Below are 144,179 nucleotides of genomic sequence, written 5' to 3'. Positions count from 1 at the left end.
TTTTTGCTTTTACTGTTTTCTTTTTTTTTTAGTATTATTATGAGCCCTTGGATTTTTATAAGTTTAACCTATTTCAATCCTTTGCAGTTATTAGCCTTACTGATACTCAAATTGTCCCATCTTTGGCCCATGGCAGCCTCCTCCAGTTGGATCTGTGTCCTTGTGACCTGACCCCATTTGTCTTGATAGCTTCCTTTCCTTCTGGCATAACAAGATGCCCCAGGTTCACCATATACATTTCCTGCCCCAAACCTGGGGTCGGCCATTTCTCCAAGGAGTTCTAGTTCCTTTAGTGGGAAGTGGAACCTATTTATTCTCAATTTACATTCCATCCCAAGAAACTTAGAAATTAGATTTCCTGGCCCCAGATGCTTAGAAATATTACATTAGAAATGGGCTGCTAAATCTTGTATTCAACATCTCAAATTTATGTGATCAGGAGAAACATACTTAACCCTCTAATGCTCAGTTTTTCTCATTTGTAATATTAGGGTAACGATAGTACCTAACTCATTTTTGTGAGCTAATACTTTAAAAATTCTTGGAAATAATACCTGGGAAGTACTGATAAGTACTGGCTGCTATTATTATTGTTGTTGTTGTTATTAATTTATCCTATTTAAGGAGAGCTTATCACTCAGGATTTTCACAGGTATTTGAACATTCTGTGCATTTAACATGTTCTTTTAATTAACTGCCACAACTTTATTTGCATATGCCTTTATTTGCATATAGATATCTGTGGACCGTATGTACAATTCCTCTGTTTGTGGTTTTATATACATCTTTTTTTTTTTTTTTTTTTTTTTTGCGGTACCCGGGCCTCTCACTGTTGTGGCCTCTCCCGTTGTGGAGCACAGGCTCCGGACACGCAGGCTCAGCGGCCATGGCTCACGGGCCCAGCCGCTCCACGGCATGTGGGATCTTCCCGGACTGGGGCACGAACCCGTGTCCCCTGCATCGGCAGGCGGACTCTCAATCACTGTGCCACCAGGGAAGCCCTATATACATCTTGTTATACCTTCTGTTTTGCTTACGTTTTTAATTCATCATGTTTCTGAGATTTATTATACATATATAAGTGGACCTAGTTCATTTCTTTCTGAGTTCCAGAAAGATTTATAGGCATGTAGCTTCTTTTTTATGTTCTCCCTTTGATGTCCATTTAGGTTGATTTAGCCTTTTGCCTTTCCCAACAAAGCTATAATGAACAACTTTATATTCCTTTGTGTACCTATGTGAAGGTTTCTCGGAGATGTGTACATAGAAATAGGATGACCTACTTGGAGGATATATGTGGTCTCAATTTCATTTAACCCTGCCAGATTGAGTATCTCTTGGAATGCTCTTTTGCTAGTCTAGGTTAAACAGATAAATTTCTGGTCTTAACAATTTGCCTGTTTTTCCTTTTGGGATGTCTGCCTCTTGCAGATGATAGGAATTCCTTATTTATTCTCAACAGGCATCCTCTGTCAGTTATATACATTAAGAAGCACTGACGTATGCCATTATTAGCACAGTGTTAAGGCAGACTGCCATGGCTCAAACACTTGGCTCCCCCAAGGTCACTAGCTTTGTGACTTTGCTCAAATTCCTTAACCCTTCTGATGTTCAGTTTCCTCATCTATAAATTGGGATGGTAACAGTGACCTCCCTCATGGAGAACTATGAGGACTGAATGAGTCAAAGCATGCAAACCACTTAGAATAGAATCTGCACAAAGAAAGAACTGAGTTGTCTTTCGGAAATTTTAATATGCCTACAAACATTCCAGACATGCATGGACATTTTCACTAATTTTTTTTTAACTCTGTTCTAATCGTTTGATCCTACCCTTATACTCACTCAACTCCCCTCATGCTCCCTGATGGAATTTTGTGTTCTTTGGGTCAAGAACCATGTCTTGGTAGATTTTTGTTTCCAAGTGCTTAATAAACAGCCTATCCCATAAAAAAAAAAAAGAAAAAAGAAAGAAATGGGCTGCTAGAGACATACACTCATGGCTGTGAGAGGGAAAGCTAGTAGCCTATTAATAGGAGAGAAAACTGGAAAAAAATTATGAAAGGCAGACATAAGAACTCAAAAATTTCAGCAATCTGGCCCAGCTCCAAACTTGCATTCTCCAAAAAGAGATCTTCAGTGTTCCCATTTGAAGCTAATCTCGTCCTCCAGCCTTTCCTTACATTTTATTTATATCTCTATTATAATATTTATCAAGTTGTTCTTGTCTAGGTCTGTTTGTCTAGATTAGTATCCCAGATGCCCATTCAAATCATCCAAGGAGCTGTTTATTTTTAAAAATAAAATGAAAAATAAAAATATTCTAATTGAGATATCATTGACATATAACATTGTATTAGCTTTAGGTGCTCACCATGGTGATTTGATGTATGTATATATTGTGAAAGGATTACCAGAATAAGTCTAGTTAACATCCATCACCACACATAGTTATAATTTTTTTTCTTGTAAGGAGAACTTTGAAGATCTATTCTCTTAGCAACTTTCAAATATGCAGGACAGGATTATTAACTGTAGTCACCACGCTGTGCGTTACATCCCAGGACTTATTTATCTGATATCTGGAAGTCTGTACCTTTTGACCCCTTCTCCCATTTCATGCAGCCCCACGCCTTCTGCCTCTGGCAATTGCCAATCTATTCTCTGTGACTATCAGTTGGGGTTTTTTTTGTTTGTTTGTTTTTTAAGATTCCACATATAGGTGAGCTCATACAGTTAAAAAATAATAAAATAAAATAAGAAAATGTTATCTGGGTCCCACTCCCAGAGAGTCATATATAACTGGTCTAGGATGGGGTCATCTATATATCCTTTTTTATTTTAAATATATTTATTTATTTATCTTTGGCTGCATTGGGTCTTCATTGCCACGTGCGGGCTTTCTCTAGTTGCAGCGAGCCAGGGCTACTCTTCATTGTGGTGTGCATGCTTCTCATTGTGGTGGCTTCCCGTTGTAGAGCATGGGCTCTAGGCACGCTGGCTTCAGTAGTTGTGGCACGAGGGCTCCGTAGTTGTGGTGCACAGGCTTAGTTGCTCCTCGGCATGTGGGACCTTCCTGGACCAGGGCTTGTATCCGTCTCCCCTGCATTGGCAGGCAGATTCTTAACCACTGTGCCACCAGGGAAGTCCCCTCTATATATTCTTTTTTTTTTTTTTGCTGTACGCGGGCCTCTCACTGTTGTGGCCTCTCCCATTGCGGAGCGCAGGCTCAGCGGCCATGGCTCACGGTCCCAGCCGCTCCGCGGCATGTGGGATCTTCCCAGACCGGGGCACGAACCCGCGTCCCCTGCATCGGCAGGCGGACTCTCAACCACTGCACCACCAGGGAAGCCCAGCTCTACATATTCTTAAAACTTGCCAGATGATTCTGATAGACAGCCAGGGCTGGGAGTCATGGGTCTATCCTGTAACCCTGGAAGGGTGGAGACCTGCTAAGTCATCCTGTTATCTCCCAGTGCCACCGTTACCCAGAACTGCCATTCAATAAATGCTTGTTGTGAGTAGGAATCTTGAATCAAAAATGGTTAATCAGGGAATTCCCTGGTGGTCCAGTGGTTAGGACTCTGTCTTCCACTGCCAAGGGCCTGGGTTCAGTCCCTGCTTGGGGAACTAAGAATCCTGCAAGCCGCATGGCACAGCCAAAACAAAACAAAAAAACGGTTAATCATTTTCAAGATAACAAATTAGAGAATGTGTCCCATCCCATCCCCTCAAAGGACTGGACCTAGAGCCATCGGAGAAATTGGCTATTCAGAGCAATGTGTTCAGATGTGTTCAGATAGCTCAGGTTTTCAGTTATTTAGGAAAAAATTACTATACTGTATCGCTGAAGCCTTTATCCCAAAACATTAAATCTCCAGTTAGAAGGGTAGTTTAGAAAGACTCCCACAGGTGCAGTGTTGGGATCCACATGTAGACAGTATAAAGTGGGAGGTATGATAATGTGGCTTGAGGATGAAGATACCGTGATGTGACAGATGACCAACAGTAGGTTTTCTGAGCCATGGGGATCGTCACAGTGGCACGTAATCCCAGCTGCCCCTGAATGTGGCTCATTGGAACTCCTGGTGGGAAGGGAATAAATGTAACTTGTGCAACACATATTTTTGTATTCCCTCAGCACCTAGCAGTGTGTTAGACATAGGACATACTCAATAAATAAGTGTTAAATCTTTTAGAAAGGAACTGCGCATGTGCCTTCTTGTATGAGGACTGTATCTAACCTTAGTGAGGGCCACATATTTTGACTGTTCTCATTAACATGATACAGCTACAAAGGCATTGAAAATATGATCCTTTCTATTTTAGGCATAACAAAGAAGTACAATTTTCTCTAAAAATAACCTAGATTGGAATTTTCTTCCACCCATGAGAGCGCTATGTTTATGAACACACAGTCCCAAGACCTGTGTCAACAACATTCTAAAACAATGCTTCACTTTGATAATCACATATAATAAGCATTTGGTTCCTTAAACTTTCATTAGTTTTGGAAATTTTTTTTATCCTAACAAAGCGAGGATCTTTTTTTTTCCCATAAAACACAAACCATCTGATCAACAGCAGTCCAATCCTGGGTGCCTACAGAGGGACAAAATGTAAATTATGGAGAATAGCACCCCATGCCCTGAAACTGGCCCAGGCCAAGAGGGTCCAAGACTCCAGCATAAGCTCCATACATATCAGACCTGGTCCTGAAAACAGCCCTATTTTCAATGCATATATATATATATATATATATATATATATATATATATATATATATATATATATTTCCAATCCCTAGATGCTGAATAGTTTATGATAAACTCTAGAGCTAAAGTAAAGTTTTGAAATGAAATTAAGCAGCTGTGGTCTTTTAGAAGAATTTTCTGGAGCTATTCTGTGTATGGATCAAGAACATGACCAATATATGGAGATGTAACTTGGTGCAGCCACTATGGAGAACTGTATGGAGGTTCCTCAAAAAACTAAAAATAGAGTTGCCATGTGATCCAGCAATCCCACTCCTGGGCATATATCCAGACAAAACTATAATTCAAAAAGATACATGCACCCCTATGTTCATAACAGCAGTATTTACAATAGCCAAGACCGGAAACAACTTAAATGTCCATCAACAAATGAATGGATAAAGAGATGTGGTGCGTATATATGAGGGAGTACTACTCAGCCATAAAAAAGAATGAAATAATGCCATTTGCAGCAACATGGATGCAACTAGGATTATCATACTAAGTGAAGTCAGAAAAAGAAAGGCAAACATTATATGATATCACTTATATGTGGAATCTAAAATATGACACAAATGAACTTATCTGTGAAACAGATAACAGAGACAGACTTACAGACATAGAGAACAGACTTGTGGTTGCCAAGGGGGAGGGAGGGTGGGGGAAGGATGTATTGGGGGTTTGGGATTAGCAGATGCAAGCTATTATACATAGAATGGTCCTACTGTATAGCACAGGGAACTGTATTCAATATCCTGTGACAAACCATAATGGAAAAGAATGTGAAAAAGAATATATATATATATATAACTGAATCACTTTGTTGTACAGCAGAAATTAACACAACATTGTAAGTCAACTACATGTCAATAAAATAAGTTAAAAAACAAAAGAACTTGACCAATCTAGAGTCCAAGTCACATGATGCAGAATGAGCTACTTCTAAGTGGAGAACGAGAGCTTTATTTATCAGTTATCTATCCTTCAGGAATCCTCAGGAAGGTGAGCATAGATTTGCCATGTGACTCCCAGACACTCTCTTAAAAGCAATCCTTATTCCTTTAGTGCCATTCAACCAGGTGAGGTGTTTGACAGGTGTAGGAGCCGTCACATTACCTGGTAGGGTGGGGCTCAGGATGCTATACATCCTGCAGTGTATAGGGCAACCCCTCGCACCAAAGAACAGTCTAACCTAGTTACTGGTAGCACTTCCTCTGAGCTTAATAATTAAGTTGCTTAATTACTGAGTTGGAAATTAAGACATTAAGACCCCCATGCTTATTTGCCTCTTCTGCTGTAGGTAGGTTGTGATCATCTATTTACTACATTATTGAACAGACAGCCAAGCCCATCTGGAAAAAGGAGAGAACAATATATCCCCCAAGGAGAGGATCATCCATTGGTGGGACATACTCCTCAGCATCTGTCTTTAGCTGAGGCCACAGTTTAGCATTTAGAGACATTTAGGGGATATAACACTTAATTCCACCTTCTACTCAGCCCATAGTCTGAATTTGAGGATGGTGATAAGAAAATCTAGAAATTAGCTTCAGCAAAACTATGCCAACAAAAAGAAAATCAAACCAAAAGCAAGTCCAGCACTAGGCAAATGTAATGGAGACAGTCTGGAAAATTATCAGATGAATTAAATGACTGAATACAACGACTATTTACATGAAAAATACTTTTGGTAATGAAGGAAATTGTTCTAAGTTCTCTTCTATGGTTGATAGTTATTAAATTGTTCTGCTTATGAGACAGAAGTTCTTGGTTTCTTTGGTGCTTTCAGTTTGTACCTAAAAATAAAAATGAGCGCCTATAAAATCAAATGGAATTGCTGTCAAGAAGATACAACCCGAGGGCTTCCCTGGTGGCACAGTGGTTGAGAGTCCGCCTGCCGATGCAGGGGACACGGGTTCGTGCCCCAGTCCGGGAGGATCCCACATGCTGCGGAGCGGCTAGGCCCGTGAGCCATGGCCGCTGGGCCTGCGCGTCCGGAGCCTGTGCTCCGCAACGGGAGAGGCCACAACAGTGAGAGGCCCACGTACCGCAAAACAAAAACAAACAAACAAAAAAGAAGATACAACCCGAAGTGAAAGTCTTGAGATGCAGTGCTTTTGAGAGACTTGCCTCTGTTGGAATCCTACATTGTTTGCACCTGGTTCAGGTACAAATGAGGAGGAATGTCCCCAGGGCAGCCTTTAGGTGAGAAACACAATCCAGAATCCCAGCTAAATTCTGGGTTTTAAGGCAGTGCCCCAAATGTAAAGAGGTGAGGTGCATTTTGACTAAAGTACTAGAAATCTAAGAATGTTCTAAAAGTCTGCCCAAAATATGTAAACAAACACACCTTCATGTATTAATCACATATTTGTTGAGCCCTCCTGCATACCTATGCTAGGATGCCAATAGAACTAGAGGGTTTTTCCCAGCATGCATTCTGATTCCATCGAGCTGAACAAAAGGATAAGGAATGGAGGATGGGTAGCGACAGAGCAGACTGGCAGAAAACAGGAGAGAATGGACCAAGCAGGATGCAGGTGGATTGACTGTTTCCATAATACAAATCATCATTGGAAACAGTCTTCCAGTTCTCAGCAAAGGCAGGTGGTTTAGGTATGTCCATAGGAAAGCCAGCAACATCTCCTGTTTTCTGGCGCCTATGCTTTGAACAGCTTCTTGGTGCCCTAAAGGGTGTCCTTCAGCTCTTCTTGGTTGGCCTACGAGACTCTGTGTTACAGAGAATCTCTTTCTGACTCTGTGTCTTTCATAAATACAGCTGTTGAAATACTCTTCCAGGATATATTTGAGCACATGGTGGAATTTGGATAATACTTTCCAGGACCAGGATATAAACTGCAGGCCATAATAAGATGGCTGGGATGCTCTATGAGGCAGAATCTATTATCTGTGTACAAGAGGCTGTGACTGAAATGAATGGAGACCCAGCACAGGGCACTTCCATCTCTGGAAGTGTCTGATGTTACTAAATACTCTGTGGGTCCAGGAAGCAGCATGGAGTCCATGTGCATGTTTCCCAACAGAATTCAGGAATCAGGAATGAAGCTGACTCTCTGGGTCTTCCATTGTCCTGGGTAAAAATGTCACAGTTATTGTAACAAAAGGCATCATCCTAGACACAGAGCTTCCAATCTCTGCAGACCATGATCACTATTTTGCAGAGTAGGGTCATAGCAGAAATGCAACTCAGAAGTTTGGGCTCTCCTTTTTCTGGATATGTTAACTGGTTATTTTGGCAGAACAAGGCCTTCCTAAATGCTGAATCCTTTGGGGGAAATAGAAGAATATTCTCAGGACTTGAAATAGTTCGGTTAAATGCCTAAAATTGGTGATGGGGGTTCAGGCTGTCTTGGATTAAAGGGGCCTCGGCCCCTTTCTACTCCCTCTTTAGAAGGGACAGAGAAAGACAGAAAGGGAGTGATCTAATGCTACAGGAGATACCATATACTTCCACTTCATGACAAGGTTTGTTTTTTTGTTTTACTAAAGACAAAACATCTCTCATGGCAGGATGTAGTTGCTTTCACTCTTACTGAGGCCATTTAAAAGCAAAAATATTCAAACAATTAAGCAAAGATACAGCCAAGGGGCTGTGTCTACTACTTCAGCAGTGGCATCTGGGAAGGTTTGGCTAGCAGTGAGAGGTCATCTGGGTAGGAGGTAGCCCAGTAGGTCTGCACAAGGGAAGATCTCGCTTTAACACACACACACACACACACACACACACACACACACACTCTCTCTCTCTCTCTCTCTCTCTCTCTCTCTCTCTCTCTCTTTCTCTCTCTCTCTCTCTCTTTCTCTCTCTCGGTCTATTTCCTGTCTGCTGTCCCACTGGCCATTTACCCAAGGCAGTCTCTACAACGCAAAATTAAGTTATCACAGACTTGTAGTTCAGATGCCTCAAGACCCAAAACAATTGGAGGAATGATCCCATCAGTTAACAGATTTCACATCCACTCCCCTCCCACACTTATCTCAAGGAAAACACAGCAACAGATATAGCTGGTTGGCAAGCCAATTGTCAGCCAAGTTAGCCTCCAAAATTTTTTTTTTAATTTACTGGTTAATGATTCTACACATAGGCATACACAATTATCTATAGACTCTGAGAAGAGATACCCATTACATGGTTGTTTTCCTGGAGGAAGGAGCCTAAGGAAAAAGTCCTCAGGTTATGTCCCTACATTCTGATGTGGCTCCTCTTGACCCGGTTTCCAGCCTATATTAGCACAGATTCGATTTGGAATTCAGATAGGTCAAGGATTAGAGTGACCTCATCCACTGTAATCGTTAGCTGTCCTGGCTTGTCTCAAGTTCTTGAGAAGAGGGTAGTCAGGTTACATGTTCACTGAGTTCTCGATCCATCCAAGTTTGCATCTTGGCTGCTTAAACTTCTTTGATATTTAGAAAGGTCTCACATCCCACTGGCAAGTTCACCTTGGTCAAACCAAAAGTAGGCGTAGGAGCAGACAGAAATTGTTCCGGAGTCCTCTTATGAAGAGGTGCTGCACCACCGTGGTATTGGAGGCATCAATTCGCTGATTTGGAAGAGGCTAATCCCAAGGTAGGGGTAAGCAGGTTCTTCTCTTCCTCCTACTGATTTAAAGAGGTCTGTTATTGGAGGAACTTGAAAGGAAAAAATGGGAAGTGGGTCGTGTAGCAGACACTCGCGGCACAGCATGCCACATCCTTTGTCCACCTAGCTTTGGCACATCTCTGATGGACGGGTCTGTGCATACAGCCAACATCCCACATCCAGTGCAATTTCTCAGAGCCCCTCTACTTTGCTGGCTTTGAGTTTTCTCTAAAACTATGGAAATCTGCCCCAAAATAGTTTCAGCTATTCGCAATCCACATGTATGCTGGAGTTAAGACTCCTAGGGTCAGCCTTCAGATAACTGGGAACCAAGGCCAGCGTATAAATGGCACAGACTCCCCAACTCCTGGTGGGACAGTTTTGAGTTGCATTTCACACAGTTCTTCAGAGGTCCCCAGTGGGATTGACCCTTCCTGTCTCACTTTCCCCACTCCCTCACTTCTGCTTCCAGGAATCCCCTCCCGAATCAACTACGTGCACCTGAGCAAGTCCGTGGCTCTGGTTCTTCTTCAGGGCATCACCTCCAGGGCATCTCCAGGAGTGTGGCATTTGTTCAGGGTATCAGTTGAGATTCCTCCAGTTGAAATTGGCAGGGAATCCAACAGAATGTATATACATAGTTCTTTTTAAATAAAGTTATTTATTTATTTTCGGCTGTGTTGGGTCTTTGTTGCTGCGCACAGGCTTTCTCTAATTGCAACGAGCGGGGGCTACTCTTCGTTGCAGTGAGTGGGTTTCTCATTGCGGTGGCTTCTCTTGTTGCAGAGCACGGGCTCTAGGCATGCAGGCTTCAGTAGTTGTGGCACACGGGCTCATAGTTGTGGCTTGAGGGCTCTAGAGCGCAGGCTCAGTAGTTGTGGCGCACGGGCTTAGTTGCTCCGCAGCATGTGAGATCTTCCCGGACCAGGGCTCGAACCCGTGTCGCCTGCATTGGCAGGTGGCTTCTTAACCACTGCCCAATGAGAGAAGTCTCCAAAATGTATATTTTGATAGATTGGAATGTATTGGCTCATTTCCCTGAAAAATCTAAGGCTAGAGTTGATTTCAGGTACCGTGATGTAGAGATTTAAAATATGACATCAAGATACAGAATCGCTATCTTTTTGCTGTGTTCTGCTGTCCTCCGTATGTTGGCTTTATCCTCAAATAAACTCTCCCTCTGTGGTCAGAAGGGGGCTATAGCAGTTCCAGGCTTTCTCTTATTTAAGTTTCAATTCCAGCTAGAAACAGCAGGAATATCTTTCCCAGAGATTCCAGAAGTCTCGCTGTGTTTCTTTGGCTTTGCCTGGGTCATGTGCAGATGGGGAATTGGATGCCCCAACTCTACATGTGGATATGTAATCAAGGGAATGGGGAAGGGATGACCTCCCAGAGGGAAATCACACATGGCTGTCAGAATAAAGGTAAATGGTTGCTGAGTGGCAAAAAAACAACTGAAATCCATTACAGTCCACTCCTCTGGGCTGACCAGAATGCGTGCGTGTGCACAGCCCCACACATGCACGCACGCACGCACGCACGCACACACACACACACACCCTTTCTCCCATACTTTGTAAAGTCGCCACGTCTACTTAAAATACATTCACCACTTCTCCAAAAGAAGATCATCTAAATCTAATCCAGCACCAAGCCTAGAATCTCTGGAAGATATGCAGTCTTATCAGTCAAGGCAAATTGTCATGCCTCGTAATCTGATAGTCTACAGCTAAATGATCATTTTAGCAACCCCTGACACACTCGATACTATACAAAGGTGGGGAGAGAACAAGATAACTGCCGTGAAACCACCCTTTGAGAGAGGCAAGAATTGGAAATAACTCAGTGTTCACCAATCTAAAGCACGTGTCATGTCCGGCTGGACAGGGGTAGCAAGGCTCCCTTCCTGGCACTGGACTTTGATCGTCGGTTAGCCAGTCTGGATAGCCCTGGGAGACCCTTCTTCACCTATTTTCTTCCATGGCCCATGCTTTCTCCCTCTTTTTTTTTATGGAAGTCTAGTTAATTTACAATGTTGTGTTAGTGTCAAGTGTATATCAAAGTGATTCAGTTATACATATACATATATATATATATATTCTTTTTCAGATTCTTTTCCATTATAGGTTATTACAAGATATTAAATATACTTCCCTGTGCTCTACAGTAGGTCCTTGTTGTTTACCTATTTTAGTGTGTGTATGTCAATCCTGAACTCCTAATTTGTCTCTCCCCCCACCCCCTACTATCCCCTTGGTAACCATAAGTTTGTTTTCTATGTCTGTGAGTCTATTTCTGTTTTGTAAATAAGTTCATTTGTATCATTTTTTAGATTTCACAAATAAGCGATGTCATATGGTATTTGTCTTTCTCTATCTGACTTCACTTCATATGGTAACCTCTAGGTCTGTCCATGTTGCTGTAAATGGCATTATTTCATTGTTTTTTATGGCTGAGTAATATTCCATTGTGTATATGTACCACACCTTCTTTATCCATTGGTCTCTTGATGGACACTTAGATTGCTTCCATGTCTTGGCTTTGTGAATAGTGCTGCTGTGAACACTGGGGTGCATATATTTTTTCGAGCTTTGTCTCTCTTGGAAGATCTCCTTGCCTGTTACTGTCCATAGTCTCATCTGAGAAGGTCTTAAGAGGTAAAGCCTGACTCAAAGGCTACACCCTATCAACTCACTTCTTAGTGACATGAATTTAGGTCTGGAGAGTATCTTCAAAATTAAGCAATCACAAATTGTACTTGGACTAAGCTTGCATTTTTATTGTAAGCCCTCACTGTAGACCACAAGAAGGAACCAGCATACTCCGACACCTGGAACTCTTCCTACCAAATCTCCTGGTGTTACCCTTAGTTGTCCGTGGTGTGAGGGTCAGCACACAGCAGGCAAAAATGTGATCAGCATTCACTACCACTTAACAAGTACTGACACCTTTACAACCTGGGATAGAGGATTCCTTATGACTTCCACTCAACATTAACTCAGCCAATTCCCTGTTCAAGAACCTGCTACTTGCTACTTCTTACTCCTGGTACTAATTTATCTATCGCTCATTTATTCAACAAATATTTCTTGAGTACCTATTATGTGCCAACCATTTGTTCTCAGTTCTACGGATACGGTGGTAAATCAGGCAGACAAGATGCCTGCTTACATGGAATATATAGTTAGAATTCAATCAGTTCCAAAAGGCCAAAAATCCAACCCAAATAGGCGTAACGCAAAAAAAAATGTAATTTATTAGCTAAGATAACTGAAAAGTTCAGGGGTAGTACTGGCCTCAAGCGTAGCTTTATGTAAATGCCAGACAGTGTTGCCAGGACCCAGTTTCTCTTCATCACACAGTTACTGGCCGTAGCCTATTCTGTGTTTTGGCCTTATTTTCAGACAGTCTCTCTCTTCCTGATCACAAGATGTCTACAGAAGATCTAGACTGTATATCTTCCAGGCTTTCAGCCCAATAGGATTTCATTTTATTTACTCTGATTGAGTCATATTGGGTCCCTGGCCAGGGAACTGAGACACCCTGATTGGCCAGGCTTGAGTCATATGTTCTGTACCTCAAAGGAGCCAAAACCACCAAAAGTAGATGGAATGAAAGTGGATTACGGGTGGTTCCCCAGAGCAGTACTGGGGTGTGGTTATCAGAGAAGAGTGAATGGATACTGAACGGCAAAACCCATCTACCAGATCCAGAGGAGTGTGGATGTCCTGACTCATGTACACATCCGACCCAGGGTCTCCAGGAGTTGACCAGGAATTGGTGGTGCTCCATCCAGCTGAGAAATATCTGAATCAGTGATTCCTAAGAGGCCAGGAAGTACAGGAAGTTCAAGTCCCAATTCTGGAAGTTGTTGAAAGAAGGTATGGGCATTGCGTATGCCAAAGAGCCTGCCAACTATCCTGAGCTTGTCTGGAGAGCCCTCTCCACTCATCACTCCCTGAGATCTGGGTGAGGTTATGTGTCCCTAAGATTCAGTTTTACAAAGGCTTGGGCTCCTCAAAATTGCTCCAGAAGATTGGAGATTGGAGGGGAGGGGAGAAGGAAGGCTGTAATTCCATATTACCCGACTTCTCAAACTGACTGCCAAGAATTACTCAAAGCTAGAGAATAACAGGATAACAAGATATGGATATGACACATCTTTTCATAAAATATATTTTTCTCAATAAAAAATAATTTAAAACATGACTTATATAATAAACAGATGTATAATGGAATAGAATGCAAAATTTACATTCATTTTTAGATCAACCATACACTTCAAAGACATTTTCAAGCTTGCTGTGAATACTCAAAGGAAAATAACTTGCATAATGGAGAGAGAGAAAAAAACAAAACAAAACAAAAAAACCTCTTTTCCCCAGACAGAGATTAGGAAGCATGATCCTTATCTAAGAAGTTAATCCAGCCTCTCTAAGCAGAAAATTCAGCGTACTGGCAAGGTCTTTTTAGTAGCCAAGGGAGCAGCCCCTGAGTACGGCTGAGTAATGGCCCTGTTTATTATCCCCAGCAGACTCCCTGGGAAACAATTTGAAATCCAAAGTGAACTTATTCCTTTGTGAATAAGTAGGCCTTGCAATTACAGAACCATGAGGAAAGTATTAATCTCTTTCTGCTAGGCAATCAGGAAAATAAATATGCACTTTCACAACTCACACCGGTGGCAGGGCAAAAAGAAGAACAGCCTTGGAGAGCCCGCCAGGACCGTCTCATAGAAGACACAGGATATTGTGAAGCAATGGTATCAAAGACTATTGCCTGGGCAAGTCTGGGGGCTTGGAGTAGCAAAGACCCAGAGCCCCTAGGATGCTATTTCTGGACTGATTTACTAAGACTTTGGGAAAGTACTGCTGGGAGGAGAAAGGTGTATTCTGGGGCATAACAATCCCTGTGATTGGGTTTCCCAAACAGCAGGCAGAGAGTCGAGGTGGAGCTTGGAGGAAGGAGGCACAGAGCACAGAGGGCTGGGGGCCTGAGGGCAGAAACTGGGGGCCTCAGAACAGAGCCCCCTGCCAGATGCTGACTACCTTGCATGCTTGTCCTTAGACCATGGGCAACGTCAGCATACTGTTTGCAAGTCTTTTCACTATATGTTGCCATTCCCTTTCGTTTTCCCCAGTCCTGCAATAAAAGTTGATCTGCCCAGATAGCAACGTGTGAAAGGCTGTAAAGAGAAGCTCCACAGAGCTACAAAGAGGGGTGTGAGGCCTGTCTTACTAGAGTAGAAACAGATGGAGAAATGAGGTGGCTGCCCAGCTCCCAATTCCCACTGTGATCATGTTGGCCCTCCTTTCTTCTTTGGGAATGTTGCTTTGCTCTAACAGGTGGTCCACATGTGAGCTGCAGGGTGCCACTCCCATGTCACATGAGTCCAAGGGGAGCTCTGGCCCAGGGTGCAAGCCAGGTCAATCAGAAATCTCACTCAGTTTTGATCAGCAGAAGCTAGAAGAAGCCCTTTCCTCTCAGAGGGAAAAGAGGGGAAGATGTGTGTGAGAGCGGCAGCCATGATTCAAACCCTAAGGAGAAGAATAATTTAGAAGAATGAAGGGATGCAGGAAGAAGGAGGGGAAAGAGGGAGCCCTCGTTCTGGGCATCCCTGCTCTTTCTACCATTTGCTTATATGAGTCAATGTATTCCACCTTTTCCTAGGCTGGTTGATATTGGATAATTATCTCTTAAAAGCAAAGATCCTGTTCAATCAGTGTCCTTTACACAACATGCACACATGCATGCTTACATACACATGCACACTGCAGATAATGGGTGTCTGAGACCAATGGTGAAGTAATTAGAGCCTAAAGTAGAAAAGATGGCAATATAGCTTTAAGAAGTCAGATGAACACCTTGGGAACAGACGGCAGACATCCATCCCTCTTTCCCAAATATTATGAAGGGAAGAGATTTTTTAAAGATGGGAAAATTGACAGTTTAGGTCTGTAAGTTCCAGAGCCGGAACTAGAGCACAAGCTTTGGGACATCTAGACTAGAACTCTTTCTACAACATCAAGTGGACTCCACAAGTTAAAAGGAATTTTGAATGGTAATAAAAATGTGTGTTTATAGTAATAATTTCTCCAAAAAATGATAATAATCATTAAAATATACCTCAGGCTAACTTTTACATCTAAGGCTTCAGAATAGATTTGGAGTTTTACAACATGGAATTATCATCTAAGTAAACTCTGACATTCCTGAGAAGTTGCTTAGAAGAATCACCTTTCAAATATTAAAACCAAGATACCGATCTCTTCCTGAATGTTTCCCAGGAAATCAGAGCTCAGATTCTGTTACAGAAGAAAGGTAACTAAGGGAGGCTACTATGGATTGAGTTATGCCCCTCCCCAAATTTGTATGTTGAAACCCTGACCCCCAACATGATGCTATCTGGAAACGGGCCTTTGGGAGGTAATTATGGTTAGAGGAGGTTATGAGGGTGGAGCCCTCATGATGGGATTAGTGCCCTTGTAAGAAGAGGAAGAGATCTCTGTCTCCCTCTCTCTCTCTCTCCCTCTTTCTGCAGTCTAAGCACAACCCAACAAGGCAGCCATCTGCAAGCCAAGAAGAGAGTTCTCGTCAGGAACTGAATTGGCTGGCACTTTGATTTTGGACTTCCAGCCTCCAGAACTGCAAGATATAAATACCTGTTGTTTAAGCCACCCGTCTGTGGGACTTTGCTCTGGCAGCCGAGCTGACAAACACAGAGGCCGAGATCACAGATACTGCAACCCCATGTCCCAGGTTTCCTAATTTCCAGTCTGGATTTCCAGGAGGCTATCACATTTTCAGGTAAGGCTCCAGTCTACATGCCCCCTCTTCTTTGTTTCAGAAAGGAAACAGATAGAAATGGATTGTCCCGGAGGGTCTGGATGTGGTAACCTCGGAAGGTCCTTATAGAACCCTGGGACACATCTGGTATAGAACCTTGAGTCCTCAGTGGCCTCCTTCCTAATAATTCTTTACCTAGCTAATAACTTGAGCAGTTAGATTTTTTTTTTAATATGAAACATTGCTATAGACAAGATCCATTTTCATGGGAAAGGAAAAATCTGTAAAATTAGAGCCACAACTTCAGAGAGTTCCTGGTCACCGGCCTTTTCAGAACCTGTCAAAATACTACCTTATATACCAAAAGGATGTTTTTTATTCTATTGTGGAGAAGTGGGAGGTTGATTTTTTAAAAAAAGGATTAAGTACTAAACCATGAACAAATCACTTTAGTCAAAAATCTTTTTTTTAAGACATGAAATAATTAGAATGGTATGGGTAGCCTGCTCTGCTAGCTTACAGCTTGAGTCACTCTCCTGACCTTGGTGCTCGTTTTGAAGTGCAAAAATTATTTCTGAAAATTGATTATAAACACAAGCAACAGAGGGGTAATGAACCATGAAAGTAATTCATTAAAAGAGTTCCCACTTAGTTGCACGTTTCCTACAGTAAAACACTTTTAGAAAATTGCTCACATTATAGACTCAGATGCACTATTAGTTAAATCTTAATTTAAAAAAATTACAACAATGTACAGTTACCCTAAGATGCTGGCATCAGTGCAGTGTCCCATCCCCATCCATGAGAGCTAGTTTTCTGAGAGCCTAGGGCGTGATTTAATTTGGAGAAATGCTAAGGCAAAAATAAGATGGGAAGGGAGAAACTGCAAGTAAATATATGAATGCCATTATAATAATATTTTATACTCACAAAATGTAAGCATAACAACAACATAGGAAGTAAATAAATTACCAGTGATATTTTTTATTGTGGCAAAAAAACACATAACATGAGATCTACCCTCTTAACCAATTTTTAAGTGGAGAGTACAGTATTTTTTTTTTTAAGTCTTTATAGAATTTGTTACAATATTGCTTCTGTTTTATGCTTTGGTTTTTTGGCTACGAGGCACGTGGGATCTTCACTCCCCAGCCAGGGATCAAACCTGTACCCCCCAACCCCTTGCCCACATTGGAAGGCGAAGTCTTAGCCACTGGACCGCCAGGGAAGTCCCAGTACAATATTGTTTACTACAGCCATAATGGTAGTCCAGCAGATCTGTAGAACATTTTGTTTTGCAAATCTGAAACTCTGTACCCATTGAACAGCAACTTCCCATTTCCCTCTCTCCACAGCCCCTGGAAACCACCATTCTACGTTCTGTCTCTGAATTTTAGTACTTTAGGAATTCATATAAGTGGAATCACACACTATTTATCCTTTTGTAACTGGCTTATTTAACTTAGCATAATGTTCTCAAGGTTCATGCATGTTGTAGCATGTGTCAGAATTTCCTTCCGTTTCAAGGCTGAATAATATTCCAGTGTGGGTATACACCAGAATTTTTTTTTTCTTTGCGGTACGCGGGCCTCTCACTGTTGTGGCCTCTCCCGTTGTGGAGCACAGGCTCTGGACGCACAGGCTCAGCAGCATGGCTCACGGGCCTAGCCGCTCCGCAGCATGTGGGATCCTCCCAGACCGGGACACGAACCCGTGTCCCCTGCATCGGCAGGTGGACTCTCAACCACTGTGCCACCAGGGAAGCCCCAGAATTTTTTTTATCCATTCATCTGCAGATGGACATTTATGTTGTTTCCACCTCTTGGCTATTGTAAATAATACTGTAATAAACATGGGAATGAACTATGTTTCCCAGATCCTGATTTCAATTGTTTTGGAGAAATAACCAGAAGTGGGATCACTGGATCATAAGCTAGTTCTGTCTGTAACTTACCAATGATATTGTATACATATGACATCTTCATTTATGCTTTTCTACTCTTAAGTTTCATTTATCATGCTCTTAATCTTTCACAATCTCCCTTCTTCTGGTTTTAGTAAAATACTTGTTTTCCTTATTATGGATAATGAGCATGCAAAGATTTTTTCCTTTTTTGTAACTAATGTTACAACATGGAATTTTTCATTCTTGCTGTGATTCTACAGACAGAGAGTAACTTGGATGTTTGAGAAGCTTTGTATAGCCCTTATTCCCCGCCCCAGCATGGGTGAGTGGGTGTTTCTTCATATCCTGTCCCGCTGCCTGGAGTTACACAATTTGACCTGCCCAGCAGCCTTTCAAGGCAAATCAGGAGCTGTCAGCAGCTCTGATTAATACCGCAGCTCCCCCCTCCCAAAGGCAGGAGAATTTGTTTCAAGTCCCAATTACATGTTCCTCATCTTCCTTTCTTCCTCCCAAGTTTTAGTGGAAACTTCCTGATCTTTCACTCACTTTATCTTCCTTTTCGACTCCCAGCTTCCCAGTTTTGTCCTTTTCTAACTCATAAACACGAGGAACAAAGTTCTTGCAGCTGAAAACATGGTCCGCAGTAGTAAACCCCTGTGTGACGCAATAGTGCTAAGGAAGGAATTACTCCTCTCCTCTGAAGCCATATTTTAACGAGGTCGATTGAAATGTGGAAGCAGCGGCAGCTAGGGGGCTCCACAAGCACCCGCATAGGCTACTTATTAGGGGTTAACTCTATTGTAAAGATCTCGAGAACCCATTGATAACAGAGGTGCGGAAATTGTGCAGATTGTATTTACCAAAGATGGCCACAACAGTATCTCCCATCCCACACCATTTACTTGCAATTGACTTTGACATTCCTCCCACAGAGAGGTGGCGGTCCATGTTTCCAACCCATAACGTGGGCAGGTTCGTCATTCTGGTGAAAGGGATGTTGTGTGACTTCAGAGACTAGGTCATAAGAGGTGGTAAAGACTCCCCCTGGTTCCCTTGGGACACTTGCTTCCAGAGGTCTGAGTGACCATGTCAACTGTCTATCGGCTCTGAGGCCACCATGCTAGAAGGAAGCCCACACTAGCCCATGCAGAGCTACCAGAGACAGCATCTCTGAGAGTGAACAAAGAGAGATGTCTTGCCAGCCCCAGCTGTTCCAGCTTCAGCCCCTGCCTGACCCCAGCCATCTGTGAGCCTGGAGTCAGAATCACCCGGCCATCCCTTCCTGAATTCCTGACCCACAGGACCCACAAAAGATAAGCCACTGAATTTGGGGATGATTTGTCACACTGCAATAGATAACTGATACGGAATTATTTATCTTTTCTCTTTCTCCTTTTAAAATATTCTCTCACCTAGTCTTTTTCAAAATTGAGTATTGAATGGACTTTATGTTCACTCAAGTAATTTTTATTAGAAAGATACTTAGGGGCTTCCCTGGTGGTACAGTGGTTAAGAATCTGCCTTCCAGTGCAGGGGACATGGGTTTGAGCCCTGGTCCCGGAAGATCCCACATGCTGCGGAGCAACTGGGCCTGCGTGCACCACAACTACTGAGCCTGCACTCTAGAGCCTGAGAGCCACAACTACTGAGCCCTGTGCCACAACTACTGAGCCCGTGTGCCACAACTACAAAACTCGCACACCTAGAGCCTGTGCTCCGCAACAAGAGAAGCCACCGCAGTGAGAAGCCCCTGCACCGCAACGAAGGGTAGCCCCCACTCGCCGCAACTAGAGAAAGCCCACGCGCAGCAACGAAGACCCAACGCAGCCAAAAATAAATAAATAATTTTATTTTTTTTAAAAAAAGGTACTTAGCTATGTATCGTAAGGGTTAAAACAACTGACCCTGGAGACAGTTCTGCTGGACTAGAAATCTGGGTGCCACTAATTAACCACAGGACCTTGGGCAACTTACTAAATAGGGTGACAATTGTGATTACTTCTGCCCTCATCTCCATGTCAGCAGGCATCCATCGTGTATCGACCACAGAGTTTGTGCGGAACTACACCTCCCCCAGCTCCATGGGTAGATTTTGGTGGATCTATGGAGCCAATTGTGATCATTGCATCCCCTGGCATGTAACTGCCTCAAGCCTAAACCAATCAGTGCAGGATTCGCCTGGCCACAGAGATTAGTTGGCAGCAACCCAATCACAGCTGGAAGCAACCCAATCACAGCAAAGCCAGCAGAAGTGGTGAAAGTGATTCTTTCTCCCCAAATGCAAATGAGGAAACATGTGGCCCTGGCAGAAGACGGCAGCCCTCTTGTGATCCTGACAGAAGCCAACCAGCAAATGAAGCTGACACACAGAAAGGGTTGAGCCAAAGTAATTACAGAGACGCTGAGCCAGAGCCCTAACCAAACCATACCTGAAGCTCACGCTACCTCTGGACTTTTCAATTATGTAGTTGACAAATCTCTATTGTTATTTAAGAAATTTTGAGTTGAGTCTTCTGTTACTTAAGCTTTACCTTTCTGTGCCTCAGTTTCCTCATATACAATATGGAGATAATAGTAGTAACTTCTTCACTGATTTGTGGGGAGCAAAGGCAATAATTCATGCAGTTTTTTGATGAGTGCTTGGCCCAAAGAAACGTGCTTAATAAAGTAATATATATGTAAACATAAAGCTAGGACTAAAGTGATGCAAGTTTATAGTGATGCAAGTTTATAATTTATAGTTCTTATGCAACTATAAATTGAAAACAAGTTTATAAATTAAATTTGAACAAGCAGAGGCACTGAAATTTTGTGTCAGTGCTTGATCTAGGATATGCTAATACTGTCTTATAATGTCATAGAAATTAAAATAGAAAATAGAAAATCTTCATCGAGAACTCATGAGTCTCCTAGAATACACACATGGCTCTAACAGAAACCAAAATGTCAATTCAGTACACATCCAGGACATTCCTACTGAATGAAGGAGCATAACAAATGTGATTTGAAATCGTTTCTAGGGAAATTAAACCAGTTGAGTTTTTAAATTTCTATCCAGAAATCCCTTAAATCAAAATGTCACCATTCAGAACAGAAAAAGCCTCAAAAAATGAACTTCAAAAGACTGATTGATAGAAAATCCAGTTTCATGCTACATCTACCAATGGAAAAAGAGTTGTTATAATCCTTAAATAGAGTTTGTTATATTAATCAATTCAACACCATTTTCCTTAGTGAGAGAGGAAATAATACTGGCCCTTTAGATTTTTTCACAGTTTCATAATAAGCCATTACATTCAGAGGATCACCTGGCAAACACAATCCAGCTAAAGGCAGCTGAAATTCAATGATATGCCCATGGTTCTAGAGCCAGGAGTTATTCATGCTGACTAAATAATGTTGATTTTGTTTATTTTATTGTCTGTGTGCTGTATACTAAGGCTTGAGCAGCTGGTGAATTGTGTAACTTAAGCTATTTTTTATCCTATTTACAAAGCTGCATTCTACTGTGTTCTTTTCTTTCCCCCAACTATAGCTGTACTTGTTATGAGAATTCTCATGGCGAAAACTCCCAGTTAAAGACAATTGTGATATGGATTAGGCTTACATTTGATGGGAGACCAGCCTCACCCATCACTCTTTTGGCAACACTGTAATGGAGAAGGAGCCATGTGATCGATGGGGAGCACGGGACGGAAAGAGACGGGGCCTGGGGTACAAGTAAGATACTGTTTTGGCAGCAGGTCCTGGCTTGAGCCAAGGCTGCATGACCAGGAAGATTCAGACCTGCACAGTTAATGGACTGGTAGCACCTGTCCCTTGAAAATGTATTTGCAGGGGGACTGAGACTTAGCAAAAGGCACAGAGACTTAGGCAGACAGGTAACCTGGCACTAGTCAAATCTGGGCCTCTCGGAGGTGTCTATGACTCCCTTCTGGAGAGAGGAGAAATGTTTACAGGAATCCTTCTTTCTGGGTTTTTCTTACAGTGCAATCCACAGGAATGGATTTCATCCAGATGCATCAGGACAATGCCTGAATTCTCTGCCTGTTTCCTGGGTGTCAGCCATGCCTGTCCCAGCTATTTGTTGCCATATAAATAAACCATCCAAAATGTAGTGGCTCAAAACCTCAATTATCACTCACAGTTTTGTGAGTCAGGCGTTTGGGCAGAGGATTCAGCTGGGCAATTCTTTTGCTCCTTGTGCTGTTGCCTGGGGTCACTAGCGGCTGTTCAGCTGGTGGCTGGTCTGGAGAGTCTAAGAAGGCTTCTCTCATATGCCTGGTGCCTTGATAGAAAAATCTGGAAGCCTGGGCTCAGCTGGATCCCTCTCCCTCTCCATGGAGTCCCAGGGCCTTTCCATGTGGTCCTTCCTACAGGCTGGTGGGACTTCTTCCCTGGCAGCTCAGCCCTCTAAGAGACCAGAGTGGAAGCTGCAATACTCCCAAAGCCTAGACCTGGGAGTTGCCATGGTTCCCTATCGTACTCGGTTGTGGGAGCAGCCGCAGGGCAGCCCAGATTCAAGGAGAGGGGAAGGAGATTGTGCCTCTCAATAGAGGCCCCAAAGAAATGGCAGCCATCACAATACTTTCCCTCCGCTGAGCAAGACTTGGAGCTGGATGAAGACTGAGGCACCGAGCAAATCTTAGCTCAAGGTTACCCATGATGGAATGAAAACTGAGCTAGATCTCACTCCTGAGAAGCCAGGGTGGTTGGCCTCGGCCAGAGCCCACGTCTGTGGATCTCACTGGGATAGTCTAAACAATTAAAACTACAGTGAGGTACCACCTCGCACCGGTCAGACTGGCCATCATCGAAAAGTCTACAGATGGTAAGTGGAGAGGATGTGGAGAAAAGGGAACCCTCCCACACTGTTGGTGGGAATATAAATTGGTGCAGCTACTGTGGAGAAGAGTATGGAAGTTCCTTAAAAAACTAAAAATAGAACTACCATAAGACCCAGCAATCCCACTCCTAAACATATATCTGGAAAAGACTAAAACTTTAATTCAAAAAGATACATGCACCCCAATGTTCACTGAGGCACTATTTACAATGGCCAAGACGTGGAAGCAGCCTACGTGTCCATCATCAGATAAATGGATAAAGAAGATGTGAGATATATATATAGATATAGATATATATGTATGGCGTACACACACACACACACACACACTCACAATGGAATAATACTCAGCCATAAGAAAGAACGAAATATGCCATTTGCAGCAACATGGATGGATCTAGAGATTATCATACAAAGTGAAGTAAGTTAGACAAAGAAAGACAAATATCATATGATATCACTTATATGTGGAATCTAAAAAAATGGTACAAATGAACTTATTTACAAAACAGAAGTAGACTCGCACAGAAAACAAAATTATGGTTACCAAAGGGAAAAGCCGGGGAGGGATAAATTAGGACTTTTAATTTTTTTTTTTTTTTTTTTTTTTTTTTTTTGCGGTACGCGGGCCTCTCACTGCTGTGGCCTCTCCTGCTGTGGAGCACAGGCTCCGGATGTGCAGGCTCAGCGGCCATGGCTCACGGGCCCAGCCGCTCCGTGGCACGTGGGATCTTCCCAGACTGGGGCACAAACCCGTGTCCCTTGCATCGGCAGGCGGACTCTCAACCACTGCGCCACCAGGGAAGTCCAGGAATTTTGAATTAACAGATACATACTACTATATATAAAATAGATAAACAACAAAGGCCTACTGTATAGCATAAGGAAGTATACTCAATATCTTGTAATAACCTATAGTGGAAAAGAATCTATCTATCTATCTGAATCACTTTGCTGTACACCTGAATCATTGTAAATCAACTATACTTTAATTAAAAATTAAAACTAATAAAAAATAAATGATCAGCCATATCTTATCCTTGTGCTGCATCTGTCATTTTCCACTGCTCATTCAGATTTTCTCTGAGTTAAATCATGGCTCTCTCCTGGAGTCTTTCATCCTTTAGAGGCTTAACCAGTGGAACAAGTCTCTAGTGTCTTCTAAAAAGCTTCACAAATATTCAAAAAAGATTTAATGAGGTCTCATTAGAAAGGCAGATTTTTCTGACCACAAAAAAAAAAAAAGAAGAAGGAACTTCATGTTTGAAAAATATTTAAATATTGGGTCAGCTTCTGCAGAGAGCTTCAAAGAAAGAATGTTATGTCTAAGTCAGAATCTGAACATAAAAGTTCGAAAGATGACATGACAATGCTCACTTGGCAACCCCATCTTCCTGACGGAAACACAAACAGGCAAAGACAGAGCCTTTTTTCAAAATGGACTGTAAACACTAGGCCCTACCGCCATGCTAATTTGAAGATTATTTTATTACTGTGTACTTTTCAAGGCTAAATTGGAAACATCTGTCTTCCTGAGAACTAACAGGAAAAAGATTACAACTGAGGATGAGATGGCAAAGTTCATTTTAATTGCCTCATGCTGAAGGTGGGAGCATCTCCTGGGTGCAGGAAGCATCTCCTTTCATGCACCCCAGTATTTCATGAACTATAACTAAGAACATACCACAAGTACATAATGCGCCCAGGCTCCTATTTTTGAAACTTAAGTTAATTCTCTAAGTTGCTTTTGAAAGGAAAAAAATTTCCCAAAAGCATCTGGAACCAGATGACCACAGGCCTTCCTGACTTGCATGTTCAAGTTAATCATGTTCTATTCCCTCCATGTCTAGATGCTCTGATTCTGATTTGCTTCCTCATTTCTTGAATCACAGGAAGGTGTGTCTTTTCCCAGGATCACCTTCTCCAGTAGTCCTCAAGGTCCTCATGAGAATTATGCACGTAACCAGATTGTTCCCTAGGCTTGCTCTCTGGGGTCCAGGTGAGCTCACCTAGAGTCAGGGCTGCTGCTCGCGCTCTCCAGACCCTCCCATCCAGGGTCCACTGCCCTCTCCATCCTTCTGCTCCACCACGGGGGCGTCCCCCACTGCGATGTCTCTGCCTCCCCAGTCCCGAGTGCCACTGACCTTGGAAGCCCTCACCTCCTACTTTGCAAAAGCCTTCCACACCTCCAGCCTCTGTGGATGTCCTTCTCAGATCTTGGGGAAATGCTTCCTGATCCTCAAGACCAGTCCACCCTCAGACAGACTTCCCACACCAGAACTGCTGAGCTCCTAAATTGGATATAGTTGTTTTCTTTATATTACAGCCCTTTTCTTCCCGGCATGCACAGGCACCAGAAGTTGGGGTGAGGGCTGCTGGAGGGGGAACCACTAGGTGGAGAACTGGTCAAGCACAGCCTCACCCTATAACTGGAACCACTGTACCTTGGTCAGTCGAACTGTGCCACTCAACCTGTCAACTCTTCCAGCCTTCCTTCTCAACCATTGTTGATCTTTTTTTCTCAGTAGCCAAGATATCCTTCCTAGAAATATGGCTTCCTTTAGGGACTCCCCAGTCAAGAATGGCCATTAGACTCATGGAAGAAGGCCCCTGCCTTGAGCCCCATGTTTTAGGGGTTCTGCTTTAGCTTTCTAGGTGTGTTTCATCTCATAGGGCGAAGTGTCCCCAGGCCCAAGGGAATATCCTCACCCGGAGACCATGGTCTTCCACGCTCCAGGCACCCAGGATCCCGGAATCCCTGCCCAAATGGCCCCAAGATCACTTCTAGAGTCTGCACACCCTCTTGTCTGGGGTCTGTTCTCCCAAGGGCAGGCTGAACCTCCAGGACATGAAGCCTAGACCTGGGAGGTGGTCCAGGGGCAACTGTTTGGGGGATTCTGAGGAAGAGCTTAGGAATGAGGCCTAGAGTGTCCACACACATAGACTTGAATCTTCTTTTGCTCCATCACAGATGGAGCTGATGTGCAGACAGAAGACAGGCAGATCTCAGGCCGGGGACATTTCCCCTCACTGCATTTCCCTCACTGTAAGCCTAGGGAAAAGGGCTTTAGTGGAACCACGTAGAAAACATCATGTGTGTCCCCTGCTTGGGGTACCCAGAGGACCAATGTCTGACTCATGCCTGATAAGTCTAAACAGGACAGGACTGGGTGGTTCCTGAACTGCGGGCAGAGGCAAGAACAGGCTGCTGCTGGGTTTGGTCTTAGCAACCTCGCAAAGGATGTGTAATGGGCAAAGGATGGGCCATGAGGTCAAGCTGGGGAGGGACTGTCTTAGATCCTGCCCTAAAAGGGCTTCCCTAGAGGAGCAAGGGGACCCGAACAGAAAGAGACCAGAATATTACAATTAGAAACAGACCGTGCATAAATGGTGATGTATATGTGACAGGTGAGAAATAACCCCATTTTCTCTCTCATCCCCATGACCTGGGCTGGGAGAATCCAGTGAAGGGGGAGCTGCCAGCCCACAGCTCTCACCCACCGGGCCTCTCCCCCCACCCCTGAGGCTTCCCTGCCTGCAGGCCACCCTTCACTCCCTGCTAAAACTGGCCAACGATCACTGAGTCTCAGACTCAGCTACTCACACACCAGGTCAGAAGTACCTGCAACCCCTCAGTGTCTGGTTTCTACATTTAAAAATTATCCAATTCACACATACATTCTCCTACAAAATCAACAATTCAAAGTTTATAGAGTAGAAATGAAAAGTCTCCCTACACCTGCACCCCAGTCACATGTCCCTTAGCAGATGCGACCTCTAAGAAGGGTCTGTGCATTTCTTCCAGTTTGTCCTCATCCATGCATTTACATACACACGACATAAACACACACACACTGCACATAAACACACACCCCACACACACGCACACACACCCCACACATACACAACACAACAACACATGCACAGTTTGTATATTTCATAAGTGGGATTACACTGCCACCTATTCATTTCATCTTACAATATGTCTTGGCGTTCCTTGTAAGGATGTCCTGTGATTTACTGATTTTTAATCAGTCCTATTCTGAATGCAGGTTGTAGAGCAAGTGGTATAGAGCACACTCTCACCAGCCCACCGGGAGTCAGATCACATCACAATTCCACCTTCTGGTAGCTGTGGGACCTCAAATAAACTGCTTCTTCACCCTGTGTGTCTCAGGCCCTTCATCTGTATAATAGGGATAATAAAAGCACGGACAGGGGTGTCACAGAACATTAAGTGAGTTCATTTATGTAAAGTGCCTAGAAAAGTAACAGCCCACAGAAGGTCTTGTATAAGTATTAGCCATTATTCACAGTAATAGCTATATTTCCAATTTTGCAATGATAATATTTTAGCAAACAACTTGCAGACAGTTCCGTGTGAGTATTTCTATGGGATAGATTTCTCTTCCTAGAAGTGGAATTGCTATATTAAAAAGCATACACATATTAATTTTGCTCAACCCTACTAAACTGTATCTCCAAAAGGGAGAAGATATGTGTGATAGTGTGTATTTATTTGCACCTGCACCAGTACTGGGTGTCATCTCTGAGACTTTGGCAACCCATGGGTTGAAGTGGTGTTGTGATGATTTAGTTGCACTTTGCTGGTTACCATTAAGGGTGAGAATCCTTTCACAGATTTGTTTCACAAATTTGTCCCACCCCGTCCCCTTTTTCTTCTTCTGTGAATCCACGAGCCATGGTTTTTGCCTGTTTCATCACTGCATTACTTTTCTTTTTCTTATTGATTTGTAGTTGCTTTCTCTATATCATGGCTATTAGCCATTTGTGATTATATATGTTACAAAGGTTTTTCACCCAGTAAGTCATCTGCCTACTATTAGTTTGTCATGCAAAAGTATCAAATTTTTGGCGGTCAATTCTGAAAATCTTTTCCTTTGGCATTTTGTGTCTTGCTTAGAAAGGTTTTTCCCATCCTAACATCATGGAAAACAGTCCTCATTGCTGGAGGATAATTCGTACCAAGTAAATAATGAAAAAAGGTTTGGGTTGAGATTTTATCTGGAAAAAAAATGAAATTAAATAATTGTTTTTATATTATATCTAGCAACATTTCCATTACAATTTCAACTTCAGCTAGTTTTCAAAATGAACTAGAAATAAATCAAGCTTTTACAGAGGGGAATAATTTTTCAGATAAAATTCTATTATTGTGTAACATAGTTTCCATTTTTTACAGAACGGTCATTTTTACAAAACTATTTGCAGGTGTCATCAACTCTCCCAAAGGGTTCTCTGCATCCTTTCATGTCTAAATCATCCCATTTTGAAGAATCTATCCTGATTTTCTTGTAAACTTCCCTGTCTTCTTTCCTTAACTGGTTCCATGCTTCCAGAGTCTTGTTTGCTGACAGCTTTGCACGAGATCTGAGCAGTGAGCTGCCAACATTTTCACCAACTTCATGAAAAATTCTACCTCTTTGGCCAGATTTGCATCGTCATTATGCAGTCTGTTTATTTGGGCACGAAAGTTTTGACTGTTTATAACACCAGACTCTAATCAGAGATCTTTGGTATCTGGGACAGATGTTTGAGCAGAGGAAGATTTTACTGTGGCCAATTCATTACTTACTATTTTCAGCATGTGTATAGTTTTGCTTTCTGGGGAACTCTGTAACTTCAGGAACTCAGATCATGAGTCCTGGGACAATGAGGACTCCTTAGCCAGCCATGCCATTTAATTCACCCAATATTGAGTGTGTGTGCTGAGCACTATTTTAGACACAGTGAATAAGGTACTGTGTTAGGGTTGTCCAAAGAAACTGAACCAATAAGATACATATAATATTTATATTAAATATAAATATATTTATTATGAGAAGTTGGTTCATGTGATTATGGGAGCTGAGAAGTCCCCTGATCTGCTCTATGTAAACTGGAGGCCCAGGAAAGCCAGTGGTGGATTTCCAGTCTGGGTCTGAAAGGTGCGAGCCCCAGTCGGAGGGAAGGAGAAGACACATGTCCCAGCCCTGCAGTCAGGCAGAAAGAGTGAATTCTCCCTTCTTCCGCCTAAGTGTTCTACTCAGGCCCTCACAGGTTGGGTGATGCCCCCCACATGGGGAGGACCACTGGCTTTACTCAGTCCCCTGATTCCAGTGCTAACCTCTCCTGGAAACACCCTCACAGGCACACCCAGACATGATGTTTAACCAGCTATCTGGGCATCCCATGGCTCAGTCAGGTTGACACAGAAAATTACCCATCGCAACATCTTTGGCAGTTGTATTTCCTATAGCTGCAGCATTTATCCCCTTTTCTACTGAAGAATAGGACACACTGAACAACTACTCCCTTAACCTCCCCCCTCCATCCCCTTCACATACACACACACATACACCAATACCACCTGGCCCACTTCCTCCTAATCGTTCCCATGAGAACCTCCAAAGATTGTTTCCAGAAACATCAGGGATAAACCAAAATGAACACCTGTGAGAAAGTTAAACCCTGGTCTGGGCAAGAGGAAAGTTCAGAAGTGAATGATGTAAGGAACACATGGCCTCATCCTCTCACCTGACAAATAGTGGATGGCATCAAGCTGGGAAGAAGACGGACCCCACTGTCTTCCAGCTCTAGAACTCCATAACTCAGCATCGGGCTGTCTTGAGCCAGGACTGACTTGTGTTAGCCCAAGCTCCCCAGTATATTGTGTGAAACAACTGTTTCAGAGCCTCTGACAATACCAGACACTATGGTGAGGGAGGAAGATGAAAAGACCATGGTCCAGGGCTTCCCTGGTGGCGCTGTGGTTAAGAATCCTCCTGCCAATGCAGGGGACACGGGTTCGAGCCCTGGTCCGGGAAGATCCCACATGCCACGGAGCAACTAAGCCCGTATGCCACAACTACTTATCCTGCGCTCTAGAGCCCATGAGCCACACCTACTGAGCCCACACACCACAACTATTGAAGTCCGCGCGCCTAGAGCCTGTGCTCCGCAACAAGAGAAGCCACCGCAATGAGAAGCCCGCGCACCGCAACGAAGAGCAGCCCCCACTCACTGCAACTAGAGAAAGCCCGTGCGCAGCAACGAAGACCCAACGCAGCCAAAAATAAACAAACAAACAAACAAACAAATAAATAAATCTTTTTTTTTAAAAAAAAGAGCATGGTCCATGCTCTCAATGATATTCCAATACAGTTGGAGAACAGGTAACATTACAGCAAAGGCCGTGAGGGTCGCTCCTGAGTGTGAGTTTGGGGTGGTGGATTCACACTGGGTTCCGTGGGGTCCCAGAGGCTCCAGGAAGGTTTCCACGAGGCCACCACAAGAAGAGCCGGGCTCTGGGCTGCCCCCCACCTACCGGGACTTTGATGGGAGCAGCTGCTTTTATCAGGTTTACATTTGGGGTGTGATTAAAGATGTTATTGAAAGAAAAGATTGCTTTTAAAGATTAAAAACCTGTGATCTAGAGCAAGGGTCAGCCTGGGGACCCAATCTGGCCCATCCTCTATTTTTATAAATAAAATTAAATCGGAACCCAGCCGTGTTCGTGCATCCATCTCCCATGACTGCTTCATGCTCCAAGAGCTGAGGGGAGTCGAGACAGAAACCGTGTGGCCCACAAAGCCAAAAATATTTACCCTCTGGCCTTTGACGGAAAAAGGTTGCCAATCCCTGATTTAGAGGAAAGACATCTGGAGCCAGACCAGCTCAGATAACTGTTCATCCACGGAGGCAGTGAGTCATGAGGCAGAGGCGGGACAAGCCCCAGTGGCCAGATCTCCTTCCCACGATCACCCAACATCACCATTAAAGTCTCATTCCCTCAGCCACCAACTGCAGTGCAAATACGTCTGCCCTCCCCAGGGACGCTGGGCAAGTGGCCTCTGTGCCCTCCTGTCCCACCCGCGCTGTCCTCGAGGTGATTCACTGTGTGGAAAGGAAGCATGGCTTCAGGGCCTCTTCTGCAGCCTGGTACCAGGTTTTGCATTTTTTTCTTAAAGAGGGCTCCAAAAACATGGAATCTGCTGCCAGTTCTCTTTAATACATTCCAGGTAGTACCTGCCCTGTCCGGTAGAGCATTTGCCTCTCACCCCTTTAGACCTGTTGAGTTCAAAGGACAGTGAGCTCTCCACCCCCTCTCCCCCATAGGGCAGGCCCCTCCCTGCCAACCAGACCCCTTGTTGGGGAAGGGGGGTCGTTCCCCCACTGATGACTGAGGCTAGGTGGGTGTGATGATTCATCTTGTGTGTCAGCTTGGCTGGGCTGTGGTACCCAGACCCTTGGTCAGACATTATTCTGGATGTTTCTGTGAGGGTGTTCTGTGGGTCAGTTTACCATTTAAATTCATAGAGTTTCAGGAAAGCAGATTGCCCTTCCTAGTGTGGACGGCCCTCATCTCATTAAAGGCCCACAGAGAACAAATGCCTTCCTCCCCTAAGCAAGAAGTAATTCTGCCAGCAGACGCCCTTGAACTTGAACTGCAACCTCATCTCCTCCCTGGGGGTCCTGCCTGCCAGCCCATCCTGCAGAGTCTGGACTTGCCAGCCTCCATCATGGTGTCAGTCAATGCTTTAAAATACAATACGCCTCTCTACATAGATATCTCGATGTGTATCTCTCTACACACATCCTATTGGCTCCGTTCCTCTGGAGAGCCCTGACTGATCCCATGGGTAAACCAGGCCTGGCCTTCCTGTCCATCCACACAGGTTCAATTCGGGGCAGGAAGTGGGAGGTCCAGAACATTATCTGATCTGGCATTTCAGGGCCAGGCACTTTGAGGTCACTGGGTACTTGCTTTGTTACCATTAATAAAATCAATGCTTAGACCCCATTTGGACCCCTTAAGTCTGTTCTCTGTCAAATAGAGAGGGGAAAGGGACCAGCAGTTGGCACCCTTAACCTTCAACATTTATCACAGTCAGTTTAAAAGGGATCTGAAATTCATCCAGTCAAAAGTATAAATGGGGCTTCCCTGGTGGCGCAGTGGTTGAGAGTCCGCCTGCCGATGCAGGGGACACGGATTCGTGCCCCGGTCTGGGAAGATCCCACATGCTGCAGAGCGACTGGGCCCGTGAGCCATGGCCGCTGAGCCTGCGCGTCCGGAGCCTGTGCTCCTCAACGGGAGAGGCCACAACAGTGAGACACCCGCGTACCGCAAAAAAAAAAAAAAAGGTGCAAATTATCTTCTGGAAAAACAAAATCTTTTTTTCCCCAGAGATATCTGAATTCCCAAAGGAACAACTTTTACTGGTTTTCCTAGTGGTTTTATTTTCTTCCTCATACTTCTGTGAATTTTCCATATATTCTTCAATTAGTAGATGTCATTTTTGTGTTGGAAAAATAAAATTTAAATATAAACTTAGGACTTTGCTGGAGGCAGGGTGGTTAAGAATCCGCCTGCCAATGCAGGGGACATGGGTTGGAGCCCTGGTCCAGGAAGATCCCACATGCCACAGAGCAACTAAGCCCGTGTGCCACAAATACTGAGCCAGCGCTCTAGAGCCCACGAGCCACAACTACTGAGCCCGTGCACCACAACTACTGAAGCCCGCGCACCTAGAGTCCATGCTCCACAATGAGAAGCCACCACAATGAAAAGCCCAGGCACCGCAACGAAGAGTAGCCCCTGCTCGCCACAACTAGAGAAAGCTCACATGTAACAATGAAGACCCAACGCAGCCAAAAATAAATACATAAAATAAATAAATTTATTAAAAATAAACAAATAAATAAATATAAACTTACTGGGTTTCACTGCTTCCTGTCCCCCAAATCACTGTCATTTTCTACTTGCGTTTGATATTGAGGTGACCTGCATTGTAAACTCAAGCTGGAGTTCAACGCCCCTGTTTTTGCAGATGCATTTATTCATGTGCTGATTCACTCAACACATTTTCACTCAGCACCCATGTGTCCAGGCACTGTAACAGGTGCTGGGCCTCTGGAGTCAACTGGCCTGAGTTCACATCCCAGGTCTGCCCCTAATTAGCTGTGTGACCTCAGCCAAGTTACTTCATTGTAAAACAAGACAAACACTGGATGAAATGGGTCAGCAAGTGAAGGGGTTAAGGCAGCCTGAGGGGCTATAAGCTCTCAGTACCAATCAGCTGTTACCATTTCAGATGCTGATAAGGGAACAACTTTGGTGGCAGGAGTTTCTGTCGGCTGGTTTCTGTTTTCAGAGTGAAAGGGGCAATGGTCAGGCTGTCATTTTGAGGGGAGCAAAGAAGATGTGAAGAAAGAGGGAAGTGAACGGGATGGATGGTAGTGACTGGGGTCCATACACCCCTAGCAGCCCTGGGCTGGGGTCTTGTGATGCTCTCCAGGGCACAGCGTAGGAGCAGAAGGAAGACCTGGATTAGTCCCAGCTGGGTTCCACCTGGGTGTCATGGAAGGTTGTAGGATTCAGGGACCTGGGTGATAACATGGCCATGTGACAGAAGAAACAGACACAGGAGTGCGGTGCCCGGCCTGATGCCATAGAGGACACCAGGCTGTTACATAACTAGAAGGGGCCTCCCCATGGCTCAGGGCACAAGGAGGGCAGCATCACTTGTATTTTTCAAACTGAACCCGCCTCAGGCTCTAACACACCAGATTAGTAGAAAGTTAAATATCCCCGGCTTGTGGTTTCCCACCAACCTCCTATCATTGTCCAAAAGCGCATGGGCTTATTAGTGTCTCCAAGGCCAGTCCCATCCAGTCATGAAGCAAAAGCCAGACAAATGCCCTTGGGGCTGAAGGAAACCACAGTCACCCCCAGAACGCAGCTGTTCCAGAATTAGCAGCCCGGCCAGGCAGCGGGGATCACAAGAGCTACAAGCAAATAACTCATCTTGTCTGATTCACAGAAATCATTGATGCTACTGTGGGTTTCAAGATGGAGCAATTCTTCAAGCGGAATCCCACTTTCCAAGGATAAATCTACCCCAAACCAGCCCAGACCCCCAAGGTCCCACTGCAAACACACACTCTGTAGCTGGCAGTGAGGTGTCCCCACCCAACACTACTTCAGGACCATCTTCTCCCCAGGACACCCTAGATCATCCCATTGAGTCCAGGTCCCCTTCTCCTCGTGGCTGGGGGCTGAGGAAGGCCTTGGAGGGAGCTCTCCGTTGACCTGACTCAGGAACCTTCTCAATCGGTAAAGATCCAAATTACATTCAACCTCAAAAGGGAAAAGACTAGAGTTTCCGTTGCTTTCCGCAAGGGAAGTTGTTTATCTTCCTATAGTTTGGTGAAGAGAGGGATGGGTGGCCTCAACCGAGTCACCACAAAGGTCTGCCCCACCTCCACAGGGCAGAAAAATAACTGGCAATGGCAGCTTCTCTCCACGGGGAAAAAAAACCCACTAAACTAAAAATTGATTAAAACTCAACAATAATAAACACCACAACTAAAAGATGGGCCAAAGACCTGAACAGACACCTCACCAAAGAAGATATACAGATGGCAAATAAGCACATGAAAAGATGCTCCACATTACACTGTTTACTTTGCAGGGAAATGCAAATTAAAACAACAGTGAGATACCACTGCATACCTTTTAGAACAGCCACAATCCAGAACACTGACGACACCAAACGCTGGTGATGATGTGGAGCAACAGGAACTCTCATTCATTGCTGGTGGGAATGCAAAAGAGTACAGCCGCTTTAGAAGTCAGTTTGGTAATTTCTTACAAACTCACATAGTCTTAATATACAATCCGGCAATCATGCTCCTTGGTGGTTACCTAAAGGACTTGAAAAACCTGCATATGATGTTTATAGCAGCTTTATTCATATTTGCCAAAACCTGGAAGCAACCAAGATGTCCTTCCATAGGTGAATGGATAAAAAAACTATGGTACATCCAGATAATGGAATATCATTTAGCACTAAAAAGAATCGAGCTATCAAGCTGTGAAAAGATATGGAAGAACCTTAAATGCCTATTCCTAAGTGAAAGAAGCCAATCTGAAATGGCCACATATTATATAATTCCAATTATATAACACATGGAAAAGGCAAAACTATGGAGACAGTAAAAGGATCAGTGGTTGCTAAAGGTTAGAGGAGAGGGATGATTAGGTAGAGCACAGAGGATTTTTAGGGATGTCAAAGTACCGTATATGATAATGATGGATGCATGTCATCATACAGACGCTCCCTTACTTACGATGGTTCGCCACGGTTTTTCAACTTTACGATGGCGCAAAAGCAATACACATTCAGTAGAAACCATACTTCAGATTTTGAATTTTGACTTTTTCTGGGCTAGGGATATGCAGTGCGATCCTCCTTCATGCTGCCAGGCAGCAGCAGCTCCCCATCGGCCATGCGATCACGAGGGTAAACGACCAAACCGGTACATTTAGACCATTCTGAACCCAACCATTCTGTTTTTCACTTTCAGTACAGCACCCAACACATGACATGAGAAGTTCAATGCTTTGTTATAGTATAGGCTTTGTGGTAGATTATTTTGCCCAACTGTAGGCTAATGTAAGTGTTCTGAGCGAATTTAAGGTAGGTGAGGCTAAGCTGTGGTGTTCGGTAGGTTAGGGGTATTAAGTGCATTTTCAACTTTACTATATTTTCAACTTAAAATGGATTTATTGGGACATAACCCCACTGTAAGTCAAGGAACGTCTTCTGTCCATTTGTTCAAGGCCTTAGAATGTACAACATCAAGAGGGAACCCTAATGTGAGCAGTGGCCTTTGGGTGATGATGACGTATCAACATAGGCTCCTCATTATAGGAGACTTACCACTCTGGTGGGCTATGGGGGAGACTGTGCCGGTGTGTGGGGCAGGGGGTCTAGGGGAAATCTCTGCACCGTCTCAATTTTGCTGTGAACCTAAGATTGCTCTAAAAAAATAAAATCTTGAAATGTTTTAAATAAATAAATGGCTGATTAGTAAAGATACCATTGCCATTGCTTTATTCAAGCAGAAGTAGATGGGTTAGAGAGAGTATATTTCTTCTTTCAAAATTAGATTTACCTTGGACAATGGTCCTCATTCATTCAACTCACAAGTAGTTATTGCATGACTACTGTGTGGCAGGCACTGCTCTAAGCACTGGGGATGCAGCAGCGAGCAAATAAACCAAGACCACTGCGCGTGTGAAACTTACATTCTCATGAGCTATGTGAGGTCATGAAGCGCAACAGAGGAAAATATCAGAGTCGGGGAGGGAGCGAAGAGCCCAGTGGTCCATAGGGTGGTCTGGGAAGGGCTCTCTCATAAGATGACTTTTGAGTAGAGACCTGGAGGATGGAAGGAATGTTTTTCAGGTGGAAGGAGCAGAGAGGGCAGAGGGCAGGACCCCACAGAGTGAGCTTAAGGAGGCTGGAGCAGGGTGAGGGAGGGCCACAGTGACGGGAGGCGAGATCAGAAGTTTGGGGTGGGCACAGAACATGCAGGGCCTTGATGTGAGAACTTTGTATTTTACTCTGTGTCGTATGGGGAGACACTGGACGGTTTGAGCAGGGAAATGATATGGTCTTGCTTCCATTTTAAAAGGACCATGCTGCGTAGGGTAGATAGCTAGTGGGAAGCAGCCGCATAGCACAGGGAGATCAGATCGGTGCTTTGTGACCACCTAGAGGGGTGGGATAGGGAGGGTGGGAGGGAGACACAAGAGGGAAGAGATATGGGAACATATGTATATGTATAACTGATTCACTTTGTTATAAAGCAGAAACTAACACACCATTGTAAAGCAATTATACTCCCATAAAGGTGTAAAAAAAATTAAAAAATAAAAGGACCATGCTGGCCCCTGGCTCCTACGTGGAGAAATAAGCCTTAAGGGGGCAAGTTAGAAATATGGAGACCTTAGTGGGAAGTTTTTTTCCAATAGTCTGAGGGTGATGTTGGCTTGGACGAGGCTGATGGTAGTGGTGGTAGTGAGAATTGGTAAAACGCTAGATAAAGTCATGAGGATTTGCCAGTGGGTTGGATGTGAGTACGAGAAAGAGAGTGAAGGATGAGCCTTTGGAAAGATGATGTGGCAATTTACCGAGATGAGGAAAACCAGAGAAGGGCTGGTTGGGATGGGGAGTTGGGAAGAAACCAAAAGTTTGATTTTAACTGTGCTTGATTCGAGATCCCTATTAGACATGCAGGGGTGACGTCAAGTCTGGAATTCAGGGGAAACGGCTGGAGTGGTTTGGAGTGGTCAGCATATAAATGGTACTGAACATGGAGAGACTGATGAGATGGCCGAGGGAGTGGATGTCGATGGGGAAGAGTGAGCCATGGGCATCCTAGTGCTTAGAGCTCAGAGATAAAGGGAAGAACAGGCAGTGCACCCTGGGAAGGGGTGGCCTGTGACATAGAAGGGAGAACCAGGGGAGAGCAGGGTCTTGGAAGTGGGGAACATGTTTCAAGAAGGGACTCAGCAACGATGTCAACCACACTTGGTCAAGATGAAGACTGAGACTTGGCCATTGGATTTGGAGAGTGAAAGTCACTTGTGGCCCCGACCCAGCAGTTTAGATGGAGTGTTAGAGGCAAAAACCTGATTGGAAAGAGACCCAAGAGAGGACAAGAAAAGAGGAGTGAGGACAGCAAGTATAGAAGACTCTTTTGAAGAGGTTCGCCACCAAGGAGGGCCAAGAAATGGGGTGGTAACTAGAGAGAGGTCTAGTGTTAATGTAAGGTATTTGGTTTTTCCTTGGTTTTGTTTTGTTTTAAGATGGATGATAAATGACTTAATAGAGAGAGAAGAAATGACAGATGCCAGACAGAGGGAACTATTCCCAACACTGTCTCTGGGTGAGTGAGAGAGGAGAGTTTCAGCGCACAGCAAGAGGTAGTGTTCTTATTTTGAGCCCAGAATAATTCCTCTCCTGCAACAGCGGAGATGCCTGGGAGTTTCTTTTCAACTTTTTGCCATCAGGTGGCAGTAGACAGCTTCGTATAAACCCAACGAGCCTTAAAGAACACCTCTGGGAAAATGGCAAAAGCTGAAGTCAATTAAAAAAAAAAAATTTAAGACTCGCTCTGAAGGACCACACTGCCCTCCAGCCTTCCAGCTTCATCTTAAATAGCATCTTCTCGGTCAGTCCTTCCCTGTCCAATCTCGCCCTAAGTAGGTCCACAAGGCTTTCTGGAGGAGGTGATACCCAATCAGACCCAAAGGATGTGTGGTGCTCTCCGGGGAAGAGCATGGGGGAGGGTAACTGCCAGGCGGTTACTCAGGCAACTACAACTGGGACTGATTTGAGAACCAGGCTGAGGGCAGAAAGAGTAGGATGGTGGCAGGAATCCAGCCAAGAGACGCTTGCCCACCCTCCACCCCACCCCTGGGACTGGAGCAGGGTGGTAAATATAGCAAGGACAGGAGGGCTTAACACATACTTAGGAGGTAATAGGAAAGGGACACCTGGAGACTGGCTCTCAGGTCTCTATTGTGGGTGAACCGAATGCAGACGACCAGAACGGGGAAGGCAGAGCCAATTTCGAGGAAAGGTGACGGCCATGGTTTTGGACAGTGGGGTCTGAAACATGTGGAGAGTATTCAGGGAAGATGCACAATTTTACACATAAACACGGTGCCTGGAAGAGAGGGCTAGGCAGAGCTCAGTAATTATTGTGAACATAGTTAAAATACAAGAGAACTGGTTACTGTCAACATCGTTAAAACCTAAGAATAAGTGACATCTGTTGGGCAGAGCCTCTGTAATGAGAAGGAACATCAACACTGAGAACCATCAATATTTAACGATGAGCAGAGGATGAAAAACTCTCCAGAAGGAGAATGTGGAGGGGGAATCCAGGCCGTAGTGCGTTTCAATAAGGGAGGCTGTATTAGTCTGCTAGGGCTGTGCCATAACGAAGTACCACACGCTGGGTGGCTAAAACAAGAGCAATTTATTTTCTCATGTTTCTGGAAGCTAGAAGTCCAAAATCAAGTGGGTGGCAGAGTTGGTTTCATCTGAGGCCTCTCTCCTTAGCTTGTAGATGGTTGCCTTCTCCCTATGTCTTTACATGGTCTTCCCTCTGTGTCTGCATCCTAATTTCCTTTTCTTATAAAGACACCAGTCATCTTGGGTTAAGGCTCACCTTCATGACCCCCTTTTTTAAAATTTTTTAAAAATTTCTATCGGAGTATAGTTGATTTACAAGGTTGTGTTATTTTCTGGTGTACAGTAAAGTGAATCAGTTATACATACACATATATCCACTCTTTTTAAAATGCCTCTTAAAAGTTCTTGTGTCCAAATAAATAATAGTCACAATCTGAAGCACTAAGGGTTAGTACTTCAATATATGAATTCGGGGGGACACAATTCAGACCATCACAGTGGATATGATAGAGTCAAACACAGCACAGAGACCCGGTAATTTAAAGATGCAGAGTGTCCTTTGGGTTTGGTGATGCAGAAATCATGGTTGGCCTCAGTGGTGCTTGCTAAAACCAGATGACAGTGGGTTATGGGAAGTTCTTCAATGGAAACAAATACTCTTTAGAGAAAAGTGGATAAAGGCATATCCCTAGAGAGTTTGGAAGAGGAACTATTAATATCTCTGCCCACTTCTTTCATTTGGGAAGCAAGGTATTGATATAAGGATATTGGGTACCAAATAATTGAAATATTATGAATACTATGATCTCTAGAGTAGAATAATTTCATTTATTGAGCATTTTTTATGTGCTAGAAAAATTTATTTTAATCCTCACAACAAATCTATGAGGTAGTGTTTGTTAACTTCATTAACAAGTTAAGGAACTAAGGCTTTGGGAGTTTAAGCAATTTGCCCACAAAGACACCACTTCAGATGGCCTGGCTGGGTCTCAAAGCTGTTTGAAAGCTCCAAAACCCTCGTCCTTACCCACTTCATTATATTGACTGTATTTAAAATAGACAGCAAATATGAGACAGTTTATTTACTAAAACTTTGTAAGTCATTTGCTTAGATCTTAGAATACATTTTCCCATGGAAATGTGATTGGTAGTGACTGGGTTCCCACCAGCCCACAAATGTATGTTTAAAGTATAATGTATGAAAAGATGCTTTTTATAAACTACCAAAAAAAGAAATATCTAAGGCTTTCTGCCATACTAATGATTAAATGAAACAGCAAAACAAGAATATCACTGAGTAAGAAGTTTTTAAAAATTATCTTAAATGGTAGGACTTGAAAATGTCAATTAGGAAGTAAGTCGGAGAAGATTCTGGAGCATTTTGGTTTTGAACATTTGAATTTTTTTTTTTTTTTTTTTTTTTTTTGTGGTGCGCGGGCCTCTCACTGCTGTGGCCTCTCCCGTTGCGGAGCACAGGCTCCAGACGTGCAGGCTCAGCGGCCATGGCTCACAGGCCCAGCCGCTCTGTGGCATGTGGGATCTTCCTGGACCGGGTCCCAAACCCGTGTCCCCTGCATCAGCAGGCGGATTCCCAACCACTGCGCCACCAGGGAAGCCCTGAACATTTGAATTTGAAACCCAATTTATCTTTATCTTGTCCAATTTACTTCAAACATATGGTTTCCCTCCACTTTCCTGAATTCAAGTCATTCATTGGCCATGATTGGGGAGTTTCTTAACCAATAAATGTAATTTTAAGATGGTTAGAAATTTTTCTTGAAAATTAGTTAATATTTGTAAAATTTAGGATAGTGCCTGGCATAAAGTAATTAGGTTATAAGTGCCGAGTACTCTTCTAGGTTCTTTGAATCCACTATATTAACTCATTTCATCCTTATTAACAATTCTACTGTTGCCCCTGGCTTATATTGGGGGAAATGGGGCCCCAGAGAGACAAGGAACTCTCTCAAGGTAACACAGGTAGCAAATGGCAGAGCTAGGGTCCAAACCCAGATTTTTAATGCCTTTAAATGGTAGGAAAGAGGCTAATGAAGATGTGTGTATCCATTTGTGAAGGTTAGTTTTACGTGTCAATTTGGCTGGGCTAAGGTATCCATTTGTTTGGTCAAACACCAGTTGAGATGTTGCCATAAAGGGTTTTTTTTTTTTTTAGATGTGACTTACATTTAAATTAGTAGACTTTGGGGAATTCCCTGGCGGTCCAGTGGTTAGGACTCACACTTTCACTGCAGTGGCCTGGGTTCAATCCCTGGTCAGGGAACTAAAATCCCGCAAGCCATGTGGCACAGCCAAAAAAAAAATTTACATAAGTAGACTTTGGATAAAGCAGATTACCCTCCATAATGTGGGTGGGCCTCTTCTAATCAGTTGAAGGCCTTAAGAGCAAAGACTAAGGTTCCCTAGAAGCTGCCTCTAGACTGCAACAGAGAAATTCTGAGTTTCTAGCCTTCAGACTCAAGACTGCATCCACTCTTGTGCATTTCCAGCCGGCCTGCCCAGCAGCTTTCAGACTTGCTAGCATCAAAAACTTGTAGAAGCCAATTCCTTAAAATAAATAAATCTCTCTCTCTCTCTCATATTATACCTCCCTCCTAGTGGTCTGTTTCTGTTATCTAGCCTGAGCACTCTGACAGCACACAGGTCATAAATATTGCCCAAGGTCAGCAATAAAGCTGTGAGAGTGAGAGGCAGATATGAAAGGGAAAGTTCAGCATGTGCAGCTCCCCTGCCTCAGGGGAGGACTTGTGGGGAAACGGCTCCCGTCGGCTCATGTTGGACTTAGACCCAGACAGCCTAGCTTCTGCAATGATGGCTTCTCTTGTTGCGGAGCACAGGCTTCAGTAGTTGTGGCACGTGGGCTCAGTAGTTGCAGCACATGGGCTCTAGAGAGCAGGCTCGGTAGTTGTGGCACGTGGGCTCTGTAGTTGTGGCTCGCGGGCTCTAAAGCACAGGCTCAGTAGTTGTGGCTCATGGGCTTAGTTGCTCTGCAGCATGTGGGATCTTCCCGGACCAGGGCTCGAACCCGTGTCCTCTGAATTGGCAGGCGGATTCTTAACCACTGCGCCACCAGGCAAGTCCCTACTTTCATCTTTATTTCTTTCTCCCTCATGATTTTTGTCAGCTTCTTTGAGATATAATTTCTATACAATAAAATTCATCAATTTGAAGTATCCAGTGTGATGAGTTTTGACAAATGTACACACCCATAGTACCAATCACCACACTCATGCCACAGAACGTTTCCAGCTCTCCCAAAAGCTCCCTCGTGCCCCTTTGCAGTCAATCCCCACCCCACTCCTGGCAAGCCCTCTGCTTTCTGTTACTGTAGTTTTGCTTTGTAGAGAATTTCATATAGTGGAATCATACAGTACGTACTCTTTTCCACCTAAGCTGCTTTCACTTAGCATTATATGTTTGAGCTTCATCCATATTGTTGCTTGTATCAATTCTTCATTCAGTTTGCTGAGTGGTGTTCCAGTGTATAGATATACTAAATTTGGGCGCCATTTACCAGTGAGTGGCACATTTGGATTGTTTCCAATTTTTGTCTATTGCATAAAGTTACTCTGAGCAGTCAAGTACAGGCCTTTGCCTGGACATACGTTTTCAGTCTTTGGGGTAAATACCCTAGAAGTGGGATTGCTGGATCATGTGGTAAGTGTATATTTAACTTTGTAAGAAACCGCCAGACTGTGTTTCCAAAGTGGTTGTATATGATTTTTAACTTACAACAAGAGGAAGGGGGAAAAGAAGAGATATATCTTGCTATTGTTTAGTAAAGATCAAGCCCCCCAAAAGGCTTTAAAGGAGGAAAAGCAGTTTGGGATTAACAGTGGGGTCTTCTATGTGCTATTCCTTTCCAGGGATCACAAAATCCAGAGCTGATTGTACCTTGATTTCTGGAAATTAACATAATGCGAGATGGTATGACTACTCTCAGACCTCAAATTCAAGTACACCAGAGAAAATGGATTTTGAAGGCTTTCTTTAGATCAAATTAATTTCGACTTGGTGCCCACATTCCCTGGGCTGGAGGGGAACTTGACCTCTATCCCTAGTAGGGCGCTCTTCCCATCTACAGGGAAGTGAAAAGGTGGCAGGTCTTCGCTGGACCAAGGCAAAGGGATGGGTCCTGTAGTCCTTGGTCACCAGCACCTCTGGGACAGCGAGTGACCAGTCCTCAGGTCACTTGACTGCACTGGAGAGTCACTAGGCTATTTTTGCCAATCTTAGAGGACTGACGACAGGAAGCCCCTGTTGGTCTAAGCAGATTCCAAATGTCAAGCGCCCTAATACGCCTACGAAATTCTTGGGGCACAGGGACATTTGACAAGGCTGGGGATACTGTACCCTGTTCCTCTCTGAGACGTTGCTGCCCCTGAGTGCAGGACACAGGTCCCAAAGAGGTTTGTAAATAAAAAGCAGAAAGAAAACTTCTGGGCGATCAGGTCTCCTTTCCACCCAAGTAACCTCTAGCTACTTGGAGAGGAGAAAGAAAGCCACAAGGAAGGAAAACAAATACTACAAAACATCCTGCCAGAGTATCGTTTGTTAACATGGTTCATAGTACTTCCTGCTTTTAAAAGATGACAAAATGAACACACAAAACTACTAGAAGTACTGTTACCAAATGAAAAAGGATTAACGTTTTTCTCACATTCTGCCTTTGAGATGAAGACACGTTTTAGGAGACCCCGTGCCCCCCCCGAGTGGCCTTCAGATCGCTCCCCCAGAATCAGCCAGCTTCCTCAACCAGGCCTGGTGGAAGCCGAGGTGGGAGGTGAAGACAGGCAGCCCCTCCTCAGAGCGGGGTGGGGGTCATGTCCACGGCCACAGCAGACCGGGTGGGGCTATGGGGCTTCTCTCAATAGACACGTCCTTTTAATCTCAGATGTTCAGCTTTTTCATGCAACAGAGAGTAGAAGCCAGACTCAGATGGAGACGATGAGGTGACTACAGGCACCAGGATGGTGAGGCTGCGTCGTGCGGTGCAGGAGGCTGATCCAACTCCACGCTCACGGTGGTGACTGGGACTCATGCTGGTGAGACTATCTCAACGGATAGTCACTACGTATCTCTGCCAGGCGTTGTGGATGGATGGCAGTGGGACCTCCCCTGGCCAAAGTGCTGGGGTGTCATTCGCTGGAGCATCTGACTCCACTCAAACTGCTCGTGGTGAGGGAACCATCACCTCCATTTTGCCACATCCAGCGACAGTGCCCTAAGCTCACCCCCCAGAATCACCCAGGGGCTCACCAGCTCATCCCAGCAGATGCGTCCTTCCTCCTGGCACACCCTCTTCTCCGGGCTTCGTGATATCGCCGGTTTTCTGCCTTGTCTCTGGCCACTCTTCTCCCTTGCTGGCTCCCACCCCTACCAGACCTCTCAGTGGTGGCGTCCGTCCAGCTCAGCCCTCCCCCTCCACTGTCCTGACAGTCTCGTGTGTAGGTCACCTGCTGGAGGCACCGTCTCCTCCTGAGCAGCCTCTCTTCCGCCGCTCTACAGTTTGGATATCACCTGTAGGATCTGTCCGGGTCTCATGCGCTCATTCCTCCCAGATACTGTTTCTGGGAGGGCGGAGTTAGGCGTGGCTGGGCGATAGGTCAGAGCTGCTCAGCTGGGTCTTGGATACTCATTTCTCACCTCGATTAACAATCAGCTCTTTCCTTTGTTGATTGCAGCTGGGGATTTTTGCGGACTCTTATTATCCTTTGGTTGTTCACACTACTAGGTTTTAGAGGAAGGTTTTAAGATTGATTGATGGCTTCCCTGGTGGCGCAGTGGTTGATAGTCTGCCTGCCGATACAGGGGACACGGGTTCGTGCCCCGGTCCGAGAAAATCCCACATGCCGCGGAGCGGCTGGGCCCGTGAGCCATGGCCGCTGAGCCTGCGCGTCCAGAGCCTGTGCTCCGCAACGGGAGAGGCCACAAGAGTGAGAGGCCCGCGTACCGCAAAAAAAAAAAAAAAAAAGATTGATTGAAATCGACAGAAGGAAGTCCAAAGGTCAGAAATCCAATGAACGTTCTTTTGTTTTAAAATCTCATTAGAAGAAGTATATGTTTCTGTTGTATCACAACAAGCCTATCTATCATTTTCCTTTCCAGCCCTTATCACAGCTTATATTTATTATATGTATGTATTTGGGAAGTTATGTTTTAATTTCTCCATCAGAAACTCCATCAAGGACCTACTGTATAGCACAGGGAACTATACTCAGTATTTTGTAATAGCCTGTAAAGGAAAAGAATCTGAAAAAGAATATATATGTATATAACTGAATCACTGTGCTGTACACCGGGAATTAACACATTGTATATCAACTATACGTCAATTAAAAAAAAAAAAAACTCCGTGAAGGCAAGTACTATATCTGCCTTGTGGCCTCAGTCATTATCAAACCGCCTGACATATGACAGGAGCACATAAAGTATCTGCTGGGTGAATGAATTATTTAATCAGCCAATCTGTCAAGCAATTAGTCTATGACTCGGGCCAGGCTATCCCTTCTTACTCACAGTAACAGCCAATCATGGCCCCTACTCTGACTTTGGGGAGTGTGTGTGAAGTTAGCATTGACAGGCCTATTTGAATAATAAGTATTTATGGTAGGCTGGATACTCTGCCACAGGCCAAGGTGAATGGATTTAAAGTATGACTCCTTCATGTCTTTTTGTCCCCATGCAGCTTATAAACTAAGCGACAGCAGCTAATAAGTGCCAGATTAAAAATATAGGCCTGGGCCTCCCTGGTGGCGCAGTGGTTGGGAGTCCGCCTGCCGATGCAGGGGATGCGGGTTCGTGCCCCGGTCCGGGAGGATCCCATGTGCCGTGGAGCGGCTGGGCCCGTGAGCCGTGGCCGCTGGGCCTGCGTGTCCGGAGCCTGTGCTCTGCAACGGGAGAGGCCACAGCGGTGGGAGGCCCGCGTACCACACACACACACACACAAAATATATATATATATATAGGCCAAAATATATTGTAGTACCCACATATAATGGGGTATGATTTGGCCTTAGAAAGGAAAGGAATTCCAACAGATGCCACAACATAGAAGAACCTTGAGGACATTATGCTAAACGAGCCAGACCCAAGGGATAAACACTGTATGTTTCCACTTAAATTAGGGACCCAGAGTAGTCAAATTCAAAGACAGAAAGTAGAATGGTGGTTGTCAGGGGGTGAGGGGAGGGGGGCATGGGGAGTTATTTTTAATGGGTATAGAGTTTCAGCCTTGCAAGATGAAAACAGTGAAGATGGATGGCGGTAGGGTTGCCCAGGATTGTGAATACACTTATGCCACCGCACGGTACACTTAAAACTGGTTAAAACAGTAACTTTTATATGTTACCACAATTAATAAAAAACTTTTAAAAGCGTAGCCCAAATGCTGTGGGAGCTCAGAGGAAAGGCTTCCGTGCCTCCCAAGAGGGTTCCGAGGCCAGGTGCTAAACCTAGTAGAGCCTTAACCAAGATCACATGGCGGGGGGGGGCTTATGAGCTTAATGAAAGATGGCGTACAACAAGAGAAGGAAAATGTCTTCCAGTGTTTTTCGTGTAAAAGGACGTTTGGAAGCTCTCCCCAAGCAGGCTTCCAGTTTCTGAACAGCAATCTCTAATCTGCTCTTGTGGCTGGGCCACCACCTCCATTTCACTGTGGATCCCAGGACTCCTCACTTGTCAAGAGATTCACCAGGCTGAGCAGAGCTGCTCAATTACATTAGCTGCTTCCAAATCATGGGGTGTGGTTTTTTCCCCCCATTTTTAAAAAGCAAATTTCATATAACTGCCAATTCCCATCAGCACTTAACCACACAATGACATCAAATATCCCAACTGCTCCAAAAGGATGGAAACATGGACCCTGTATGTAGGTAGGCGGCTCTGAGGCCAATGGGAAACACCAAATAAGGGATGCGTCAAGGGGAGTGACGGAGGCCTTGTGGGTCCCTTTACGAGAGCCAGGCTGTGGTGGGAAGCGTTATTTAGAGTCATCTCCGCGGAGCCTGACGAACGCCGCTCTTACCTATCATCCCTGTTTGGCCTCCTCTCTCCCCCACCCGGCATGGGCCTTGGTTAGTTCCACCAAGATGGTCCTGAGTTTCCACAGCCGCAGGAGTTGGAGTGCCCTGGATAAAGGGGCTGCCCCACTGGCGTGAACCACCAACACAGCTCGGTCACTCTGGATGCTTCTCACAGCGAGGGAGCCGAAAGCCATCAGCGCCGATGGTTCCATCTGATTCCATAGCGCTCCAGTGACGGGATTCCCTTTTCGCTCCTTTTAGCGTTCAGTGCCTCAAAAATACAATAAAATTTTCCTTCTAAGGCACTCAGTCCTTTTAAGAAGCACAAAAGCAGCCACAGATTCACAACCTGATCAACTTCTTTAGCTATAAAATCAACGTTATCATCTTTACTGAACTGGAAGTCTCTTTTTTCTCTGTTTTGAATACATCTAAGATAAAATCTGAGCACTTACCACTTTTCCTAACGGAGCAAAGGCTCCCTGTCCGACTTGCATAAAAGCCAACACTATGGCGCCGGCTCTTGAGAAAAGAGCCTTCTTGTAAGCTCGGCCGACAAAGCTCTCAAATCTGTCTCCGTGACCCAGGGCTTGGGGCGAAATTTAAGGAGATAGGGGAATTTCAAACTTGGAAGCTGATTGGCTAGTTTTCAATCATTCCATATAAGGTACTCGTGCTGTTGGAAGCCAGGTTTTCCTTATTGAAGGACCTCTTGCTTTGTAACGGGCTCCAGGGGCAACGCTTCTTTCCTTTGAGTTCCAGGGACTGAAGGTTCTTGGTTCCCGAGTTCCCGTCTTCACATGTGCAGTGCGGTCTCTAAAATAACTCAAGGTTTGATTAATCAACCTATTTAAGGAGCCAAAAACAGTTTAAGCCGGGCAATGTCTTACATGTTGTTTCACTTTTACATGGGAAAAAGCTTTTTTTTTTTTTTTTTTTTTTGCGGTACGCGGGCCTCTCACTGCTGTGGCCTCTCCCGTTGTGGGGCACAGGCTCCGGACGTGCAGGCTCAGCGGCCGTGGCTCACGGGCCCAGCCGCTCCGCGGCACGTGGGATCTTCCCGGACCGGGGCACGAACCCGTGTCCCCTGCATCGGCAGGCGGACTCTCAACCACTGTGCCACCAGGGAAGCCCCGGAAAAAGCTTTTTAAAAAAATTTTATTTTATTGAAGTATAGTTGATTTACAGTGTTGTGTTAATTTCTACTATAAAGCAAAGTGATTCAGTTATACATATATATATATATATATATATATATATATATATATTTTGCGGTACGCGGGCCTCTCACCATTGTGGCCTCTCTCGTTGCGGAGCACAGGCTCCGGACATGCAGGCCCAGCGGCCGTGGCTCACGGGCCCAGCCGCTCCGCGGCATGTGGGATCTTCCTGGACCCGGGGCACGAACGCGTGTCCCCTGCATCGGGAGGCGGACTCTCAGCCACTGCGCCACCAGGGAAGCCCTATATTCATCTCTTATCAAATGAAAAAAGCTGGAAGGTTTGTTTCCTTCCTGCCTTTCCTTTGCCATTTGTGGCGCAGCAATCTTGGAGGTGCTGGGATCAGGGAGATAAGAAGGCAGCAGGCAGAGAAGAACCAAGCCTTCTAAGACTCTGCTGGTGATTGGCCTGTTTTTAAATAATTAGGAGACAGATTACTCTTCCCACAAACCGATCTCAGTATTGCTGAAAATAGCCAACCATTACCGTTCTCGGTTAATGACTATTTCATCAGCCAAATATGCTACATCACTCTAAGTGGGCGAGCAGCCCGCCATGGTTCATTGACAATATGTTTTTAAAATAGGTGATCCCTGTTTCATTTGATGCTGGATCAGTGGATGAGGAACTGAAGTACCACGAGTTACCACACAGCCAATGGGTACCCTAGAAGTTGACACAACGTGAGCTGCCCCAAAGACTGTTGTGTTCTACAGCTCTCCAGCCAGCCTGGCAGGATGTCCGGGCATTGGAAGAAATGAGTGTACATTAATTTGTCCAAAACCCATTGTTTTTAACAAATGCTTTATATGTGCATATGGGAATTCCGCTGTTCTAATAACCCAGGAACTTCTGAAAGAATACCTGGGTCAGGTGACTGAGCAACTCCAACTCTTGTGAGTTTCAGCTGCTCCTTGGAGATCTTTTTTTTTTTTTTTTTTTTTTTTTTTTTTGCGGTACGCGGGCCTCTCACTGTTGTGGCCTCTCCCGTTGCGGAGCACAGGCTCCGGACGCGCAGGCTCAGCGGCCATGGCTCACGGGCCCAGCCGCTCCGCGGCATATGGGATCCTCCCAGACCGGGGCACGAACCCGTATCCCCTGCATCGGCAGGCGGACTCTCAACCACTTGCGCCACCAGGGAGGCCCTCCTCGGAGATCTTTTGCTTCAAGTATCAATGCCTCCACCACTAGTGTCTGCTGCTCCTAGACCACCCAGATCCTTGCTTACTCTTAGCATAGCTGAGACAGGATGGTAAGAAATTTTTAAAAGGTTATAATACAACATAGGTTCAAACAAAAGGGAACGTAGAATTAGCAGAAAAACAGTTCAGCTTCAGGTAGAAAAACAGAGAGTGGAGTGAAGGTTACCGAGGGCGAGGGCGTGGGGGAAATGGGGAGATATTGGTCAAAGGGTACAAGCTTCCAGTTATAAGATTAACAGGTTCTGGGGATCTAATGTGCAGCCTTGTGATTATAGCTAATAACACTGAAATACACTTGAAATTCGCTAAAAGAGTAAATCTTAAATGCTCTCCCTACAGAAACGAAATGGTAATTATGTGAGGGGATGGAGGTATGAGCCAGCGCTATGGTGGTATCCTTTTTTTTTTTTTTTTTTTCTTTTTGCGGTATGTGGGCCTCTCACTGCTGTGGCCTCCCCCGCTGCGGAGCACAGGCTCCGGACGCGCAGGCCCAGCGGCCATGGCCCACGGGCCCAGCCGCTCCGCGGCATATGGGATCCTCCCAGACCGGGGCACGAACCCGCATCCCCTGCATCGGCAGGCGGACTCTCAACCACTTGCGCCACCAGGGAGGCCCTGGTGGTATCCTTTTGCAATACATAAATGTATCGAATCAACACACTGTACACCTTAAACTTACACAACGTTATATGTCAATTATACCTCAATAGAGCTGGTAAAATATTTTTTTAATTTTTAAATTAAAAAATTTTTAAATGTCGGGTTGACCAAAAAGTTCATTCGGGTTTTTCCATAACATCTTATAGAAATAAGGACATTTTATCTCACGTATTAAGAAGTCCAGGTGTGGGGCGCTCCCAGGGTTAGTTTATTCAGTCTCAACAACGTCATCAGGAACCAAAGTTCTCCCCACCCTGCAGTCTTCAGCCTGTTGGTTCCTCTTCTGTTGATTCCACTCGTGATCAGAAATGGTTACCAGAGCCAAGCATCACACTTCACACAGCCATGTGTTGAGGTAAAAAGTGGATTTTTTCCCCCAAGATATCTCTTTTTAGAAGGAAAGCCTTTCCCAGGAAGACCCCAGGGGACTGACTCTCATGTACCGTTGGCCAGAACCTGTGTCACCTTTTCAGTCCTAAACCAATCACTGGAAAGAGGGATGAGATCACATGACTAGCTTAGACCAATGAGGATTTACCTCTGAGCTCAGGGAGACCCTATCCCTGAGCACATGGGCTCTGTAAGCAAGACAGAAAGGGTAAGGGATAGATTTAGATATGCAACCAATGGTGTCTGCTAAGTGACCTTAATGATCTCTAAGGGTCTTTGCAGCTCCAACACCCAGTCACTATGTGAAAAAGCAACATGAAATCCTGGCTAAGTACTGTTCCTTATTTCTAATGTAAGATGTCAGAGGATTTCTCTCTTTACACAAGGCTTAGATCTTCCACCAAGAATTTCAAAAAGTCATCAGATTCATTCAGGAGCCCAGCCCAGGACTGGTACTTAACTCTATACTAAAAAAGGACACAGAGTCACTAAATAGGGTAACCCAGGATGGGCTGTGGTAACAAATTAATCCTGAACTATCAGTAGCTTAACATAATGAAGACTTAGTTCTTCCTCATGGGGCACATCCAATGTGGTTCAGTAGAAGGCTCTGCAGTCACTCAGGAACCCAGGCTGACGGAGACTGTACCATCTTGTGATGCCACCATATTAACATAGCTTCAGCGTTTAATGGGACATGGAATATTCACACCTGCTCATAAGTGCCTCTGATTGGAAGTGACACTTGTTCCTTCTGCTTACAGCCCATTGGCCAGAACTGGTGATATGGCGCTAGCAAAACTGTGAACTATCGGGGGAGTCTTCCCACATGCCCAGGAAGTAGAGGAAAATCCTGTGTGATGAGCATAGACATCATACACACTTTCTATCGTATACACTTTCCTTCTCTAATCATCAGAATCTGGACACTTTACCTGAGCATTTCTAGGTTCTAGTTCTACACTGACAACTGAATTGCCTTTTAGCTTTTTTTTGCCAATCAGCCTTTCAGCTAAGATCAAATGTCTACATTGAGATCTGCCATTTGAATTATCAATGATTTTGTATTTATACCTGATGACTTAATAAATTTTTTTTTTTTTTGGCGGTACGCGGGCCCCTCACTGTTGTGGCCCCTCCCGTTGCGGAGCACAGGCTCCGGATGCGCAGGCTCAGCGGCCATGGCTCACGGGCCCAGCCGCTCCGCGGCATGTGGGATCTTCTCGGACCGAGGCACGAACTTGCGTCCCCTGCATCGGCAGGCGGACTCTCAACCACTGCGCCACCAGGGAAGCCCGACTTAATAATTTTTAAAGCAAAAAAAGAGAAAAGAAACAAGAAAGAATGAATGAATGAAAGAACTCCTTCAGTTTCATTTGCATGTTGTTTTTTTCAAGTCACGAACATACCATGTGAGTAGATGACCAAAAGAAATGAGCAGCAAACTGTGAAGTTGCGGTATCCATGAACAGAGTCTAGGACTGTAGTCAAATAATTGTATATTAAATAAGTTGACATATTCAATCACAAATACAATTAGTATTTGGCTCCATAGTAATAAGGCATAAAGGGTGGGCAGTCCATATAATTATAACTCATATTAATTCTAGGCAAACAGGGTTCTGAAACCAAGTCTCTGACACCATCTGGGTGTCCTGCAGCACAGTTCTGACGCTGACCACCTGGGGTGAGCATCATACTCCACAGGCGTCAGGGCTGAGTCCACAATACAACCCTCACTTCAGACACCAGCCACAAGTGGGGTCCCCGGGCCACCTGCACATCTGATCAACCAGCTATATGCATTTGGGGTGTTCCCACAACCCCCTCAGTTTCAATAATTTGCTAGAATGACTCACAGAGATCATTTAAAACTTTACTTGTGATTACAGTATATTATAATATAAAGGATAAAATTCAGAAAGAACCAGATGAAGAGATGCACAGGGCAGGGTCTGGGGGGTCTGGGGGAAAGCAGAGCTTCCATGGCGCCTCCTTGTGGAATCTGGTCATACCACCCTCCCAGCCACATGAGTGTGTTCACCAACAAGGAAGCTCCACCAAAACCGGTCTCCAGAGCTTTTATTGGAGTCTCATTACTATGCATGATTGATTAAGTCAATGGCCACATGACTGAACTCAATCTCTACCCCATCCCCACTTCCTGGAGGTCAGGGTGGCCCAAAGTTCCAACCTTCTAACCATGTCGTCTTTCTGGTGACCAGTCCCCATCCTGAAGCTTTCTAGGGGCCCACCTTGAGTCACCTCGTTAGCATAACAAAGAACTCTTGTCTCTCAGGAAATTCCAAGCATTTTTGAGGCTTTGCCAGAAACTGAGGACAAAAACCAGGTATATGCGTTATTACAGCACACAAACAAAACTATATCTTCAATTTTTCTCTTCATGCTCTGTTAATTTTACAGTGTTTCTAATCAGTGGTGACAATGACTGTTTTCCTAATAGGATCAGAGACCCAAGACATATTACTGGGAAGGACCTTAGAAAGTCCCCTTTTTTAACAGATAAGGAAACTAAGACTCAGAAGTCACATTACTTGCCTAAAGCCACAGCTGGTTGGTGAAAGAGTTGCGATTAAATCCCGAGTCTTCTTTTTTGAAATGTGGACTTCACAGTCAACCATAACATCTCTCTCTTTTTTTTGGCCGAGCCACGCAGCTTGTGGGACCTTAGTTCACCGACCTGCGATCAACTCAGGGCCCACGGCAGTGAAAGCGCCAAGTCCTAACCACTGGACCACCAGGGAAGTCCCAACCATAATATCTCTTAATGCCATGTAGTGAAAGCACATTTTTTGAGGGGTTCAACTCCTCCAATCCAGAGTTCCCTAGAAACCTACCTCCAGAGCCCAAAGTTAAGCTTCTCTTGGTCACATTTGGTTCCAGCCCTCCATCCTCCAGCCCTAACTGGCCTGCAAGCCAAGTAAGGCACTCTCCCCACCCTCAGGCACAGGGTGGGGAAAAGATCCAGGCTCAGCTTCAGGGAGGATAGAAGGTTGGATTCACAGTGGTTTCCTAAAGCTGCGGAATCATGGGGGAGGGAGGGGACCTCCGTGCTCAGGTAGCGCAAGTACCAGGTCCCAGCTGGCTCTGAGAAGACCTCTTTACTTCCTGATGTTCCAGCCCCCAACTTCCATCCTGGTCTTTTCATGGAGGCAGAGAGATGACTGAGAGAAGAAACCTCAGTCCCTGCTCCAACCCTAGAATGACAAAGCAGGCTCAGAGCCAGACTAAACAAGGGTAGTATGATTACTGGGATATCAGAAAATCCCCCTCAAAAAAAAAATCCCTTCCCCATCATCTGCATTCTGAGACTTTCCATTCCTTTAAGGTAAACAAATCCTTTCATTCTATGAGAGATATGTTTCACAATTTCAAAACCCAGCAGAGGGAATATATTTATGCAAACTCTCATTAGAGTGATTGACTGCTATCTGATTTTGGGTTTTGTTTGCATTTCATTTTAAAGTCAATTAACAACCACAAGGGCACTGAGTACATTCAGTGCATCCCCAAATTATACATTGAGCAGATCACAGCAACACTGCATGTGCTTGTATTTCATTCCTAATCCCTTGCTCCTGCTTATGGAGGAGATGTTTAGGAGAGTGAAATGGGCTCTGGTGGGGAGAGGCAGGAAATGTATATCAACTGTAAATTGACTAATAGGTCTTGAATTGCCTAATAACCAAGAATGATTGCCCAACTGCCTAATAATCAAGAATAACCAAGAATCCTCATATATCATTGCCTTCTTCCCTGCAAGACCAATGAATAAAGGAAGATATGAACTTCTAACATAAGAGTAAAACTCAATATCAAAATAATTCAGAAATGAACTCATCTAAACATGTTTTTAAAAGCAGAAACCTACCATTTTATTCACGTAGGTCTTTCATCAAAAGAAATCCTTTCTACTCATTATATACCCCTTCCCCTCTAAGAAATAAATGAAATAAAATTTCTTCTAGACAATTCCATCCTCATGTTCCCCAAACCACTGATCAATTGCCTCAAAGATCAGAATTTCTTAAGACCCTTGAAGGAGGGTGAAATGTATTAAACCCTGACTGCTTTAAGCCAATGGATGGGGCGGGAGTTCTCCAAGGCTATGTACTAGGACCAGGCCGGCTTCATCAGAATCACCTGGGGGCTCCGTGACAATGAGACTGGGGGGGCCTAGTATCTACATGTATAAATGTGCTGTGCTCCTGTTTGGGGCACTCCCTTTGATCTCTAATATATCAAAATTGTTATTAAAAAACAATTGCCCTTCAAGGGCTGCATAGTTTGTCTCAGCAAAACTGACTTTTTAAAAACTTTATGTATTTTTTCCTCAGAATAGTACATTCCTCTAACACTTGGCCATCCTTAAATGGAAAGACCATCAAAAGAAATATTCACTAAGTATCTGTAATATGGCTAAACTCTGCACCAAATGGAAAACTCATAACTTTTGACCATGTTAGCCTTTAATTCCGGAACGAATGCCTGGTTTCCTTGCCAAATAGATATTAAAGAATGTTCGTCCATCAAAAGAGTGATTACCTTAAAATGCTAATACTGGGAGTGAAAATAAAAGCGCAAAGACAAGTGCCATCTATCTCCCTTTTTATGTGCTAACAACACTCTCTAATGCAGACAAATAGGTCCGTATAGTTATTCAATAAAACCACCAGGCTATGAGTCACAAGAGCAGAGCGGCTACATAATCCACAGGGCCCTGAACAAAATAAAAAGGCAGGGCCCCTTTCAAAAAGCAGGAAAACAAAAAAGGCTTTTCCTTTCTTCCATGATCTCTCCTGACCTGTCATGGTGGGTTTTATTTGTTTTTAATGTCACGCTCCGACAGGCATGAGGATGGTCACAGATGGAATGGTGGACACCCACCAGACACCCCCTCCCCTGGGGTAAATGTGCCCAAGCTCCGCCCCCCCCCCCCCCCCCCGAGCAGGGATGAGGAGTGGGGACTAACGACCATCCCTGAGAGGTGGGAGGTGGGAGGAGGAGATGCTTCGCCCCATCACGTGCTCCATTATCTCACCTGACTGCACTCCCAAGACACAAATTCAAAGATCAATCATTAAGAATTCCAAGACGGCAAAAGCAGAGCACTGGATCCCAAGCCCAGGCTCCCTTCCGAGCACAGACCTGAGTGTGACATATGAGAAGCACCCCGTAAGAGCCCCCAGGTTACAGGACTATGCTGCATGGTACTAGGACATCCAAAACTGTGTCCAAATAAAAGCTGCAGGATGCTGTCATTCATCTTAAAATACACACACGACTTATCATTCTTTTGGAAAAGAGAACAAAACCGAGGCTTTTTGATCAGGGGTGGGTAGATTATTTTACGTAAAGTAGCAGATAGTACACGTTAGGCTTTGGAGACCATAGCATCTCAGCCACAACTACTCAGCTCTGCCCCTGTAGCTCCAACCTGGTCACAGACAATATGTAAACAAATGGGCATGACTGTGCTCTAAGAAACATTTTTTATAAGTGCTGAAATTTGGATTTGATATGATTTTCATGTGTCATGAAATATTCTTTTTTCTTTTTTTTGGCCCAACCATTTAAAAATGTAAAAACGATTAACTCAGCAGCTGAACAAAAACAGGTGGCCAGCTGGACTTGACCTGTGGACTGTAGCTTGCCAACCCCTGCTTTAGAGTATAGTAGATTCAGTATGGAAAACTAAAGAAGCCTCTGATACTCCCTCAAATCTGTAAGTGTGTCATTTCAATAGCAGGGTCAAGAGGAGCAATATTTATGAGTATTCAGAAAAGGGATTGGGAGTAAGAGTTAGGAAGCTTGGATTCTAGACCAGGTTCTGCTATGCACCAGCTAGTGCTATGGATTGAATTGTGTCCTCTCCAAAATGCATATGTTGAAACCCTAGCCCCCAGTGTGACTGTATTTGGAGATAAGGCCTATAAGGAGGTAATTAAGGATAAATGAGGTCATAAGGGTGGGGCTCTGATCTGACAGGATTAGTGTCCTTATAAGAAGAGGCATACATAGAGGTGGTGTTTTAAGGTTTCCATAAAAAGTGAGAGGTGGAGTAACCAGGAAGATTTCCAGATGGGACGGAAAGGATGAACATGATTTCCTTTAAAGGAAAGAAGAAATTTAAGTCAGGAGGAAATGAATCGAATGTATGGGTGAAAAAGTCAAGAGGCCAGACTGCTTATAGCAGAAAACTATAAGAAGAAATGACATTTAAAAGATACTTTTCAAATGAAAGCATAAAATAAATTTGGAAGATGGATTTACTATGTTGTTTTCTCCTCACAAGTATGTTGTACCAGAAACACACAGGATGAGCAAAAATCCAGGTGACCATGTAACCTATGCCAGGTTTCCAGATAAGGAGACAGAGTGGGGAGGGAATGTACCTGGGTTTGCAACCTGCATCCTCACTGAGAAGCTGGTGACCTTGGGCAAGTCACTTGAGTCCCCCAAGTCCCATTTCATCAGCTGTGAACTGGGACCAGCGATGCCTGCATCTTAGGGTGGCGAGATGATCAAATGTACCAGGGCATCAACTACTGTGCAGGTGCTGACAGAGGAAACCACTTTCGCTCTTTTCAGTAGTCTATTTCCCAGGAAACTTAATCTAAGACATCCATGCAAAGTACTCAATAAAGAGAAGCTCTCATATTTCGAGTCTAAGAGGTATCAATCATATGATGCATGCTATAGACTGAATGTTTGTGACCCCCCAGAACTCGTACGTTGAGACCCAATCCCCAGGGTGATGGTATTTGGAGGTGGGGCCTTTGGGAAGTCATAAGGGTGGAGGCCCCATGAATGGATTACAGAGAAAGATCTGAGAGAGCTCCTGCACCCACCCCTTCCACCATGTGAGGGCACAGTGAGAAGATAGCCATCTGTCTATGACCCCTCACCAGACACTGAATCTGCCTGTGCCTTGATCTTGGACTTGCCAGCCTCCAGAACTGTGAGAGATAAATGCTTGTTTTTTAAGCCCCCCACTCTATGATATTCTGTTCTAGCAGCCTGAATGGGCTAAGACAAAGCATGTTTTGGGGTTTTTTAACAAATTTACTTATTTTATTTATTTTTGGCTGCGTTGGGTCTTCGTTGCTGTGCGCGGGCTTTCTCTAGTTGCAGCGAGTGGGGGCTACTCCTCGTTGCAGTGCTGGGCTTCTCATTGCAGTGGCTTCTCTTCTTGTGGAGTGCAGGCTCTAGGCGTGTGGGCTTCAGTAGTTGTGGTGCGCGGGCTCAGTAGCTGTGGCTCGTGAGCTCTAGAGCGTAGGCTCAGTAGTTGTGGTGCACAGGCTCAGCAGTTGTGGCGCACGGGCTTGGCTGCTCCGCAGCATGTGGGATCTAGTTCCCTGACCAGGGCTCGAACTCATGTCCCCTGCACTGGCAGGTGGGTTCTTAACCACTACGCCACCAGAGAAGCCCCGACACATGTTATTAACTGAGGGGTCGGGCGCCTACAAAATCACCGAAAGGGCTGCAGGACTGAGCAGGCGCTAAGCTGGGCTTTCAGAAATAACTCCCAAGGCTTCCCTGGTGGTGCAGTGGTTGGGAGTCTGCCTGCCGGCGCAGGGGATGACGGTTTGAGTCGTGGTCCAGGAGGATGCTGCGTGCCATGGAGCATAGAATGAGTGCCAATCCACCACAACCACCCTGGGCAATTATGTAAAAAACCAGCACCATGCCTGTCCCCTGTGACATGCCTGGTGCACTTCCAGCTAAAGCAAACAACATGAAAAATGTTTCACCTTCTCCTGCTCAGCTTAAGAAAAACCCAAAAGGGAAAAGCTAGCCTGTTTCTTTTCTCCTGAGTGACTTTTGTCCCCAAGCAGAAATGTCTCCCACGGTTATCTACTCAGCAATAACACAGATGGTTTTTTTGAAGTAGCCATTTGCAAAGTAGTTGAGAAAGTGAAATTCCTCAATAAAGCAGTAAAAGAATGCTCTCTTCACCTAAGACAGCTGCCTCTCTTGCCCCCATAGCATATTCATTGCAAAACTTTTTCCCTGCAAGTTCCTTCTTAATGATTAAGCTAGTAAAGCCCTAGACGTTTCAGAAATGTTCTGAAATGTTTTACTTCTTGCTTCCCATGAAAAATCCTAAAACTCATGAAATTTGTTTCTTCAGAAGAGCGAGAACTCAAGGGACTCGTGTAACCAACATCTCCAAGTTAAAGGGGGACGGCGGCCTGTCCTTCTGGTACGTGTCCTATGGGAAGCGTGTCAGGAGCACGGGGTGACATCAGGTCCGTGCCCTGGTCCTTAAGTCACCCCTTTCCAGGGGTGACAGGGATGCCAGGCTGAGAAGGGCAAGGTGAGTGCCCCTGGGGAGCAATGATTTCCTTTAGCAGAGAATCCAACTCACCAACTTTTCCCAATTCTGAAGGCCTAAGGCTCTGAGATTTAGACTTGTTTCTCCATTTTGACTTTTAATGTGATTTCATCCAAAGAAGCCAGAAAAACATGACAAATTGTTTCATTTGTGTTTACATATTATCCTGAAACCTCTGACCTTCTAGAATTTTTTGAAAATTCCAAACCTTAATTCTTCTCCTGTCAAACAAAGCCACTTTTGTTAATATTTTAAAAATAGACTTTATTTGGGGGGGAACAGTTTTAGGTTCACAGCAAAATCGAGAGGAAGGTACAGAGAGTTCCCAGACAGCCCCTCCACACGTCAGTCTACAGCCTGCCTAGTCCTTTTTAATGATCACCTCTAATAAAATGAAGAGGCGGAACCTTTTTTCATAAACCCCATGGAATAACTGCCTTGGCTAAATAGTCACATTCGAACCTGGCAAAAAAGTTATGGGAAATGTATCTATTCTTGATAAAAATCATAATTCAACAAAGCTATCATTTTGCCTCCTTGCCTCCAAATTGTACCTTTTCTCCAAAGAAATCAAATAAACTCTATACCCACAGCAATGTTTTATGGGAGGGGGGTTGGCGTTGTGGTTGTTTTTCAAATTGGACGTCCCCGTACAATTTGAGTCCCCACGACTCAACCTCCATCTCCAGTGCTACCCCGTTCCTGTTGCCCTCAGAGTTCCTTCTCTTTCTGCTTCTTTGGGATTATTACCAGAACTACTAGGTTTGGTACTTCACCTCCAGCAGACTCAAAACCCAGGATCTGCAGGAATATGCCCACAAACAACTCTTCACATGCAATAACCAAATTTTCCATATTTAGTCTATTTATCCCCAATTACTATCAACTTTACAGTGTTTCTCAAGTGTAGGTTTTTATTCCCTCAGTGATTGCTCTAAACTGTGTTTCTTTTCAATCCCCAAAACCAGGCTGGGCACACTGTGTATTCCAGTTAAAACACAGGTGCTTTAGGGACTTCCCGGGCTTCCCCCATGGCGCAGTGGTTAGGAATCCGCCTGCCAATGCAGGGGACACGGGTTCGATCCCTGGTCTCGGAAGAACCCACATGCCGCGGAGCAACTAAGCCCGTGCGCCACAACTAGTGAACCTGCGCTCTAGAGCCCATGAGCCACAGCTACTGAGCCCGCGTGCCACAACTACTGAAGCCCACGTGCCTAGAGCCCGTGCTCTGCAATGAGAAGCCACCGCAACGAGAAGCCCACGCACCACAACGAAGAGTAGCCCCCGCTCGCCGCAACTAGAGAGAAAGCCCACGTGCAGCAACCAAGACCCAACACAGCCAAAAATAAAAATAAAAATAAATTTAAAAACAAACAAACAAACAAACCCACACAGGTGCTTTAAACTGCCTTACAGAGTCAAAGAAGAACCCAGAGTCCTTCCAGATGGAAAAAAGGGAGACAGGAAAGCCTGCCATGACTTGTTAATAGGAAAGCCTCAGTGTTAAGTTCCTTCCCTAAAGGAAACTGGAATTGCTGTTCATTTTCTTAACAGTGTCTTTTGAGGAGCAAAAGTTTAATTTGATAAAATCCAACCGAGGGATTTTCTCTTTTATGGTTTACGCTTTCTGTGTCTTAAGAAATCTTTGCCTAAACCAAGGTCACAGAGAATTTCTGCTATGTTCTTAGAAATGTTATACTTTAGCTCTTACATGTAAGTTTAGGGTTCACTTCAGGCTGTTTGTATATCGCTGTAGGAGGAATCCAAGGCTCACTGTGCTCCACGTGGATGGCCTGTTGTCCCAGCATCGTTTGCTGGTAGAACTACCCTTTCCTCGTTCAATTACCTCAGTGGCTTGTCGAAAACCAACTGATCACGTATCTGTGTATCTATTTCTAGATTTTTTTTTTCTGTTCTATTCATCGACATGGCTACCCTGGTGCCAGTACCACTCGGTCTTAGTTACTGTAACTTTGTAATAAATCTTGAAATCAAGTAGTATAAGTGTTCCAGCTTTGTTCTTTTTCCTCCCTAAACTGTTCTCTTTCAGATCCACTGCATGTCCATATAAATTTTTAAGTCAATTTCTATTAAAAAAAAATCCTGCTGGCATACTACAACATTGGGTGAACTTTGAGGTGAAGCATGCCAGCTAAAAATTGGCACTTGCCGTCTGCCTCTACAAGGATTAGGTCACAAGCAACTGCAGCCACTGACCTTCAACACACCCCGAAAGGAGTTCAGGGTGGAGATCAGGAATGAAGCCCTCTGTGCTCTGGGGAAACTGGCAGAACAGGCCTTCAGATAGTTAGATATTTTCAGGAGATTATATGAGCCCAATTCTTGCATATCCTCATATTTGGAAAAGCACTGAAGTCATTCATGGTGACATCTGCTCCTTGTGGCCAGCAGCCAGCAACTGCCAACACGTGTGACTGCACAGCGTCCCCTTCACTGAAATCACAGATAACGCTGACCTCTCCCCCTGCCTCTTTGGAGCAGTTTCTCAGAGCTCTCTGAGATGCTCTCAGGCTATGTCTTCATTTTGCCCCAAATAAAACAACGCACAACTCTCACGAGATTTTTTTGGTGACAAGTGAAATAAGCCAAACACAAAAGGACACACATTGTATGATTCCACTTATGTGAGGTCCCTGGAATAGTCAGATTCATAGCGAGGGAAAGGAGAATGACAGGTGCCAGGGGCTGGGGAGGGGAGGGATGGGGAGGGAGTGTTTAATGGAGACAGAGTCTCAGTTTGGGAAGCTGGAAAAGTTCTAGTGACGGATGGAGGTGACGGGTGCACAACAATGTGAATGTACTTACTGTCACTGAACTGTGCACTCAACACTGTTTAAAATGATATATTCTATGTTATGTATATTTTATCACAGTTTTAAAAATGCATTATGCTTTAAAGAAAAAAAAAAAAGCCTGTTGGGAATGTACCGCAATTGCATTGAAACTTGTTCAATCTAGAGAGAACGGGTACCTTAAACATGTTATCTTCTCACCTGTGAGCATGGTGCTGTTACCAAACCAGGTTTGTTTGCCCGACTTGCAGCCAGCCAAACGCTGAGATGCTGAGGTCTACAGTGGAGAAGGGGTTTATTCACGAGGGGCCGGGAGAACAATTCAAATCCACCTCCCCGAAGGCCAGGGCTTGGGATACTCACGGGATAAAGCTGAAGCATGGGGAGCGTGGGAAAGGTGACTGGCAAGAAGAAAAAGGTGAGGTCATCATGGCTCTGCGCAGGTGCCACGAAGCTACAGGCTTCTCCGTGGGACTCACACTCAGAAAACTGCGGCATCTACACGCTCTGAGGATGGAGTTTTCAGCTCTCTGACGTCAAAAGGTCCCCGATTGGACATTCACCCAAGTCCAGCTGGAGGGTCTCAAGGGTCCCAACCCATCTTAACCAGCTCAAACTTGAACTGGATGCAGCTGACACCAAGTTCCTGAAAACCAACTCGGGCAAACATCTTACTGTTCAGGCTACTTGATGCTTGGAAGGCAGGGAGTTTTTCTTAAAAAGTTAAAGCCAGCTTGATCAGTGAAGGCAGTTACAGTTCATTATTTATTAAGCAAGCTACAGTTTAATGGGTCTAACTGATGACTACCCTCAGTTTCAGCACCTCTTCATTTATGTCTTTCAGGAAGATCTGTGGTTTTCAGCATGCAGGTCTCACACATACTTTATTAAATTTCTTCCTATGTATTTTATGCTTATTGATGCTATTTCCAATTTTCATTACTAGCATATAAAAGTTATAATAGATTTTTATGAATTGACCTTGCTAAATTTATGAGTTCTAGTAGGGTTTTTTTGGGTAAATCTCTACATAGGTGATTATGTCATCTGTGAATTAAGACAATTATTACTTCATCCTTTCCAACCTATATACATTTTCTTTCTTTCTATTGCATTATTATACCAGTTAGGGCCTCAGTACAATGTTGAACAAGTGGCAAGGGCAGACATCTTTGCCTTTTGCTCCCAGTCATAGGAAAAATTATTCAATCCTTCACTATAAAACATCCACAATGTTTTGTAGATGTCGCTTTGCAAGGTGAGGCGGTTCCCTTCCATTTCTAGTCTGCCGAGAGTGTTTTGTCTTTTTTAAGCCCTAAATAGGTATTGAACTTTATCATGCTTTCTCTGCATCTATGGAGGATCATATGGTTTCTCTTTAGCACATCAATATGGTAAATTACATTGACTGAGGTATGTTTCTTCTTGAGTAAACTTAGGTAATTTGTGTATTTCAAGGAATTTACCCATTTCATCTAAATTGTTGAATGTACTGGCATAATATTCCCTGTCATTTTAAAGTCTGTAGAATCTTTAGCAACACCTCCACATTCATTCTTGATACTAATTACTTTCTTTTTTTCCTCCTGGCTAGAGTCATCTGCCTAGAGGCTTATCAAGTTTATTCACCTTTCTGCAAAACTAGTTTTTGCTTTCTTTTACTCTATTGCTTTCCAGTTTTCTATTTCACTGATTTATGTTCTTTATTGTTTTCTTCCTTCTGCTTAATGTGGGCTTAATTCAATCTTCTTCTATCTAAGTTTACTCAAGAAGAAACAGACACCTTGAAATAGATTCACTGTATTAAATTCATAGATAAAAACCTTCCCACAGAGAACACTCCAGTCCCAGATGGTTTCACTGGTAAATTCTACCAAAAACCTAAAAAGGAATAGTATCAATTATTCACAATTCCAGATAATAAAAGAGGAAGGAAACTTTCCCAGCCATCATTATCTTGATACCAAAAACCAGACAGACAAGTAAACTACAGACCGATATACCTCATGAATGGAGACACCTTAACAAAAATTTGGCAAATTTTTGCAAACAAGTGAATCTAGCAAGACATTAAAGAAACACTATCCTATTTTTCCCCAATCCCACCATCCTATTCCTTTCCCCTTCTCTCTCTCCTACTAAAAGCCCAAGTACATCTTCTAGTTAGTAAAGTCATTGAAATCATAATGAAAAACAATATTATAAATTAAGTTATACTATATGAAACTGCTGATCATTCAAATGGATTTGACCTACAAAAGCAGCAATTTCATATGGCTCAACATTATGGTAACTCCAAAGTCCTTGTTTTTAAGACTTTTCAATATGAATTTTATATACTTAGAAATTAAGTACCACGGCACTAATAGGGCTTTATACTGGCAAGTGACCTGTTGATTCTCACCCTATAAATTAGAGCTTCTTCCACACCTGAACCTAGCAGCCAATCTGATCTAAAACCAGTCAACCTTTCTGGCACTGTCAGTTCCTTACTCACATAATCAAGGTTTCCTTTCTATTTGGAACCCACCTTGGAATCCTTAACCTGGGTTTCGCAGATACTGCTCTTCAGACATGAGATGTTTAACATTTAATGCCAAAGCTTCAACTGAACAATCTGGCATACAATAGAATAGACTATACCACCAGCAGCGAGAAGGAAAACCAATGGATCAGTCTGTGAAGAGGCAAGTACTGTGTTGTAGCATTCCACTTACATGAATTCTAGAAAAGATGTATCTAATCAACAGTAACAAAAAGAAGATCTGTGGTTGTTTAGGGCTGGTGGTAGAGAAACTGATTGGGAAAAGAGGTATAAGGGAACTTCTGAGGGAGACGGAAATGTTCTCTATCTTGACTGAGATGAAGGATACATGGTAGGGGGGTGTAAGTTTGTCAAAACTCAATGAAATGTACACTTAAAATGAATGTATTTTACTGCATGTAAACAGTACCTCAATCAAATTTACAAAAAACAAAACAGTATATTTTTAATTAACAAGTGAAACACAAACACTACCTTATTTTTAAAAAATTAATGCATAATGGATAAAGCTTAAGTTCCCTTTGACCACCCTCCCAATCCTGGTTTCCATCCTTTCTCTCTCCCATTTATACCTCCTCCCTCAAATAATCACTGCTGGGAGTTTGGGATGAGTTCTTCTGAACCTTTAAAAATATATTTACATACATATACAGCCCAAGAAGATGTACAGTATTGTTTTGTACATAGATATAACTTGTACACATTTCTGAAACTTGTTTATTTTCATTTAGCATGTCTCTGAGATCTATTCATGATAATATAGTTTATTTCTTTAAATCCAATATAGTAATCTATCATGTGACTATACCACATTTTATTTAGCCAGGCCTTTCCCCTTCTGATAAATACTTGGGTTGTTTTTCCCTTTTACAGTTCACCTGTGGTTACCCCGAGGTGGCCACAGGGATCACAGATGGTGCTCCAAGCGTTCTTTAGCCTTATCTGTAAGGTTTAATTTTTTTTTTTTCTGCGGTATGTGGGCCTCTCACTGTTGTGGCCTCTCCCATTGCAGAGCACAGGCTCCAGACACGTAGGCTCAGCAGCCATGGCTCACGGGCCCAGCCGCTCTGCAGCATGTGGGATCTTCCCGGACTGGGGCACGAACCCGTGTCCCCTGCATCGGCAGGCGGACTCTCAACCACTGCGCCACCAGGGAAGCCCAAGGTTTAATTTTTTACAGTAAGAATGCATTTATGTATTAGTTATAAAGTTTAAATATTCACTTTAGTTAAAGAATTTTCTGATACATAAATTATCAAAAAAAGAATGAAACAAAATCAGTAATAGGAGGCAATCATCCATTAAAATATAAGGAAAACAAAGTTCTAGGGCATAATCAATGTACTCATGGTTTGACATGTAAGTATTGGTTGAAAAATAATGATCTGAGCACTAAACAGTCCATATAAGCACATTCTCCTACTCAAAGCAATTATGATAAAAATATCAGCATACTGGTTACCATGGCATAAGCATGATTAATACATGCACAAATACTTCGTTTATGTTTTTTGCTTTCTTCTTTTATGACTATGATGTCTTTCCCCATCCCTGAAATGAAAGGGGTGAAAAAAAAAATTATAAATGACAGGCACTTTAAAATCAAAGCTTTAAAATAATAATTCGCAGTAATATACTGACATCAGATACAAACCAGAACAAGTTAAAACATGCCCTTAAAACTGAACAGTGACATTTTTTAGGAGTAGATATAAAAAATCCATCATTAAAACTACAGGACAAAATTGAGATGGGGATAAGGAAAACGGATTTTTTACCTGCGCTTTGGAGTTACACTTTAAATTGAACTCTGACTATATGTACCTGGTTGATGACCTGAGAGTTCATTGCAAACAGGATGCTGGAGTCATAGGAGGAGTTCAGATGTCTGATCTCTTCACCCTGGCCCCCATCTCAGCTCCCACAATTCATTCCCTCTCAGGGGTGGCCCTCAAAGACTATCCTACTGAGAAGTGTTTCCTGCTAATACTCAGTTTATCCTCTCTAAAGGAAGATTACTCGTGTTTAGATTGTGAGGTTATCTAACATATGTAAGTCAACAGGGACTGACTGGACATGGCAAACATTACTTCAGTGGAAGAAGCACTGACAGCCAGAAGAGGGGAGACAGCACAATTTCTGACAGCTAATCAAGAGTTAACGTGTGCAGGGGCTTCCCTGGCGGCGCAGTGGTCAAGAATCCGCCTGCCGACGCAGGGCACAGGGGTTCGAGCCCTGGTCTGGGAGGATCCCACATGCCGCGGAGCAGCTACACCTGTGTGCTGCAACTACTGAGCCTGTGCTCTAGAGCCCGCGAGCCACAACTACTGAGCCCACACAACTACTGAAGCCCATGCGCCTGGAGCCCGTGCTCTGCAACAAGAGAAGCCACCGCAGTGAGAAGCCTGCACACCGCAATGAAGAGTAGCCCCCGCTCGCAGCAACGAAGACCCACTGCAGCCAAAAATAAATAAATATAATAAATTTATTTTAAAAAAGTTAATGTGTGCATAATTATCACACATTATCATGCAGTAAATGAATCAAAAGGGTTTACTAAGCAAATATTTCATTGTTATAAGAGAAGGACTAAATCACAGCTAGCTTTAACTCTATGAACTGAATGATAAGATGAGCAAAATTATTAAACCAGTAAGTCTTACTAATTCCTGATCGCCACCAGCCCTGGAGAGGTATCATTTAAAAGCCTATGCTAGGGCTTCCCTGGTGGCGCAGTGGTTCAGAGTCCGCCTGCCGATGCAGGGGACGTGGGTTTGTGCCCCGGTCCGGGAAGATCCCACATGCCGCGGAGCGGCTGGGCCCATGAGCCATGGCCGCTGAGCCTGCGCGTCCAGAGCCTGTGCTCCGCAACGGGAGAGGCCACAACAGTGAGAGGCCCGCGTACCACAAAAAAAAAAAAAAAAAAAAAAAAAAAAAGCCTATTGCTAGACAAGCACTGTGCAAATAATACTAAATAAGACATGGACCCGCTTTCAACGAGCTCAGTCTAGTAGAGAAAGAAATAACTTACGTTCAGTAAAAAGTAGGTGGCGGGTAGAGTGGTAACAAAATGGGAAAGATCAGCTCTGTCTGAATGAGTGAAAAAGGCTTCATGGAAATGACTAAGCTGGGTCCTAAAGGATGAGGAGGAGTTTACCGAAGGCTTAAAGGACTCCCCAGTGGCGCAGTGGTTAAGACTCCGTGCTCCCAATGCAGGGGGCCCAGGTTCAGTCCCTGGTCAGGGAACTAGATCCCACATGCATGCTGCCACTAAGAGTTCAAATGGCAGTGAGCTGCAACTAAGGAGCCCACGTGCCGAAACTAAGACTCAGCGCTACCAAACAAATAAATAAATATTTTTTAAAAAAAACAAAAAAACCAGGCAGCAGAACATGAGGTGGAAAAGCGTGGATGAGGCACAGTGCGGATGAGGAACTGTAACCCGGGCTGGCTAGAGCAGAAGTTATGTATTTCACGGGGGAGGGGCAAAATACAAAGTAGGTAGGCAGGTGCCCTGCTCCTGGAGGTCTTGAGAGCTCTTCTGAGGAATGTGAACTCTACCACCGAGGAGTTGTAAGAGGTGGAAGTTCACTCTGGCAGCAGGGCAGGGATGGATCCATATGGGACAAGCCTACAGAGGGAACAATGAGGAGAACAGCCATCGTTTTCCAGATGACAGCCTTAAGGACAGAGAGGAGGAGGAGCGTGTGAGGTATCTTCACACACAACTGACGATTAGGACCAGATGGTAAGGAGTAAAAGGGAGCTTCTAACGTGAGTCCTCGACTGCTGGCTTAGGTGAACACATGATGGCCGTCCATTAACCAGGACAGCAGTACTGGTGGAAGAGGAGCAGACCAAGAAAAAGTCAAGCTCAGGTGTAGACCTGACAAATTTGAGATCCACGTAGATGCCCAGTAAGCAGCTGGATACAGGAACAGACCTCGGTCCATCTGAATTCATTATTTCAGTATTACTTTATATCTCCCCAGCTTTCACAATTTTATCAGGAATACCAACAAGGGCAAAACTGCCTGCCATTAAAGCTTAGACCTTCTCTCTGACTTTATAACATCCTTTATCTGATGAATTAGCAAGAGAAAGAAAGGATGAGAAAGAGAAACAAGAAAGGGAGGGAGGGACACAGAAAGGACTGAAGAAAGATCTAGGCAAACACCTTTTTAACCTGGTTAACTTTCTACCTAGACATTACTTTCCCATCTCCTGGTGAGGAAACAAGTAATAAAAAAGGGAAACCGCACCAAGCAGGCAGATAGAGCTGTGGATATTTGAACTGAAACAGGATGAATGTTAAGAATCTTCATCAATTGTTTCTCTCCTCACCTTAATTTACTTACAAGCCATTTTCTCAGCATGGCCTATGACAGAAGGACCTTTTGCTTCTCAAACATCAACAATTCGACAGCGAATGACGCAGTGTTGGGCTTACCTCTCTTTCCTTCTTCTTGAGTCCCAGTGTTTGTCCTTATCTTTGCTCCTTTTGTGTTTATGGGGGCTCCTACTCCGGTCCCTTCTATGTCGTGAACACTCCGCATCCAGATAGCTTCCCCCAGACTGCCGTGAGTCTACTGAAGCCGACCGCCTTTCTTCATTCCTGAAACAGAAAGAACATTAAACAGTTAGTTTTAACTATGGTCTCCAGTACAGACCAGCCTAAAGCTCAATATTCTGTATCAGACCAGTGACAGATAGAGACTAAACACGTATAACCTTGCACTCCAGATAAGAGGGCAGGCAAAGAAACTTAGCTCTTAATGGTATGTTTCACAACTGTGGTAAAATAAAGAACAGTAAGCGTTCTGATGAATTACAGCGTGCTACTAATGGTCTTGGAGGTGCTAAAATTCAGTTGAACAATTACAGGTGACGGAATAAAAAGAGAACTCTTTTCACCAACTGACACACTGACATACTTCTCCGCATCGTCCTCTGCTTTCTCCTGCTCCTCCTGCCACTGGCTGCTGAGTTCCTCCATGTGCACGTTGATCACATCCCGAATCACCTACGGAGAATTAAGTACCGAATTTCAGATAAGAGAGCTGCTCAGGGACTTCCCTGGTGGCGCGGTGGTTAAGAATCCGCCTGCCAATGCAGGGGACACGGGTTCGAGCCCTGGTCCGGGAAGATCCCACATGCAGAGGAGCAACTAAGCCCGTGTGCCACAACTACTGAGCCCACGTGCCACAATTACTGAAGCCCGTGCACCTAGATCCCGTGCTCTGCAACAAGAGAAGCCACCGCAATGAGGAGCCCATGCACCACAATGAAGAGTAGCCCCTGCTCGCCGCAACTAGAGAAAGCCCGTGCGCAGCTACGAAGACCCAACGCAGCCAAAAATTAAATAAATAAATTTATTTTTTAAAAAAAAAGGTTAACCATAAAATTGTAAAGAACACTTAGCAACGACACTTACACTTGAGTTCAAGGTTATGAGACCAGAGAAGAAACAAGTGTTGAACCACCAAGGATTTGAGGGACTGTAAGACTCACTAGGGCGATGCCCGAGTAAGGTAAGTCTAAAACATGTACTTTAATTGTAAAAAGCACAGCATAAAACTAAGTGCTAAGCCGTCGGTACAGAGCATGAGTGCAGTAAGCCGGCAGATGGCTCAGGGCCATCAACACCTCATGGAAACAGTGAGTGGGCATCAAGTTTCTAAACAGCAAAACAAAAGGCACCGCAGATGAGACATGTATTAGGATACCAAGGTAAGAATAAATACGTGTGATCAGATACAGTTTAACAGACATGCTTGACTAAAGCAAAAGAAAACGCTTGGTAAAATGAGGCCGGATTATGGAAGGTCTCTGAAATCATAAAAGGAAAGAAGAAATAACATGGGAACAATTAGAGATTCAATGAGGAAATTATTTACAGCATTTAGGCAAGGTGATTTGTGTACCAAAAATTCATCAACTCTACCCACTAAATGACATCTGAAAATAAGTCTAGATATACATCAAGAGGTTAATGTACTTAAATTTTATAATATACATAAAATTATTTTATAATATAAATTATAAATAATTTATACCAAGACATTTCTTAAGCCCAAATGTTTAGTAAAGTACATAAACGCGCACTAAAATTTCTGCCAAGAAAGATAACTATTTACTGAACAATTTCTTTGTCCATAAGCATTATTTCAATTACTTCTCACAATAACCCTGCAGTCTGTATTACTATAAAATGAAAAAATCTGAATCTTAAAAAGCCCAAATAATTTGCCCAAGTCAAACAGCCAATGATAAACTGCAGAATCAAAACTCAAGCCCAGGTCTGTCTAAAGCCAAAATCTATGTTCTCATCATGATGTAATACCACTTTCTCAAAAGCAGTGTTTTTTGTAAGACTGCACAACCTTTTTTTTTTTCTTTTTTTTTTTTGCGGTACGCAGGCCTCTCACTGTTGTGGCCTCTCCCGTTGCGGAGCACAGGCTCCGGACGCGCAGGCTCAGTGGCCATGGCTCACGGGCCCAGCCGCTCGGCGGCATGTGGGATCCTCCCAGACCGGGACACGAACCCACGTCCCCTGCATCGGCAGGTGGACTCTCAACCACTGCGCCACCAGGGAAGCCCTGCACAACCTCTTTATAGAAGTGCTTTGTACCCTGAAAAGCCTTTGTCTGGTAAAGGGTGGGTCTGAGAGTGATGGAGCAAATACAAAGCAGGTGTGGCCACCGTGGAGCCACTTCCTCTCACAAAACGTCTAAGGAACTGTGGAAATCCACGGGACAGAGGACAACTATCTAAGGGAAATCTCTGTGTTCACCAAAGCTCTATACAATTATGTAAAACATACCTCAGTATATGATTTCTTGGTTATGTGAACATTCTTAGCTCTATAGGACTGGCGTCTTCTTTTATAATCTCTCACTTCTGCCAGGATTTCAAGGTAAGATTTTGGACTTTTTCGACTATTATCTAATAAAAGAACAAAATAAAATTATTACATCCTCAGAAGCTATAAATTCTTATGAATTAGTGGGAAGGAACACCATAATCATCTGATATTTCAACATGCTTTAATGTATTGTAATAATATAGCACTCAAAAATATTCTAAAAATTCTGTTATATAAATGGACTAAGTTTTATATCACTCCTTTTCTCTAACCATTAATTGAACATAAGAGTGCTTAGGTACAGAGATTAAAGTAACATCCCAGCTCAAGGAACATTCTTACAGAAGTAAGGTATGCTTAATGTAACAATCAGAGAGCAAAATTTCAAGTACTAAGTAAACATCTTAATATATATGTAAATAACAGATGATACAAAACCATCCAACTCCAAGCGGCCTGACAAGTCATCTTAGTAACACTCAAAGGATGGAATGATAATTAAGAAATAGAAAACTATGACATTCGTCTCAAACCTTGATTGACTTTGGCAGCCAAGTCTACAAAGAGATCGTTGTCATTTTCAATAATTTGAGAATCTGAGCGCTTTTTCTTTGTCTCCTCGATTACAAAATCATAGAGGGCAAGACGATCGGCTTGGGTTAGATCACAAACAAACCGTTTGTGATTCAGAGGAACTTCAACAGGCAATGAAGAATACATCCCTAGAGTAAAAATAAAATCACAAGAATAAACAATACATGAAGCTTTGTGGATTTATGATCTACTATACTTATCTTTAAACATGCGCTGTAATAATGCAACATTAAATTAACACAAGCAATCTGTTTTCATAGTAATCCCTAAACATACAAAACATCAATCTGTGTGATAACGGTCAACACTGACTCTATCCTGAATGCTACATCCACAAAACGTTTGCTGTTGTGGACGTTTGCTATTCTTTCCAACAATGTTAAGACAGATCCCATGAAGGCAGGCAATAATAACCATGAGACAATTTGCTAAGAAAAAAATCTTTTAAAAGGCTACCCATACTGTAAAAGTAGATATTAACTTTCTTTCTGTCTATGTGCTTTTCCCCATAAAAGCTGGGAAAAAAATGTTTTTAATAGGTTATACACATTACAGTCCCTTTGAAGATAAATTATAGAAATATGAAAAATGTGTAAAAAATATAATTTTTTATGAGACATATGATTCAAGCTAGATGTTCCATAGTCAAAATACAACCCATTTGTGCAATGACTTAGAGCTAGGGACCAAGAAACAGTTAACTAGCAGAAATCCCAAGAAAGACCAGAGAAAGACAGACTGAGACTAACCCTGATTTAATTTTCGGAAGCAGCAGCATATTGACTTCACCAAATTAACTGAAAAACGTTAACAATACCACCACCCCCAAAGTCACGGAACTTTCTAAAATCTGCTCATTAATGAAAAAAAGTAAATACAATACCTGGATATGATGTATTAAACATTGAAGAAAATTTGTTTTGAGATTCAAATTTTCTCAAAGAAACAAAAAAATTACTGTAACTGTAAATAAAGCAATTTAAAACGATTCTTTCTAGACTTCATTATTCACGAATGCAAACAAAGAACATGAGCTTCTAAAGGAATCCTTTTAATGTTTGCTAGTTACCCTAAAGTAATAACTTAGGTTCACAGAACAATGTAAAATCAGTAGCTCTTCTCAAATACTTATATTTGATAAAGTTTAATCTCACTGACTTCCTAGGTAAAGAGGCAAAACAAAAATTCAAATGAGAGCACCCTATGAACTAAGCATTACAACACAAGAAAAGAGATGACTTTACATTTGTCTACAAATTAAGAGGAGAGCTACACTGAATCTGAGTCCGTGGTGTAACAGCTATAGATAACCATCTGTACAAGCAGAAGGCTTCTGAATTAGTGCAGAAGGAGGGTTCCCTCCTTTTCAATCTTACTCTAATTCTGGTAGAAGCTAGGGAAAGCCAGATGTTAAAACATTTAATTTTATAATATAAAAATGAGATGGCTTTGATAAACCTAATTTATCTGAATATAGGTTATATATTCTGGGAGAAAAATACAAAAGATTAGAAAACACTGATGTATTATAAACAAGCTCCATATAAACCTCTCTGTTCTTTTTAAACAAAGAAGTATAATTTCCTCCTTAAAATATTTTGGAGTTTTCTTTATTCACCTTAAATTTCTGTATGGTCAAGACTGATAGTTAAATTCTTTGAAATTCAACTAAAATTCCAAGTCAAGACTATAATGTTGTGACAATGATTAAGATAAAGTTTAGAAATTTGAGTGATACTTTTAAAAGGATATCATTTGCAAAAAGGATACTGCATATCTTTAAATAAGGAGTACATTCAGGTTCCTAATTCCTCTTTATACTCACCCCAATTACTGAAAAAGAAAAAGTACAGGAAAAGTTAAACAACAAACTGCATTCAAATCATTCAGAACATAGATATTTCTGACAAAAAAATAATAATAAACACACTTAAATAAGCTTACATTTCCACAAAATGTAAAAGTTCAAATGCAAGTTTCTATACAATTTAGAGGTATATCTGAATGAGCTGTAATCATACTAATTCTGTGACCCTCTATCTACTTTTTTTTATAGCAGTTTTTAAAAACTGTGGTAAAATATACACATGAAATTTACCATTTTAACCATTTTCAGATGTACAGTTCAGTGGCACTTAGTACATTCATACTGTTGTGCGACCATCACTTCTATCCATCTCCAGAACTTTTTCATCATCCCAAACTGAAACTCTGATCTACTGTTTCAATAACTTGAACTCTCATTCTTCTGTGTTAGTCCTTTCTGCCAACACAGGGCATCTCAAACGTGTGAGATACAATATTAAATATTAATAATATTAATATTAAATAATAATATATTTAACAATATTAAACATTAACTCGTGTTAAAGGTACAAATTCAGAATTTTGCGAAGAATTCATACAGAGTCAATTTCCTAACACTGGAGATGAAGAAATGAGGCCCTTGGAAGTAAAACGATTCACCAACATCTCACAAGTGGTAGGAACAGATCAGGTCTAGAACCATGATCTCCTGTCTCTTTGGGGTTCTTTAGCGTAGTACACTGATGTTCAAATCATGGCCACCACCCAAACAGATGCCATGAAACTGAAGTACAGCAATTTGAATTTTTAATATTGAAGGAAAAAGATAAACCACGAATTATAAATGATTGTTTATGACTGAAATTAGTATCTTGGTTATAAAATTAACCAAAGTAACTATATCTGAAAATAAATAAGTAGATCTAATGGCTGTTTAAGCTTTGACAAAGATTAACGAATTGAGAACCCTATACCTTGAGTTTAGACCTGATGTGACTGATGAAATGAAAACATAAAAAACTTACAATTTAGTACATAACAAAATATTAATGAAATGGAAAATGTAAAACTATTCATGTTAGTCACTCTTCCTTCAAAGTAAACATCAATAAGAAAGTATTAAAGAGATTTTTGTCCTGGGGTAAAAAATTTTAGATGTGTAAGACATAAGTGCGCCACAAAAATTAATCTCTATTGAGAAATTGCAGAACTCTACACAGGTGAAAAAAAGTTTTAAAAAGAGGGTTACAGATCATATAACATGTTATTCTTAACAAATAAGTCTTAATTTAAGACAATACAAAAATTCAAAATCAAATAGAAGTTCCTCTTAACTATCTATTGAAAGAACTATTCATTCAAAGTAATTATTTGCTTTTGTAAAGAATTAAACTCAATGTGCAAATCTGCAAAATTCAGAACTTGGCTCTCAATCCAGCTTTCCTATATTATAGCAAAGGGGTGCTAATTCACTTCTGTGTGCCTCTTTTTCTTCATCTAAAATGAAAGGGCAAATACTTGTTCAACCTATCACAAGTTTGTTGTCAAAGGGAAATGAAATGCATAAGAGAGCTTTGAAAAAAAATAAAAATCTCTTCTAAAATATAAAAGCACTGAGGACCTTTAGAACAAGCACCCCAGAACTTTATCTCTATCAGACAGGATTTGTTTCCTGATCTGTAAAAAGCAGAAGCTGGATTAGATGATCTCCAAGTTCTCTTTCAACTCTAAAATAAATTCAGTAAATCTATCTAACTAGCTAAGGTCAAAAAAATTCCTTTAACTAGTAACCCCTCCAAAAAACAAAACCAAAATCCTTTACTTTTTTAATTGGTTCAGTAACTGAACAGGGGTCAAAAAAGGCTTGACTGACTATTGCTCAGTAATCTCTTCAAATAAGATGAGAGTCAAATGTCTCCCTCAAAGAATAAAACCTGCAATTTAGCACAAAAAGTACTAAATGGGATCTTCAAAACAGGAAATACAAGAAATATGCTTCTGGCTGTTACAAGGAACCAATGTAATGCAGACTAAGAAGACTTCTTCCTTCTGCAGCCATAGGGCAACTGAGGGAGAAATGAAGCCCAGATACTGGCTTAGAACAATGGGATTAAGACCCTGAACATCAACACAGGAGAAAAGAAATCGTAACTATGGGCTGGTGAGTATCATTCAGCTAAAAAGAAGCGTGAGGGAGAAAAAGGTAAGATGTCCAGAAAAAGCTACCTTCAGGAGGCTTAAAGAAGTCAACTGAGAATTCTTATCAGAGCCAGTAAGCTTTGGCTGGATGGTCTACCTAGAGCCAGAAATCTGTTAACTCCATTTACTTGTTTTCTTCTATCATTTTGAAGGATTAAGGTTTCTTTCAATTTCCTAGAAGCTCAAACTTAAAAATTCTAACCTAGTCTCTGCTGAAGTTAAGTCCCAGGCAGAAACTCTTAAGCCAGCCTTCCAAAGCCGGGCATGCAGGGATCCACAAACCCTCTGAAATTGTATATAAAACTGTTGTTTGTGCTTCACTGAGGAGTAGCTGTGGAGACAGATTAGCCCGAGCCTTTCCTCTTACACTGCATTTCGACATTCCTACATTTAACACTGGGCTAATTCTCAAGAGAGAGGGGAAATGTCAGGGTGAGACAGTCTACTCAATGGGATTTATTTACTAAATAATCATAATTTTAAAAAAATTATCTACGAGGCAATCTCACCTATTAGGTAATTCCAAAGCATGAATCCCTAGCTAAAACAGTGTCCTGGTGAGACTGGTGTATCTCAGTGGAATATATCTAACAAATGAAGCTGACACCAAGCACTGAGTCTAATGTCAAATGTAAAACTTAGCCTTTCTCATAACTGTTCTCGTAAGATTTCTCTTGAAAATTAGTAACATGTGCTATAGAAGAAAAACAGTTTTACTAATTAGTTCAAACTTTGATGCCACTTACTTTGATTATAATAATCACCATCGTTTCCAACTGCATCTCTAGCTTGTTTAATTATGTGGAATTGTGAGTCCTTATCTGTCAAAAAAATCCATAAATACAATATGAATCATCAGTGTCCACAATGAAATTAACTGGGTTCCAATCCAAGCTCCTTGGGCACATTGAGAAACCTTCCAGAATCTTAACACCCACAGTGTTGCCAAGGTTCTCTGAATGCAGAATTCTTTCAGATCTACCTAGAATCCAGTAAGTAACCAGACTTCAAGCAATTCAGAAAACACTATAATCAAGCATGCAGCAGTAGCTGCTACAAATTTTATCAACCAATATAATATCTAACATTTCTTGAACCCCAGCTAAGTGTCAGGCAGTATTCTAACCATATTACATATATCATTACATCATTTAATCCTCACAAGGGTGCTATTATCATCATCCACATTTTATAAAGAAATTTAGGCAACAAACAGGTTAATTACCTTACTGAAAGTCACACAACTATTAGTGACAAAATTAGTTGTCTCAGGGCATTCTGATTCCAAAGTCCAAGACTTTAACCTCTATGTATGCTGTGAACACTTGGAACACATTTCCATCCTCAGTTCTATCGTCAAATTATGTGTGTGGCCAGATTTTTGTTATAATCAAGAAGGAAGGCATCTGTCCTATTGTACAAAGCTTTGGAGGATTTTCATTGCCTATTATAAGCCTGGTCTCTACATTTCAGATTGAGCAAACTAGTGTCACTATAGGAAATATCCTTCTTGGGACTTCCCTGGCAGTCCAGTGGTTAAGACTTCGCCTTCCAATACAGGGGGTGCGGGTTTGATTCCTGGTTGGGGAGCTAAGATCCCACATGCCTCGCAGCCAAAAAACCAAAAAAACATAAAACAGAAGCAATATTTTAACAAATTCAATAAAGACTTTAAAAAACGTTTCACATCAAAAAAAAATTCTTTAAAAAAAAAGAAATATCCTTCTTAATCAACCATAAGCATACTTATAAAGTCCATTCTTTTGATAATTCAAAAATGAAACATCAGGACTTCCTTGGTGGCGCAGTGTTAAGAATCCGCCTACCAATGCAGGGCACACGGGTTCAGTCCCTAGACTGGGAAGATCCCACATGACAAGGAGCAACTAAGCCCGTGCACCACAACTACGGAGCACTCTAGAGCCCACGAGCTGCAACTACTGAAGCCCACGCGCCTAGAGCCCGTGCTCCACAACTAGGTAAGCCACTGTGACGAGGAGCCCATGCACCGCAATGAAGAGTAGTCCCCGCTTGCCACAACTAGAGAAAGCCCGCGTGCAGCAACGAAGAACCAACGCAGCCAAAAATAAATAAAAATACCAATACCTATACAGGTACAGCTACACTAAAATATTTTAAAATTATATTAATACTTACTCAAGGTAACTGAAGGTATCTTCGCATTCTCATAGAAAAACTCAGAATTATACATTTTATCCTAAACAATAAAAAAAACAAAATCTTAGTGTTTTTCAGTATCATATGACTATTTTAAGATTTGAGATAAACCAACAATAGATTAATATCATTTAAACATTTTTTGCAATAATTTGAAAAATGAGGCAAGTACCATTGCACCCCTCAAATGACTATTATTTTGTCAGAAAACATCACACTGTACCTTCCAAATACTGTGAACTTACTAAGGCATGAATTACACAACATACACATAATAGATATATGGTACCTCTTCTTCTTTGGTATAGCCCAGTTTCCTCAATCTACAAGATACCATGTGCTTTGCTAAAGACGACTTAGGCATGTGATGATTGGAATCATAAGGGCATATGGCAACTTCATCCTATAAAGATCAAACAGAAGCAAAGAAAAATGGTACATAATTTTTAAGGAAATATTTATACCATTAAATGTTTTTATATCCTCTTCTGTAGGCCTCTCCCAACGCCCCTGTGTGAGTGTATATACACAGGAAAAAAAAAAAAAAAAACTCCCTCATTCTCTCTCCCCCTTACAGCCTCTGCCCCCCTTCAACCCATCAAAGCCCAACTCTTGAAAGATGTGTTTACACTCGCTGCCTGGACAACCTCACCTACCAATCAGCTAGTCTTTTCTCCTCCTAACGAATTCTGAAATCCTTCCACATAATCCATGCCCACTGCCATGTCCCCATGCAGGAGATCATCACCTCCCTCCTAGGTTACAAGGGCCACTGCCTAACTGCTCTCTCTACTTCCGGTCTGGCTGTTCTCCATTCTCCACACTGCAGCTAGCTTGAATCCCAGGCCTGCCACTTACTGACTGTATGAACTTAGTCAAGGTACTGAACCTTATTTTGCCTCAGTTTCCTCATCTATAAAAGGGGTGTAACAGCAGGACCTCTCTCACAAAGCTATGAGTTTATACACATAAAGCAATTTGGACAGGGCCTGGTAAATAGTAAGCATTCAATAAATATAAGCAATTATTATTTTATTAAAAGGCAAGTATAATCATGATATGTCTTGGCTTAAAATACTTCCATGCGGGGCTTCCCTGGTGGCGCAGTGGTTAAGCATCCTCCTGCCAATGCAGGGGATGCGGGTTCGAGCCCTGGTCTGGGAAGATTCCACATGCCGCGGAGCAACTAAGCCCGTGCGCCACAACTACTGAGCCTGTGCTCTAGAGCCCACATGCAGCAACTACTGAGCCCGTGAGCCACAACTACTGAAGCCCATGTGCCTAGGGCCCGTGCTCCACAACAAGAGAAGCCACCGCAATGAGAAGCCCGCGCACAGCAACGAAGAGTAGCCCCTGCTCGCCGCAACTAGAGAAAATCCATGTGGAGCAACAGAGACCCGACGCAGCCAAAAATAAATAAGTTAAAGAAAAAACAAAACTTCCATGCCTCCCCCACTGTTCTCATTAAGAAAAAAAATAAAATAAATCCAGATTCTTTAACACGGCTGACACAAGGACCTTTAAGCTCTGGCCCCTACTGACCATCATTCCCCTCCTTCCCCATAGCCTATGCTCTTAGCTACCCTTAACTACCGGAGGTTTCCTGATCTGCTCACACCCTTGTCTCTGGATTTCTACACATGCTGTTGATGCTTTCTCTGTGCTTCACTAGCTAATTCAGCTCACTTTCATTTATCAGCTTAGAGTTCACTTTACCCAGGAAGTCCTGGCCATCCCCTCACGGCCTACAATAACTGGCACTACAGCACTTCCAACCCAGCCTTCATGGACTTTATCACATTCCAATGTAGGGGCTGATCTCTCTGTATTCCCCCTCATCACCACCGCCAGCCGTTGAGCTCTGTGAGGATGGGAACTGCGACGCTGTTCACTCAACTTCAGTATGAAAACACTCCAGCAGAAAAGTGAAGATTCACTGCCTATCTGGACTGCACCTGGTCTAGGAAGTATGAATGTCACTTACCAGGATGTTAAAGCCAGTCCCTCTCCTGAATATTAGACACTGGTCTTGAAAAGGTCAGATACACACCCGCAGCCGATTGCCCGAATTTTGGAATTTCAGAGAGGAGTTTTAGAGCGGCTGCATACCAATTAGGCTCAGGGACTCTCAGAGCAGAATGCCTGGGGGTTCAAATCCTAACCACCACCTCTCAGCGATGTGTCCTGGAACAAAGTATCACCTCTTCTGGTTTGTTTCCTCATCTGTAAAAAATGGCTAACGGTACCTACCTCATAGGGTAACTATAAATATTAAAGGAGCTAATTATAGTAAGTGGCATATACAAAGCTCTATTTAACTGTAAATAAAAGATATCTAAATTTACTAAATCGCTGGGTAAACAGTGGTGTGGAAAGGCTTGGCAGGCCCCACTCAATGGAATTCGCAGCTTCAAATATACTTCTAAACAAATAAAGTGTTGCCGCTGTTTTCTCCTCTGGCCGGGCAGCACGCGGGATCTTAGTTCCCAGGCCTGGGATTGAATTGAACCCGGGCCCCCTGCAGCGGAAGCGCGGAATCCTAACCCCTGGACCGCCAGGGAATTCCCAAAAGTGTTTTTTTTAAATGGTAAACCCAGAAAGAATAGTCGACCGCATGAATAATGATGCCACACTGGAGCACTTCCCTTCCTCCCATCCCATTAAAAAAAAAATCAGGATTGTTCACCCCAATACTCTTGCCTGCCTCTCTTCCTAACGTCCAGGAGAGCTGCTGTCGACTCTAGGTTGACATCCTTTAATAATCCTGGAGTCGGTGCACAGTCTGGAGGTAGAGAAAGGTGACCTGCACTCCCAAGCCCTCCCGACACCGAGTCTGGTGCAACTGCGGACTCCACGCGACAGATGACAGGGCAAACCGCCGCCGCCTCCGCGAGCAGCACCCCGAGACCCGCCCGCTTATCTCCCAGTCACACCCCAGCCCGGCTATCCGCTCCGCTCTGCACCCGCCGCGATCCCTCGGCTCCTTAGGGCGAGGTTCCGCAGGGGTGAGCAGCCCGGGGGTGGGTGAGAGCATCCCGGGGGCGTCAGGCGCTGCAGGCCGGATCCCGCGCCTCCCACGGCCCTGCAGACGCGGGGCCGCGCCCGCCGCCCGGGGCTCCGCAGGCTGACGGCCCCCGGGAGCACCCCGCGCCCCTCACCTCGGCCGCCTCCTCCTCCCCGGGCTCCAGCCGGTCCAGGCTCCAGCCCAGCGACGCCGTCACCTCCTCCAGCGTCCGGCAGCAGCTCTCCACGAACTCGCTCAGCTCCTGCCGCAGCCGCCGCCGCTCCTCCACCGGCGGAGGATCGCCCTCCATTGCCGCCACACAGCCGCTAACCCGCCTCCCGGCCCGGAAGGAACGGCCCAACTGCCGGCGGCGCGCGCGGGCCTCTGGGAGCGGTGGGCGGGGCCACACCGCCACGTGACTGGATCCGCCAACAGGGAAGGGCCCCGGGAAGGGCGGAAGCTGTTCCGTTGAGAAGCCTCTTCCGTCCCTTCCCGACGTCGCTGCTTTTGTAAGGCTCGTCGACGCCTTTGCACTTGGCCTTCCCTGAACGGCGTTCCCCGCTCCGCCCCAATTAAAAAAAAAAAAAAAAAAGGCTTATATCTATAGAAAAGTTTAAAGAGTAGTACAATGAGCATTCTCATAGCCGTCCTCCAGTTCATTAACTGCTTAACATTTGGCCTCTCTCCCACCGTCTCCACACACACAGCCCCGCACACTGATTTTTGACGAATTATTTGAAAGTTGCGGATACTTCACCCCCACAGACGTCTGTATGCATCTCCTAAGGACATAGCCCGACATAAGCACAATATATGATCAAACCTAGAAAATTAATGATTTCATAGTATCATCTAACATAATTCGTATTCAAATTTCCCGAGCTGCCCCCGAAATTCCTTTGATAGCCGTTTTATTATTTTTTTCAACCCATGAGCTATAATCGGCTCTTTTAATGCAGAACAGTCTCCTCCACTCTCCTCTGTAACTTGTCATTGAATTTTGTCCCGACTCCCCGCCCGTTGTCTGGTAGAATGTTCCTCCTTCTGGACTTGTTAGATCTTCCCCTTACGACTAGATTCAGTGTAAGCATTTTTTGCAAGATGTGTGTACCTCTTTATCACACCTCATAGAGGACACATATCTTAGATTATCCTGCTGTCAGTAATGCTAAATATGATCACTCGGTAAAGACGGTGACTGCATGGCTCCATTGTAACTGTACATTTTCCTCTTGGTATTTGGTAAGTAATCTGAGGGATGCTACTTTGAGGCCATGTGAACATCCTGCTCCCAGCAAACTCACACAATCCTTCACTGAATCTGTGATTACATTACTGATTATGTACCCGATGATTCTGTAACTCTGTCATGCTCCCACGTTTATTAGCTGCCATTCTTACCATGCCTTCATTTTTTCTATTGTTTGTTTCACTATGGAATCACAGTTTGGTTTTTTAAAAATCATTATTAAAGATTTTTTTAATTCGTTATTACATACTCCATTACCATCATAATTCTTGCTTTTTTTATAAGCAGAAAATGTGTTTGCAGAAATTATAAAGTGAATACAAAATACTGATATTTTTGAGAAAATTGAATTGGATCAAATCAATAATAAAAATTTTTCCATGGTTCCATGGACTTCTTCTGAATAGTAAGATCATTGGTATTTGACATAGCCATAATGATGCCGTCAACACAAAGTGAACAATGCAAGAGGCATTTACTAAAGACTATGAGTATTTGTTATATGGATTCAGCCCATTAATAATCAATGTCCATTTCCATCCTGTATCCTGGACTTAATTTTTTTTTTTAACCATCGTAATTCTTGTTGATGCTCAAATGGTCCCAAGTTTGACCACTGGAAACCACTATAACCACCTGTGTCTCTTTGACACATTCCTGTTAGTCCTCAAGTACTTCCCTGCTTTGATTAACCCAAGTTTACTCTGTACATTTCCTACCCAAGACCCGGAACTAGCCCTTTTGGTTCCCCAAATGGTTTTAACTACCAGAATCTAATCCCTCTTATTTTTTTTTCAAGCCTGATGCCAAATCTTTGCTTTCCTTTGCACTTGCTTCCATCAGGCAGTATACAGTGGAGTATACTTTTGTGAACAACTATTCTCAAAAGCAAATAGCAGTTCTTACACACACACACAAATAAAGGTGATAATATGGAAACAGGCCAGTAGCTACAAGTGAATGTGTGGCGAGAAGCAGTCTATTCATACTCTGCCCACAGCATCCTTACTTTTTGTTTGCAGTTACATAGTTTGTTAAGCCTCCTGGAAAATGTGAGTCTATTTTTGGGCGTGAAGTGATGACTGTTTTCGAAAATTTCCATATACAGTTCCCTTTTCTGTGAATGTACAGTATACGTGAACCAGATCAAAACTCAGCCCAGGGGCCTCCCTGGTGGCGCAGTGGTTAAGAGTCCGCCTGCCGATGCAGGGGATACGGGTTCGTGCCCCGGTCTGGGAGGATCCCATATGCCGCGGAGCGGCTGGGCCCGTGAGCCATGGCCGCTGGGCCTGCGCATCCGGAGCCTGTGCTCCGCAACGGGAGAGGCCACAACAGTGAGAGGCCCGCATACAGCAAAAAGAAAAAAAAAAAAAACTCAGCCCAGGTCAAGTATGCCCTCTCTCCAGGATCCAGCCCTCTCATTTCACAGCTTAATGACCACTCTGGCAGCAGCTTGGAGGGGGTGTACCAGATCAACCTGAAGAACTCCTTTCCATCGATTCCTGTTAATCTGTCCAATCACCATTTTCCTAAAGAGGTCTCCTGACCCCCGTTCTAGGTTAGACCTCTATTCTGGGCTGAATTCTGTCCCCTCCAAAATTCAAAGTCCAAACCCCCAATGTGACTGTATTTGGAGAGGTAATTAAGGTTAAATGAGGTCATATGGGTGGGGCCCTCATGTGACAGAACTAGTGTCCTTCTAAGTTGAGGAAGAGATGCCAGAGCTCCTTCACTGCCTGTTAGCCCGGAAGAGAGCTCTCACCAGAAACCAACCCTGGTGGCATCTACCTTGACCTTGGACTTCTGACCTCCAGAACTATAAGAAAATCAATGTTTGTTTAAGCCACCGGCTCTGTGGTATCTCATCACAGCAGCCCGAGCTAATGCAGCCCCCCAGCTCTGGCGTAAGGATCCTCCTTCATTTCCTTCAACATAGCATTTCCCATGCACTTTCCTTCCTTTTAAACTACAAGGGCTATTTTTGTACCAGGTACTTCTCCCATTAGATCCACAGCTTCTGGACCATGTGTGGCACACAGAACTCAATATTCAGTGAATGAAATTAATAACAAATCCTCCAAATTGGGAGGGGGCCAAGAGGAAGAAAAAGAGAGACGAGGTAAGGAAGAAACGAGTGCTGTTTTCACCCTAAGTACCAAAAGCCCCCCCAATAAGTTAAGGATTATCTAGAGCATGATCGTTTTTGTTCTACACAATTAGCATTTCATTTGTCTTCCTAGTTTCTATTGTACCATCAAATGTGTCTGATTGTATTAATATATGCTTCTGATATATGAAAGTTGTCCCACTCATTGTTTTACATGTGTCTTCTGTACCCATCCAGACTGTACGTGCCTTGAAGTCAGGGTCTTATAAACTCTACTGAATCCTCATTGTACCCAGCCCACTACTAGACATACCAGGCATTCAGTAAAGTATTATTAATTTAATAACAAATGGCTGAATTTCAGAAGTTTTCTTTGATCCAACGAATAGGCTTATATTTCGTTGTCCTTCAGCAGAGAACCAAGAACTCTTCAGGAATCGGTTTCATAGATTCAAGGTCAATTCCCTCCTCTTTGGGGACAAAAATGCAACCATGTAGTTTAAGGCTACCCAAAATGGGATCTTAGCCACTTCATGTTTTTTAAAGGGTATGACAGTGACTTCTCCCCATGCTATTCACTGTCCAGAATACGCCAGAAGTGGGTATTGACCTCTTGCCTGGCCTCCTTACACAGGCTTCTTTCAAGGACTCTACCTGGTACATAAATGTTGAAAAAACTACCTTCAGAAGACCAACTTCTAACAAGAATTCAGAACTAGAACAGTTTTTAAATGGTATTTCTTCATAGATATTTAGTAAACAGTTTCAGACACATTTTTTTTTTTTTTTTTTTTTTTTGCTGTACGCGGGCCTCTCACTGCTGTGGCCTCTCCCGTTGCGGAGCACAGGCTCCGGACACACAGGCCCCGCGGCCATGGCTCGCGGGCCCAGCCGCTCCGCGGCACGTGGGATCCTCCGGGATCGGGGCACGAACCCGCGTCCCCTGCATCGGCAGGCGGACTCCCAACCACTGCGCCACCAGGGAGGCCCAGACACATTTTACAATAAACAAAAAGCTTCTGCTAAATGCCCTTGTGTGTATGAACATATTATTAAATCAAAACGCAAAAACTTCAAATGTCTAAAACTTTATTGCCAGAATAGCGAACTTCATAAAGACACCTTTGAAAGTACATAGAAAAGAACAAGCAAAATAAACAGAAAACTTTGACCAAAGAACAGCAATGATTGCTACTATCATGCACATACAGTCAAATTAATACCAAACCAAACAGGTACACTTAAGAGTATATGGGTCATGCAATCCAAGGAGACTCATTCCAAAATGCTTGGCTTTGAGGGGGATTCTTTTTGTTGGGGGGAGCGGGGGGGGGGGTAGGGTAATTTTCTCCTCAAACAGAAAATGGAAATATTTAGATGAGACACAGACTGATGACTACAAGGTCAATTCAATTTTTATCTCCAAGAACAGAAATCTGGATTATAGGCCATAAGAAGTTCAAGAAGCATCACCCAAAACTCTAAAGACAGAAGAGAAGAAACAAACTCTAGATTCAATTTGTGTTTTCCTTACAGCTATACACTACATCCAGTGTATGACATTAGTTCAGGTAAGCTAAGAAGATAAAAAGCCAGAACAGCCTTTACCATTTGATTCCCCCCATGGCTACGTTTTCTTAAGCCTAGAAAGTTCTATCACTATCCTACAAGCACAAGGTTTTCTTTTTCTATTATTTAGTAAAGTGAAAATTCATATAAATGAAAGCCAAGGTCTAGCAACCATTTCCAACCGACTACTAGTGCCCAATAGAGCTGTTGCTAAAGGAGCAGGTGTAGGTGTAGGAATTACTCCCCGTTGCATCGAAGCTTCCTCTCCGGGACCCACTGCAGGAACCAGATCGGGAGCCGGAGCGGGAGCCGGAGCGGGAGCCTGGGGCAGAAGACATGTTATAAGGGCTGGGAAGGCCCTTGGAGGAGACCGAGGCGGCCTCCAGAAGGTGCAGGCCGGTGATGTCTTCCACCATGGAGCGATTCATGGCATCCTTATAGGATATTTTCAACTTGGTTTTGGGGCAGGTCAGGATCTTGCCGAAGCTGCTGGGGTCTTGCAGCCTCTGCGCTGCCCGGCCGTCGATGTACCCCTTTCTGATGGCTTCTTCCATGCTTATCCTCCCTTGCACCTCGGGGTCTATCAGGCCCCCCGTGAGGTACTGGAACTCCAGGAAGCGCTGGCCAGCCTCATAGGGGAGCCACTTTTCTTTCACTGCCTCTGCTGCCGACATCTTCTTCTTTCCCTTCACTCCTTCAAAGCCGAGGAAGGCTTTCTGAGCAGGTTTCAGCCTGGTGGCCATATCCTGGTCGATCACGCCCTGGGAGACGGCATCCTGGAGGGGCAGCTTCTGCCCAGTGGTTGGGTGGATGATGCCGCCCGTGCAGGCCTGAGCCTCCAGAAGCCTCTGCCCAGTGATGCTGTCAACAATACCCCGCTCTATCCCTTCTGTAATGGAGATCTTCTCCAGGTTTTCCGTGTCGAAGATGGCCGCGATGGGGCTTGATTCTTCCAGGGGTTCGGACAGAGACCTGCTCTTTATGGTTAAATTCCTGACGCTGGAAATCTTGCTTAAGGACTCATGTCGCGAGCTGCTGAAGACATCATCGCTGACGCCACACCCGGTGCCACTGCTGTTGCCGACACCATTCTTCAAGGAGATCATATCAGCAAACTGAGTGAGGCTGAGGCTGCCGGACTGGTACTGGTCAAAGAACTTCCTGTCAATGAGGCCCCTGTCAATTGCATCTTGAACATCATACTGACTGCCCGTCTTCCTGTCTACCAGGACCACCCGGGTGGAGCCGTCCGATCCAGTGATGGTTATTTCTTCCCACTCGCACTCCTGCTCACACAGTTCTTTGAAGGTTTCATAATCTATGAGGCCCTTCTTGTAGGCCTCCTGGACAGACATCTCCTTGTTGGTTTCCGGGTCAACTATGACCACTCTGCGCTTCCTGAGGGTATTCTTTTGTGACGTCTGCACCTGTTTCTTCTTGTCTTTCAGGGGCAGAAGACACAGCCCCGTTTCCTCATCCTTAATGCACCTTTCTTTCAGTTGCAGATACGTAAGGTTTTCTTCGGTGTTTGGGTCAAAGAATCCTTTCGTATCATCGCTTGGATCCGAGAGAATCTCATTGAGCTCCTGATTGAAGTAGCCCCTCTTGTACGCGATGTCCACGGGCAGGCGGTGGCTTTCCTTCGGGTCGATGATCCCACCGGTCGCAATCTGTGCTTCCAACAAGCGAATGCCGTGGCCCTTTTCGATGAGTTCCTTGTTCATGGCTTGGAACAAGGAGATGGTGTTTCCTGTTTCAGGGTCGTTGTAGCCGGTGACAGCTCGTTCCGCAGACAGGAGCTTCTCCTTGAACTCGATGCCCACCAGACCTCTTTTGTAGGCTTCCTCCACTGGTAACCTCAAGTTTTTAACAGGATCCACCATGAAGCCAGTAGCTGCTTGCGCTTCCAGGAGCTCCAGAGCAGTACCGGGTCGGACCAAGCCAATTTTCATGGCCTCGTAAATGCCAAGCTTCTGTTTTGTGGTCTCACTGTAGATGCCTGCGATGCAGCTTGAACCCTGAAGGAATTCCTTAATTCTCTCACCAACCTCATCATAAGAAATCTGACCTGATTCCAGTTCATTGACAGTGGATGGTCTCAATATACCGGAATCAACCAGCTCGGAGAGGGGCACGGGTTGTCTGATTCCCTGGAAGGACATACTTCTCTTCTGTACTGACAGCAGCAGCAGACCGGTGTGCGGTTCGATTCTGCACCTTTCCTTCAGCTGCATGTAACCGACCTTCTTTTTCGTGACCGGATCCACGAAGTTCTTCTGACTGTCTCGGGGATCGTTCAGGGCCCGATACAGATCTCTGTCAATCAGCCCACGAGCCAAGGCTACATCTTTCGGCAAAAAGACGCTGTTCACAGGGTCCACCACACCCCCTGAAGCAATCTGGGCTTCCAGCAGACGCATTCCCATTTCCCGATCAATCAAATTTTTCTTGATGGCTTCGTACACAGATACCGTCTTGCCTGAAAATGGGTCATCAAACCCAGTGACAGCTTTCTCTGCTGTGTATATCTGCTGGCGGTCATCGAAGTCGATGAGGTCCCGAGCTATGGCGCTGTCCACAGTCAGCTTCTCGTTCCTGTGGGGATCAATTATACCACCAGTGGCTGCCTGGGCCTCCAGAAGCATGACTGTGGATTCTGGGGTGATCAATTTCTTTCTCTTGGCCTCTACCAAAGAGTATTTCTCCTTAGGGGAAATGGAAGCTCCAGCGATAGCTCCTGCTGCCCGAAGGAAAGGCTGGATCTCAGAAGAAACTTCTTCCACTGACTTTTTCCCCTGCAGCAGTTTGTCCAGGGTTGTTTTGTCGATCAGCTGGCACTCGTACAGCTGCAACGCCGTCACCTTCTTCCTCAGTCCGTCAAACACCAGCTTCGAGGAGTCAACGGACCACTCGTACTCAGTCTGGGTCTCGCGGTGGGACCCATACGGGCGCTGCTTGAGTTTGTCAATTTCCCTCTGAAGCCGGGAGCGCTCTGTCTCCAGCTGGGACTGGGTCTCCCTGCTGGAATCCTCCAGCTTCCGCTGGCACCTCTCCTCGATCCTCTTGATCTCCGCCTGGAGTCTTTCAATCTCACTCCTAAGGCTGTTCTTCTCTCTCTCGCTCTTTTCTCTTTCGGACTCTACCTTCCTAACAGTCTCCTCTTTGCGGGAACACTGCGTTTTCCACTGGTTCAGGTCATTCTGGATCTGCTGTTTTTCACACTCCAGGCGCTGTTTCACCCTGCTTTCTGCCTCGAGGGTCACTTTGGCATGATTCAGCTCATCCTCCAGCCTCTGCAGCCTGACCTTGTCTTGCTCCAGAACTTTGATTTTCACCAGGAGGCTCTCTCTCTCCTGCACCACCTGCGAGCACTGATTCTTGGATTCCTGAATCCTATTAGATGCCTAGAATGCAAAAAAAGAACGAAATGGGAAAAAATAATGATGTGATCATATCACAGGACCATTATCATTTAACTTCTTTTCCTATATTTTTTAAAAAAGTATATTTACTTATCCGCCCTTTTCTTTCCCTTGAGTATACTGTTAACTTTGTTATCTTACAAGTTCCTGAAAAAAATTCTGTAGATACATGTTGCCACTTTGATAAATGGCTTCTGTACTTTCTATATTTTTCCACAGAAGGAAACAGGAGCAGTTGTACACCTGGCTTACAATCTTAATAGTAATTATGGTTTGAACAGATATGGGGAGTTTTATTCCAGGTTATCCCACCTGCTGTACCTACATTTCACCTGTTACAGCTATACTCACATGTTTAATAAAGCAATACAAATCTACGGACATACACACACCCCTCACCCAGCCCCACACAAATATTGTCTACAGAAGTCAAACGTATTAGAAGTCAAAGAGGTTAAGTGTTTTAATTAGGGGTTTAAAGAAGAAAAGTCAAACAAAAAGAAGCATATTAGGGCCACGATGAAAAGAGCAGAGAATAATGCATGCAGAAAAGTCACATAAGCAAGCAAGAAAGTGATTTTAAAACTGCACAGAAAACCCATTTAATGTGGCTTTTATTTAGGAAAACTTTAATTACAAATGTTATGTCACAGCTCACAAAGAGCCACCTTCTAGAAAAGAGAGTGGAACACTGAGAGGAAGTGATCTCAGATGTTACACCCCAGCCAAAGCTGGAAAAGCAGAGCCAAGTGCGGGTTACACAGGGACGGGGATGGGCACTTGATGTGGGGGTAGAAGAGAAGGGCAAACGGCACTGAAATTACCCTGAAGCCATGTGTGGATTAGGACAGACAGCAGCACAGCATCAAAAAGAAAAGTGAGACGTGTGCAAGCATCCAGCCCAGCATCAAGAGCACAGCTCAGCTGGGAGGACCGTGGAGGGAATTAGTTGAGAGGAAGTGAAGCAGCGATCAAATATTTGTGAATACCTCTAACGCCTGCTTTTGGAATTTCTCAATTTCCTGTCTCAAATTTTCCCTCTCTCTATGTAAATCATTAATCAGGCCCTGCAGCTCCAGGGTCCGGGTGTTGCTGATCTGCAGCTGGCTCTGGAGCTCCAAGATGGTGGCGTCTTTGTCGTGCTCAGCCTCGCTGCGCCTCTGCCGGAGGTCATCATACTCCAGCCGGAGGTTCCGCAGTTCCCCCTCAAGCAGCAGGTGCTCCTTGGTGAGGTTCTCGGTCAGCGACTGCAGCCTCTCGATTTCGAGCCTGCTCTCGTTCAGGCTCCTGCTCTTGTCCTCAATGGCCTTCTGGAAGTGCTCGCTCCGCAGCTGCGCCTGCCTGGCGTTCTCCCGCTCCTGCGGCAGCTGCCGCTGCAGGGCCTCGACCTGGGAGGCCAGCCTGCGTAGCTCGTCCTGGGTCCTCTGCTTCTCCCGCAGGTGGCCGTCCAGCGCGTCCCGCTGCTGCCGCAGCTCGTCCTCGCTCCTCTGTTTGACGACGGACGCCTGCTCCAGCTGCTGGGTCAGGCTGGTGACCTGGATTGCCTGCTCCTTCAGGGACCCCCGCAGGGCCTCCAGCTCGTCCTCTAGCTTCTTCCTCCTGCAGGAGTCCTCGGAGGCCGCCTGCTTCAGCCACACTAGCTCCTCCTCTGCCTTCTGCTTCTGCAGCTGCAGCTCCTTCAGGGAGCTCTGGAAGCGGGCGATGTCCTGGTCCCTGACGGTCCTCTCCTGGGACACCCGCTCGTAGTCCGTCCTCAGGCACATCAGCTCCTGTTCCTGCACCTTCAGTTTGCTGATCGTCTCCGTGGCGCTGCTGTAGGCTTTCTGCAGCTCACACTGCGCCCTCTGCCACTTGGCATTCTCGTCCTCCAGACACTTGCGTTGCTTTGCTTCCGTCTCTGTCAGCTGCTTTAGCCTCTCTATCTCCTTGTTTTTATCCTGGATCGTCTTGGCGGCATCATCCAAAGACTGCCTGTACCGTGTGCTCTCTTCCACCCGCACCTGTGTGACCTGCTTCAGCTCCACCTCCAGCTGCTGTTTCCGCTGCGACATCTCCAAGCCCGCAGCCTTTTGCTGCTGGACGTTCTCTTCGACCCTTCTGAGTTTCTCCGTGGTCTGGGCTAGAGCGTTCTTCAGCTTTGTTACTTCTTCCAAGAGGCTCTGGTTTTCCCTGGTGAGGGTGTCTATCTGGGCTCGGTAGCCACCGGTGTCCTCCTCCTTCTGCAGGGTGAGCTGGTGGACGGTCGTCTTGGTGATGTTGATCTCCGTCTCGAACTGGTTCTTTAAGCTAATGATTTCCTCATCGTAATTGTTCCTTACCTTAGCCAGTTCATTCTCATATTCCCGGCGGCGCTTGGCCTCCCCCTGAAACTCAGCTCTGAGTCTTTCGATCTCCTTGTTTTTGTCCTGGATGGTCTTGGCAGCCTCCTCCAGGGACTGCTTGTGCCTGGCGCTGTCCTCGGAGCGCTGCTGGATGACCTGCTTCAGCTCCATTTCCAGATGCTGCTTCTTCTGCAGCATCTCGGAGCCACAGGCCTTCTGCTGCAGGGCATCCTCTTCTGCCCGCCTCCGCTGCTCTGTGGTCTGCAGGATGCTTTCGGTGAGCCGGACAATCTCATCCTTCAGATCTCGATTCTCCTTCGAGAACCTGTCGAGCTTGTTTTGGAAGTTTTTGGAATCATCCTCTTTTTGCGTGGATATCTCCTTGATGGTAGTCTTTGTGATGTTAATCTCTGTTTCGTACTTGTTCCTTAAATTACTCATTTCCTCATTATAGTGGTTTCTTACCTTTGCCAGCTCATTTTCATATTCTCTCTTCCGGGTACCCTCCTCCTGCAGAAGAGCCCTCAACCTCTCTATCTCGAACTCCTTCTCCTTGATGGCTTTCTCAGACTCTATCTTCTGCCAGCCAAGGCTCTCCTTCTCACTCTGCCTCGCTTTCTGCAGCTGGTCATAGTCGTTCTTCTGTTGATCAAACCTGTCTTCCACGGTTTTTCTGCTTCGCTTTTCATGCTCAATCTCGTAAGTCAGCCGGGTGATCTTCTCATTGAGCTCTTTGATTTGGCTGTAGCACTTGTCTAGATTTTGCTTGGCTGACTTGCCATCCAGCTCAGCCTGTCTCTTCAGCTCCTCCAGGCTCACGAGCTTTGCTTTGAACTGGGAACACTCCGCCTGGTATTTCTGCAGGTTCTGATCCAGGAATTTGTTCTTATTGCAGTTTTCAGAGTTGGCGTCTCGGGCCAGCCTGAGCTCCTCTTCCAAAACTTCAATCTTGGTAGTTTTCAGCTGTGGAAGGGAAATCAGAAAGCATGTTGAAAGAAAGACGCCTCACATCATAAGAAAGAAGTGGTACTTCCTCCCCCCCAGACCAGCGTGCTTTCTCACTTCCTGTTACACACCTGCACACACACAGACAAGCAGGCACACACGAGCACACACGTAGACCCTGATACAAGGCAAAAGCTACTAGACAAAAAATTCAAGACATCTGTATTCTTGTCATAATTCTTCCGTCAACTGCTTGCGTGATCTTAGTAAGGGATCTACCCTCTCTGAGTTTCAGCTTCCTCATCTGTGAATGAGGGAACTTCCAAGACCAAAAGCTTATGATTTCCTAAATTATGTTTCCTTTATTTCCAGGTATCAAGTAAGTTTCCATATAAACTCAATTCAAATATTAGAAATGAGGAGTAAATTAAACAATCACTCGACATGGAAAATTCAATTCCAGCTAGTCCTGGGTGTTCTTCTTAATTTAACACAAAGAAAGAAAGAACGCAAATTCCTTGACCAAACATGAAATGAAATTACTGGGGGTTACGGCAAGGTAAAATAGCTATCATGTTGAAAATATTACCTGAGTGCATTCCGAGCAGTGTACTGGAGAAAAGGACTGACACCTGATTTATGAATAAACTATATTATACTAACTGTTTAGAGGAAAGACAGTTTTACCAATGAGTATGTCCAAATTCATGTTATAACAAGGCAGTAATAATTACGTTCCATTCTATTTTCTTTTCTGATCCTCCAAGGAAATAAAGTAAATTACCTTCAGATCTTCCAAACTCTTCAGCATCTCACTTAAGAATCTGTAATAGTCTCCAGACCTTGTAAGAAGTTCTATGTACCGAGCATGCATATCTGCAGCCTTGGAGAAAAGAAGTGCAAGGAAACATCAAAGGTACTGCATTCAAAAGAAGTCCTATGCAAGCTGACCAATTCTGTTTTCTAAAACAATCCAATAGTGCAATTATATCTTAAAGAGTGAATTCCCTTCTTTCACCTGTGCTAATTCCAAAACCCAATAAAAGAATAAAGTACAAGAAAACAAAGGGCCAAAAACCTTACACTGCATCCTCATCACTCCAGGGTGCTCCCCCTAAACCATCTGATGGGTGATGTTCTCTGACACCTTTGAAAGAAGTTGTCTTTTAGAAATCGACGGGATATTCTCCACTCTTTAAATGTCCCCCTCACGAAACCCAGAATTTAAGCCCAGTTTCTGCAAAGATTCTAATATATGAGCAACAGACCCAGACTTCTCACTGATCATTTCCTAAAAGGCATTATGCCGATGACTTACACTAGAGAGAGGATAACCTATTAAACGTTTTTGAATGGATACCCTATAGCAAGAGATGAATTCAGGGAGGGTAGGGAAGACTGGAAGGGGACAGGGAAAAGAGAGGATGCAGAGGAAGGGGCGAGCTCTAAGAGGTGGGTCATGACATATTACCTCTTGCAGAATCATCCCAGAAGGAGACTGAACGATGGTTCTCTTGATAGGTATGTTCAGTAGAGTTTCCAGTCCTGAGGTGTAGGACGCCAGCTGCAGTTCATAATCCTGCAGAATAATGACGTTTCAGAAAAACATACTTAACTGACTTAAAAGGAGTCACCGATGGCTACAGTTCCCAAGCTTTAAATCACCAAGCGGTACTTCTAATGTCCAACCCCAAAGGCCATCATGTGCTGCTAGTGTCCAAGCATCATATGACATTATTCAACCAAGCAGCACCACTTTATATGCAAAATGGAGATCTCTGCACACACCACCAGTCTAAAGGATGAAGACCGGCCCATCCCCGTAGATATTGCCAATGTATAATCAATTCAAGCTAATGGATAACAGCATTTACAGTTTGTTCACGAGAGATTATATAAAAACAATAATCGTTGTCCTCAAGAAGTTTGTAATCTTTAAAGTGAATCAGAAAATAATGTAGTTAATAATATTCTTTTATAAAAAAAGTATGGAACACTTCATGAATTTGCGCATCATCCTTGCACAAGGGCAGCCTGATAATCTCTGTATCATTCATTTTAATATACGTGCTGCCGAAGCAAACACGGTTAATAATATTCTTGATGAAACACCAACATTCTTTGTGAAACGAACATACCTTAATTGAATTTGCACAAAGTTGGGCAATTTTTTGTACTTCTTCTGATTTGTCTCGTTTGCCACTTATATCACTGTGCAAGTTCTATACAGAAAAGGAAATATTTACAAACGTTAAAATGTATACATATTTAAAATAAATGTTTTTTTCACTCTTTAACCACTGTTACTTGTTTTTTTTTCCCCTCAGTTTATGACTACATGTTCAGACCCCATAGTCTCACAGTTAAACCTTAGGAGATGAGCATGTTTTCTATTCAGAAAATAGAAGAAACATCTTCAACTTCTTATGATCTAAGAGGTTACTATCTGGCCGGCACTCTTTTCTGGTCCTATCACCTCAATTTATAAAGATACTTTACTATGATGGTCGTTACATTATTTCCATGTTCACAACTGCATTTCTTTGTAAATATCTCAATTGCTTTTCCTTTGGACACTATTTAAGCATTCACAAAATGGACTAGTAATAGTAATTATTTATCATTTCATGAAAAGATACATGCATCCCCATGTTCACAGTGGCAGTATTTACAATAGCCAAGAAATGGAAACAACCTAAATGTCCATTGACAGATGAACAGATAAAGAAGATGTGGTATACAGACACAGCTGGAATACTACTCAGCCATAAAAAAGAATGAAATAATGCCATTCGCAGCAACATAGATGGACCTAGAGAATACCATACTAAGGGCAGTAAGTCAGAAAGACAAAGACAAATACCATATAATATCACTTTATCTGTGGAATCTAAAATATGACACAAGTGAACTTACCTATGAAGCAGAAACAGACTCACAGACAGCAAGAACAGACTTGTGGTTGCCAAGGGTGGCAGGGGGAAAGGATGGACTGGGGGTTTGGGGTTAGCAGATGTAAACTATTATACACAGAATGGACAAACAACAAGGTCCTAGTGTGTAGCACAGGGAACTATATTCAATATCCTGTGATAAACCATAATGGAAAAGAATATGAGAAAGAATGTATATATATGTATAACTGAATCACTTTGTTGTACACCTGAAACTAACACAACACTGTAAATCAACTATACTTCAATAAAGTTTTTAAAAATTTATCATTTTAAACCTAAGTACTGCTACAAAAACCAGAGGAAGACACAGCTTACACCCAGTGACATCTATGCAATGACAAATTGCCTTATACCTTCTGCTCATTCAAAAATCGCATGACCACGGTGGAATCTCCAAACTTCATGGATTCTAAGTTATCCTGGCAGCGTTTGGCATCACAGAGCCATTTGCAGAAAGTCTGATAGTTATCACGGTAATTCCTCAGTTGCTTGATTTGTTTCTCCAGGTCCCATAATCTGGGGCAAACAGAGATAATAAAATTATTAAATATTACTATTGCTCTGCAGAAGTATTTAACACAGAGTTACCCAATGACCCGGCAATTCCACCTGGCACGTACTCAAGAGAATTGAAAACACATATCCACACAAAAAATTATACATGAATGTTGGTAGCAACATTTTTCACGACAGCCAAAAACTGGGAACAACCCAAATATCCATCAGTTGATGAAAGAATAAACAAAAGGTGGTATAGCCATACAATGGAATATTATACAGTCATAAAAAGAAATGAAGTACTGACACATGCTACACCATGGATAAACCTGGAAAACATTATGTTAAGTGAAAAAAAAAATTCACAAAGGACCACATATTGTATCTTTCTATTTATAGGAAATGTCCAGAATAATTGGCAAATCTATAGAGACAGCAAGTAGAATGGTGGCTGTTTGGGGTTGGAGGGTTGGGAGGAAATGGGGAGGGCCTGCCAGTGGATATGGGGTTTCTTTTTTTAGGGTGATGAAAGTGTTCTAAACTTAGATTGTGGTGATGGTTACACATTCTGAATATACTAAAAACCAGTGACTTGGACACTTTTGGCGGGTGAGTTACAGAGCATGTGAATTATATATCAATAGAGATCTTTTTTTTTTTTTTTTTTTTTTTTTGCGGTATGCGGGCCTCTCACTGCTGTGGCCTCCCCCGTTGCGGAGCACAGGCTCCGGATGCGCAGGCTCCGGATGCGCAGGCTCAGCGGCCATGGCTCACGGGCCCAGCCGCTCCGCGGCACATGGGATCCTCCCAGACCGGGGCACGAACCCGTATCCCCTGCATCGGCAGGCGGACTCTCAACCACTTGCGCCACCAGGGAGGCCCCAATAGAGATCTTTTTAAGAAGCACTGCTAGTAAAATAAACTATAAGCAAGATTCAGGAGATGTTTTTAAACCCTCATTTGCAGGAAGGCATTTCTTCGGTGTAAGATTTAATTTTCACAAACTTTTGGAAAATGCTCCCTCAAAGGAGCTACTCCTTCCAACAGTCATAATAGGAGTTTACAGGGCACGAAAGAACTTGATCAATGGCTTCCATTATTTCCCTAAGAACCTGAAGTGCCTCTGACACAGGTTGATTCAAGCTCGGCTACTGGATGTACTCTCTTCCTGTTGTCAACAAAGTTGCCAGTGCGTGAAGAGAGTTCCCAGGATGCTGAACTTACACACAAAACAAAACCACTGTTTTTTACAGTGATAGACTTCAAGTGACATTATCTTGGGAATAACCACATGGGAAGAAAGTGTGGAAGGAGCTTGGCACACCTGTAGTCTATCTGTTTATCGATTCTTTGCCAGCGATCTGTCAGCTGTGTGACTTTTTCACTGAACTTGCCCAGGTCCAGGTCGTACAGTGGATACTGCTGTGAGGTCTGGGAGTAGATGTGCTGGGATTTCTGCAGTTCTGTCTTCATGGTGGCCAACAAGGACTTCTTCAAGTTCAAGTCGTTTTTAATTTTCTGTCACAGTAGGAAAAAAAAAAAGAAAAAGTACAAATTAACCTCATTCCCACTTGATGCTACACTGCAAGGAAAATGTATCTACTGACTGCATCTCCCTGTGTCTGTGCCAGTGACCTAGTTCCTTGCGTCAACTCGGTTAAAAAAAATTTAAAAAAAAAAGGATTCGATGTGTACATTAGTTTGAGAAATGCTACATATCACACTCCATTCCGTTCCTGAAAAATTATAAAACCTGTTAACGTATTAAAGGTTCTGAGAAGTACTACAGTACCAGCTTAACTGTGTTTAACTCGCATTCCCCAGACTAATCTCACCACAAACGACTTTCTCACGTAGGTCCTGCCAACACTCCCTGGACAACAGTGCTCTAGAGATAACGGCTGATGTCAACCACGTGTGGCCAACGAAATCCAGTAATCCTCCAAACTCATGAAGACTTAGTGAAGCTCTACCACCGGGGACTGGGTAGTCCTGTATTCTTTCCCATCAACCGGGCGGCTCGCTGTTCAACCCTTCTCCCTACCTTCAGTCCACAGCGGTAAGCTTCCACTTTATCCAGATCCAGGCAAACAGTCTCCTCTTCAGTAAGCTTGGCTTCGTAAACCTTCAGCATGTCTTCTGCCTGGAGAATGGCCTGCAGGAGTGCTCTCAACACGCACAAGCTGTCAGGGGCCAAAGAGGCAAATAAAATTGTCAGCGACATAATTAGACTTGGAAACTCTCTCGGGCTCTTGCCTCTCTTCATAAAAGGGAACGATATGAAAGCAGATAAAAATTTACTCTGCTTATTTTATAAGTTACGGAGCAATACATTTTTTCCCTCTTTCATGACTCAGAACTCCATCTTGCATCAATGGAAGAATTCTAAGTTCTGGCCTTTAGGGGCTGCCTTGGCTGGAAGAGACAGTGGAGTTCAGAACAATGGGATTGGCGCCCTAGGCTGGAGGACCCTCTCTCAAAAGCACAGAAGAACGTGAGTGAGGCTTCAATGAAAAGAGAAACCATAAGGCAAGAGGTCCAGCAACCAGCACGTAAAGCAAATGAAGTCTCACAAAACGAAGCTTGAGAAAAGCCAAATATCTGAGGTCAGTGTCAGTCGCATTTACCTATTTAAGTAGCCGTCTGTAACGCCATTGATATTTTCCAGTTTCTGAAACAATCCAAATACCTCATTCTGCAAATAGCAATATTTTTCCGAACCTCTGAAGTTAGCTAGCATGTCCTTCAGCTGGTTGAGAACTTGAGCGATTGCTTGAGAATCATTCTCTAAGCCCTGTCCAAAAAGAAGGGAAACGCTTTTGATTTAGCTGTATGCTCCTCACCGTCATTCATGTCCTCAAAAGGCCCACAAAATGTGAACGACTCCAGTGAGAGTTGACCTTTCATGTCCTTCATCAGGGAGGCCTTACCAGCACTGGGTAACTGTGACCCTCTTCCTTAGAATATGTATCTCGGAGATTCCAGTGCAGTGCCCAGGCCTGGCTGAGCGGAAGAGATCACTGAGCTTGACGCTGAAACACCTGGGCTGCAGTCCCAGCTTGGCAGATGGCTTGCAGCTCTTAGCCCACCCCTTACTGTCTACAAGTAAGATCATTCTACCTGTCTAGCCCACATCATAGGTTGTTTCAGGCAGAAGCCAAATTAATGTTTGTGAAAACTTTTGAAATCTACAAAGTACTACATTGCAGAAAAGGAAAAACACTACAGCCAGACTGAGGGGCCCACAAACTAACAGCAAAGGTGGTTTAATCCCCAGCCTGGTATCTTTCCACAGATTCGGCAGCATGGGAAAGAAAAAAGGTAATTGTGCCAGAAGCCTTTTTTCTTGAAAATGAAGGTTTCTTGCTTATAAATATTTAAACCAGGAGGTCTTTTTTACTACTGCACAGTTCAATATAAATATACCTAGAATCAAGCAAAACGTTAACAGATACCTACCTTTAGCTCGTTTATTTTCACTGTGATGTGGTGTGCAGACCCTTGATCTGCCAGAAGGACGTTTTTAAGGGTCATTTTGCTCTCACAGAGCTCCATCTGCCTGCGAATCTTCTGGAGCTCCATCAGCAACAACGTTTCCTGCTTGTCATTTTCTCTGTTGGTTTCAATTACTTTATTATGGTTGGCAGCTTGGCAGGGACCAAGATGCGTGATTTCAGTTGTGGTTACTGCAAAAATGTTAGGACCACAAAAATCAGAGACTTCTTGGCTACAAGGGCGCAAGGCCTCAAAAACACATCCATGCTGCATGGAAGTGTCGCTACTTCCTTTGAATTTGGTTCTGAAACCTAGCATCTCAATGACTTTTGATGTACGACCTTTCAAAGAAGTGATTCTGCAACTAGTTTTTGGCAAACGACATACTTTCTTTTGAAAACGGCATGTGTGGTGGCTGCAAACCTACAGGTGGCTCTAAACCTACCTGTCTGGTGCTGGGAGCAGCCGGGGAGCTGTATGACCAGCGTCTGGTAGTGTTTCTGGGCGTCCGTGAACTGGGTCTGTATTGTCCTCTTGTCTTCATCTCCAAACATCTCCGAGCCTTGGCTGTCTCTGATGAAGTCTTGGTAACGTAACTCAAGGTCAGAGATTGTCTTCATGTAATCTTCCTGCCGCATGGTCTTCAGCTGGAAATAAACCAGGCGGGGAGTGTTTTCTTGGCCCCAGAGCGTGGCCAAGAAAGCTTCCCAGGAAATGCACTACTCTGGTGGCGCTTGAGGCAACGCCCCTCAGAGACCCATTAAGACAGAAAAGGTCTTTGATGATTTAGAGCTTGCGCCTAAGAACCATAGCAGTGGGTTGTCAATTTTCTTCCTCCTATGGAATTTTCTTCCTCAAAGGAAATAGGACTCAGAAGCCCCAAATGGCAAGCAGATCACAGCAAAGCTGCTCTGACTGAAAAGAGTTAAAGGGGTAAAGGGAAGCCCCAAACGTACCCATTCCCTGCCCCTCTCCTCCCTGCTGTCCCTGTCATCCCAAAGGACTCCCTCACCTGGATTCTTGGGCCACTACCTGAAAACCACTGATCTAGGGTAACTAATGATTCCAAGAATTCAACACCACCTTTTACTTCTGTGCTATCCACTCAATAACTATGCCCTCACTTTCCATTACATCTAAGGAGAGTGGGACCCTGAGCATCACAGGACCTCATGCCTTTTCCACAGGGACTTCTGGCTTGTCCGGTAACTTTAATTAGTACTTCTGTTTGTCTCTTAACCGGCCGGGTGCGAATCTCTCCCATCCTGTGTTGGACGGACTAGAACCGCTAGGGAAGGCTCAGCCGACTCTCTTGTTGACACACAAAAGCATCAGCTGCACAGCTAGGCTTGCCTGGTAGAAACTACACTTCAGGGAGCAGCCGGGGGGCCCCTCCAGGCAGCGGGGGTTCCTGAGGACGTACCTTGGCGACGGTCATGGTCTTGATCTTCTCGATGTCGATCATGCAGTAGTGCCAGGACACCAGGCTCTTCATGTTGATGTAGAGCTGGTTCCACAGGGCCAGGATGGCTTCATAGTACTGCTCGATCCTAGGAGGCACAGAGGGAAAGCATGCTAGCCCGGCTCTGCAAGTTCATCGCAAACGGGAAAGCTGGCCACGCTCCCCCAGTGGCACAGAAAACTCAAAGGAGAACTAACAGAGCAATGGGTGAATGGAGCATTTGCAAAACATTCAACATTTCAGTGGATTTAGACTAATACCCAAAAGTACACCCTCAACGACCGACATGGGTTTCGATACATTGGAATCATTTTGGTCAAAACAGGCAGTACAATTTGTGGTTGTTGGGTTGTTTGTCAACAACGTTTTAATTGACAGAGAGGTCTGGCGCCGTGCAGGCAACAGTGAGAAATGGGTCTCGGGTCACAGAACGCCTGCTGGAGCTTGGACACGGGCTCATTGGGCTACTCTCACCCCCACCCCGAGCGGGCTGAAGACTTCCATCATAAAAGGTTTGGAAGAATGTGCCCTGGACAATCTGTCAAATGAATGCGCCACCTACTGATGGTCAAATGCTGATGCTAAGTGCATTTTCTATTTGTGGCTACAGGCCAAACTACTGATGGTCTAAAAGGCAGAAGAATTTCAAAACAACGTCTTTAAAGTGCATGGCCAGAAGGAGCTCCTCTACTGTCAGACACTCTTTTTCATCTTCCCGTGATAACCACAGTATCTGCAACAGAAAACCTCAAGACAATGCAAAGGGACCTTCACCGGGTCCCCCTCTGGGGGGCGGTGAAAGCAGTAGGCAGCGGTGTGTCTAAGTGTCTTGTATCAGCGTCTGCCCTATTTCCTCCCCACCCGCGTTCATGTCATGGCCAGAAGGAAGTTCAAGACGTACTTGCTTGAGAGGTCCACAGCCAGAGGGTTGGGCGGAGGAATGATGAGGCCCACGGAGGGCACGATCATGTCCACACCCCCCGGGCCAGTCACGTGCCACTTGCTCCGTTCGTTATTGTCCTTCAGGATACACTCGTCCCCTTTGCGGAGGATTTTCTGCAAGGCAAGCAGCACCGTGTTTTGGCTTTATCCACGAGCCCACATTTTTATCTTTTTTGCTCAAGAACAGAAGCAGCAGCAGTGATGATGTGCTGTTTCAGCTTTGCTCTTAGTATTTTCTGCCTCAGTTGAAGCTGACCTTGACACAACCCAACATGACTGATGCTTTAAATAAGACAGGTGAGCCTACAAGGTGTGTCTGAAGGAAATTAGGTAGAGTGACTTTCCAGGGGACAGCCAGGGAAGTCCCCCGGTGAAGGGAGCAATCCTTCAGTAAAGCAAAAACTCACCCCCTGGCTTTTCTATTTTTGTGAATTTGTGTTTTATATCGTAGATTTCAGTGAGTGGGAGTCACTTGTCTCATTCATTTGCTCTTAAAATTGTTAAATAAAAACAAAAAAATTTTGGTATCAGGCCCCCAGAAAAATAACTTCCTAAATTAACTCCAGCATCTAAATAGCTTCTTTTCTAAATTAACTCTATATAGTTTCTTAAAATGGGTATTTAGGGCTTCCTTGGTGGCGCAGTGGTTGAGAGTCTGCCTGCCGATGCAGGGGACACGGGTTCGTGTCCCGGTCTGGGAAGATCCCACATGCCGCGGAGCGGCTGGGCCCGTGAGCCATGGCCGCTGAGCCTGCGCGTCCGGAGCCTGTGCTCCGCAACGGGAGAGGCCACAACAGTGAGAGGCCCACATATCACAAAAAAAAAAAAAAAAAAAAAAGGGTATTTAAAATATGCCAACTATCTTAACTACTAAAATGTAACAAGTTCGACATGGAGGTATTTCAATCTCCCTTTAGATTTCTTACGTCTCTCCACCCAAGTTCTAAAACCATTTCTGCATGGTAGAATAAACTCCATTGTTTTATAACGTCCATCTTACCAACTCCTCACATTTTTTATTTCTTAAGTCCTCCATAATTTTTATAAGAAAATAGAGCTGTGGGAATTACACGAATAATGACTAAAAACAAGTCATCTTTCTACATAAATGTTTGTATTTACCACTGAACCTACAGACCTGATGTGGCTCATTTAATGCATACAATCCGCAATGACATTCCCTTTACATAATGGCCACGTTTCTCTTTTTTTTTTTTAGTTTCAGAAATTTAAAGAGGGATCACAGATGCTAATTGCATATTGGATGAAAAGAAGGCTTAAGTCTTAAAATAGAATTAGAATAGTTTAAAAATAACTATTGTCCTACTTATTTGCAACTATGAAACAACTCAGAACAAAAATCACTGCATTTTTTCAACAGCTTGCCACTTTGTATACAAAAGAAAGACATTTACTAGGGTGCTCACTGAAACCTAAATGAAATTCTGCCCTGGACAAAAATCCATGGGTAAAGCAAGGGAAAGCTTTGGCAGCATTCTGACGAGCTGAGTACACACCTGGTCCTGTTTGTAGTCACAGAGGGCCCTGACAATAATGGGTTTATTGCTTCTGTAGTCCGGGTTCCGAGGTTTCAGCTGCACAATCCTCTTGGACTTGTTTACCAAGTTCTGCACCTGGCGCTTGTTTTCAAGGATTTTCTCCCAATCTTTCTGCAATTGCAAATAAAATCATACTCGAACACAGATACTCTCTGAAAGTGAGATAAGACCTTCAGATGGCATTACTATAGCTATCATGACATTATAAATTAGATACCGCTGTAGCTGCATTAGCTGTAAAAAGCCACCAATTCATCTGTCTGCAGGGACCACAGGTACCTTTCATAAGAAGCCACTACAGAGGCAACACAGCCATGAATTAGGTGGGCAGGAAAGAATATCACTTTGCAAAAAGGCTATGCTGACAACATGTGAAGTACGCTTTTCTGAAGGGATTTCCACGTTAAGTCATCAGTGTTCTCTCTGGTTTTGTTCTGAGCACCCATAACTACTGAAGCAGAAGTAATGTGCCACAGCAGCTGATCGTGCAAAGAAATGTATTTTGAGAAAAGCCACTGAAAATGAAGACAATGCTTGCTTGAGCTTTGGGCACTCGTTGCTCTATAGAGCAATGCAAATGCAGATCATCTGAATTGAGTCGGTGGGTGCATTTGTTTTATTCCCGGGTGAGGGCCTGGGTCTGAGACAGTACCTCCAACACCTTGATCTGCTCCAGCAGACCCTGCAGGGGCATGGTCTTGTCACACAGGTACTTCTTCCTGACGCTGTCTTGGAGGCCCTTCAGGTAGGCTTCCGTCGACTGGGCCTCTTCAAAAAACTGTTAAGGATGCGGGTAACCCCGTGTCAATTAAAAGCAACTCAATACGCAGCATCACCTAGTATTTCAACTTCAAGGATTATCTTCCCTACGAGTCTATCTGATAGGTGGTTAAAGGAAAGAATTTGAGCAGAAAGTGTATTAACTTATGTGAGAGCAAGAGGCTACTTGAATGATCGGTGACCAATCTGTGCTCCTCTAAACTAAAAACCAATAAATAGTATTCACGCCATAGCGTGAAGATTGTTTTCAGTGCTTTTTCAAACACATTCGGAAGAGAAGCTGTGAAGACCCAAAAGACAATTAAATGATTACTAGGTATAAAAACCTGAAAGTAGGCAGCATTTTCTTTGAGATGAACATCAATGCATTTGGTGATCTGAAGAATCCAGCTCCACTGTGTCTGGAGAGTATCCATATATGCCTGAAACAAGAAAACAGCAGCTGTCTCTCTACCATTCAGCCATAGAGAGGCATCCATTATTTCATAGATAGGTGAGCCTGAATGAAAACCATAAAGCATTTTTTATCTAATTCCAAATCAAGCAAACTTTTTTCTAAAAATTGAAACCAGAATTTCCCCACAGGGAACTCTTGGTATGGTAGAAATTAAATTTTAAAACCAATTTTGGGAATTCCCTGGTGGTCCAGTGGTTAGGACTCAGCGCTTTCACTGCCGTGGCCCCGGGTTCAATCCCTGGTTGGGGAACTAAGATCCTGCAAGCTGGGTGGCCGAAAAAACAGAAAAAAACCCCCAAAACAACTTTAACAAATGGATATAATTAGGAGTATTAGTCAAAATATTCATCCAAATGGCATGGCTACTGACCAATCAAAACAGACCAATCAGAACAGGGACAGCCCTGGGGCATCAAGCCCTGTCCCTGTACCACTGCTAGACCATGCGGAGGTCCAAGGTGAAACAGAGCAGGACGCAATGGTCCTTGCCCCCCATGTCCTCAACCTGCCTTTTGTCTGTGGAAAAACTTTAGCCAAAGCATAAGTTTAATCAGAGAAGTGAGAAAATGCAGACACAAAGGAACACTCCAACAAGACTAAATAACAATAGTTTATTCATTAAGCAAAGTCAAGGACCTTTAGTTCCTCCTCAAGGGCTATAGATAATATTCTGAACAATATCCTGTGAGCTGTCTAATAGATACTGAAACCCACACCAGGTGGAAGAAGTGAACTACGTGATGACCAGACTGTAGCCATGACATAAGCTGCCACAGTTCTAAGAACTGGCCTCAAAGAAATGGGGACAAACCGACCCTGGAACTAAAGACTAACTGCACTTAAAACAATCAAGATGACGCTGATCAGACCACGGCATGACTAATTTCAAGATGACTGTCAGAGCTGACTGTGCTGTTTCTACAGGTAGCCCCCTACCCCCATCGATAAAAGCTCTTGGGAGGTGGCCTTTGGACAGGTTGCCGGCATCCAAAATAAAGGACACTTTCCCTTCCACCGACCTTGCCTCTTTGTTAGCTTTTTTTTTTTTTTTAGGGTACGCGGGCCTCTCACTGTTGTGGCCTCTCCCGTTGCGGAGCACAAGCTCCGGACGCACAGGCTCAGCGGCCATGGCTCACGGGCCCAGCCGCTCCGCGGCATGTGGGATCTTCCCGGACCGGGGCACGAACCCCTGTCCCCTGCATCAGCAGGCGGACTCTCGACCACTGCGCCACCAGGGAAGCCCCTTTGTTAGCTTTTGAGCAGCAAACAGCTGGACCGCCCCTACTTTCAGTTACAAAGTTACCTGCCATGAAGAGGGCCTGTGGGGGACGAAGGCAGTGATGCTTACCAACTGATACGGAAAAAGCTGGATTTTTTTCAACAATCAAAATGGTCATATCAGTGCTACCAGCTAATGTCAGACTTGAGCACAGTCCACAGATGGCAGTCTAGGGCAGAGGTCAGCAAACTACAGCCCAAGGGCCACATCCGGGCCACCACCTCCATTTATAAAGTTTCACTGGTGCATGGCCACAACCGTTCATCTACATGTTGCTATGGTTGCTTTCACACTACAGTGGCAGAGTTAATTTCAACAGAGACCAAATGGCCTGCCAGTCTAAAATATTTATTATTTGGTCCTTTCCAGAAAAAGCTTGCCAACCCCTGGTCTAGGGTATTGATAAAATAAACTTGTCATGGCTTTATGGTGGATAAGAACCACTCATCTGTATAGTCTTATTTTTTGAAAAGTGTCCCCTTTTTTCCCCTGATAAGAATATAAATCTCATGAAGCCCACCTCAATTTTGTCTGAAGCTGGATGCTGACTGAGGACAAGTTGGTCACTTTCTTGTTTCAGCTTATTAAGCTCTTTTTCCTTAACTTCCAGCTGACTCATGCGTATCTGCAAATAAAAGAAAAACAAGTCCCGTAAAACAAGTCACCGGCAGCCTTCCATCCCTCCCACCGTTGTTAAAGGAAGTCAAACACAAAACTGCATTTTGGAAATGAACAATGTCAAAGAATTGCATTATGCGTTCCTCAAGAATCTTAGCATTTTTAAGACCAGAAAGGACGTCTGAGATCATCCAGTAAGCAGCTGAGGCCGGACTGGTGACACGGCTTGTCTGAATTCACCCAGGTGGAGGGACGAGCTACAACACATAGTGAGATTTTCGAATTCTCGGTTCTAAGCCACCACACTCTGCGGTACACACACTCGAGGATGTCTGACCGAACCCATCTCACCCTGTCTGCTGTCTTCTGAGATGCTAAGCCCTGCACTGCCTCTCTTAAGTCACGGAAGAGCCTTCAGAAAGGAATGGTTTTTCATGACCACCCCACTGCGGCTGCATCACAGATGGCCAATTAAATGATCACAAAAGCTTTCATCAGCACCGCACGACTCCCGGGGGCTTACAGAGAAGGTCTCCTGCTTCTGAGCGATGTTGGTGTTCCTGTCGCTCCAGTCATACAGCAGCTCCTCCTCTTCACAATCATTGATCCACATGATCTCTTGGGATGTGGCCTGAATGATGTTCTGCAGCTGTCGCAGGTGGTCCATCCTCTCAAAGGATGTTTTCTGCACAGGAAGGTCAAAGCAGCGTTAGGACAACAATATGCAAATGAAGGGTGCTCCCAGCAGATTTCACAGATAAACCCTCGGTGATCCCTTTTACCAACAAAAATCCCAAGAACCAGTCAAATGTTAATCTTTTGCATTCACTGATCAGCTGGTAGGTGAAAAGGACCCACCCAAACTTAGGATGAATAAGGGGTCAACTTTAGATTCAAAGAAATAGCCTAATCCAGAAGGGTCTTGATTCAGACACTGGTGTTTGGCTTCAATAATTAGTTTTAGACTATAGAGAGAAAATAGATTATTAAAGAAGATAAATCAAGCTTTTTCTGCCCTCTCCCACATCCCCAAAATTCAAGGTGCCATCACCTTGGGAAATAGTTGTGTCACCACTGGCCATGTTATTTAAATAGTATCACTGCCAACAAGGAAATACTGAGAAAGTGAAGACAGGGTGACACAAATAGTCAGAAGAATGGAAATATCTCTTCTTATGAGTCAAGTAATTGATTCAGTTTGTCATAAGATGGTGATGATGGTCTGATAAACCTCCCTCTAAGGAAAACAAGTCTTATTTTTGCTTATACTTCCTAAAAAGGCTACAGTTCACAAGTGGAAAAGCTTTATGGCTTTAACTGCAAGTATTTAACAAGTGCTAATTATGTGACACTTAAACTTGCCAAAACTAAGCACTGTCTTCAGAAAAACTTCTTTTCAAATTTCCTTCTAAAGGGAACACAGCAGTAGAAATAAAATTAGCATCTATAAGCCCCTTGGTATACTTCCAGGCACTTCCTGGGTCCTTAGGGATAACGCCAAGCAGGTGCTTTATCCCCAGGTCCACATTTATACAACCAAATTGCACTGAGCACATAGCCTTCAGAAATAAGTCGTCTTACCAGCAGGTTTTCATACTCCTCCTCCAACTGGTAGATTGCAGATTTCTCACGCTAGAAGAAGACCAACAGTGAGTAATTATTTAATTCCCCTTGAGGGTTTATATAGAAAGAACAGCCCTTCTAAATCTCCTTCTGTCAAATACATACTAACTTCAGATTCCCTGGTGGAAAGAAGAATTTGCTCTATGAAATCTTTCACCCACAGGGACCTTTCTCAGTTGGTTTGGAGGCAAACCTCACTGGCCTGGTGGTGGCATCTCTAAAAGGAAAGGGCTCATCACTGTCACTTAAAGAATCACTGTTAAACAAACTTTTAAAAGTTTGAAAATATCATTTAGGACTCCTCAGATCTTAGAGAAAAGAGGGAGAGATCTGATCAGATACTCAGGTATACAAAAGTAGGCAAAAAAAAAAAAGGTGGAAAAGTGAGGATGAGCATCTCCGGGCTATGTACAAAAGTCAGTGATTTAAATGGCACAAATGAACTTATCAACGAAACTGAAACAGACTCAGACATAGAGAACAGATTTGTGGTTGCCAAGAGGGAGAGGGGTGGAGGAGGGCTGGAGGGGGAGTTGGGATTAGCAGATGCAAACTAGTATATACAGCATGGATAAACAAGGTCCTACTATAGAGCACAGGGAACTATATTCAACATCTTGTGATAAACCGTAATGGAAAAGAATATGGAAAAGAATGTATATATATATGTGTAACTGAGTCACTTTGCTGTACAGCAGAAATTAACCCAACATTGTAAATCAACTATACTTCAATTTTTTAAAAGTCAGTGATTTAAACTGTAGAGATCGGGTGGAAACCAGGTACTTAAAATCAGATGAATATTTTAGGCTGTAATCTTGGACCCAGCTTCAAGTCTGTCCTTTCAGCAAAGGAAAAATGTCAGGATGAGACATGATTTCCTTATTAGAAATACAGTTTAATTACCACATAGGAAAGGCTTCACCAAGGACTTCACCAAGGATTCACCAAAATAAAACTATAGGATTGTCACATTTCCTCTGTTTGAAGAGATGGTCTGCTTCCTGCAGAAAAGAACTACCACCCCTCAAAACATGCATTTACCAGTGGCATAAACGAGTGTGTGTGTGTGTGCCCTTAGTCCTGGAGGGTTAGCACGATCCCTAGTAGGTCTTTCTGACTCCACATCCCCATTTATGAAATGGGATTTTAAAAAATTTCCAGGGAAGGATAAGTTAGCAGTTTGGGATTAACAGATACACACTACTAGATATAAAAGAGATAACCAACAAGGACCTACTGTATAGCACAGGGAACTATGCTGAATATTTTGTAACCTATAAGGGAAAAGAATCTGAAAAAGAACAGATATATATGTATGTATAACTGAATCATTTTGCTGTACACCTGAAACTAAGACAACACTGTAAATCAACTACACTTCAATTAAAAAAAAATGCCAAGATTAAAAAAAATTTTTCCAGTCTTTTGGGGAAGAAATCACAGACTCATGTTTCAGCCCACACTGCCTGGGATCAACTAACTACAGCATCCTTCAGTACACTCTTGGAAGACTCTACAATGAAATGTTCCAAAATACCAGGTCGGCTTTAATCTTGTCCAGCTGCCAGCGGTAGTCCCCGATGGCATTGTGGATGCTCCTGTGACTGCTGATGTGCTGCTCCACCGAGGCCAGGTCCACGCCCCAGGTTATCATGTCCATCTCCGCCTGCCAAGGGAGAGAGAGTGGGCCCTTCATTTCTGACGCCCCCTCACCTACAGCATCATCAGGGGTCAGGTACGTACACAGGGACATACACAGCTTCCACTCAAATACAACTGAAGCTGTAAACAGTCAATATTTTTGAAATGAAACAAAACTTGTAAAGGCTTGGAATTCCCAAAAAGCTAGTGAGGGCTGCCCAACACAGTAAGTTGGGAGTCCCCTCAACTTATTTGTCCCTAGCTCAAGATGGGCCGAGGAGAGATGATTCCAAAATGAGATCCTTAAAACCTAGATCATGTCCTCTAAAGAAAAAAAACCTACCTGTGCACATGGCCTGTGTGTATATACAGCTGTGGGTGCACACCTACGTATGATACAATGTTATAAGATACGGATAGAAGTTTCAATATTCAGTTATTTTTAAATGTGCATTAATAATAGTTCATTAAGCTCAGTCAGGTACTACTTCCCAAGCTAAACAGTTGACCCAAGAAAATTTTTCATTGTTTATTTCTTTACATTGTTTTGAGCAATGTAATTTTTGACTCTTTAAATCCAGAATTTAGCATTGCCTTTCGGGATGCAAAACTCCCTATGACCCATTTCAAAGAGAAGTTACAATATATACCCAATGCCTTCATTTCAATGAAGTTTGAAAGTTATCAATATGGCAATATGAAGATTGTGGATTTATGTTAGCTTTTTTTTTTTTTCTTTTTGCGGTATGCGGGCCTCTCACTGTTGTGGCCTCTCCCGTTGCGGAGCACAGGCTCCGGATGCGCAGGCCCAGCGGCCATGGCTCACGGGCCCAGCCGCTCCGCGGCATATGGGATCCTCCCAGACCGGGGCACGAACCCGTATCCCCTGCATCGGCAGGCGGACTCTCAACCACTGCGCCACCAGGGAGGCCCTTATGTTAGCTTTTTAAAAATTAAATCTAACTTTCTAATTTGAGTCTCCACTACTTCAATTTAAGAATGCCACGTAGTAAGAATCAAACATACTATTTCACAAGATTCATACTGTGGCGAGTCTATTGTCTTTCTTTTGCATGAGCTCATGTAAATTTCCAAATCGCCTGTGTCATCTCTCGGACATGCTGAGGGCAAACATTCCAGACTGGTATTGCAGCAAGAACATAACACACATTGTTCCCAGCCACATCCATGTTCTCATGTACTTGGCGAGCCTTCAGAAAGGGCAGCCATCAGACAACTGTAAGTTACCCAGGACTCTGACCTTTCTCTCCTGTGGCTCATTTCAACTTTAAAGCAGAGACAAGCAAGTGCGCTGGGAAATTAATGAGATGACCAGGCTCCCGATCCCACCCCTCATTACCAGACAGGTGTACAGTATCTGCCCCATCCATCAGCAGAAACACAAATCAGGGAAACACAACCCTGGCCCAGGAGCTGTGTGACTGCGTACGGATTGTGCCTCTGGGGACACTTCTCCCTTATCAGCTGGCCCTACAGCTCAGTCCCCTGGGAGTGAGAGGAAGAATGCAGGCTATGCTTAGGGGAAGAAGGGATAAGAGGAAAGGATAAGAGAACCCCAGAGCAAACCAGCAGCAAGTGATAAAACTGCTTTTAATCCCTTTGAAACCCTGGGAGCTGCCTGATCTGAAAAGCAACGCTCATCAGTTGCATCTATAAGAGGGGTGGCACCCCACCCCCTCTCCCCGACCACCTGCCATGACAGAAAACTGAGTCCACGTGATAATGCCGTTTTCCAAAATTTTAAAATGCTGAGCTACAAAAGATTCTTACAAAGCTACACCCAACATGAATACAGAAAATGACAAATTATGAGCTGTCACGTTATAGAACTGTCAGAGTGACTAAGAAGAAATGAGGGAATTTGCCATTTCGTAAGTAATCTGGTTCAAAGGCTGTTTCACCTAACGTCTGTCATTGGTCACTGACCCTCCCCACGCAGTTCAAGCCTCATGAGCCTGGCCCAGCCTTCTCTGCTGGCTCCATTCCACAGGGAAGGGAGTGCCAGCCCTCCCCCACTCCCATGTGAGCAGGGTTTTAGTACAGTTCATGCAGAAAAATTTGGCATCTGGCTGTATGTATCTTGTTTTCTTCAATAATATTCCTTTTCAGGGCTATGGGACATAAGCTTTGAACCTCATTTTCTGGCATGGTGCCAAAACATAGTAAATGCTCCAGAAATGTGTGTTCAAAGATTAGAAGGGACTTGGGGAAACATGCAAATCGGTTTGTATTTAGGTTTCTGGGATTACAACGGACTCTCCTCCTCTATAAGCCCCACCTTCTTGTAAGTGTTATAAAGTCTTTATAATACGTGGGAGAAAAGGTTAACTGAATGAATGAATGCACACCTGTATGTTCAGTTGCATACGCCCTCACACTTGCCAAAGAACACCTACAAAAATCTGTAAGTGGCTGAGAAACTTCAGAACTGCTGCTAAATTGGTCCAAGAACAAGTAATAAAACCACTATCTCCAACAACGACAACTGCATCTCTGCACAACTGATCATTCTACCACGCCCATCTCCTCACGAGAAGGACAGCTCATCAGGATCGAGTTTTCATTACAAAATTCCCCTCTACATTCATTACAGCACATAATTACTACATAAAACAACAAAACAATAATTAGCACTGAAACATCCTTTGTAGAAACTCCAGTTCTAGGGAAAGGCTCAGCACCTCTGGTGCCAGTATTTCACTTCACTCCCACATCAGTGATGTCATGATTGCACAAGACAACTGACACTTCAAAAATATAAGGTTATGGGCCTCCCTGGTGGCGCAAGTGGTTGAGAGTCCGCCTGCCGATGCAGGGGATACGGGTTCGTGCCCCGGTCTGGGAGGATCCCATATGCCGCGGAGCGGCTGGGCCCGTGAGCCATGGCCGCTGAGCCTGCGCGTCTGGAGCCTGTGCTCCGCAACGGGAGAGGCCACAACAGTGAGAGGCCCGCATACCGCAAAAAAAAAAATAATAATAAGGTTAGGCAACCAACGAGCCCAAACCAGAAGATCCGGTTTTACTGCGTGTCCAGCTCCTCCAATTTGTTAAAATTTTAAATGAACCCCCACAATGTTCCCTTTTTTCTCTTAAGTACCTCTCAGTAACACCTGAGGAGCTCAGCGATGATTTTTTTTTTTTTTTTTTTTTTTTACGCGGGCCTCTCACTGCTGTGGCCTCTCCCGTTGCGGAGCACAGGCTCCGGATGCGCAGGCTCAGCGGCCGTGGCTCACGGGCCCAGCCGCTCCGCGGCATGTGGGATCTTCCCGGACCGGGGCACGAACCCGTGTCCCCTGCATCAGCAGGTGGACTCTCAACCACTGCGCCACCAGGGAAGCCCTAGTGATGAAGTTTTTTAGCGCATAAACTCCCATAACAGATCTTCCAGCTGTGAACGGTAAGAACTAGATTTTCACAGTCTACCAATTCAGTGATACGTGTTAAATATTACCTGTGTGATAAAGTACGACTACAAAGCAATGAGGCTGGTTCCCTAAGCCACACGGGGAAGAAAAAAATCCCTGACTTTTCACTTATTTCAAAGTAAAAGAATATGAGGAAATGCCGAAAACAGCAAGTGGTTGCTGCCAGCTGACGTCCCGACCCCCATCCTGCCAGGTCTGCACACCTGGCCAGGAGCTCCGAGAACCAACCTCCTCCCGCCAGAAGCTGCTTACCCTCTGCTGCCGCATCCACCCCAGACATTCGCTGGTGAGGTGCTTGGTGAATTCATCCCACCCGGAGCCACTCTGGCAGGAGTACCCTCCACCTCCCTTGGAGCTGGCCCTTCGGACTCGAGGGATACTGATGGCTTTGTAAAGGGCTCGCATTTGCTCCTGGAGCTGCAGCAGTCTGAAAGGAAAGGAAAACAATCACACCACTGCAGGAAAACAGCCCATGAAACATGTCCTGGGCAAACGGCCCCCTCTGTGTCAGTACAGAGATCACCAATGTTTCACTCATAGATTTTTTATTCTTGATCACATGCAAAGCCTTAAATATTCTGACGCTCCAAGCCTGAAGCATCACAGCAAGTGTAAATGCCTCTGCCCAACCTGGCAGCATCCTGTACTTTCTCACAAGCTCCACCCTGGGAATTTCCTAGGACCATGCGCCCTGGATAGTGTGATCTCAAAATCAGACTACACACCTCTGCTTTAAATGGCATTTTCAACTCTGTGAGTCTCATTTCTGTATGCTTTAAACTGAGCTGGACTTAAATTTTAGACTCTTCAAAGTCAATTGCTGTGCCAAAGGTCTTTGCTGCCCCCTAAGTGGAAGCGCACTGAACATCTCACAGCAAACTCAACTCTTCAAAAGAAGCACGCCCTCTCGGGCAGGTCTGTTTAGTTCATCGCATGGCAGCTTTGTGATTCCACAAAAGATGAAGGTAGTGGGTTTAGTCAATTCGTATTAGAGACACATAAAGCTGCAAAATACCAAGCAAGGGAGCCCTTTCTGGGGAATATCTGTGCTTTCTTCAGGGAAGACCTGGGTCAGGGGATTGAGTGCAACTCCACGAGGCCTGCGGGCACCAGGCTCGCTCTGCGGGCAATACCTTTTCTGATAAATATCACAGGGCTGGCCCATCTGCCGCATCTCTCTAATCAAGCTATCAATAATTTCCATCTGATCATTGGCCTGGGCAAAACACTCATCCAGTTCTCTGCTCTGAGCCAGCTGTATCCCATCTCCATACTTCAGTTCCTACAAGAAAGAAGTCACATGAAGGAAACACATAATACTGGAAAGAAAAGCTTCATGCGTATTACTAGAAGCAAAAGCTTCTGCTATAAACTTAAATATTATAAGTCCCCTACCCCGTTCCACGTAAGTGCAAAAAATCTTTAACTGAAAATTGTCTTATTAATTTGAAATAGGGAGGTAAATTAGGGAGATTCATGAAGCAAAATTTGTAGACTATATTTTAAATTTTCAGACGCCTTTAAAAGCATATTCACAGAGTGTTGACCTTTCCCTTGCTTCAGTGTTAAATACCTATCTTTCTTATTTTCACAGGACACTCATCTAACTGTAATTTCACGGTGATAAGAACGCTGTACCAGCTGAGGTCTTTTTTACACATAAACTGAGCTCTTCCTGCAATTGTGGGAGATAACTTTTCGGTTCTTAAAAAGAAAGCTGTCTAGTTAATTGTATTGGGCCAATCAATTTCCTGGTTTTGGTGATGGGTGACACTTAGTGAGATGGCCACCTTTGGGGGGAGCTGGGTGATGGGTACTCGGGAAATATCATGGATCTCGTGCCTTCTAAGCCTGTTTCAATAAGATCCTAAGTTATCTCTGTAACATCAAGAAATACTGTGAGGCTTTCACGAATGTTACCATTTTCCCTCAATTTTCAATCGCTTATTTATCCATATTTTGTAATGTTTCTCCTGTAGAATTGTTCTCACAAGATGGTAAATTTTCCTGAAGAAAGACATTAAATTGATGGTGTACATCACAACCCATGACAATCCAGTGACATAAACATGTCAGGTTGCATCTCTAGGAAAAGAAAGCATTACAAAATCAGAGAAATGACAACAGGTTGTTGCAACTGCAAAAGGGTGGCAATCTGTAGTGTAAATATTTGTTGGGAAAAAAACTATGTGAAAACTGGTTCCCATTGTTAAGCCAACATTGCAAGTAGGTTAGGAAGATAGACATCCCGCTCTTGTCTGTTTTGAGAAAAAGCATCTCTAAACACTAGGAGGGCAGGGGATGAGAATGCACAGGTCAGGGCTATGAGTCTAAGTTAACCAGGAGCAAAACCAGGTACAAAACCCGGTGTGGACAGTTCTTCAGGAGAAAAAGAAAGCTTACCGGCTGCACGATCAGCTCGGCCCGCATCAAAAAATCCGAGCAGTTCTGCAGAAGCTCCTGGATGGTGTTCTGGTTCTGCCTCGACATCGTTCCGGTTGGACTGATGAGCAAACACAAAGAAAGAGAACATGAAAAATTTTTTTCAATTTTGAACTCATTTTAAACTTTCAAAAAGCTGCAAAAACGAGACAAAAACACTTCTGTAGGCCCTTCACCCAGACTGCCCAATTGTTCACACTGGTCATGTCTCTTTGTTCCCCACCCCCCTGTATGTGTGTATATCTATTTATAGTATATATACATTTTTCTGAGCCATTTGAGAGCAATTATCCTTCTTTATCCCAAAATATTCCAGCATGTATTTCCTAAGAACAAAACCATTCCATTATATAACCACAGTACAATTACCAAAATCAAGACATTTAAAAATGACGGAATACTATTTTCTAATCTACAGAACTTTTTCAAATTGTACTAACCTTCACACCAAGGTTGTTGTTTTTTTTTTTTTCTGGTGTAAAATCTAATCCAGAAATATTCTTTTGAGTTGTGAAAACACATTTCCAGCATCTTCTCTGTCACCCCTCTCCCTTCATCCCACATCAATGCCATCACCAGTCCTTCTGGGAAAGGTGGCATCAGACCCAGAGCTGCAGGGTTTCATTGACCAGTCTGGTTGTGGACAATTGTAGGAGACAAAAGAAAAGCTTATTCTGCAAAAATATTTTCTGCAACCAGAAAAAGCTGATAATAGTAAAGGAAGAACGGGGTAAAGAAAGTGATGGGAAATTTAAATATCTTTAATGCAAAAAGAAGCCACTTTTCCTTTCAGGATGACCCCAGAATATTATCCTGTACAATGATGCTCATCCACATGTGTATTTCAAATGCAGCACTATTCTGGAAGACAGGTAGCAGAAATCTTAAAACGACGGTGGTATTTAAGAAGAATGTTGTAGATATTCTACATTTTAAAGAAAGAGATTATAGAAATTCAGTTTGCTCCAGATACAAGTAAAAAGAGTAATCTATCATAAAACAAGTCTTACTTTTTAATTTGCCAGGATACATTATGCTACAGCACAGCCCGCTACGGCTTAGTTTAAGAGAGATTTAAAGTACATTAAATTATTAACGTTCAGGAAAGGCCTTATGAATGTCCTACAAGAAACCTGAGTTCCTCCAGGGCTTCTGAGCTACCAGCCAGGCCGGCTTGAGCTTTCAGATAAAACAGACGCCTGTTCAACGTACTGAACTTTCTTTTATGTGTGTCTGTGTTGGGAAGGGTGTCTTGTGTGCGTTTTAAAGAAAGAATTTCCGGACTTCCCTGGCGGCGCAGTGGTTAAGAATCTGCCTGACAAGGCAGGAGACACGGGTCCTGGGGGTCTTCGAGCCCTGGTCCAGAAAGATCCCACATGCTGCGGAGCAACTAAACCCGTGCACCACAACTACTGAGCCTGTGCTCTAGAGCCCGCGAGCCACAACTACCGAGCCCGTGCTCCACAGCTAGAGAAAGCCCACGCGCAGCAACGAAGACCCAAAGCAGCCAAAAATAAATAAGTTAATAAATAAAAATTTTTAAATAAATAAATAATGAAGAAAGAATTTCACTGTTTAAAAAAAAGCGTTTGAAAAGCACAGGCTGTACTAGGCAGAGACAGGGTAAAATCACAAGAATGTGGGAAACTCTCCCACCGCCCCTTGAGTCTGCCTCATTTCACATCGGAGAGGCGCTTTCTCTCTCTGCTGGCCAGGCTTCCCTACAAGCCAGCCCTGGCTGAAAGTATGTGGGTGAGAAACCAGCTCTCCTGGGAACCAGTGCCAGAGGAGGCCGCAGCTCCTCCAGGCAGGCCCTGGCACTGCCCACCCATCGACACCAGGGCACTGCACCCTCACCCCGCGTGAATGCTACCCTTCTCTGCCTGCCACTCAGAATCAGACAGGAAACCTGGCACACTTCTCGGATTGCTGAAATGTTAACAGGCCTCCATCCGTTGTCAAAACTTGTGCAAAATTCCACTTGACTTAGAACACTTTCCAAAATGCACCCATTATAACAGGGAGGAAGGAAATTCAAGAGACAAAGGGAAAAAAAGAAAAAAGAGAGACAAAGGGAGAAATGAAGAAATACAGAAACATCACTGAGAAGTCTAGCATGGGTAAGTAATTAGGGAGGTCCTGTGGAATTAGATTTGTTTTCTTTAAGGAAGGGGCATGAGAGGCCCTTTCTTCTGAAACATTTAGTAATTCTGGTCAGTAGTTGGGTTCAGAGGGTGATTCCCACAGATAATGCCAGTCCCTTGCATACAAAGGAAAGGGCTCTCTCTTAGCACAGCGGAAAGTCAAGAGTTTCTGAAATGATTTAATAACGTGTGCTACTGTAAAAACTAACACAGTGAGTGCTAAGACAGAGGGAGATGGGGAAACTGGGTGAGGGTGTATGAGAACTCCCTCTATCTCTGCAGCTTTTCTATAATCCTAAAATTATTCCAGGATAAAAATGTACAAAAAATAAAAAAGAAGCAGAGAGGCCAAACTCACTTGTGAATGAAAGTTCCAAAGTGTATATACAAGTCTTTTAAAAATGAATTTATGACACTAAATTCATTTGCCAACAAAATATGAAACTCTTCAGCTCTTTTTACCCAGCTACTAGAGTAGTCAGTTACATGACACTTAGAAATGAACTAAGGAAAAAGAGGTGAGGCAATTAAACGCTGGCTTAAAATATTGGTGGACTTGCACTTAAAAAACAGAAAGGTAAAAAAAAGAAACAAAAAAACACCAAAATGGTAACTTCATATGCTGTTAATGATACTGAAAAGAATTATTCATGCTTCACCAAAAGGCCTGCCTATGTTCACCATATGTTCACGCCCTTGATAGCCACTAAAATCCTATGTGTTTGCCTTGGCATTTTAGGAATAGATTAACAACTGTCTGCGCAAAAACCTAATCTTTTTAAAAAGTCAAAAGAAAGTAAAAAGAAAGAAACGCTAAAGTGTTAGAACAATGTAATGAAGAATCTTTGGTATTGTGATTTGTCTGTAGAGAAAGTATGACCTAATTAACCAAATTTCCTTAGGCACAACTTTTCAAGACTGTGTCTGGTCCTTAAAGCAAGATCTACAGATCCCGTTTGTCATCTGTAAGAATCTCACTTGAGTCTGAACATCCTTGGGAAACAGACCATCAAATCGAGCAGGTGGAAGGACAACTCAGGCTCCTGAGGTTTATTGACAAGAAAAGAGAATCCACCTTCACATTTTAGCTTGCTTGTCCCCGCCCAGTGAGGGATCCACACAGAACTGACTGTACTTAAATCATGGAGGAAGTGTCCGTGGAGAGGATTTCGACTCACTAGACACTCACTCAGATGCTGTGCTGGACCCTTCAGCAGGAGAGCCAGGAGACCTTGCTTCAGGGAACACGGGCATTTTGTGTGCCATTCAGAACTTTTTAAGTCAAAAATCATATTTTTCCACATAATTTTAGGTCTTTTGTCTTTTACCTCAGAAATATTCTAGATCTCAGTTTTCTCATCTTTTGGGCTAGGTGCTATCTAAGATTTCCTTAGCTCCTTTGTTCTGTAACTTTATTTTATGAGACCACCAAACTCATTCCTCCTATTGAAAATAATCCAAAAGTCTATGTTCTGTGTAAAGGTAATGAAGTTTCCTCTTCAGACAGTGCATTTTGGGAAAATGCAAAATTCCATCATATAGGAAGAAATCATTTTAAAATAAATACTTATTTAACAAGCATATAAGGACTTTAAAAATCCCTAGCCTCAAAGACATTTTCAACACTGGTACGTATTGGTATTAGGGGTGCAGAGATTTTAAACCATGTTAGGAATTGAACTAATGAGGTCAGAGTTCAATTTTTAAGTCCCATTTCCGTGTCACGGAAGATGAAAGAAGTCATGCAAAAAAAAAAAAAAAAAGAAGAAAGAAAGAAAAGAAAGCTCATTTGGGTCAAATCAATCAAAAAATATTGGCTTCTAAACTAAAATTAATAGCTGGCCTTGAAAAAAATAACATTTGTCCTTAAAAGTCTTTAACTTTTCTGAAATCCTCTTTTATTTTCAAACTTACAAAGACAAATTATTGGTACAACAAAGAACCTGCCTACACTTTTTTTGAAAATTCATTCTAAAACTTGTTTAAACAAGTAAGGGTTCCAATAGTTTACATAAAGATCCCTTTATCAGAGGCTAAAAGGAAAACATGGTCTGGGCCACATGAACGTGTGAACAGTATTAAAGAACTTTCAATGTTTTATTTTACTACCTCCAAATAACAGCCTTTTCTTAAAAAAATAAGACCTCAAAATTAACTGTGAAGCCACTAGTTTCACACTTTTCCCAAGAATATTATAGACAAAAATACAAGACAAATACTTTGAAGAGAGTCTTGAAGCATTACAAGATATTTTTAAATAGTTACTCTCCTTGTTTTATAAAAGTCATTTTACAATCATCTATTCTGTTTATTAGACACTTGGCTGGTGCCACGTAACTCTGGATTTCTTTTTGTATATACACTGGGTTGGCCAAAAAGTTCGTAAGAGCCTACGGAAAAACCCAAACGAACTTTTTGGCCAATCCAATACTTTCTCTCCCATTGGGTTCCTTCTTTCCTTCCTTCCTCTTTCCTTTGTCCCTTCTCTCTCTCTCTCTCTCCCCCACTCTCTTTCTCTTCTTTTTGTTCATTCCATCAACATAAGGTCCTGGATGTGTGCCGGAAATTATGTCTCACGTGTATTCGGATTCATGGAATAATGACCTTGGAAAAACTCAATGAAGATTTGATGGAAATGATGATAATTATGTAATGCATTAATATTGATCTTAAAACTTATTTGCATTCATATTGATCTAAAACCTATCTGCTGAGCTCCTTACAATGTTTGAAACATGTTCCATACGTTATTTTGAGTTTCTTTAAAAGATCTTAAGTAAAAAGAAAAACATCCATGGAGTTTGTAAAAAAAAAAAAAAAAAAAAAATTACTTCTTCATTTAAGGACAATACCCTACCTCCAAGACTCACTAAACACATCAGTGGAAATGTCACGTATCAGAAGTTACACACCAAGTGCTTTCGCCTCCACAGAGTTTTCCTGGCACATCTCTGCCCTCCTTCTGCACGAATTATTTACACACCTGTCTGCCCACACCTGGAGAGCAAAGTCCCACATCTTAGTCACTTTCGACTCCTACATGCACCTAACAACACAGAGTTCCTCACCCAGAAGGTCCTTAACGTATGTTTGTTTGGTTTAGGAAAGTAGAAGAAAAACAAAGGCAAATCAAAGACTGATATGAAGATATTACTACTCATTACCCTGATTTCCAAAGCTCAGTCAGGTAGTGCATCTACTGCACCCCAATTCCCCACCAACAGTGGGCAAAAAAAAAAAAAAAAAAAGGTTTTTTCTATCAATTTTAGGAAGAAGGCCTCCTCTGGGCCTTCATCTTGTCCTCACCCAGGAGCTTTGGAAGCGGTACTCTAATAAAGTTCCACTGCCTTTCCATGTTTGCTATTTTCACAGTTTTTGGTGGCTGGGGGTGGGGGGCCGGGAAGGGCAACCTGATCACAGGTCATTAACTTCATAAAGAGTTTGGGGTCCACCTCGTTCTCAGCCACTTCCGGCTGGACAGCCTGTGACTTGGAGCAAGTTAGTAGACTCGCGGGGCCTAGGGTTTCTGCAGGAACACAGTCACCTCCGGGGCTGGCCTGATGTTCAGAGGAGAAGCCAGTGAGGTCTGTAAAGCCCGGCAGAAACTAAATCCTCGCTGCGAGATCGTTCGTACAGGGGAAGGTGCTGTTGTGACATGATTCTTAGATTTTGCTTTTATTTTTCATTTTGTGTTTTTTTCCCCAGTTCATGATTTTGCAATTCACCCAGTTCATAATTTTAAGGATATCCTGCAGCACATTGGAGGTGGAGTGAGAAGCAAAAAAAAAGGAAAGAAGAAGAAATGATGACTGGGTATTAGGTGTGAGGCATTTGAGACTTTCTCAGGTAATTTTTAATTCCTAAAATTATCTACGAGACCTAAAATAAGGTTTGAGACAATTCAAAGACAGAGAGACATTTTAACTGCACGAAAGACATCTTTTGAAGGGATAAGAAAATTCAGAAAAAGATGCTTTCCTTTCCTTTATTAAATGGGGATGAATATTTGACCCTTACAAATTCAAGGCCAAAACAGGGATTTCTGTTTTGAATTCCTTCCCTATGTGAAAACTTACATTCATTCTGATGCCTAAAAAAAATCGTTTACAAGTTACCTGGTTATTCACCAAAAGGCCAACTCCTTTTTGATTTTTTTCAGGTAACTTATGAAGCAAGGGATATTACGTTTGCATGTCACACATTTGAATTCCAGGCAAAAACTCAGACCTATGGCCTACAGCCTCTCACTCTGGTGTCCTCATTTTCATGAAATGTAGATTTCACATTCCTGAGGTCTCTGAAGGTCCTGGACCCTCCCAGCCCAAGGTGCTGGTGATAAGGTGCACGTGATGGGACTGCCCTGGCATTTTAAGGCAGGCTGAGGCTTGGGGTCCATGGGGCAGTGGCTTCAACATCAGAACCATCCCTGCCCACTTTCCCAGGAGGGCCAGAGGGAGACGGAGAAAAGCAAAGGGCGGGGCGGCAGGGCCCCAGGCACCAAGGCCTCGGGACTGAGGCACTTCTTCCAGAACCTTTGAAAAGTCTGGAAAGACTGGCTGGCCGAGGGCTGAGTTAAGACTCCCCAAGACACACCCAAGCCCTCCTCAGCTCCACCCGAAGAAGTCAGCGTGGAGGCATCAGCACTTTTTTGTCTTTCCCAGGACTTTTCAGGCACCTGGACAACAATGAAATTACGCCCATGTTTACAGAAAAGATTAACTACTTGTTGAAAGCTGCTCTGTAGATGTGCCTGACATTTAGTGGGCTTAACGCAGCATCACACTGTGCTGCATTCCTCAGCAGATGGAAACTCTACAGGAGGTTGTGAATGCAAGAACACAATGGTTATGAAATAAATATTTCCCAGGAATGCAACAATTTAAAAAGAAGTAAAAACTCCTATTGGATAGAAGAGTTTACAAGAAGACGTGAATTCTAATAACTAAAGTTAGATCTTTTCTTGCACCATCGTGGTATACTGGTTTCAAATGCAGCTCAATTACTAACTTAGCGGCTTGACCTAAGCCAAGTCATGAAACTCCTTTAACCTCAGTTTCCCACCTGTGAAATGGGAAGTTTGTCGTGAGGCTTGAGATAACAATATACCTGGCACATGGTGGGTGTCTGCCAGGCAATGGTAACTATTATTAACCACTGATCTGATGTTTGTATAAAATATGTAACCTACTCAAACTTAATCACTATGTAGGTGTTACTATCTGCCATATATTAAGCTACACTGAATCTTACTTTGCCATCCTTTCCCAGAAAAATATTTAGAATAACCATTCTGAGTCAGCCAACTCTAAGCCTGTTTTCTCACTCTCCCTTGCTTCTCTGATCCAGTTCTGGGCTGAAGCTGTCACTCCATCACATCTACCTCCTGTCCCACTGCCACCAACCTCGACCAGACTTTCATCACCTCCCTCCTTCACTGGTACAACTGCTTCCTTACAGTGTGTGGGTACAACCCCTCCCACACACTGCTGGCCACAGCAATAATCCTATGGCTCCCTGCGACGGTCTTATCTCTCTGCTCCTTCAAAGGAGAACTTCACTGGCTCGGATGAGACCTGCAAGGGTTCCCCTGTGCCTAGCCCTAACCCACCACCGTGGATTCGAGATCTCCCAGGTTCTGGCCCCAGCCCGTCCTTCCTCCTTCTATCTTACTGTTTCCTCACTTAAGCGAATGCTCCAAAAGGAAACCACTCTCTAGGCCTTGAAGCTGCACCTGTTTTTCCACTTCTCACACTTTTCTCATGCTCTTCTCTCCTCCGGGTGCGCTCTCTGCCCACTCTCTTTACCAACTGAAATTCTCCCAAGTCCAAGTCAACACCACTTCCTTTATAATAAAGTCTAACTAGTGCCGCCACTACAGATGTTATCTTGTCCCCTTACAAAGCCTCTGAGTCATGGGCACCGCTCCTGTGCATTATCCTGTTTGTATTATAGTACTCATGTACTTATCTTCCTCTAAAGAGCATCTGCCCCCTTCCAGAAGTCTTTGTATTTTCACCTTTGAATCTTCCCGACATCTAACACACAGCAGGTGCTCAGGATATACTGGCTGAATGAATGAATGAATACATGGACTTGAGGTACTTTCATCCTGTAAGTACAGGGCTGTCCAGTCTCATACACAAGTACATGGTGTAAACGCACAGGATGCCAGAGGGCAGGGGGAGGAGCCCCTGATCCTCATGCCAGCTCGGCCATGGTGGACTCTGGGATTTGGGGCAAGTCTTAATTTGTCTCTAAAGTGGAAAAGTGAGGTTTCTGTCCCCCTCAGGACCCCCTTCCACTCTAAAATTAAATGTAAATGCGCCTGTTTAACTTCATGCTGAGAAACAGGCTTCTTTAAAAGGTAGTTTAAAGCAAACTTTAAAATAGGTATCAAATAGTGACCACTATATTTCGCTTTGGAAATCATGAGTTCTGGAGAAATGTAAGCATTACCATTTTATGCACATATTTCTGAGGCTTAGTGACTGTATTTGGCTTGTAATCCTCCTACAAATTCCACACTTTGATCAGCGGAAGATCCAACTGGGGGACTTTGTCACTTGGCCACCAAATTTCACTACAGATTTGTCATTCCTTTTAACTACAGGAATAAGACTAGTGTAATTCTGCCATCATTGAAAAGAATATAGCATCTTATACAAGAAAAAGCCAAAGTTTAAATTTTCAAAAATAGACATCTTAAATGATCAAGCAGGTAACATGTACCAAACTTTAAAATATTAAGAAAAGCAGCGGAAGAAGGTAAATAAAGTAGTTGCAGATTCCATGCAGGGTAAAACAAAGACACAAAAGACAGGTGGGGGAAGGAGGGATAATCAGAGTGAGAAATATCAGGTCCTAAACAGTGACAAGTGTTACTAAATAAGGGACAGACAAAGGCAAGAGGCTGTAAAGTCACTTTCAAAGGAAAAATAAGATGTGGGCTCTGTACACGCTCAAATTAGCTTACTTAGGGAAGGGCTAAATACACACATTGATCATTAAAAAAATCACCAATCTGATTCAGCCAATAACGTGGGAGTTTTAGAAATAAAGGAGTTTAGATGCAACCAGTCGCTCTCATACTGTTTTTTTAGGGGGGGGGTTGTTTTGTTTTGTCGCTTTAAAAACAAAGCACCTCTATTTAGAAGAACTTTCGGTCATTAAAGTGCTTTTAAAATCCTTCATCGTCATTCACTTAGCAGAGGGCAGTCGAGTCAGAGCTGCTATCCTGCTTCTGCAAAGTGCGTGCCAGGGCCAAACAAATCCTTCAGCGCAAGACGCTAAAACCTCCAGGAAAATAGGTGCAGTGCGGGCCCCGACTGTCTCCAGTCAGTCGCCTTTATTTGAAAATGCAGACCTCAGCGTTTGCGGGCTACTGTGTATTGTGCTAACGCTTCGCGTCTAAGGGCAAGTAGCACCAGCGCAAGCCGGGACAGGCCTGAGGAAGCTCCAGTACCTGGATCCGGAAGGAACGCCGGCCACACGCTGACTCAAACCCCCCGCCCGCCGCCCCGCGGCCCTGGCAGCGCGATAGCAACGCGCAGAAAAACAACGTCCCTCCAAGTTAGGTCACTTTTCACTTGAGTCTCTTTCCCCTTCCCGGGGAGATGTTAAAACTTGACAGGTTTATCAACAGCCTTTAGGTTGGAAAAACCGAACACAAGAAATGATGCTATACCAGGAGAAAACATCGAGCCTCGCCCAAATTTAACGTTCGGTGAAGAATCCTTATAAACCGGGTATCTTTATGCAGTTCATTAACCCAGATATTAATTACAAATTTACTTCTACAAGAAGCCAAGGGAGTGAAATATTCCATTAACAGCCATGTTTACTGTCAACTTAAAACATAGGGACGCTAAGATAACCGAAGCATATTCAATAAAAAAGGAACAAAAAAAACCAAAAAACCGCTTGGTTCATAAATGCAGGAAAGAAGCAACCTTGCAAATTCTGACTTGGATTTAAATGTGTGGATTCAAAAGCATGTGCTTTCCAAATACTGCAAGACTGGGAGGGAAAAGTAAAGTTTCGGATTTAAATGGTTGGCCAACTTTTCAAACAAACTTAAAAACCAAAGTGTAAATGAGCAAACATTTCTCCCCAGTCTCCCTAATGGTTTGGCATATTTTTTCCTGGAAACCCCCAGGTGCATTTTGTTCATTAAAGAAAGAGCTCCAAGATTGAGACAAATTCTTTGCTAGCTCAAAAAGAGAAAATAAATTTTCAAGGTGCTCCGGGAAGATAAAGAAATGAATAAATCGAAGCAGAAAGCAGGTTGCAACTCGAGTAGTCCGTCCCGGCCTCCAAAACTGCTGGCAAAACAAAAACCCCCTGGAGTGTATTCAGTTTGTTCCTCCCCAGCCTAAGGCCACAAGGCTAGATCGACAAAGTTCTGGAACTCAGGCCTCTTCCCCCGAAGCCCTGCAAGGGAAGGACTTGCAGGGGGCGGGAAAGGGGGGTGAGAGCCGCAGAATTCTCACGGCTCACGTGGGAGAGTCCGGCTCCGGCGACCGGGTAAATGTACGTTGATTATCTTTCTCCACCCGGACCCGATTGACCTCCCCCTCCCCAAGCTGGGTTTCCCGGATGATTCGGAGAGGCAGACCCCGCCCTCCTCCCAGGGCGCCCCCAGCATCCCGGGCGGTACGCGGAGCCTCCCCTCTACGGGCCCCTGCCCGCGCTATCCCGCTCAGAGCGCAAGACCTTGCGCCCGCGCTCCGCCACCGAGACACTGAGGCCGTTCCTCGGATGCTTTTTAAAAACCGGGAAACAAAGGGCGCAGGCGCAGGGCCACAGGTGTGCTCGCTGGCGGGGGCTGCCGCGCGGCTGATCCGGGCTGGGGGGAGAGGCGGCCGACCCCGCCGGGAAACCTGGTTTGGGTAGCAGGCGAGGCCGAGGCGGGGCCTTCTCGACCCGCGACCCCGAGCTGCCGGGACGCGCAGCCTCCGCACAAAAGCCCCCGGATGGCCGAGCAGCCCAGGCGCCGCTGCGGAGGTGGTCTCGGGGTGACCACGAGCTTGCGATGAGCCACTAGCCACAGCCGAGAGCCGAGTTCACCCTGGCCACCCGACAGGCCGGAGCCCCCCCCCGCTCCCCTCGCTGTTTTACTTTTGGTTACAGTTCGAGAGGTTGGGTTTAGTGGTCGCAGCCACGCCCGCCTGACCTCCCACCTGCGGCCCGGGACAAAGGCGATGCCTCGCTGGGGACAGTCCCGGGTACAGCCGGGACCCCCGCCGTCCAGCACGCCCTGCCTGCACCCTCGCTGGCTGGCCTCGGGCCCCGGCACGCGGGAAGCGAGAAGGGGGGCCCGAGTCCCCGCCGGCAGCGAAGGAGACGCTCCTCTGCGGGTTGGCGCACGTGCCCACCCGGTCTGCGCGGTGCGCCGGGACACTCGGTCTTGCCCCAGCGCGAACAGGAAATGCGTGCATGACCTCGGACAAAGAGACTGTCCCCTTTCTGGACCTGAGCTTCCTCTCGGTCAGAGGTCGACGGTCCGTCCCTCCCGGTCCCAGGGTACTAGGGGAGTGTAGAGACCCCGCCGCCCCGGCCCACCGGCCCACGCACACCGCGCGCTCCGGGTCGGCCCGGTACCCACCAGTAGCCGTCCGAGTTCTGGTCGGTGGCCGTGCAGCGCCGGTAATACATCCTGCCGGTGCCCCCGCCGCCGGTCATCTCGCAGCGCAGGTCGGGGCCGGACTCGGCGCGGGTCATGCGGCCCAGCGTGTTGATCCGCGGGTTGGAGCCTCCGTTGCAGCTCATGTTGGTTGGCACTCGGAGCGCCGCTCAGCGCCGAGGCGGACGCGAGGGCGGGCCGGCTCGGAGAGGGCGAGGGGCTCCCAGGAAAGGCCCAAAACGGGTACTGGGCTGGGGGCGCAGAAGGATCGCGAGGACGCTCCTTTCCACCGAGGCCGTTCTGGACACTGCGAGCGCGGCACGGCGGGCGGGCGTCGGGCGCCGGGGACAGCGACGGGCCGGGAGTGGAAGCGGGAGCGAGGGCTGCGGCTCTCAGGGAGGCGAGGGCGCAGAGGAGCAGGGCCGTGGCGGGGTGGTGGTGTTGGTCGGCGGGGGCTCGAGTCTCCTCCCCGCTGGCACCCGACGCTGCCGAGGCCACACCTGGCCGGTTTCTTCCCAGGGCGGGGTGCGGCCGCCGCGCCTCCCCGCCCCATCGGGTGTCACCGACGCGCACCGGGCGCCCCTCCCCACCTGCGCCACCGGCCCGCGGCTCCGCCCTCCGCGCCGGGGCCTGAGTAACGCGCAAGGGGCGGAGGCCCGGGACCCGCGCGCCCCCAGCGCGCGGCCGGCCGAGGGGTGGATGTGCGCTCCGCGCGTCGCCGCAGTAGCCGGGAAAGCAGGGCCCCCGCTTTTGAGGATTTCTACGGCCCCCGGGTGGAAATAGGCCAAAAAATAAGTCATTCCATTGGACAGTTACTTATTAAACTTTTACTTCTGCTTATCCCTGAAAACGGTGCCAGCCAAGCTTTGGCTAGAAACAGTTGAGGAGAGAATGCTTAGATGATGAGGTTTTCGGAGACTCTTTCTGAATTTTTATTCCGGTAATTCAGAAAATTGCCTCAGAAGTATGTTTTCCGACGTGTAAAACGATTTTTACCCAGAACCACCGCTTTCTGGAGAAGTCTTCACCGTAAATAACTAATTTCTTTAGCATGAAGATAAAGAGGAATCCACTACAGTCAGTTTCCATAGGGTACCATGAAACTATAAATTGCAGTGTCTTTTATTTTGCCTGGTGATGGTCAGTCATTTTAAACGAGAAATGGCAAAGACTTCCACCCCAGACCGCTTCCAAATTTTATTAAAAAACCTTAGGACCACTCCTCTCTGCGTGCCCCTGAGCACCTTCTCCCCGGCCCCATCCCTTTTGAAACAGCTTTTCCCAAAAGTCAGTGGTGGTGGCCTTCCTGGGACTTCAGTCTACCTGAGAGCAGCAGAGAACCCTGAACAGAGATCATCCACTGGGTACAGTTGAGTCACTCAGAGCCAGAACGTTCCAGCCACCTGATCTAGGGCCCCTCCCAATTAGTGGCTGCCTGCAAACAACATCACAGTCTCTGTGACTCGGGTTTAGATCCAGACCCAGTCACAACATCCATAAAAAGCTGTTTTGGGGCTTCCCTGGTGGCGCAGTGGTTGAGAGTCCGCCTGCCGATGCAGGGGACACGGGTTCGTGCCCCGATCCCGGAAGATCCCACATGCCGCGGAGCGGCTGGGCCCGCGAGCCATGGCCGCGGACCCTGTGTGTCCGGAGCCTGTGCTCCGCAACGGGAGAGGCCACAGCAGTGAGAGGCCCGCGTACAGCAAAAAAAAAAAAAAAAAAAAAAAAAAAAAAAAAAATTTGTTTTGATAATTTGGAAAAACTGTTCAATTACTCTTTAATAAACACCATTTAAAGATCTTTATAATAGGCTTCCCTGGTGGCGCAGTGGTTGAGAATCCACCTGCCAATGCAGGACACACGGGTTCGAGCCCTGGTCTGGGAAGATCCCACATGCCAGGGAGCAGCTGGCCCCGTGAGCCACAATTACTGAGCCTGTGCGTCTGGAGCCTGTTCTCCGCAACGGGGGAGGCCGCGATAGTGAGAGGCCCGCGCACCGCGATGAGGAGTGGCCCCCACTTGCCACAACTGGAGAAAGCCCTCGCACAGAAACGAAGACCCAACACAGCCATAAATAAAAAAAAAAAAAAAAAAAAAAAATCTTAAAGATCTTTATAATAAACATTTGTCATCTCCCTAAACAATGACAGTTAACTCACTTTCTTATACAGTATATTTCTGAAATGTTTATAAACTGAAAAGAACAAAAATCAAACTATATTTGCATGTTGTAAAGGGAGTGGAGGGAGTTCTCTAAAAGGTCCCAGATTATAGCACCCCAAGTTACACCTCAAATTTTAGGCAGAAATCTTTGACAAAATGTCCTTTTTCTCTACAATGGTCCACAGAGTTGACCAGCCTAAATCCAAGGAGTCAAAGATAGCATGAGATGAAAGTTTACCACTGTTAGCACTCAATAATTCCCATCATTTTCTCAGTTTCCTCTTCTAGTAAAGGCAAATGTGATAAAGTGTTCAAATGATTTCACAAACACTGATGTATAGACAAGAATGGTGTTTCTTCTGAAATTGAATCAATGGCTGGAAGTCAGCATCAGCACAAGTGGCCCAGATATTCATGGGTCGGCAGAGGGGAAGTCTTTTGGGGTGTCAGTCCATAATATGCAAAATACTTCTATGCAACTCATTTGTTCAGCAAGTAGTTATAACCTCCTATACAGAAGGACCAATGCTAGACTTTGGAATATACACAGAATGTCCTTGAAAACATTATAGTAAAACTTCAATTTTAAAAATTCAGGGATTCCTTCAGTCCACTAATGTGTAAATAGAAGGTCATACAATTGCACAGTAGAATTCTCCTTAAACACAGCACACATCTATGAGCCACCTCCCAATGGTGGCAAAAGCTGTGCTCAGCCAAGGGGTCCCTCTGAGAGCTCCCACTGGGTAGTCAGGAGCCCAGCTACTCACAGACCTAAACATCACCCAGACTCACAGAGCTGTTTACAAAACGGGGGTAGAGGTGAAGAACACAGCCCACCGATTACACATTTCTGGCTGCCTGTTGCTTCCCGGCCTACCTTACTGCTTCCTGTTCTCCTTAAGACGTTCCCAAGAAGGCAACCGACTTCCAGCTAGCCAAACATGCTGGGTCTGGGAAGACAATGACTTTCATTTGCCTTTCTCTAGGGAAGATAGGAGGATGAAATAAAAGGTCGACATGACAGATGGAATCCAGACATACATGCATTCGTTGTCTAAATTGACTGTCTCACAAGAGGCCCCCCAGTGAAGGCTGGGGATCAGAAGACCATCCTCTGATATGAGTGCTGCAATTTACTTGGGAAGAGCTCCATCTCCTCAGGTGCTAGATGGAAATACTTGTCCTGCCAACTTTCCAGACCTACAGTGAGGATCAAGTGAGATAAAGTATGTGAACATTCTTGGAAACATATAAAGCAATGGCACCACTCATTAAACCAAAAGCTCTTTGCTGGGTGTGAAATTTTTAGCTCTAGTGCTTCTGTCTTTACCCCACATGTGACTCAGTATAATTCCCCCTTGGAGACATTTAACATTCATTCAAGCAGTTATTAAGCATCTACTGTGTCACACAGCAGGCTCACTGCTGGTCACTGTAGGATATCTGTAGGAAAACAAATAATTGCAATATAATGTTAGGTCTGCTGTTATAAAGGTAGGTCTTCAGAGTTGTGGGGCACAGCAGAGGGGCTGAAAAGTAGCTTTTTTCTTACAACTAGGTTTCTACAGTTTAGAGTGCAAGGTCTGGCAAAGTCCTCGCTAGCTGACCTAAGGTCAGCTATTTTTTCCCTACCACTTGTAGATACCTGCCCTTGTACTTTTAGAGACACATCACTGACAAGTCACTTTCTCTCTGGCTGAACTTAAAAATGACCTTGCAGTGAGGAAAGAGGCATCAGTTGTATCCTGAACATATTTTTTAAATGAAACAGCACCTTGATTTCAGTGAGATTAAGAACCATTTACTTGCTCAAAATCCTATGGGAACTCTCTCCTATCGCTTTGTTGGTAAATGATAATGCTTTACCATAGAAAAGATTTACAGCCCATGAGCTAAAATATCTGTTCTGCCTGCCAGGGAAGCAGTATTTTTTTTTCTTTTACCTTTTTTTTTTTTTTGGCCTCACCGTGCAGCTTGCGGGATCTTAGTTCCCCGACTAAGGGATCGAACACAGGCCCCAGCAGTGAAAGCGCCGAATTCTAACCGCTGGACTGCCAGGGAATTCCCAGGGAAGTAGTATTTTAACAAATCAGAACTACAGACACTAGGATTGGAATTGTAAAAATAAATAAATATATATATTTTTTACTTCCTTATTTTTCCATTTGTATGAATAAATTAGAATCTTCCAGAAATCATAAAATCTGTGTTCTTAACATTATAAAAATAAGATTGATCTCTCCTAAAGTTGTTGAAACTATTCAAAGCTTTGAATGAAGAAAGCAGTTTCATAAACCACAGAAATTCCATTTCAGAAATGGGAAAGTGTTTGTGAAATATATACATTAGCCCAGAACTCTCTTTATTTTCCTTGGTTCAAGTGTCCTTCAGGGACAGAAGAATTTCTGTTTGTAGTAGTTTTCCATTTTTGCCAGAGAAGGGTGATTAACTTTTCAGAAATTGAATAGCTGAGAGAAACATCTCAAATACATTTTCTGTTTCTGTACTGATGAGTTGTCCCATTGTTTCGGCACAGATAATATCCAATAAATCATGCTATCCTTTGTGGGTTTTGTTTTGTTTTGTTTTGTTTTTAATATGGGGTGGTTAGTTGTTTGGGGTTTTTTCTTTCTCTTTTTTAATAAATTTGTTTATTTTATTTATTTATTTTTAGCTGTGTTGGGTCTTTGCTGCTGAGCACGGGCTTTCTCTAGTTGCGGCGAGTGGGGACTACTCTTCGTTGCAGTGTGCGGTCTTCTCATTGTGGTGGCTTCTCATTGTGGAGCACGAACGGGCTCTAGGTGCGCGGGCTTCAGCAGTTGCGGCACGTGGGCTCAGTAGTTGTGGCTCGTGGGCTCTAGAGCACAGGCTCAGTAGTTGTGGCACACGGGCTTAGTTGCTCCACGGCATGTGGGATCTTCCTGGACCAGGGCTCCAACATGTGCATTGGCAGGCAGATTCTTAACCACTGCACCACCAGGGAAGTCCATCCTTTGTGTGTGTGTGTTTTTTTTTAAGAAGATGTTGGGGGTAGTTTATTAATTTATTTATTAATTTTTCTGTGTTGGGTCTTCGTTTCTGTGCAAGGGCTTTCTCTAGTTGTGGCAAGCGGGGGCCACTCTTCATCGCGGTGCGCGGGCCTCTCACTATCGCGGCCTCTCTTGTTGCGGAGCACAGGCTCCAGACGTGCAGGCTCAGTAGTTGTGGCTCACGGGCCTAGTTGCCCCACGGCATGTGGGATCCTCCCAGACCAGGGCTCGAACCTGTGTCCCCTGCATTAGCAGACAGATTCTCAACCACTGCGCCACCAGGGAGGCCCCATCCTTTGTGTTTTGAGTATGTTTTTTGACTACATTTAATTGGATAGCATAGATATTGGAGATTCATCTATACTTTCCTGCCAGATCTTCTTTTTCATTAAGAGCCCAAGTTTGCAAGAGAAGGAGGCTGGAAGTTAAGGGAGTGGATCATGGCATGCATAGGTATGGGCTACACAGAAGACACCTACACCCTTAGCCAAGTGACTTCTAACCCACCAAGCTAAACAATAACTCACTTTAATTTTGTTGGGCAAGCACACAGTCACTGAATAGAATACAGGAGCCAAATAAACTAGCCTTTAAAATATACTCTCAACGGAATCTTTTAAGCTTATGCTTGTGAGGGACTGTCATTGTGAGTAGATTGTCCTTCTACCGTGTTGGGATTGGAACACGTACACAAATTTCTACGAAGTCAGATACACTTCACTGCTGGTAAACCCTGTTACCAGCCAATACCACATGGACGTATATTGTGCTAAGAGCTCCATGAAGAAAATTATGAAGTGCTATTCATCCTTTACCAAAAGAATTAAAAATTTATATTCCTTAAAGAATTTCAGAAACAAAAGCTGCCTTCAAGAACTTTTATACGAATTGTTTTCAAAACATTGAGAGTCTTGGAACTCCTCCTACCAATGAAACCCAGTAGCTAAAACAGATCATGGGGGGGCGGGGGGCAGACTGGTTGTACCCTGCTGGGAGCCCAGTCCCCACCCTCTGCACCTAGGCTCTGGAGCATTTCCCTGACAGAAGAGCCGTATAAACCAAAAGCCACATTTTAGTAAAAGAAAATAGTGAGTCCCAGAAAGGTTAATAAACTTCCCTGAGTTAATAATTGGTATTAACTTGAAACCAAGAAACTATCTGATCAATTGTTATTTATCTACACTAGACACATAGGATGTCTGGAAACACAGTGAGTATAAAGTAATCAGCATGCTTTGCAGAAGGTACATCAAAAAAAACTACTCTTATTATTTTTAACCATATTTCTATAGGTGAGGTGATTGTCTTTCTTGGCATTCTCAAATCACAGGGCATGTTTTTGTTTTGGTTTGGTTGTTTGTTTTATTTTGTTTTTAATATAGCCTCCATCATTTAGAAAAAGTGAAACTAGAGATTCATATGCAAACAACATAAAATCAGAATGGAAATTAAGCCATAAATGATCTGACATCTAACTTTGGGTAGAGTGTAGTGCAAACCAAGTGTCACCTAGTGTCTGAAGTGACCATCCTTCAAAATTGTAGACATTCACAGGCAATAACAAGTTCCATACAAATACTCTTCTATACAAATGGAAGAGTAAGGTAGAAATAAGATTGCCATTTTATCATCATGAAAGATTTATTAGATTTTTTGCACATACATTGTTTCCCTGATGCAGAGAGAAGTGTCTGGAGTTTAAAGAATAAGCTCCTGTCTTCAGTTATGTTGACATCTAAAGCAGGAGACAAAATATGAAACATAAATCAACTTGCAGTGTTACAAAAACACAAAAAGTGAGCATCTAAATAGAGCAGGAGTTAGGAGAGAAAAAATGACAAAACCATCCTCAGCTTCAACTGACTCTCCTAATCTAAGGTTGCAATAGTTTAATTTTGTCAGAGACTTGGTAAGATTACAGATCAACAGGAAGAAACTATTCAAACTCCTCACCGTACACAGAGAAAACAGGCCATGAGAATTTGCATTTCTTGTCCAGGTCTCAGCCTGTGAGGCAAACCTAAATTAGAGCTGAAAGTTTGCTAGCAAATCAAGTAGGAGACTTGTTTAGAAGGATGAGTCTAAAGTTGGGGTCTGCCCCCCAACCGATTATAAAAGTATGTATGTTTGCTGTAGGATACTCAGAAAAGGTAGAAGGGAATGTAAGAAACAGGTAAGAAAATTTTATCTATAATATACCATCCAAACAAGAGTACTAACACTAAGCATTTTTTGTAGATTTCCTTCCAGTTTTTTTTTTTCCAATGAATTTTTCACCTAACTGATGTCAGACTCTCTATACAGATCTGTCTGTATCCAGCGTCTTAATTTAGCATTATGTCATGAGTATTTTCCAACCCCATTTAAAATGTCTTGTTAGCTTTGCTTTAAAAAATGCATACTGCACCCTGGTGGCACAGTGGTTGAGAGTCCGCCTGCCGATGCAGGGGACACGGGTTCGTGCCCCAGTCCGGGAAGATCCCACATGCCGTGGAGGGGCTGGGCCCGTGAGCCATGGTCGCTGAGCCTGCGCGTCCGGAGCCTGTGCTCCACAACGGGAGAGACCACAACAGTGAGAGGCCCGCGTACCACAAAAAAAAAAAAAAAAAAAAAAAAGCATACTTTTTTGTTGTTTTGTTTGTTTTTTAGGGTTTTTTTGTTTTTTGGTTTTTGTTTTTGCGGTATGCGGGCCTCTCACTGCTGTGGCCTCTCCCGTTTCGGAACACAGCCTCCGGACGCGCAAGCTCCGCTCACGGGCCCAGCCGCTCTGCGGCAGCACATGGGATCCTCCCGGACCGGGGCACGAACCCGCGTCCCCTGCATCAGCAGGCGGACTCCCAGCCACTGCGCCACCAGGGAAGCCCTGTTTGTTTTTTTAAAAAGGCTTTGTGAAAGTGGCAAGGGGCAGATGCTGGAGGTTTCCATACAAGCAATCCACCCCTCTTCTAGAATTTTCTCATTAATGGCAAACAGCAGCCCCTGTGGATGGGAAACAAGTGGGCGAGGGCGAGGCAGGGCTGGACGGGGGGAGCAATCCTTCACGGGAGGCAGCTACAACCATCACCAAACGGTGTTTACGGAAACAGTCCTGCCTCAAAGGGTGCAGGCAAGTCCTTGTAGGGTCTTCCCAGCGATCCTTCCTTAGCCTTAGCTTCCCTTTAGCAAGAGCTGGGTTCAAGAAAAAGTCATGCAAAACCAAGAGGAGAGTACAGAGGATTGTTTCTTCTGCCGTAAATCAATGCCTTTGACAACAAATCTAACTTGATTTGATTTGTGCGTGTTTTTTTTTAATGATTTGCAGAATTTAAACTGAAACATTTAAACGTTGCTGACATCAGCCAGAAACGTTTCACATTCAGGAAAAAGTTATAGCACAGTTCCGAAGCAGTTTCAGCAAACGCTGAAGCTGTTCTGTCTTGCGGAGGTGGGTGTGGAGAGCTACACGTTATTCTCTATTCTCGTTAAACCTGCCTGACGGCCCCTGGGAGTTGTAACTGCTTAGCAGTTTGGCTCCAGGTAGAATCTAGGAAAGCCTCTGGAGTCTTTTCCCACCCAGGCACTCAGAAGAGATGTCAGCTATCATCTCTAAACAAGCTTTTATTTTTCTTTACTGAATAAGGAAAAAAAAATTTAACGAGTTAAAACTGGAATTACTGTGTTCTTAAAACAAAAATCAGTATTCCTATTTAATGTACCTCTGAGAAAAAATGTAATACACAAAAGGAGGGTTTTTAAACCTCTTTTTAACTACAGAGGGACTTGGCTTATAAGAGGGACTTAATATTAAATACATCTTACCATAAAAGGGGAAATCGACAGTAACACAATAACAGTAGGGGACTTTAACACCCCACTTTCACCAGGGGACAGATCAACCAAAATGAAAATAAATAAGGAAACACAAGCTTTAAATGACACATTAAACAAGATGGACTTAATTGATATTTATAGGACATTCCATCCAAAAACAACAGAATACACTTTCTTCTCAAGTGCTCATGGAACATTCTCCAGGATAGATCATACCTTGGGTCACAAATCAAGCCTTGGTAAACTTAAGAAAATTGAAATTGTATTGAGTAAATTTTCCAACCACAATGCTATGAGACTAGATATCAATTACAGGAAAAAAACTGTAAAAAATACAAACGATGGAGGCTAAACAATACACTACTAAATAACCAAGAGATCACTGAAGAAATCAAAGAGGAAATCAAAAAATACCTAGAAACAAATGACAATGAAAACACGACGACCCAAAACCTATGGGATGCAGCAAAAGCAGTTCTAAGAAGGAAGTTTATAGGAATACAATCCTACCTCAAGAAACAAGAAACATCTCAAATAAACAACCTAACCTTACACCTAAAGCAATTAGAGAAAGAAGAACAAAAAAACCCCAAAGTTAGTAGAAGGAAAGAAATCATAAAGATCAGATCAGAAATAAATGAAAAAGAAATGAAGGAAATAATAGCAAAGATCAATAAAACTAAAAGCTGGTTCTTTGAGAAGATAAACAAAATTGATAAACCGTTAGCCAGACTCATCAAGAAAAAAAGGAAGAAGACTAAAATCAATAGAATTAGAAATGAAAAAGGAGAAGTAACAACTGACACTACAGAAATACAAAGGATCATGAGAGATTACTATAAGCAACTATATGCCAATAAAATGGACAACCTGGAAGAAATGGACAAATTCTTAGAAAAGCACAACCTTCCAAGACTGAACCAGGAAGAAATAGAAAATATAAACAGACCAATCACAAGCACTGAAATTAAAACTGATTTAAAATCTTCCAACAAACAAAAGCCCAGGACCAGATGGCTTCACAGGCGAATTCTATCAAGCATTTAGAGAAGAGCTAACACCTATCCCTCTCACACTCTTCCAAAATATAGCAGAGGGAGGAACACTCCCCAACTCATTCTACAAGGCCACCATCACCATGATACCAAAACCAGACAAGGATGTCACAAAGAAAGAAAACTACAGGCCAATATCACTGATGAACAGAGATGCAAAAATCCTCAACAAAATACCAGCAAACAGAATCCAGCAGCACATTAAAAGGATAATACACCATGACCAACTGGGGTTTAACCCAGGAATGCAAGGATGCTTCAATATATGCAAATCGGGCTTCCCTGGTGGCGCAGTGGTTGAGAGTCCGCCTGCCGATGCAGGGGACACGGGTTCGTGCCCCGGTCCGGGAAGATCCCACATGCCGCGGAGCGGCTGGGCCCGTGAGCCACGGCCGCTGAGCCTGCGCGTCCGGAGCCTGTGCTCCGCAATGGGAGAGGCCACAACAGTGAGAGGTCTGCGTACCGCAAAAAAAAAAAAAAAAAAAAAAGTCATCTAGAAATGATTTAAAGTATACGGGGGGATATGCGTAGGTTATATGCAAATACTATACCACTTTACATAAGGGACTTGAGCATCTGTGGGTTTCGGCATCTCCAGGGGTCCTGGAATGAATCTCCCTGATACCGAGCCCAAGGAGAGACCCACCAAATGTCATCCAAATCTGATCCTGCAAACGGTGATGTGAAAAAAAAAAAAAAAAAAAAATCATGCAGACAAAAGGAAAAGGGGATGCAAAAGGAAAACGAGCCAAAGTGACCAACCAAGAAATGAAAGAAGACGCACCTGCAGAAATACAGCTGCTAAGGAAAGGCCAGCCTCTGTGGAGCAGGGGAGAAAGAAGCCAAATCTGATCAACATAAAGGGAGTCTCACCAGCTGTCCTGGTGCCCCCCTTCTTGTACAGTCCAGAGGAATTGTTCTATCAACTATTTTGTAAATGCAAGATTTTAATTGTTCTAGAAATACACTTTTAAGAAGGAGGATACCCACTCTATGCCTTAAAATTTTTTTTATAAGTATAAATACATTTTTTAAGAAGTGAGTTCATCGGCTGGTTGGTTGTTTTCAGTACCACCAAAAATTAATGAAATATCAATTTAAAGGAGGCTTTGATCATAGGCTGGGGCTGGGGGGAGAGTGTGTTGGCAGTTTTTATTGTAACAAGAAGCACAGCCAAATGGCAATTTGAAGTCATAATCATGCATTTAACTTGTTGTAAACATTTTCTATGACTTACTTTATCTCCCTGTTGTCTTTTGGTAGAATTATTTATAAAACTGTTCCCTGATCCTTGCTCTTCCTAACAGAATTGGGCACTCTCTGTGACAACTTTGTTCTCAGTAGCCCAGCTTTTCCTAATAATGCTGTTAAAGTGCTGTGAAAAATTGGAAAATTTTGAGCATGTAGTGTATATGATATTAAATGATGACCTAGTAGAATTTTAGTTAACAAGTTATCAATGTTTTAAAATCATGGTCTATAGTTTTCCAGCTGTATTGAGATATAACTGAGGGATAACACTGTGTGAGTTTAAGGTGTACAATGTGGTGATTTGATACATGCATATGTATCAAAATGATTATCGGGCCTCCCTGGTGGCGCAAGTGGTTGAGAGTCCGCCTGCCGATGCAGGGGATACGGGTTCGTGCCCCGGTCTGGGAGGATCCCATATGCCGCAGAGCGGCTGGGCCCGTGAGCCATGGCCGCTGAGCCTGCGCGTCCGGAGCCTGCGCGTCCGGAGCCTGTGCTCCGCAACGGGGGAGGCCACAACAGTGAGAGGCCTGCATACCGAAAAAAAAAAAAAAAAAAAAAAAAAAATGATTATCACAGTAGGGTTAGTTAACACCTCTATCACTTCGTATAGTTGTGTGTGTGTGTGTGTGTGTGTGTGTGTGTGTGTGTTAAGAACACTGAAGATCTAGTCTCTTAACTTTCAAGTATACAATACAGTATTGTTAACTATAGTCACTATGTGTACATTCCATCCACAGAACGTATTCATCTTATAACTGGAGTTTGTACTCTTTGACTAACATCTCCCCATTACCCCGACTCCTTAGCCCCTGGTAATCAACTCTCTGCTCTGTTTCTATAAGTCTGTTTTTTTAAGATTCCACAGATAAGTGAGATGATACAATATTTGTCTGTCTGACTTATTGCACTTAGCAGAATGCCCTCAAAGTCTTTGCAGAACCTCTTTTTAAGAACAATTTGTCTCCAAATTTTAAGCTGGAAAGTCAATAGAATAACTGTTTGGAAAAAAATTATATAGCTTTTAAATTTTTCAGTGCTTGCATTAAGAACTGTATAAAAATTGATCATCATGTGTATATACTGATCACCAAATGAAAACCAGTAAAACATCAATTAAAGAGGAAAGAAAGTCTGAAAACACAAGGCCTGGTAGAAATCATAGGTAGAGAGATAGGGGCTCCTGACCCAGAGAGGTTCTGTAACTTGTCTGACATCACAGAGCAAGACATGAGTCATGCTTTCAGGGTCCTTCCCGCCCAGCCCAGGGTTGTGTCCACTACCCCACATGGTCTCCTTGAGGCAACTCATCATCAAACAGTCATGTATGGCTTGCAAAGCCAAAGAGCCAAAAATGGGTTCAAATCTAGATTTTCTCATTCGCTAGATTGCCGATGACAATGATTCCCAACCCAAACTGTGTATCAGGTCATCTGAAGGAGCTCTGAAAAAAATACAGTTTCTCGGACTCCTTTTCCAGAGAATCTGACTCATTCGTTCTCAGGTGGGGTCCAGGCATTTTAATTTTTAAAGAAACTTCCTCAGGTGCAGCTGATTAGATGAAAATCAGTGCTCCATGGCTCTGGTTCTCCACCCTGGGCACCCACTGGAGTCACTCGGGGGAGCTTTAAAAGCTACATGCCTGAGTCCCATCTTCGGAGAAGTTGATTCACCTAGTCTGAGGCTCAGCCTCTGCACAAAAGCAGATGACTCCATCGTGTAGCCAGGGACGAGAACCAGTGCTCATGGGCTCCTTGAACCATGAAGCTCTAGTCTAAGTTATCTCCCAAGGAAGCTTTAGGGACCTGATCATTGCCATTCCTAAAATTCCAGAGCTGTCAAAGCGCAATAAAGGCTTTCTGATAGACTTGTCTAAGGAGGCTCGATGTTAATGGACAGGTGAGAAGGAAAGGGCAAGCTTAAGAAATAACGAGCATTTAGTATGAAAAGGTCCCGAGGGTAGATGATGCAGTCAGTCAAGCAAATATTAAGACGTTATTTTACAAACGCACAGGTGGCACTTTTGGGGGCAGTAAAGGCTACTCTCCGAAGCCTGGCATCTCCTTATTTCCGAGGATATTTCGAGAGTGGAAATGAGCAAATTCTACCTACCTTAACTAATTCCTATCACAGACAGAATCACTCTCGACCGAGTCTAATGGCAATCCTGCCACAAGGCTCTGGAGAACAGGATAATTCATTTACCAGATGCTGTGCCCCGTAGGTGAGCAACAAAGGATGTTATAATGAAGGATTCCCACCAATGGGAATTCATACCATAGAAGAGCTATTTTCCTGAATGACTAAGAAAACTGATTTCTCCATTAAACCTTATTTAGCAAGAACGATAAGTGAGCAAGTAGGCTAGCAGAGCTGTCCAGGCTGCACAAGCCACATCTGGAATAAACATGGTGGGGAAGACATTTATCAGCCTATATTAACAGGGCCTATCTTGGCATGGAGGGACTATGGTGATTTTTATTGTCTCCTTTATATTTTTCCATCTTTCCTAAATGTTTTATCAAGTACAAGTATTACTCTTTTTTAAAAAATATTTACTGGGCCTCCCTGGTGGCGCAAGTGGTTGAGAGTCCGCCTGCCGATGCAGGGGATACGGGTTCGTGCCCCGGTCTGGGAGGATCCCATATGCCGCGGAGCGGCTGGGCCCGTGAGCCATGGCCGCTGAGCCTGCGCGTCCGGAGCCTGTGCTCCGCAACGGGGGAGGCCACAACAGTGAGAGGCCCGCATACCGCAAAAAAAAAAAAAAAAAAAAAATTTACTTATTTATTTTTGGCTGCATCAGTTCTTAGTTGCAGCATGTGCAATCTTCGCTGCAGCATGAGGGATCTTTTGTTGTGGTGCGCGGGCTTCTCTCTAGTTGTGGCATGGTGCCTCTCTAGTTGTGGCACATGGGCTTAGTTGCCCCATGGCATGTGGGATCTTAGTTGCCTGACCAGGGATTGAACCCACGTCCCCTGCATTGGAAGGCAGATTCTCAACCACTGCACCACCAGGGAAGTCCCCTATAGTAGGTTTTTATACATTTGATGAACAAGTGAATTTCCTCTCAAAGAAGAACGGTAGCACTTTATAACGATAACATATGTTTATTTACATGGAGCCATTTTCAAAGCATGTGAAACTTGCAGCTCCAAATGGGATCCCCAGAACGGCAGAACTGACATCTCCTGGGAATTTCTTAGAAATTCAGTATCTTAGCCTCCTGCTTCCTCCCTCTGTTCCCTCCCCCTACACACACCCCACTGAATCAGTTTTAATAAAATCCTCAGGCAACTCTCATGCCGTTCAATTTTGAGAAGAATTGGTCTAGAGCATCGTCCCTCAACCTTGGCTGCACTTCAGGAATCAATGGGGACTCCAAAATACAGATGCCTGGGTTCCAGCCCCCAGGAGTCTGATTTAATCAGTCTGAGAACCAGGATTCTTAAAAATGCCCCCAGTGTGCAGCCAGGGATAAGAAACATTTGCTCAGCATCCTTGCTTGAGAGCTTCAAAACTCCTGCAGTATTTTGTAAGCCAGTGTCTCACCTACACAGTGATTTCTCTCCTCTTTACTACTCAACCTTCCCTTATCGTATTACGTTTCCTCTTCCAAAAAATACCTCCTAGTTTCCTTTGTCAATACATGTTTATTGAGCATCTAGAATTTGCATAAACACAAAACCTGTTCTTAAACTACCTTCTGTAGTAAATTATCTAAATGCTCTTTCTTGGGCTCGTTCTTCATGAATCCTCTTTTTTTAAAAAAATAAATTTATGTATTTGTTTATTGGCTGCATTGGATCTTCATTGCTGTGCAGGGGCTTTCTCTAGTTGCAGCGAGCGGGGGCTACTCTTTGTTGCTGTGTGCGGGCTTCTCACTGTGGGGGCTTCTCCTTGTTGTGGAGCACAAGCTCTAGGCACGTGGGCTCAATATTTGTGGCTCGTGGGCTCTAGAGTGCAGGCTCAGTAGTTGTGGCACACGGGCTTAGTTGCTCCGCGGCATGTGGGATCTTCCCAGACCAGGGCTCGAACCTGTGTCACCTGCTTTGGCAAGCGGATTCTTAACCACTGCACCACCAGGGAAGTCCCTGAATCCTCTTTTCTAATTTTGTAAGCATTCATTGGTGCCACTATAACTATGGGTTATTATTTCCTGAAACAGGAAAAGAAAATTAATTATGTTTTGTCCAGTTTTAAAACAACTTAAGTATATATACACACTACTTTATATAAAATAGATAACCAACAAGGACCTACTGTATAGCACAGGGAGCTATACTCAGTATTTTGTAATAGCCTATAAGGGAAAAGAATCTCTCTCTATATATGTGTATGTGTATGTGTATATATATATATATATATATATATATATATACACATACACATATATATATAAAACTGAATCACTGGGCTGTACACCTGAAATTAACACAACATTGTAAATCAACCGTACTTCAATAAAATAAAATAAAATGAACAGTTAGAAAAAAACAACTTAAGGATTATTTTGAGCCACAGAGACATCAAAAGCTGATGGTATTTAAAAGGAACTCTATTCTGTCCTTTAGCCTTTATAAATGTATCAGTGTCCTGTTTTCTCATCCTAACTGTAACAGCTAACAGAGGGCTTGCAATGTCCCTGGCACTGTGCTCCGTGTATTAACTGCGTTAATCATCTCAGTTAATCTACCCAACAGCACTATGAGGCACGTTCTACTGTGTTTTGTTTTTTGTCTTTGCTTCTGTTAATTTTTGGCCTCACCACAGGCATGCGGGATCTTAGTTCCCGGACCAGGGGTGGAACCTGTGCCCCCTGCAGTGGAAGCGCGTAGTCCTAACCACTGGACCACCAGGGAAGTCTCGAGGTACATTCTATTGTTATCCCTACTTTTTGATGAGAAACTGGCAGCACAAAGAAGTTCAGTAACTTACCCAGGGTCACCCAGCTTGTCTCCTGACCACAGGCTGGAAACCCAGGCAGTCAGACTCAGAACCTGCTAGTAACTGTTCTGCTGTTTGTTCTGTGGAGGGCGGTGTTTGTTCTTGTTCTAAGCCATGTGATGACATGGCTTAGGATCCCAGCACATGGGGGAGCCTCTCATTCTGTCAGAATTTTCCACCGATAATTGAGTGCATCTTTTTCTGAACCTTTTTCACACTTCAATCTGTGGCTTATAAAGCTGTTTCCCAGGTATAACTCGTTGTGAAGTTTAAAAGGATTTCATGTTTGGGCAAATTTCTTTTGAAGGTTGAACAAGATAAGAAACAAGTTCTGACTAATATGGTGAAGGTGTAAATAGAGAAGCCTTGAATGGTTTATAAAGAAACTTTCCCCTCCTAACGAAATGCAATTTTACATGTTAATATCTCTATTGCAAAAAAGAAGATAAATGTAATAGATGTAGCTTCTAGTCAGCAGTGTGTGTGTGTAAAGTTAAAGGTAAGAATGTTTAAAAATGCCAAATTGTATACAAAACGCATCTTTCTTCTCTGGGCTTCCTCTATAACCATACTTTTTTTTTTTTTTGGCTGCACCACGCGGCTTATAGGATCTTAGTTCCCTGACCAGGGATTGAACCCCGGCCCTCGGCAGTGAAAGCACGGAGTCCTAACCACTGGACCACCAGGGAAGTCCCTATGACCATCCAATCTTAATGGCTCTTTTCTTTCCTCCTCCTCTCAGCTAGGAAATGATTTCTTTTAACCCCTTCTGGCTATTCTGGAGCAGGATTTCCCAGCCTT

At 44.0% G+C, this 144,179-nt stretch overlaps 2 protein-coding genes and 1 non-coding gene across 6 annotated transcripts; all 3 read right to left on the bottom strand.

Moving 5' to 3' along the window:
• Positions 1-63,631: 63,631 nt before the first annotated feature.
• Positions 63,632-80,891, bottom strand: SNRNP48 (small nuclear ribonucleoprotein U11/U12 subunit 48). 2 transcript variants are annotated; one of them, XM_060110705.1, is made up of 10 exons: positions 80,697-80,778; positions 80,225-80,320; positions 77,828-77,941; positions 77,518-77,578; positions 76,107-76,181; positions 71,295-71,483; positions 70,720-70,841; positions 68,831-68,919; positions 68,347-68,511; positions 63,632-65,447 (listed from the first exon to the last, which is right to left on the bottom strand). In XM_060110705.1, exons 3-10 carry the CDS (start codon positions 77,900-77,902, stop codon positions 65,399-65,401), a joined length of 825 nt encoding a protein of 274 aa, XP_059966688.1. In that variant the 5' UTR covers positions 77,903-77,941; positions 80,225-80,320; positions 80,697-80,778; the 3' UTR covers positions 63,632-65,398. The 2 variants fall into 2 exon arrangements, with proteins under 2 accessions (XP_059966688.1, XP_059966687.1); XM_060110704.1 differs by lacking the exon at positions 80,225-80,320 and having other exon boundaries at positions 80,697-80,891.
• A 4,079-nt stretch (positions 80,892-84,970) lies between these two features.
• On the bottom strand, positions 84,971-127,363 carry DSP (desmoplakin). Of its 3 annotated transcripts, none has more exons than XM_060111127.1 (24): positions 127,106-127,363; positions 115,319-115,418; positions 114,049-114,197; positions 113,168-113,342; positions 109,366-109,494; positions 107,784-107,834; positions 106,726-106,887; positions 106,105-106,209; positions 104,175-104,270; positions 103,721-103,846; positions 103,027-103,179; positions 101,469-101,623; positions 100,529-100,655; positions 99,551-99,752; positions 99,070-99,296; positions 98,238-98,404; positions 97,655-97,793; positions 96,935-97,128; positions 95,466-95,628; positions 94,294-94,377; positions 93,627-93,734; positions 92,940-93,038; positions 89,879-92,173; positions 84,971-88,871 (listed from the first exon to the last, which is right to left on the bottom strand). In XM_060111127.1, the coding sequence occupies exons 1-24, from the start codon at positions 127,267-127,269 to the stop codon at positions 85,656-85,658; spliced, it is 8,586 nt and encodes a 2,861-aa protein (XP_059967110.1). In that variant the 5' UTR covers positions 127,270-127,363; the 3' UTR covers positions 84,971-85,655. The 3 variants fall into 3 exon arrangements, with proteins under 3 accessions (XP_059967110.1, XP_059967113.1, XP_059967112.1); XM_060111130.1 differs by having other exon boundaries at positions 91,676-92,173; XM_060111129.1 differs by lacking the exon at positions 127,106-127,363 and adding an exon at positions 126,681-126,844.
• On the bottom strand, positions 94,138-94,241 carry LOC132498048 (U6 spliceosomal RNA). The gene has a single exon (XR_009533671.1). It is a non-coding gene; the product is annotated as a U6 spliceosomal RNA (small nuclear RNA).
• Positions 127,364-144,179: the final 16,816 nt, after the last annotated feature.

Source organism: Mesoplodon densirostris, chromosome 10, assembly GCF_025265405.1.
Source record: "Mesoplodon densirostris isolate mMesDen1 chromosome 10, mMesDen1 primary haplotype, whole genome shotgun sequence".
Lineage (NCBI taxonomy): Eukaryota > Metazoa > Chordata > Mammalia > Artiodactyla > Ziphiidae > Mesoplodon > Mesoplodon densirostris.
The sequence above is the reverse complement of the archived record's forward strand: the minus strand, read 5'-3'. Positions and strand labels throughout refer to the sequence as shown.

Bases quoted from the DNA above. Each gene is read 5' to 3' on its own strand.
- SNRNP48 (XM_060110704.1), bottom strand. From the start codon at position 80,852: ATGGAGGGCGATCCTCCGCCGGTGGAGGAGCGGCGGCGGCTGCGGCAG. The intron at 70,842-71,294 runs GTTTGAGACGAA...TTCTTTTATTAG, and splicing joins GGCTGCCAAAGTCAATCAAG to ATAATAGTCGAAAAAGTCCA. The intron at 68,512-68,830 runs GTATGTCAGTGT...TTTCTGTTTCAG, and splicing joins GCAGAGGACGATGCGGAGAA to GAATGAAGAAAGGCGGTCGG.
- DSP (XM_060111127.1), bottom strand. From the start codon at position 127,269: ATGAGCTGCAACGGAGGCTCCAACCCGCGGATCAACACGCTGGGCCGC. The intron at 103,180-103,720 runs GTACTGTCTCAG...TTGCAATTGCAG, and splicing joins AGCAGATCAAGGTGTTGGAG to AAAGATTGGGAGAAAATCCT. The intron at 101,624-103,026 runs GTGTGTACTCAG...CTTGCCTTGCAG, and splicing joins GTGACTACAAACAGGACCAG to AAAATCCTCCGCAAAGGGGA.